This window comes from Solea senegalensis, linkage group LG18 (assembly GCF_019176455.1).
Source record: "Solea senegalensis isolate Sse05_10M linkage group LG18, IFAPA_SoseM_1, whole genome shotgun sequence".
Classification (NCBI taxonomy): Eukaryota; Metazoa; Chordata; class Actinopteri; order Pleuronectiformes; family Soleidae; genus Solea; species Solea senegalensis.
In genome coordinates, this window is record NC_058041.1 from 5,458,510 (window position 1) to 5,602,688 (window position 144,179).

A 144,179-nucleotide genomic window follows, 5' to 3' on the forward strand; every position below is an offset into this window, starting at 1 on the left:
TTCCGTGTGTGAGCTCAGCTCGCTGAAAATTATAACGTATCCGAGGACGAGTGCGTCCGGGGCGCTGTGTGTGCCGTTTGTGATCTTATTCTTCCATCAGCGGCTCCCCTGTTTAATCTGCATTTGGCTGCAACATGAATAATTTTTGCTGCGCTGCAAAAATCAAGTCAGGAAGATGAATCACGGGGTAAACACAAACATGTGTGCGTCTGTGTTTGTTTATGTGCACTTCATACATCACGTTATGTCACTTTCACAGTTTTTTCTTTCCCCCTGTAAGAACAAAAAATGTGTTCTGGGTGAAATTCTGGCCTGTGACTGATTCACAACTTGTTGCCTTTCGACTGCAGCGGGAACTTAAAATTGCACGCATTTGAAATTTGCATGACGATAAATTGTGTTTCTGAATCCGCGACCACAGCTTGCACACTGTAAACCTCGGTAAGTGAACCCATGTGGACTAATTAGAGCAGTTATTCTAATATGTGCCGTAGTGTAGGGTGAATGTTCGGCGAATTGAATTAAATCGAGAGAAACCTGTTCCTCATTTTGCCGGAGACCCTCTGCACCTGGCCCTCGGGGCACCTGGCGATCCCTGCGCCCCCAACTCGTGGACCCCACTCTCCCTCTGCACAGATAGACCCCTCCTGCCCTTTTTCCCCCTGCCTTTCTCTAATTTTATGTCGTTTTTATGTGGCTCATGGCAACAATTTGCGATTAAAAGTGTGTAATAATGCCCAGAAATTGCATTTGAGTTGTAATTTTTGGACATAATCTTGCGGTTACCAAACAAACCCCCCTGCTGTGAAGCTTTGAGATTTAGGGCCTGGTCATTTTTTATACATACATACAAGCCCACGGTTCGGTTGAAATGCTCTGTTCCACACATGCTTTCTCAATCTCCTATTTAATCCCGGTGGTGACAAGTTCTCACCAGGAAATGGCCGTCATCTGTCTTTCCTTGTATTCTTTGAGCGCTGATTTGCACATATGTGGGCACCAGTGGACTTCCTCACATAACGTCAATCAAGTTTCCTTGGTTTCCTTCATTGTCTCTTTTTGACCAAAACGACACCCAGTGGACTGGGAAGTGTTGTGTTACAGGGAGCATGTGCAGGTCTACATGGATTTGTGAGACTGTCCTTTAACGAAACTTAAAGGGGACATATTATACCCTATTATTATATTATACCCTATTTCCACAATTAAAATAGTTGGCGATCAGTCACATACAGTGGCAGTTTAGGCAGCTCGCTGCTGGGGATCAGCGGTGCTGTCCATAAGTCTTTTTAACTGATTTACACAGACAGTGCCGTCACAGGAAGAGACCTCTGACACATGGATACTTAGGGACAGCACTATGGGTAACTATGGGTCGATTTGGTTAACCCCCAAATAGGACCCATAGTTGTGTTTTTCAGTTGGAGGACTTGCTGGACTTGTCCATGTATGTCTGGCCCACAAAACTTGGACAAAAAAAATCAACCTTGGTCACATGTAACCCCTGGGGCTTAGCTGGTAAGGAGTTGCGCTTGACAACACAAGATGGCTGTCTCAATGAAACAAGGCCCCTGCCTTAAGTACAGATAAGATCTAAGATTTTTGTTACAGTTTTTATTTGTTCCATAAAATTCTCAATTTAGTTTAATAACATACATTAATTTAGTCAAACTATTTCAGTACATGTTCAGTATGTGCCTGTTTTTGTATATTTTTGTGCGAAAGGGGGCAATGGTGGCTCTTTTAGCACAGTTTAGTCACATTTCTCCTTTTATGTTGCGTTTATTATCCAAACACCGGCACAATTTCGGCCCTGGTGCCATATGTAAGTCATCAGCCAAGTTTGAAACCTGTGAACCGTGACATTCGCAAAATAAATTTCTGTACAGATGTGCAGATACAAACAATGGACTTAAAACAGATTTTAAGAATCAAACTAAAATATGGAAACTTAAGAAATGCCAACATAATATTATCATTTCTTTCCTTTTTATTTAAATTTTTCTGTCAATAATTATGACGTGATACGACAAACTTTTATTGTCCTCGTGAGAAAATTTGTCTTGGACTCGGTTACAATAAAAAAAACAAATAACGCATGACAAAAATATGACAATACAAATACACTTTACAAATATCACACACACACATAAATACAAATTAATGGCAATAAAAACACCATGAGTGGATTGCACAGCCTCAAGTAGTGTTATTTAAAAGTCTGACTGAATTTGGCACAAGTGTGTTTTTTTTCCACTTGAGCCCCCTTTCCTCCCTCTCGCCCCTGAAATGCCTATGCACGCCCCTGGGGCTTTGGGGGCCCTTTTTCGGTTGCGGACGCGGCCAGGCAGGGGTTAAAGTGGTGACGTGGTGCTCCTGAAGCGGTGACCCGCGGGGGCAGCCAGCAGGAGCGGGAGGGGGAGCGAGAGAGGAGAGAGGAGGAGGAGAAGGAAGAGAAAGGGAAAGAGGAGCTGAGGTTCTGTTTTTGGGGAAGGAAAGTCCACACAACAGCTTATTATTTCCCTCCGTGTTTCATATAGTCTAACTCCGCTTCTTCCGCGTTCACTGCCAACCTGCAGCAGATTTCATCACGTATTAGGGTTTTATATGTGGTTTTTTTGCCTCCTTTCTCTCGTTGTGCGCTTTTATGAGTTGCGACCTTTGTTTCGCAGGCATGCAGGCAGCAGCGGACGGCGCGTGCAGATAAATTCACTTTTTTACGCACCGACGTGTCTGGACCGTTTGGACTCGATCAAAGGCTGCGGGGCACAAACGCCGTGGACTCTTTTAACGCCCTGTGCTAAATGTTTATAGCGCTCGTACATTTGGAGCCGCGCGCGTAAATACAGGCAGTTTAGTGTTGGAGACGCTGGAGCAGACGCACGAGAAACCTCTGGATATCAGAGCTCACTGATGTACGCAGTGTTGGTGAATACTGTTATTATTTAATAACAAGTTTAAGTTTAAGTTTAAACCGCCTCTAATTACGGTTCTTTTAATTCTTCTTCTTCTTTTTTTTACAAACACTGAACAATATAAACACAAAAGTCAAAGTTTTCTTTACGCACGGATGAGTTTGTAACACGTGGTGCGTAAACGGAAGAAATGTTGGGCCTTAAAGCTCTTACAGTTGACTCTGATTAACACTTGTGTTGGTTTGGAGGAAGTGAGGGACAAATGTAACGGATATCAGACAGGATACATGTGTATCATCATCATCATCGTCCTCCTCCTCAACCTCTTCAGCCTTTACGCACAGATCCTGTTCGGCACAATCACAAATGTAAATGCAGCTGCCGGAAACCATGTGGATGCAAGTGTGTTTGTGTGTGTGACAGCAATCTTGTATTTGTCGCTTTGTGGGGACCCAAAAAACGTATAGACCAGACGCAGTGTGTGCGTGTGTGGTGACTAACTCGCCCACGTGCTTACAAGATTTTTGTCCGCTTTGCCTTGATTTACAGAATAAAACACAGAAAAGGGAAGACGGTGTTTCTCTCCGTCGATTTTCTGTTTGATGTCAACTACAACTGTGAGTGTGCGTGACAAGGAGAGAGAGAGTGTGTGTGTGTGTGTGTGTGTGTGTGAGAGAGAGAGAGAGAGAGTGAGTGAGAAAGAGAGAGAGAGAGACGACGCGTCATCCAGACATAAAAACTGCCATTAAACGGTGCAGCCTCGCGGAGACTCTCGCGTCCACAGACCGTGTGTGTACTCGGGGAAAACCCCTTCGCGTGGATATAAACGCAGCAGTGGAGTCCACGCGGCGCGCGCGTCACTTTGGAGACGAGTGCGTGTTTTGTTTTGTTTGTTTTGTTTTTATAAAATCAAATTGACATACACTGTATAGATAAATTGACGCGCTTTATGGACACACTTCTTTTATAGGTAGGTGTTTTATTTTAAAATAATGTGTGTGTGTGCATATATATTTGTATATATATATATATATATATGTGTCTGTATATATATATATATATATATGTGTCTATATATATATATATATATATATATATATATATATATATATATATATATATACATACATACATATATGTGTATGTATATATATTTATATATACATACACATATATGTCCTTACATTTTATGAATGCGTTTTGGGGATTTACTGAAACAGTTTTTATTGATTTACTTACTTATATTATATTTATTTGTATTTAGGGACATTAATTGATGCCATTCGCTAAAAAAGAAACGCATGGAAAGTTTGTGCGTAATTCCTCTCAGGCGCAGCCGAGTGTTTGTGTTTGTCTTGAGGATTTTAAATATATGACTGAGTGTGTAGTTAATGTATAAGAAGAGGGCGAGTGGCCAGCTGGGGGCCACATAGAGGGCACGCGCGCGCACATGCAAGATGAGCCAACCATGAGAAGTTTGTGTTTGTGAGATTATAGTGAGTTACACATTGTGTGTGAAGATTATTGGGTTGTTGTTTCTCTCTCTCTCTCTCTCTCTCTCTCTCTCTCTCTTACACACACACACACACACACACATACAATCGTGTGTGTTTTCTCACTTATTTAAAGAAGTGGCCATAAAGACAGAATAAATCGATACATTGATTCAGATGTGGAGTCTTTTCAAACATTAACAGCAGATAAACCTGCCCCATTAGTCATAACCCCGCACACACTCACCTATACACACTCACTGACCACTTTATTAGGTACACATGTGGCCTTTTTCTGGATTAACGCTGCCTCTCTATAATTTTTTGAACCAGTCTAGTCGTTCTCCTCTGACCTTTAGCACCAAGAAGATAATTTCTCACAGAGACAATAATAATTTTATAGAAAAGGTATCTTTTTTTTTTGGGCCATTCTGCATAAAACCTTGCCACTGCTGTGTGTAAATGTCCCAGTGGATGAGTATTTTCTGTCACTTTCTAAATCATCTTTCTGTTTCATTCCGATGCTCAGTTTAATCTTCAGTCTTTGTGCCTACATGCACCATCTTGCAGTCACGTGATTGGCTGATTAGATATTTGCGTTAAAAAGGGCAGTTGTACAGGTGTACCTAATAAAGTGGCCGGTGTAAGCGTGTGTATGTACTGTTTGTCGCAGACTCGCAGTCACATGAGTCTAATTGAGGGAGAATCGTGCTTCATGTCCTCGAGTCACGTCAGACATAGTTCCCTCACTCACACACTCACTAACAGAGGGAGATGAACACATTAGCTACAGCAAAAGAAAATAAACTTATAGGTGTAAAAGTTCAGCAGCTCAGTCATTGAACACCAGCTTTACAGTTTATTTACTATGCACTACCAACAATATATATTTTTAAAGGCTAGATTAATTCTGTAAAATTGAAATAATACAATTAGTTGTGAGATTAAATAAATTTATTAAAGCTGTGGTTTTCAATTTGGCAACTTTTTGAATAATTTTTCACTGGTAAAAAGTTCAACTTAATGGTTTAGACTTCTTTTTTAATCTATTTATATATTAAATAAAGAGATAATTAGTTGTAATTATACTATATTTTAATCCATGTTTAAAATATATATATATGCAGTATGTATACATATAGATAGATATGTGTATACATATATATTATTATTATTATTATAAATATTTGTACTATAGTTGTGGCGTCAAGAACATACAAGATGCATTCAGTGAAATCTGTAAATATAATAATTTATTGTTATATTTGTATATAGAAGGGATACTGCTGTTGTTTTCTTGACAATTACCCTCATTATTATTAACTTCAGTCCAGAATGTTGTACCTTCTTGTGATGTGTTCAGGTGCATCATTTAAACTCTTGGCCAAATATTAATATAAATGTTGTTTTTCTTGCAGTCGACTGCCGTCGGTGACTGTTTCAAAGACATTTGTTCTAAAAATAAATAAATAAAGAGATTGAGTTACTTGAATAGTTGAGTGATGAATTGCAGAGAGGTCACGTGACCTGTTGACCCCATGACCCTCGGCAGAGCAGTAGTTGCACTGTGGTTGCGGTTTGGTTTAAAACAGAGGCTTTCCAATGAAACGATACAACTTTGACGTTGTTCTTTATTAAAACACACACAAAATATGTCTTTTGTGTGTGTGTCAGACGCTGTTGCGTCACACACTTCAAACACATGCTTCGTTTAATGCCATTGTTTGCGTTGTGTGTGAGTAATATCAACATTTCTGTTGCTGTTATGATTTAATTCTCCTTTTTGTTTGGATAAAAAAACTACATGTGAGCTTATATGGCGCGCGCGCACACACACACATAGGCAGACATGGTTATGGCACAGCTTGGCACGCAATGGCTGTTTATGTTCAAATGCTAATTAAAGCCTCCACCTGCGTGTTTTTGATGGCCCATAAATAGACGCCGGTGCTTTCATGTCATCCATACACTTCTGGTTGGTGGCGGTGGTTACAGCCGGAAATATGGCGGCCCAGTGACAGGTACTAATTTGGTGCCCAAGTCATCATCATCATCATCACCTTCTTCTTCTTCGCCTTCCTCCATAATGCTCTTGATCTAAAGGTGTCCACAGAGTGACATCACAGTTTCCCTTCTTCAATTCTGTCATTTAGAAGAGAAAGATTTTTTTCCAAAACCATTTTCTAAACTCCTCTGCAGACCATCTTAATTTTGTCGGGACCATTAGTTGTAGCAGCAGTGACGTGCCTAGGGATTTCGGGGGCTAGCGGCCTAAGGAGAAAAGAGGGCACCCTTCATAAGTTCAGTGGCTAATTACCAATTTAATTCAGTATTTGTTTTATTTCAACAACCGTACATTCGTGCAGCTGTTTCATTGGCTCATGTTAAACAGGTTTCTTCCAAAACACTTGACAAATTTAACTTTAATTTGAAGTGTTTTATACACTCTGAAATAGTAACTGTGGCTATTTTACCAATACTTTTACACACCATAGAATAGAGGTAAATGTAAATCTTTTAGTGTTTTAAGTTCTGTTTCTGTGTGGATGAGACCATTGTGTAACTTTAATACAAAACGAAATGTAACACTTTCAATTAGATTTTAACACTAAAATAGTTTAATTAAACACTATTTCATAAGTGTATTTGGTCCCAATTGGAACTAATGTTATGTTGAAATTACATTATTATACTGACACTGTGCCATTAGAATGAAATAAACCTTGTGTTTTAGAGGAGGCCCGTTTACCTTTTTAGAAGGTAAAAGTGCAGGTTACTGGCGACTGTGTGCGTTCATGGATCATAGCAGTGAGAAGGTCAACTCCTGACTTCATCCTGTCTTTTTACGCAGCCACGAGAACAAAACAAACAAACAAGGTTTGTGAACGACTAACACGCCAACAGAGCGCGCGCACGCTGGACGCACCAGCCTTAGTTTTTCATAAAAAACAAAAAACAAAAACACACCACCCAAAAACATTGGCAGCGCCACACCTCGTACTTCAACGCGTCTCTATTGTCTGTGTGGAAACTCACATCAGAAAATATCTGCTGAGGAGAGGATGACTGCCCTGCGTGGAGTGGAGTAGAGGGTGGGGAGTGGGGGACTCCTCCCGTGGAGACAGCAGCCTCTCCATTTGGACTTCATTTAAAAACCAGCGTCGCCAATGTGTTTCCCGTTGACTGTGAATGGCTTCTCTTTTAATGTGGTCCCATTTAGACGCTCGCGAGTTTATTCACTTAATGTCACGGACGCATAACTCACTTCATCCTCCTGTTTCATCCTGTTGCACCGCGCGTAAACACCTTATTTACCTTCGCCTTCTTTTTCTGGAAAATGTCCCGCTGAACTCTACATTATGTATAAATGAGATTGCGCACTTTATTTAGTTAAAAAAGAGATGGATTTCACACACACACGCACACACTCGCGGGGAGAGAACCTGCCTCGCCTGCGTGTGCGCGCAAGAGGAGCTTCACGGGATGTGTGGCCTCCTCGCAGCGGAGGAAGCGGAGGAAGACTCGTGCACACACACACACGCACACGGGGGTCCAGAGTGAGGGAAGAAGAAGAAGAAGAGGGAGGGAGAGAGAGAAAGAGAGAAAAGGAAGGAGGGAGGGATGGTGGAAAGTGTCAGTCAGGAACGCTTCATTGCTCGAGGACAATCCGCGAGCAGGACCGGTCTGTTTCAAGAGCAATCAGTCAATCCGCATTAATTACCCCGCGCCCCCAACCCCCACCTAACACACACACACATACACAAACACACACGGAGCTATCCTGTTAAGGTCTCTCACTGATTTCCATTCATTTTTGGACACAGACTAAACAAAGCCCTGTATCCCTAACCTTAACCATAACTAACTAGTTAATAACCTATAACCATATGAGCCCTAAACTTCTTCTCCCTCATTAGGACCAGGTTTTGGTCTCCACGAGGACTATACTGGTCCTGACAAGGTCAGTGTTTATGGTGGGGGGGGGAGTCCTAAAGAGGAAACAAATACAAGAACACACACACACACACACACACACAGCACTGGCACACAGACAGGAGGCTGGTGTGTGTGTGTGTGTGAGAGAGAGAGAGAAAAGGATAACACGCGCGCACGCACACATACACACACGCCCAGCCCACCCCCCTCCTTTAAGTGAAAAAGAACCAATAAAAATCAAGCTATAAAGGGCTTTTCCTTGTCACTAAATAAATTAAATGCAGATTTCTGTTATAAGTGGTGGACACCCCCACCCCCTCCAACCCTCACCCCCCCCACTCCCAAACACACACACTTGTGAGCAGCAGAACAGGATTCTTTATTGTTCCTCTTCTGTCATTAGTGCTGAGGAGGACAACAGAGAACAGAGGAACCAAGACATTTTATAATGCGTAAATATACACTATATATATGTATACTACATGTTCGTATATGGTCATATAGGTTTTAGACGCATCCCTAGAATCAGATTATTGCATTATACAGCACATGAAGAGTTGAATCCCATTTCAAAAAGTTAGAAATCTGTCGTCTACACTAATGATGCATAAATCAATGTAAATCCTATAGATTTGTATATGAATGAATATGAAACAGTGGGTTGAGAGTTTTCACTTTGACCACAGAGAGAAACACAAACTGCTGGAAGTGTGCGTGTGCATGCCTGTGTGTGTGTGTGTGAGAGATGCAGCAGCCTGCTGTGTAAATAGGAGACGAGGCCATAACGATTATCTAATTACAGATGTGATAAATCTGCTCCTCAGCTTTGGCCTTATTTGATTTGAACTGTGTTCGTATCAATTAATTTCACCTCAATGTGTGTGTGTGTTTATGATGTACAGTATCTGCTGCAGTCACAGCATCATCATCATCTTTGTCTTTGTCCAGCAGTAACGTGAAGTAAAGTAAAGTGAAGCTAGTGGTGATTTAAATATGTATTTAATACGTGTGTTAAACTAGATAAAATTAAAAATTAAAAAAACAAAATTAAAAATAGATTATATTTTAAACAACAGAAATTCACAATAATTATATTCTTTATATAGAGCTGTATTGCATACGCCCTTGTATATTTATCATACATATAGATACATACACATGCCATATACATATATTATCTACAATTATATCTATATTTATTTCTTTTTAAATATTACAATTTCCATATTTTGTGATTTTGCACTGATTATTTTTTTATATATATATATATTCTAACATACATGGTTTTATACAAAGTAAAACCAAATCTTCCAAATCTTTTTAAAAAATGTTAACTATTGTCCTCACATGCAGCTCTTGCTTCTCACTCATTGTGTTAAATCTTCCTTATTATAATAATTGTTATTATTGTTATTGTTACAATTATAACTGACCTACCGTTTGAGCTGCTGCGCGAGAGCGGAAATGTCCACTTAATTATGGAGCAATAAAAAAACAGAAAAGTTTCAGGTCGACGTTTTTCAGGCGAAGCCGCGCGACAAAAGCCGAGTCCTACCGAAGCTCTCACTCTGTCACATGTGAGCTGAGAACATGAGAGAAATCTGTTACATATATATGTACACATACATATATATATATGTATATATAATTGTATAAATGTGTGTGACTCTCGCTCTCTTTTCTCTCCTGTCGTGGAAACTTTTCTCTCTCGGTGCCTGCGTGGAAAGAACACGGCAGCGGCAGCAGCGGCAGCAGCCGTCTGTCTTTCCTCTTCTTCTTCTCCTTCTTCTCCTCCATTTTCCAAACACAAACTTGTTATTGCACCATTCCGTGAATCTCTCGCCTCTGCATTTGATACAACATGTAATCCCCTCTCTCTCTCTCGCTCTATCTCTCTCTCTGTATCTCGCGCAGACCGTATTCCCTTTGATTTAGTCACTCTTGACTCTCCTTTTGCTCTGGGGCCATCGGGGTTCTCGGCAGGGGGGGCGCCTTGAAACCGCCCCTGCTTATCTCCTTTCATCGTTCGGCGCGGGGCCGCCTTGAAACCGCGGGGGCAGTAATTGCTTTTTTCAGGCAGCCCAGTGCGGACTGGCCAGCAGCCAATCAGAGCCTTGTTTACACTCGGTGATTGACAGCGTTCTGGCCGCCCGCCAGCCAATCAGTGGCATCGTAGAGAACCCAAGTTTTAACCCTTTACCGCCACGTATAAACAAACCCCTATCATATATATATATATGTAGATAGATATGTATATACTGTAATAATGTGGAAACCTAAACAAATGAAATTCATTCAACCTAAAGTTAACATAAATATTAAGAGAATTTGCTAAATTTAGGTTAAATGAACTTAATTCAGTGAAGTGTTACCAATGACAGTAGTAGCTATATTCACTGTAAAACTAGGAGCATATACTGTATGTGTATAATGTGTGTGTGTATACATGTATTTATATAATGTAAGTTTTTTTATTGTATTATTCATATGTTGTCAACTTTTATATAAAAAGGTTGACAAAATTAAAAAGCTTAAAACTTGAACTTAAGTTATAACGTTATATAAACGTTAAATAAAATGGTTGCTAAACTTACATTTTTTTGGACATGAATATTGCTAAAATAGGTTGAATAAATCTAATTCAGTTAAGTGTTACCAGTTAAAGTAGTGGGGTTATATATAACATTACATATGATTAAAAACTAGCAGCACATATTTATAAAAGAAATACGTTAAATGACTCAATTCAATTTCATTTTACATTAAAGTTATTTTAGCCAAGTTACTCTAACAACAAATACTGGAATTACTAAACAATTACCAAAAACAAAAACAAATGAATAAAAAATGAATTAAGTTCTTTCAAGTAAAGTTAAACCTGAATTTTAAGAGGATTTGCTAAATTTAGGTTGAATGAACCTTATTAACTGAGTTAATTACCAGTTAAAGTGGTAAGGTTTATATTCACTGTAAAAAAACAACTAGTAGCACACATTAATAAAAAATAACGTTTAAATTACTTAATTAAACTGCAGTGTACGTTAAACTTATTTTAACCAAGTTAACTTAACATCAAATACTATAGTAGATGTTTGAATTGAGCAAACTTATATACTGTATTTATGTATATGTACCATATATGTACTGTAAAAAGAAAATGGTTCAACAAACTTAAAAAAAACACATTTGGCAACACGCACATTGATTCAAACTAAATGTATATTTTATATTATGTGTGTATATATGTATGTGTATGTGTGTGTGTTTATATATATATATATACACACACATACATGCTAATCCTATCCTTCCACTTTTAATTGGCTAAATTAGTGAACCATGTACAAGGATAACACTGAAGACAGTAATGCTTTCAAATTACGCACTGATTCAATTTGTCTGTGTGTGTGTTTGTTTGTGTGTGTGTGTGAAGGGTAAACACAACAGTAGAAAACCCAAAAATAACCACCTTAACACAGTGTGGCTTTACCTCATTGTTCAAAAATGACAAACAAACAAACAACGCTAAACTAACCTTTTTCTCTTTCTGTTTCTAATGCCATTATTCCTTTAAATATGTGTCATCATCCTGGAATAAGTGATGAGATCACGGAGTAAACTTTAGCTGCGTCAACAAATCCAAGTTCATCATCTTTCTTTACAGAAAGTGACATTTAAATGTTAACACCTACATGGATTAAGTTCAAACTACTCAACCAAAGTGAGTAAATTATCATCCATATAATAGAATTTCTTCATTTAATTTAATGTGCATATAGGCCCTAAAACCTTCCCTTATGTTTATATAGTTATGCTTAATTTTTATATTCTATTGTTTTATTTAGCTTATTCTCATTCAGTAACTGCTTTTCTCATCTAATTTAATCAGTTTTAATCTCCAACACTCCAAATCACCAAAGTCAATTCCTTATACGTTGATGAACAGATTCAGAGTCTGGCTGTTTGTACATACATATATAAAAAAGAGAAAAGATAGAAGAAGAAGAAGAAGAAGAAGAAGAAGAAGAAGGAAAACGTGTACTTGTCCAATAATTCAGACTCAGATCCTGCTAATAAGGATTTATTTTGGCAAAACACGCGCAGCAGCGAGAGTGAAAAGGGTGGATTTCCCTGAAGGGGCATCAATAAAACTCTCACATCACTGCTGTCACATGGTAAAAAAAAAAAATAATAATAATAACGATACACTCAGTGAGAACACACTCAGCTCCAGCAGTGATGTGGAGGAGCAGGAGCCTCCTGCAGCTCCTCTTCTCTCCTGGCTCCTTCGCATTCGTGCGTAAAAAAAGGGGGGGAGCTGCAAATCAAACGCGCGCCGTTTCGCTCCGCGGCTCCGGCTGCTCCTCTCATTGGCCGCGAGCTGCAGCCAATAGCTGCGTGTGTTTACCGTTGAAGGGGAGGAGGAGGAGGGAGGGAAGGGAAGGGTGGAGGAGGAGGAGGAGGAAGAAGGGGAGGAGGAGGGGGAGCGCCTCACGGGCACGCTTTCACATTGTCGTTCTCAAACCAGTGGGCCTGCGCGTTCACCTCTTCCACGCACGCGCATACACACATACACTCACTGACACACACACACACACCTCCTCCTCTCGGCGTGTCTGAGTCTCCGGCTGCATGAACGAGCCCCGATTCACTACAAGCCTGAACTTCTACGCTGCGTCTCAGCCATACCTCCACTGAGAGACTGCACAGCTCAGTCCACAGCTGCAGCAGCAATAGCAGCAGCAGCAGCAGCAACAGCAGCAGCAGCAGCAGCAGCAACAGCAGCAGCAGCAGCAGCAGCAGCAGAGGATGTAATCAATCCCACATGTTTCTGCTCTGCGACTCGGGGATTTTTCACTTTGAATATTTTTGTCTTACTTTCTGTTTTTTTTTTTCTTGCTCTCTCTTCTTGTTTCATTCACACCCTGCTCCTCCTGCCATGCACAGGATATAACTTACCAGTAAGTAGCACAATCCTCTCCTACATATTATATTATATTATATATTATATATATAGATTAGTTTTCGTACTTCGTGGAGAAGACGATGTTGTAAATTCGTGTGTGTGTTCGTGTGTGTGTTTACAGAAAGGAAAGAACATGAGAGAATAAAAGAGCAAACATGAAAACGCGCAGCCCTTCCGTGTTGGTTTGTGATTATAATATTTGCGTAAAAGGACATTAAAGGGTAATTTGGTGGATTTTTTTGTTTGTGCTGCTGCTGCTTCTTCTCTGCTCTCTCGGTGTGTGTGTGTGTGTGTGTGTGCTCGCTGTGTTGACCTTTCTCCACAGCCAAATCGCTCGTGTGTGTTTCTTATTCATTCAGAGGAGAAAAGGAAAAACACTCGCCTTTCAGCGCCCGCATTTTCATAGATTATAAATTGTAGATTATTTCTTTGTTAGTCTCGTGTTGTATTGTGTGTGTGTGTGTGTGTGTTTGAGGGGGAGAAACGTGGTGGGTTTGGAAGCAAACTGCAGTGCGCGCTGTGCTGCTCTCGCTCTCCGCGTATCCCTCGGTGTTCAGGCTGAGCTGACGCCGCTGTGCCGTCACCTCGGCCCGGCTTGTGCCTCTGCTGCGTGTCGGGCATCTGAAAGTCACCGTTTAACGCCTCGCGTGTCATATCTGACTCTGAATTTCATGCGTATAATTGTCAAAATGCAATAATTTGGCCTCTAAATAAAAAAAACGACAACAATTTAATACAAAATTTCAACTTAATCTTTGACCCGCACCTTTGTGATTTAATAGAGTTCATTGTAAATTACACAAATGTGTATTCTTATTGGTATATTTTTTATTTTTTAATGTATAAATAATACAATTTAGTGGCATTTGTGTGGAGTGAGTGTCATTTTTAGCAGAATTGTCAGTTTTGCTTGGGGGATTTTCTTCTGGCAGTGGAATGACCCTTTGCATGGCAGTGATGTGTGTGTGTGTGTGCGCTCAGTGGGTGTGTATTTGTGTGTGCTCGGTAGGTGTGTATGTGTGTTTGTGTGTGTATAAGGGTTATGAGAGTGTCTGGCTGAAGTGGAAGGAAGTCTGAACCCCACTGCTACACACACAGCTCATCCAAATAATAATTTCCCCACAAAAAACAGTTATTTTTGGAGGTTTTTCTTGCTTTTACGCACAGCGTCATCATGGCCCTGTTTGTGTTGCGCGTGTGTGTCTGTCTGTGTGACTCTTTCTCTCTGTGATAACACGGGATTTAGATCCAGGTTGTTAAATGTAGTCTGAGTGGCTCTGTGTTGACGCGGGATGTAAACACGGAGGACGTGTGTTTACGGCCCTGAAAATTTTTAAAAACCTATAGACAAACGTCAGAGGCAGAGTGGTGTGTGATTGATGTCCCGTACAGAGCAGAGCCATTGTTTCTCACATGCAGTCTGAACATGGGGGACAGTGAGGTGGTGGTGGTGGAGGAGGAGGAGGAGGAGGAGGAAGAAGAGAGTCCATTTTGCTTTCCCAGTGCGCATTTACAGTATCCTCTGCTTCCATATGCTCTCAAATGTGTCATCTAAAAATGTTTACATTAAATTATTTCATATTTAGAAATGAAAGAAAGTGGAGATCACTGGGAACATGTTTGGATTTTTGGTGTGTTTTTACGCATGGCTGTGCTTTTACGCACAAGGCTTTACGGTCACTTTCCAAACTTTTTTGAACACAAATGGTGAAAGTCATTGAGCTGCTTTGTGTATGTGTGTGTGTGTGTGTTGTAGGAGACTAGACCCCCTCTTCCTCTCCAGCTCATACAGCAGCAGCTTATATATATTCTCCTGCACTCCAAATGCGCCTGGTCCACCAGAGCATTTGATATTTTCTTTGTTCCTTTATCGTTGATTCCTGGGAGGTGCTATCAGCATCCACACAGCGCTAGATGGACGTGAAAGGCCTACAGAGCAGAGATGGACTGCTGCTGCTGCTGAGGCGTGTGTATGAGTGTGTGTGTGTGTGTTTGGAGACTGCGTAGAGGCACCCAGCTCTTTCCATATCATATCTGTGTGCGTCACAGGGAGTCCTATTTAAGTAAATGACCTGGGCTGTAAGACATACATATAAAGTCGATGATTTCCGAGTCTATTTCACTGTTTATTGCCGCCTCTCTCTCAGACACACACACACACACTGGGGCATAAAGGTGATTTGATTTGTGTTTGTGATTACACTGAGTCTCTCTCTCTATGTTGTGTATGTAGCGGAGATGCATGGCGTTTTTCGCCATTGTCAGGAGGCGCAGGGCCTCTGCTGACGCTGCAGGAGTAAAACTGAAATATCATGTGTCATTAGTATTTTTTATTTTTAAATAATAAGCAACAACAAATAAGAAAAATCAAACAATAAGAGGTACAAGAGCAACACAGAGAGTCAGATGTGTGTCTCTGTGTGTGTGTGCGTGACACCTCCTAATCTTTCCGGTCTCAACGCATTTTTCTTTTAATCTCGGAGATCCTCGCACCGTCAGCACAACGGTGGCGCGCGCAGCAACACGTCCAAAGTAACCTATATAACATTTTATGACACGTGATTGAAGGAAATGATCAAACTTGAATATACATAAACAACCACACACACACATTCGCAGAGAATCTGTGCACTCTAAAGGTTTTATGGCGGATTTAAAACGTCTGAATTATTACGGATTAAAACAACTTTTGCGCATTTTTACGCACTTTCTGTCCTCAACTTTCTGCTTGTACGGGGTTCTCCGTGGTCCGGCGTGTTTGTGACATACTCCTTGTTCAGTTTCAACACGTCCTTCACCGAGAAACTCTGTGTGTGTGTGTGTGTGTGTGTGAACTCGTGTGCATCAGTTTCTCAGTACCTGAGCCAAATCTCCTCCACTTTGTATTTTCCATTCTTTGTCGCTGATTAAAAGAGAAAGATCCCGTGTGCGTTATTGGCACGGTGTTTGGTCACAGGATGAAGAAGACGAAGAGTAGGAGGAGGAGGAGGAGGAAGCGGAGTGAAGGAGGGTGAAGGACTCGTGCGTTGGTGCCAAATATGTAGAGCAAAGTAAAGTCACTTCAGCCACGTTTTATCTGCAGCGCAGACTTTACTCTCTTTTTCGGGCGTAAAGCGTCACGGGCAAGGACGTAACTGATGGTGTAAAAACTGTTTGTGAATATGGTTTTGTTTTTTCCATGAAATCTATTCAGTTTTATGTTGTAAATGCAGCTTGTTTGTCCAAAAAATATAAGCACCGAGTGTTTCTCTCTCTAGATTATATTCTCCTGCTCTACATCCTCTGCTTGGCTCGTGGTTATTGACGCGTCTCCCTCTCTCTCTCTCTCTCTCCCTCTCGCTCTCACTCCCTCCCTCTCTCTTTTGTAGGACATGACGGGGACTCAGTTTCTCTCCTGCAAAGCCAAAACTCCGCTCAATGCGAGGGGAGCCCGAAGTTCATAAAAAGGGATTATTTGCATCTGGGCGCGCGCGGATCGTCGCTGCCTCCGGATTTTACTTTGGATTTTGGGGATTTTATTGCGTCTCGCGGCGATGGAAAGCCGAGATTTCGCTCCTCCGCACCACCTCCTGACGGAGCGGAGCGCGCTGGTGCACAGCGCCGCGTCTCGGATGGCGCAAGGCGGCCACGGCTCCGTGCAGCACCCGGCTCACTTCCAACCCGGGAAATACTTCTCACCCCACCTCTCCATGGCACCGCACTCAGGTCAGTGAGAAAAGCTGCTTTCCTCTTTCATATGAATGACAAAGTAAACAATCGCTTTACTGTCTTTTTGTTCTGAAGCACATGTTCTCCATATTTCAAACTTGGGAAGCTGTTTGGGACGAAGTCGAATTTACAGTGTAAGAAAATCAGCCAGGCTTCAGAGATTAGCACTTTTATTAAAAAAACAAAACAAAACATTATTGAATGGAGTGTTTATGAACGCCGTGTGTATTCCATAAACATAAATATGTATACATGCACATATATTTAGTCAGTTTGGTGCTTCAGCCATGCGTAAAAGCGAAAATGGGCCATGAAAACATGAAAGGGGAATTTAGGAAATTAGATTAACGTGAAATTACGACGTCCTTTTTTTCGTTTTTGTTTTAGACTTTTAAATCTGTCAACCATTACAAAGAAATAAAATAATAATACACACATATATTCCAGGATTATTCTCCTGTATCACGCATGGTTTATATTAGGCGTAATCTTGTCACAGATTTATATGCTTTCATCAATTAGAAAATGTACTAATCGTTGTCATTTGGTTTAATTAATTATAGAGAATTGGGGTAATTCCACTGCTTATATTTCCAATTTGATAACAAATGAGAGGCTGTTGGAGCACGAGCTGCTCCCGGTTTGTGTGCAGCGAGGGGTTGGTGAGGTTGCTGAGGCTCCAGGCAGCACGAAGAGCGCAGGAGCTCTTTGGTTTGGTTCGTTTGCACCGGGGTCGCAGTGGCGGAGAGTGGTGGGGTTGAAGGGTGAAGGGTGGTGGAGGGGAGGAGGAGGAGGGGGAGGAAGAGGAGGGGGGGTGTTGGTGGTAGTGGTGGGGGCTCTGGCTAATAGAGGTGCGGGTAATACCAGAAAATCCGGTTTCTATATTGAGCGGGGACGTGACGGGGTGCGAATGGGTTGACAGTGCATGCATTAGATTTAACAAGTAGCTTTGGTATCCTGTCTCAATAGGGGAGGGGGTAGGGGGGGAAGGTGTGTGTGTGTGTGTGTGTAAAGAGAAAGAAAGGCTCTGCTCACACACTGTGTGTAACTATAATAACTATAACATATATAGTGGACAGACTACATTATCACGTGCCAGATGAAAAAGCTAATTAATGATCACTGGGTTCTTTGTTCAAACCTTTATTTTTCACTCTTGTTTTAAAGGTTTCCTTGTTATTGTTATTTGCGTGTCATTTTTTTCTTCCAGTTTTTCACGCACACATATGAACACTTTCCCTCTGGTGTTTTTGTGCGGAATCCACGTGTCCTCTGCTTCCTGCACTTATTTGAATATTGACGCAGTACATTTTTAAACCTGCTAACTCATTTAAACTAGAGTTTATCACAGCGTTTCCTTGTTTCCACACCCTTCTTGTTTTATGTTTGTTTGTTTGCAGAATCATATAAATAATTCACTTTGTTAAGAGTCCTGGTTCTGGTCTTGACTCAAGAAACTGGATTAAAATTGATCAGATTTGCGCTTAAACTGCTATAGTTTGGATTATATGTTAACGTATCCAAGTATGTAAACACCTTTATTTTCTATTACTGTACAATATACTGTATGCAGAACTGATAGTACAATATAATATAATTATTTATATACAATTTTATAATTTACAAAGTAATAGAATATATGTATTGATTGCTACTGTGTATATATACAGACAGACAGATAGACTCTTCTTTTCTATCACTCTACAGTTATCAATATTTATAATTCTATGTTTTATAGAATTGGTCAAAACGTATTGTAAAACATTTTCTAACATAGATAGATAGATATAGTCTGTCATAGAATTTTAAATTAGTAAAAAATTGTAAAAAATATTTTCATATTTTGAATTTCTAAATTATAAAGAAAATTGGTACAATTTACACGCTGCCATAAAGTTCCTGCACAGGCAAAAACAAACTGTAAATGTTTTTAAAATGATTTTATACGACTAAACAATTCACACTATTCCAGCTTTACGTTACACAGCGGCCAAATATGATATACAATTACTAAAACTGCGTGCTTTTATTCTACAATTACAAAACATTGTGTGTATTTCACACAACGTTCAGACCCACATCTAATTTTTGTTTTTAACAATCCTATAACAAACAACACCATTTAAACAGATTAGACTCCACTTTGATTTATATATATATTTATATATTTTTTTTTTTCATGTATAATGTTGGAAATAAAACGGCATAGTAATGCACTTCTGATAATACTATTGAAATATATTCAAGAGGGCGTCTCAGTGGGACTGGAGGTGCATGACACTGTGTTGAGATTCCAGATATCCAGACTCTCCATGCATGTCCCTGATGGGCTTTTTGACTGACATGATGGGCATGGAGGATTGTTGTTTTGGAATGGGGGGGCTGGGGTATACACTGGTGTGTGTGTGTGTGTGTGTGTGTGTGCTGCAAGGTTAGGATGGGGGTTACCTTTGTGCTCCCCCCCACACCACCCCCCCACGTTAGAGATCCAGAGCACTGTATTCCTGGCTCCAGGCCTCGGCACAGGGGGTAAATATCATGTGGGGTCGGCTATGTTGGGGCGCAGAGACACACATACACCTTTTTAAAGATATGGGTGTATCACAAAACTTCACAGTACAAAAAAAAAAAAAAATCACCCCCTGTTTCTTCATATCCCAGAAAACCTGCAATCCATCAATTTGCCGAAGCCTCTTATTTGGATCAGCATGGTGTCTGCTTGAATATGGTCGCGCTTGACAAGGTGATGGAATGACAGACGCATACCAACGCCATAGGACCCCGGCTAACCCCACCCCAACCAACCCCCCACTCCCATTTGATAAAACCCCCACAATGATATTACACAGACGTTTAGATTACTGATAGAAGCAGTGGGAAAGCCTTTGTCTCTCTTGTCGTCCCCTCCCTGTTTCTCTGCTTTGCTTTTATTCCACTTTTCTTTTCTTTCTCTATCATGTTAGCCTCTGGGCAGCAGTCGTGCAAGTGTGTGTGTGATTAAGGTTAGGTTTACCCTGCAGTCGCACAGGTGTGCAGTATTATAGAGGGCGTGGCAGCGCTTGTCACTGAACAGGTGTGTTACTTCCCAGACAGCAGACGGGTTTTGTTTACATGACTGTGTATGTGTGTGCGTACTGTGTTACTAGGTCACACACACACGCAGGCAGACGCACACACGCATGGTTTTTTTCACCTTAAGCTGCCTGTGTTTTTATAATAAGCCGCCGCCGTTATGTTTTGCTTGGACCATGATAACCTTTTCTGCTGCTTCTCCTCTTAATCTTTCCTCATCTGCCTCATCTCCACAACCCTTTTTCCCTCTCCTCTTCTCCTCTGTCTGCCCATCATTTCATCTCCCTTCCCCCCCTTGCGTAGTGGCTGAATGTGAGTAGGTGTGTGTGTGTTCATTCATTCATCACACAGCTGTCACTAATGTATTTCATCTTATGTAAGTGTGTGTCTTGTCTTTGGGATGAGACACGCCCCCTTTCTTCACACTACTCCTACCTGCACATGCACACAACACACATACGCACACATACTGTGAGTTTGGGAGAAAAAAAGAGGTCTAGCTACCGGCCAATTTATTAGGTACAGCTGCTTGTTGGCGCAAATATTGTGGTGGCGGCAACTGCAGTCATGTGCAGTCAATTAACTTAACCCGACTAGAGGCGACAGTAAGTCAAATTATTACAAGCCAGGTTTGTCCACGTGATCACGAAACCTCAAAGCAGCTAAAGCAGCAGAAGACAGGTGTCTTGTGTACCTAATAAAGTGCACATCTGAGTGTGTGTGTATTAGAAAATAAAGGGATTAACCAAATAGGGTTGAGAGGAGCTGGTGAAATTCAAAATGTGTAAGAAAACTATATTGTCTACGGAGAATAACGTGTCCGATGAGAAACCTCATTTATTTTCATTGGGTTCTTTGTTTAAACGTTTATTTTTCACTCTTATAAAGATTTCATTATATGCAGACGATCACGAAACCTTGAAGCAGAAGACAGTGACCAGTGAGTGTACACTTGTGTGTGTATGTATTAGAAAAGAAAGGGATGTTAAAAAATAGGTTAGTAATTCTAAATGTACATCAGAATGTGGAAGAAAAAAACGGGGGATTTACGTGACATTAAATGTGGCATGGTTATTTCGTTCTGGGTATTTTCCAGAAAGTGCTGATCTGCTGGGATTTTCACACACACTGAAACTGAACCGTCCCTATGGTTGAGAAAAGGCCTCGTTGATGCCAGAGGTCAGAGAAGAATGACCGCACTGGTCTGAAATGATAGAAATGGAACAACCTCCTCCTCCTCCGTGATAATCTGAGAATCTGCAGAGATTTCCATTCTCTGGCAGAGTCCTGTCAGTGTTAATTTGTCACGTTTTGAATACATGTGTCTTAAATTCAGATATTATACACTCAACACATGTATGAGTGTCCTGCTTTTCCTCATTGTAACTCTGCTATTGCAAGAGCGTGTGTGTGTGTGTGTGTGTCCTGCTCGGGGACTAATGATGGGAATGAGTTAGTAGCTGAATCTGGTACAAAGCGTCTTTCTCTCTCTCTCTCTCTCTCTCTCTTGCTGAGATTAATGTGTTTTGTTCACTGTCCCTGATGCAAATAAATTAAGTAAACTAAACTAAACTCAACCAAAGGCGACTGTAACTCAAAATGATTACAAACATGGTATGCAAGGCATGGAGGAGCAGGTGTCCTGTGTACCTAATAAAGTGACCATGTACAGTATATATTAGAAAAGAATAGGGTTGAATAAAAATGATTGCAAACGAGTGTGACAGATAAGAGGAGGAAGAGGAGGAGGAGGAGGAGTATATAGGCTATGGAGGGAGTAGAGAGGCTGAGTGTTTCCACCTGGTTGCTAATCCAGTCAGATTACCACCGCCTGACAGCACCCACTGGCCGTCATCCCTGACTCCTCAGCCTGGCGTCTCCACTGCCTCTCCAGAGAGCGACTGAGAGGAGAAAGTGTGTGAGTGTGTGTGAGAGAGAGAGAGGAGGAGACACTTGTGTGTGTGTGTGAGTGTGTGTGTGTGAGAGAGAGAGAGAGAGAGAGAGAGAGAGAACACTTGTGTGTGTGTGTGTGAGATGAGTCAGCAGTAGATGAGCCTCAGACAGTCCCAGCTCCTCTTCTCCTCCTTGCCTCACTGGTGCTACCCAAGCATGGGGGGCAAATCCTGCATGCGGCATGAGAAGAGTCTCCCCCTCTTCCTCCCACTCTCCCTCCTTTACTGGGTGGAGGAGGCAGGTGGTGGAGGTTGCAGCCAGCCGAGCTGTGAGTGAGTGAGTGAGAGGAGGCAGACAAAAAAGGGCAGAGTGTAAACTGTCAGTTGTGTTCAGTTGAGTATATGCACGGTCTCTCCCTGGTTTTTCAATAAACCAGCCACCGACCATTTCCAGTGAAGCTGTCAGCCAACGATGCTCCGCAGTGTTTTAGTGATGGATTATAGAACATTTAAATTGCTGTTGTCCACCTTATGATGCTGAGATTTAAATAGTCTTTTTTCCATTTTCAGGCCACGTTGCATCTCTCAGGGTTTACTATTAAAAGACAACGAAAATGTTTTCCATTTTTTACGGACATTTTAATCACTAACGTCTAAGTTTTTCCTTAATGACAATCCTGGATGTTCAGGAATTTGTAATTGATAAGAATATATTTTCCTATCTTGAAAAAGGTTCCTGAAAACACAGCATAGTTTCTAACTGCTGTAGTACATATGCCAGACCTCTATGTGGTGCTGTAATTCTGCCACCAAAAGTGGCGAAAAAGACATGGACCATACGCATCAATCTTGCTCGCCGTCTACGAACTCCAAACTCAAGAAGAAGACGATGACAAAAACAGGATATGGTGTCATCGTGTTCCCAAACTTGTGTACAAGGGTGGCGATTTGAGATTTTATGCCACTCTGGAAAAATTAGCATTTTTAAGACTCTTACAATGCTGGTTCTATGTTGACAAAAAGCCTTAAATATACAAAAGGTCCAGTGTGTAAGAATTAGTGACATCTAATGGCGAGACTGCAGATTGCAACAAATGCAGGACCGCTCCTCCTCCGCTCAGTCCTCCCTTCCCAACATGTCGGGGAACTACGGTGGCCTCCACATACCATAAAGGACGTTGTTGTCAACGAGCGCCTGGAGTTGTCTGTAGGTTTCCCATAAATATAGATGTTTTGAAGTGTTAATTATTCAATTTGTCGTGTAAATGTGGAGATATTTGTGTTGTAAACTCAACCTTCAATATGCTTCTCTAGAAAACATGGCTAGCGGACTTTAAAGTACATATAGAAGGTGTTATATATATATGCACTTATATAAACATGTATGAGTAGTTGCATTAGTGCCAAAAAACCCTCCTCCCGATTTTTAAAGTAAATAAACCAACTGTGATTTATGTATCTTACATACTCTTTGGCTTTCGACCCAGTATGAGACGTTTGTTTTACCTGTTTTTTCTTGTATGACTTGCGTATTTGCGTTATTCTTATACTTTCTACAGTATTTCATTTAAGGTCTGTTAGTTTCCATGTTGTATTTGTCTTATTCATCTCTGACGTACAGCACTTTGTGTCAGCTGCAGTTGCTGTTTTTAAAGATTGGATTTTAAAAAGACACAGAAACACTGCGATGAATCAAGCAGTCGCTTCTTGACAAATTCAACGCATGTGTTCCAACAAGTACGTATATAAGACTATGGTGGTGTCTGTCAGGGTTAATTTTAGCCTGATGCTGCACCACATCTATAACTTAAATAAAACATTCAGCACAGGCCAAAGAAATGTGTGGAAATGTGTTCACGCTTAAAGTAAAAGCAGCAAACTACTGAAAGACACTTCCATTACATCAGTCATGGACTGTCCTCATGCAACACGAGATCTTTCACCGTATCTGATCAAACTGACCCTCAGAGGAAACACGGCAGAGGTCACGGCGGTGCAGCGACGAGACCCGGGTGAAATCTCTCCTTGATGTCGCCGGAGCTCCGAGTGAAGCCCCACGTTTGTTCTGGAGCACATTTGCTGCTGCCGCCGCGGCGACTGAGACAGAAAAGACTTTTTGTCTCGTCTCCAAATCTCGTCCAACATGTGAACAGCTGCTTATTGTCCATGTAGCAGCGATTTGAAGGGAGTGGGGGGGGTGGGGGTGAGTGGTGGGTGAGGGGGGGTGCGTTTGGTTGCGACATCCCCGGGGTGCGAACACACACCACCATCTGATGACTTGGCATGTGAACGGCAAGCGCCAGACTTCCTGTGTCCATATTCTCTCCCTCTCCCTCTCTCTGTCTTTTTCTCTTTTCTCCTTCCTCTCTCCCTCTCTGGCCAAGCCTCCCCTGTTCCTCCTCCTCCTCCTTCTGCTTTCCCCTTTCACTTCCCCTTCACTCCTCTTGGCTTTTCGAGTGGTCCTCCAGCCCTCCTTCCTCCTCGTCCTCACAGCTCAGTTCCTCCGTGCTCTTCTCTCTCCTCCCCTCACTCTCTCTCCTCTCCTCTCCTTTCAATCGATCTCCTCCACCTCTTATCCACTCCCGTCCCCGCGCACACATCGCCTCCTCGCATTGTTAGCACACCAGTTTCTCTCTGCTCTCCTCCTATTTCTGTCTCAATTTCAGCCTGCTTCCTCTTCTTTTCCACATTGCCTCATTTGATTCTCCCTCTCCACCACCACCACCACAGCCCCTTCTCCCTTTTTTCTCGCCTCCCCCCTCTCCCCCACCACTTGGGCCGGTTGTTAACGGGCCGCGTCCCGGTGCTATACTCGGCCTATGGCCAACTCACTAAATCAGAAAAGATTGGAGGATTTGGCAAGAGGGAGTGAGAGCTCAGCGCGGCGCCTTTGAAGTCTGAGAAACGAAAGAAAAATGACATTTTAAACAGGCCGCAAAACACAAGGCTAAAACAGCTTCTTACTCTGGTGCAGGAGGAGGAGGGGGAGGAGGGGGAGGAGTGAGAGTCTGTGTCTGTGTTCATTTAAAATGCAATACAAGGTGTTTTATGTGAATGTGTCACTGCTGGAGCTGGAATATACAGCACATATGCATGAGGACGTCAAGAAAGAATGTGTGTTTGGAGGAGGATTCTATGTATTTAGATAGGTGGGCTGTTATGGTACGATACAACACGATACGCAGGTGAATGATATGATACAATATGATACGCTACTATATGATATGACACAAAACTGTACAATGTGATACAAAAACGATACGATACCACACGATATGATACAAAATTATAGGATATCACACAAAGTTATATGACGCAAAACGATCCGATACGATACAAAACGACACAATATGATACAAAACAATACGATATACAAAATGATACAATATGATACGAAATGATACGATAAAATATAATGCAAAACAATACCATATAATATAATACAAAACAATACAATATACAAAACGATAAGATATGTTACAAAACAGTACGATATACGAAACGATGCGATATGATATAAAAAGATACGATACGCCGCCATAGACTGTATGGACAAAATTGACAGTCGTTTAAATGAAAAGTCTGTGGGATAATGAGCCTAATAATCGACTGCCCGACGACTGAATGTTGGGGCACTGTATCCATAGACCGTATGTAAGAAATGGACGTTGTCTTCATGGAAAGTAAGAATGGCAGTAGCAGTAAGCTGCCAGGGGGATACTCAACTGGGTGCAAAAGAGTAGAAGTCTACGGGTGAATCGGCTTCTATTTCCCCCTCGATTTAAAACATCAGTAAACATTAATGATCTCGATCTCTAGTGTCAGCTCTTCTTCAGTAGAACATAATTATAATTTTATATCACATATGGCACATATGAGTGGAGACTAGTGTTATGTTTGAATAGGTTTTTCATTTATTTTCATTATTCAGTGACAAAAATAATACAACATTAATCATTTCAGTATAACAGCCTTAGGTGTGTGTGAGGAACAACAGTTAGAGGCCTAATGTGTGATGAACAAACAGTGATGACATTGTAAATATGAAGTTTGTCTATCGCGCCCACGCCCATAATGTCCAAGTCAAACAGAGACGTCCATTTTTCTCACCTTGTTGTGTTTTCATTGCTTCAGCCAAATCATTTCAGCTTGAGAAGGTAACGCAACAGCGAGGCCCCATTAGAGCTGCTATTAACATCTGTCCTCTGTGATCTGATCACATGTGGACGGTGCAAAGTACAAGTGTGCACACCTGGTGATAAAACGCTCCCGTGACCACATGAGACTGGATCTGTCCTCCCCGCCTTGTATTCAAATACACCACTGACGTCATGGCTGTTTGCAAGGAAAAATGATGTTCTTAATGAGTCAGACTGTAATGTGTGTGTCGATTGTCATTGTGTTTGTGCTTCTGGGTGTGCGAGACAGGAACTCGAGTGATTCAAAGCTATTCTCACGCTGCTGTAACATGAAATAGAGGTGTTTTTTTTTAACTCAGTAGGAAAAGAAATCTTGCAGTTGAATCGTGTAAGTGAATCCTGCTTCAAGTAAAAAATAATCCTGTCAATCTACAGTTGGTCAAATGACGTCAGTCGATTGTCTTCATGCAGCTCAGACCAGAGTCATGGTACGGTATGATGTGGTTTGAGCTAGACCCACAACAATCAGATGATTGGGCCAACGTCACGTCAGTGCCACCGCACACAGCACAAACATAACATTTAAAGACGTGAAGTTGATTGGTCCATAGTGAGTTCAGATCAATACTGACTGAAATGGTACTACATTTTCTCAAAGTTGGACAAACACAACCAGACCAAGTTTAGTTGGACTCTAGCCGGCCTGGGCGTCTAGTACCTGGAGATAATAGAAGAACTTGGTAGGCAGAAGAACAAAAACATGGTACAATTCAGGTCTGTACATAAATTGAGGTGAATTTTTAGCTCCGTCAGCTTCAAGAAGTGGTTATTTTGACGTTCATGAAAGGTTAGAAGACTTGGAATGCTAACAAGTGTCTAAAAAGTGAGCATAGGTGGACACACGTGCTTGTATCCTGGGACAAGGACAGTAGGACGATCAAACAGTTGTTAAAGCTGTATCGCAAAATGAACTGTATAATAAAACATAGTGTTTTCAGTCACACACACATCAATAAATTTGAATCTTTTAATTCATAACGGCTCACAGATTCGGATCCGTTAATATGTTCACACCGAATGTGTGTCTGTGGACACTCCACTGGTTTACGGCTCTCCACTTCCACAGAGGGGTCAGGGCGAACCCCATGTTTACGTGACAGAGAGCTGACATCACTTAGCACAAGTGGAGCAGAGAGAGCGAGAGAGGCAGAGGCAGACATGATGTCACAGTCTCGCCACATCCACAGCAGGTCTGCACCTTCTGAAAACGCACACCATGAAAAGTCAGGTGCTGCAACCACGGCAACCCCTTATCACGCCAGCGAGTGACACCTGAGACACGAGGGGGTGGGGTGGGGGCCCGCCTTTTATCCACCGCCGGGTCACATTTATGCCTGACTCATCGTCACTCGAGCTTACTCGCTTGACTCCGCCGGGGCCCTTTTCTCTGCTGTTTTGTTTTGGTTCTCCATTCGATTCATTTCAGCTCTGTTTGGCTCTTTCATATTGTAATGGCCTCCATTCAGCGCGGCCTATGTCCAGTTTGTTTTGCTGTCAGTGGCTCAGATGGATGGAGGGGGGCTGTAGGTTCATCTGGAGGTGAGGTTAAAGGAGGCAAGAGTGCGTGGACCATCCCTTGAATACGCGGCCCTTCGCGTTTCTTTTATCATTGTCACAGTGTTGCCGTTCCTGTACCTTTAACAGATGTGATGAGAAAAGCAGAAAAAGGTCCATATGTGCATGTGAGTGCATGTATTTTTGACCTCTTTAGGATCTAATCCGGCAGAAAATGCTAACATTGTCAGGACCAGTAGTCAGGCAGAACCGAACAGAGCATTTAGGCTGTTTCTTGTTTTTTACTATTACAATGTTAAAATGTATATACAGAGGCGATAAGAACTTTTCACCACAACCTTTAAGCAATCTGATGACATGAAGATTTTTTTTCCTATTTAACCAACTACATAAACACACCTGAGCAAAATTAAAAAAAAATAAAAATAAAATCAGAGTGAATTTGGCTAATTTTTATGAAACAAAATAAAATAAAAATGGTTTGTCCCTTAGTAGGCTGCTTCTTTTTTTTATTACCATTACTATATTAAAATGTATATACAGAGGCTACAAGAATGTGCAAAACAGTGTGTCTTGTATCCTCTTTTTCATCCCAACCTATAAGCAATCGGATAAAATTATTTTGTTTCCATTTTCCAAACTATATATAAATAAAAAAGACATTTCAAAATCCGCTTGGCTCCCTTTTATGAACAAAGATGAAAGAAAAACAGTCTATATCGCTACTCCATGATATAAAATGAGTCAAACCATTTTGTGTCCATTACCAACACCGAAAAACTCATACATACAGTACAGTCATCTTTGATCATTTATGAACGTGTGAAGCTGTTAACAACACATCTGTGCTGAGTCATTTCAGACACAATTCTTCAACTGTGCCACCAATATTGTTCCCCCAAAAAGACGAAACATGACTCAGCTAAAATGCTTTTGCTTTCTACACTTTTACAGTCCGTACATAGTGAAGCATGCGATATATAGGAATTTTTGGATTGTATCAGATTCTACATTGTTATCTGGTCGGATATCCGATCCAATGATTTTGACCAGTATCGGACCGATCCCGATTCCCATCCCAGGATGTCCATATAAGGACTTGTGCATTATTCCCAAAGCAATTTACCAAGAGTGTCCCTGTGGCACAGATCTGTGCCGCGTTAGCACTAATGGACATAAGTTTAGGGACAATGCTGAGACTTAAGCTGTCCAATGCAGGGTGCTAAGAAGACTAGCTGTCCAATCGTGTGTGTGTGTGTGTGTGTGAGAGAGAGAGGGAGGACGAGCGTAAGAAAAAGGGAGAAGCAGCTGTGTGGAACAGCATGGATCGTTACACAGTGACACATGAAAGCATTAAGTATATTCAGGAGCCTTCGTTGAATATACATGGAGCTGTGTGCAGCTCTGTGTGTGTGTGCTTGTATTTGTCGCCTCTTTAGGATATTTTCAGGCATAAACACTGATCCTGTAAGGACCAGAATAAGAAAAACCTGGTCCTAATGAGGCAGGAGCTCATTTCTGAGGACATTTTTATGGCTAAAATGTGAAATGTGGTTGTGGTTTATGTCAGGGAGGTTAAGGCTTTGACTCGGTTGTCCAAACGAATGCAAGTCAACGCAGCGTCCCGGGAAGTATAGCGGTGCAAACCTGTGTGTGTGTGTGTGTGTGTGTGTGTGTGTGTGCATGTGTATGTTTGTGTGTGTGTGAAAAAATAACCTTCCCCGTGCTGAGAGTGGTAAGAAAAACATGAAAACAAGGGAAAAAAAAGAGAGCACGGGCAGAAGAGGGAGAGATGGAGAAAGAGAGAGAGAAAGAGCAAGGGGGAAAAAAAGAAAAGAAAAAACAACAAAGATCTGTCATCAGTCATTCATGGCTAATCAGTCTCGTGGGACACACACACACACTCACACACACACACAATGCTGAGGTCCTAATCCTACAGGGACTGCTTGTGCCTCTGTGTGTGCCTGTCTAAATTTTGGATCCAGGCTGATTAGAAGCAATCTCTCTCTCTCTCTCTCCCTCTCTCTCTCTCTACCTCTCTGTCTTTGATTGCTGGGAAAGTGTCTCTCTCTCTCTCTCTCTCCCTCTGTGTCTCTGTCTTCGTCTCCTCTTTATGTCTTTAATAAATGCGTGCTGTGTCTTTTCCGCTCGTATTCATGTGTGTTTTTTATGTCATATTTAGAATCATGTGTGCATGAATAATACAGCACGTTTCTCTCTCTCATTTTTGCTTCCGTGTGCTCGTTCCCGCACGTCTGTGTGTGTGCGTGTGTGTGTGCGTCAGTGTTGGTACAGTGTGACTTTTATTTGCTCTCCAATTAGTTTTGGCTTCACGTTAAATATTAAAGAAAATGTAACATATTTTTAATGTGTTTCATTTAGAAAATGTAATTTAGCCCTAAATAATTCAATCACTGTATATATGAGAGTGAAACACGTGAATAATTGTACATATTTTTTTTACGTTAAAACAGAGAAACAAAGGCAGAGTTGGTCATATCTTTAAACTCACTCCTATAAAACAGCATTGAAGCTTTTATTTTGGTAGTTTTTTTAATTCATATCATATCACAACGATCATATAATCATATTCTACAAATATTTCCCACAAAATGTTTTTTTGATATACAGATATTAATAACAGATATTCAATTAAATGTTTAGATTTAATCTTACCTTCTCAATCAATCCATTGAGTGACGTATTTTCTATTAATTTTATGCATAACAGCTTCACTCAATAGAGTATTGATGCTATTTTGTCGTTAAAATAATCTGCAGATTTTCTGTCAGTAATTTGACATTTCTTTGACTTTGTGCTGAATTATGGACAGCTTTTTCAGCTTTTTCGTGTCGCTGTTGTGATATAAAGGTTTTTCGTCATATCTGAGATAAATTCAGCTAATTTGAAGATATAATTATGTTTTATTTCTTCTGTGGGTAGACGTGAAACAATTAGACAGAAAAAACATCATTAATCTTTCATTTTACTAATTTCGAGCCAAAAAAATTATATATTTTAATGTTCCCCCTCTCTGAGGTGAGGATTTATTTTGTTCTTTTGTTTTTCCGCTGTTTAATATCACTGTCATTTGAATATATTGATTTTTTTTCCTGGATTGCAGTTTGGAGAAATCCACATTTATTAGATGCTTGAGATTAAATCTCGTACATTAAAGAACTAATTTAATCATCTAATTTAATAATAGCCAATTTGAAAACGTCAAATAATTGCCACACCAGTCAATAATGAAAATAATTCATATTTGCTTCTCCAATTTGAGAGTTATTACAGGAGGGTTTTTCCCCCTCACACTCCATCAACATCTCTCTGTCTCTCCACCCTCTCTTTTGTTTGTTTTTCTTTTCTCCCCCCTCGTTCCTTCCTCTTTATTTCCTCTCAGCGGATCCCTCCAATAATCTTTTATTCCTGTGTAAATATTACAGCAATGAGGGAAGATAAAGAACAGGAGAGCCGAGCTGAAATAAGGTCACACTTTATTCTCACCTGTTCTTTCTTTCTCTCTCTCTCTCTTTATTCTTATTCTATCTCCTCCTTCTCCCTCTCTGCCTCCCACCCGTCCTCCATCACTCCATCACCCGCTCTCCTTCCTCTGCTCGCGTCCTCGTCACCGCCGCCTCTTTCTCGCTCGTGTTCGCTGTCGGCTGGTCTCGCTCTTCTCTCTGTTCAGTCTCTCCACCACACACACACACACACAGGACACACACACCGTCTGACACACACACACACACAGACACACACTGACACCTGCATGTCGAGCTGTTGAGGGTCTAATTTAAGTAAAGTGCTTCTCTAGGAACCACAACCCTCAACTTACGATGATGGAGGGTGATGTGGGCACACACACACACACACACACACACACACACACACACACACACACACACACACACACACACGAGGAAGCAGTGTAGATGGCTTGTAAGTAGCGTACTGTAATAATAATGTGATATTTGATCCCCGTAGGGAAATTCACCTTTTTTTTTCTCGGCCGCCTGCAGATCCAACTGCAGGGGCGGTTACAGCACGTGTGAGGCTGGCACATCAGGGACTAACCCAGTGATGTCTTGCTCAAGGGCACTACAGTATAGGGTGGATTTGTGGCTGGTTGGTATCTGGGTCTCTGAATGGTAGAGGATGTTGTCGTCGCCGTCTTCACTGCTGCTGCGTAGGTGTGTTTGTTTCCTCTGCAGCTAACTTTAGCTGGAGTCTGATTCTCGCTGCACCGCTGCTGCAAATCTGAGGCCGCAATCGCAAAACCTTCATGGAAATAAAAATAGCCTGACATGCTTTTTTTTTGGTTGGGGTTTGTTTTTTTGGGGGAAATTTTGTCCAACATGAGGGAAACAAAGTGACTCGGTTTAATCTCAGAGTCTGAATTTAAACCTGTTGGCTCTGAAGTGGAATATCTACATGGCTGTGTGATGTTTGTGGAGTTGAAGATTCCGCTTTTAGCTCTGTTTTTGGTCTCCACCCACACTGTATTTATATATCAGCCACTTACTAACTTTGTCTGTCTGCTGTTTTGTGGAGTTTCTCTTTAAGTTTTTCCATTAGTCTGAAAATCATCCCATGAGAAGAGAGGCTGAAGCTATTGTTTTTATAAATATACTGTAAATGATTGACTTTAGGGCTGCAACAATTAACAATTTAAGCAAGTCATCTGAGTTTTCACCCTCTTAACCATTTAACACCTAAGCCCCTTTTGCTTATTTTAACCATAAAAAGGTCAGAAAATTATTCTGTGAGTTTAGAAAGAAAGAAGTAGTTGTACACTGACACCAGATTCGCTGGCTTCCTGCAACAACGCGAGTGAAATTATCGCAATAACCATGGCTTTGACGTGCAATTTCTCAGCTTTCAGAAACCTTTGGAATTTTTCCCCGATAGCACAATTACAATTACTGTGACGCAAAACACGCTTGTGCAAACGTGATGTCTGGGATACGCTCGGTGTTTAAGGGTTGGTTTTATTTTCCGGTTTCTTTGCTCCATTTAAGAAAGAAATGATTAAAACACCGTTATTTTCTATGTTTGTGGGCAAAACAAGACATGGAGGCAGCTTAGTGTTTCAAAGGGGATTCTTGCTGCACAGTACCTACTTTCTGGCCGGTGAAGGCCACCGTAGTTCCCTGACATGCTTGGGAGGGGTTTGTTATATTTTACTCATTATTTCTTACTGACTGGACCTTTTATTCTTAAGAAATCACAGAAAACTGAACTGCAAATGAATTGTTTAGCTGTAAAAAGTTAAATATTTTGATGGGAAACAGCACTGTTTTTACTCCTGAGTTGCCTTGGCTGTTATTTATTTAAGCCAAGTCTTGACTCACTCCATCCCCCGCTGTTAATAACACCGTTAATGTCCGCTTCCCCTCCAATTTGACCCACAGTAATACACGTTAATAAGTAACAGTGGTTGGAGTTCCACGTGTTTGATGGTCGAGTGTGTAGACTGTAAGTAACTATGTAACCGATCACGGTTGATAAGTGGTGGACTTGTATCGTGTTTGACTTATGACATCATGTGATTCACGGCGGAACACGTGTAGCCGTGTTTCGTCTCGGCTCTCGGCTCACGCTGACGTGTCTCTCTGCCCGACTCGCCGGTGTTTGACCCCAGGTGTTTTTCATCCGGCGGCAGGAACATCACTGTGGCTCCAAATCACTGTAGTCAGTGTGTGGGTGTGTGTGTGTCTTCATCCATGTGAAGATGTGTGTGTGCTTGTTCATACATCCTTGTGGGGACCAAAGAACCTGAAGAACCACAGGAAGAGAGGACATTTTGGCTGGTCCTCATGTTCTCTCACACCTTAGAGGGCTGTTTATGGTAAAAGACTATGGAATGCATTATGTCTATGATGTGTCCTTACTAAGACATAAAAACAAGTTTGTGTATGTGTGTGTGAATGGACCACAGGGGCGTGGCTCAAGCATGTCCGGCGACCAGAATTCCCAGAAGAGGCTTCTTCACAGTTTAACCAGAGCTGCAAAGCTACTGTGGGGGTGATGGTGGTGGTGGAGTGTGCCCACACACACACATGCACACACGTGCACACACACACACACACAGGGGCAGGTTAGGTTTGACGGAATTGCATTATTGGCTCTCACCGCAGGCTTTCCTGAAATATCAGCAACCTTATGCTTTTAATTAGTGTGTGTGTGTGTGTGTATGTGTGTGTGTATACCCACATTTGTGTTTCATTCTGACCAAGGCAGCAGAACCGGTCTCGTATGACCCCCTTTCCCTAAATTCCCCTTGTTTTCTTTGGTAAAACATGGAAAAACTTACTGACGTCCCCCCCTCTTTCCCTCCGTCCCTCCTTCCTGCTTCCTTAGAAACTCTCTTATGTTCTAAGCTCCATCTCGCTGCCGCTGCATCCATATTTGGTCCTTCCTCCTGCCGTGGGTGGGTGGGTGAGTGGCGTCCAAAAAGTCTGTCTGTGGTCAAAAAAAAAAAGAGGGAACATTTTTCCTGCTTGCTCGCAGTTTACTGGCGCATGTTGTGGGGCCACGTTCACAGACGGAAAACTCTGAACATCACAGGAGGTTTTACTCTTTCTTTCTTGTTATTTTTTTTTCCTCTCAGATTTGGGGTTTTAACAGAAGGTGCAATGTAGCACATTTGCTCCGGTGTTCTCTTAATTCCTTGTGCTTTTCCCGCTGCTTTCATTTCCTGCCGTTTTTCATGGATTTGCAGCCAGGAGACGATGTGTCTTTTTTTTCTTTCTTTTTTTCCTCAGTAGCTTTTGATTGTGTAAATGCTCGCACACGCGCACACACACACACACACTCACACACAGGTGTGATGTGAGACAAGGATGTTACTACAGTTTTGTGCATGCAGGGAGATATGACAGAGAGTGTGTGTGTGTTCTGGTATTCCTTATGTTGTGGGGACCGAAGTCACACTGTCACATTATGGCGACTTGTCTTCTTTATAGGGACAAAAATCAACATTTTAAAAGGTGAAGACATGTTTTCAAGTTAGGTTTAGGGAGTCAGGGTTTGGGATTAGGCCAGTAGTAGTAATGGTTAAGGTTAGATTAAGTCTCCAGGAAATGAATGTGAGTGAAACCAGTGTGTGTGTGCATGTGTGTGTGTTCTGGTATTCCTTATGTTGTGGGGACCTACATCTGTTTACACGGTTACATTATGGATTGTCTTCCTTATGGGGGACAGCGATCAAGTCTCTGTAATGTAAATGACTTCATTTTAAAAGGTGAAGATATGCTTTAAAGTTAGGGTTAGGTTAAGATTTAGGGTCAGGGTTTAGGATTAGGCCAGTAGTGGTTATAGTTAAATTGAGATTAAATCTCCAGGAAATGAATGTAAGTCAATGCAATGTCCTCTGAAGTGTGTGTGTGTGTGTGTGCATGGTGAGTTCTGGTCCACAGCCTTGGAGTCAGGCTTTGAGCTGTGCTGTTCATAGTCTGCTGATTTATGTGCCTCACAGGGAAATCTCTCATTTGTAGCTCTTTTATCTCAGTTACCCCCCCACCACCACTCTCTCTGGCTCTCATTCCCTCTCTCTCTCTTCCTCTGTCCTCTCCCTCTCTCCTCTTCCCTTCCCGTAATGTGATTCAGTGCAGCTGCTCGTCCCAGGCGACGTGCCATGCTTTTTGCTTGCACACCCTGCTCTTTTCCTAACATGAATGAGTCGAGAGGAGTCGTTGATGAATAATAAGACAAAGCATGAGGGGGCGGGGTGACGAGATCGGGATCTAGTTGAGTAAAAAAAAGAAAAAGAACTGCTTTTCTGTGCTGAACGTTGTCTTTGTGAGCGACGCTCCGGCGTTTACTCACACATGGAACGTGTTTGTGTCCCTCAGTGCCATGATGCTTTTATGGACCTGTGTGTGTGAGTATAGTCCTGTCACTTGTGCAATTCCGTGGTGTCAAAACAGATCAGAAAGGTCTGGCTTGACTCCTGACCCACACGCACACACACACACACACACACGGACACACACACTTAGAGTGAAGGCTCAGTGCCAGGACTCTTGGTAGTTGGAGGCGTATGAAAGGGTCGGTGTGACGAGAAGATGCCAAGTGTACGGCAGTGAGAGGAGCAGCCAAGCTAAGGAGAGTCAGAACCTCTGACATGCACACACACACACACACAGAGACTCTCAGAGTCTGTGTGTGTGTGTGTGAGTTGAGTATATCAGTGTGTGGACACAGGCTTCTGTTAATTGGCAAATGTGACAATAGAACACGAGAGGTTATTGATCTTCAATCGGACAGACATCGATTTATCTTGTCATCCTTGTGTGTGTGCGTGTGTGTGTGTGTGCACATGTGTATTGATCAGCACTGGTCCATTCAGAGCCATGGCCACAAATATCCCGTTACTTTTATCTCTTTGCTTCTTTCTCTATGTGGCCGCGTCACTTCAGTTGGTATCTTCCTTGCTCGCTTCGGCACGGTGCCACATTGGTTAGTAGTGGTTAGCACTGTTGCCTCACAGTGTGAGAAGGTACTGGGTTAGATTCCCGTCCCGGTCTGGGAAGTTCTTTAAGTGTATGTTCTCTGCGTGTTCTCTCCATCAAAGCATTGGGTCAGGTCGGTCCCTGCGGCTCTGATGAACCCTCCGTCCGACCCCGAAGATTTCGGTTGTATGATGACAATAAAGATGATTTCCCTCCTCTTCCTCTTTCTTAGTGGGAAAACCTCTGGCCTTTTATCTGTAGTGTTTTGCTCTGCAGCTGCCGAGACAAGCGCACAAAAGGAGGTGCAGCTTTTTTTGTTTTTGTTTTTCAAACATCTCCATCTCCACACTGTGTATCAACACCAGCCTCTTCGGATTGCGAGCGTCATTACCCCACTCTATTTTGCAATTTTTGCACCGAAGCTTTTACTCTTTCTCACCGTGACTCGTCCTTAATTAAAACTGTCATAGGTGTGAAAACATGATTGCGTTCATAAAAGAATGATTTGAGCTTTTTTTTCCTCTTTTTTAGCCTTTCAACTTCTCCTTCTCTTTCATTTCCCATTCGAGTTAAATTTGAAAATTCCACAGTGAAATAAAACATATTCCCACACGAACAAAAGTCTAATTTCAACCTCTTGCAGCAGCAGCAGCAGCAGCAGCAGCAAGGAGGAGAAGAAAAAAAAAAAATCCACTCTCTGTGCAGAACATTTTTATGCCTTTTCGTGTATGACTGTCATCCGTGAAATGTAAAATGGCTTCTGTAAAGATGTGGCTGTTAAACTGCGAGGCACTAACACCGAAATCCTTATGTTTACACTGTTGAAACATCATCATGTCTGAATTCATGTTTGGCTTCAGTATCCACGAGAAAAAAAGTCCAAAAATAGCTACAAAAAAAAAAACAAAAAAAGAAAACAGAAAAGCAAAAAAATGTATGTAACAGGAAGTAGATTTGAGTGGATTTTTTTCCCCCGTTGCAAATCCCATTACAGTCAATCATAAATAAACCAAAGCGGATTTTGCTCACTGTGACTGAATTAGTATGAATAGAAAGTCATAAATCAGACTTTTTATTACCTTGGATTGTCAACATTGGGAGATCGGCTGTGTGTGTGTGTGTGTTGACACGCGTTTCCTGACACCAACTGGGAAAAATGGGTGGCACATATTATTATTGGACTTTAATTACCACAACAGAGAGTCAGCTGCTTGTTTTCCTAGTGAATCTTGTATGCAAATTCCCGTTAATCTGCTGCATGTGGAATCATGACGTGGCGGCGGCGGGTCAGAGGAGCTGAAGTTTGGATCAGCGGAAGAGTTTGTGTAACGTTGCTGCTACCCGTTGCGTCTCTCGTCGCTTGTTGGATAACCGTGGCGTTGCGGGAACGATGTGAGAGGATGTAGCGGTGACAGACAGAAAGGGAATGTGCGGATCGGGGGTAAAAAAAACAAAGGTGGAAATGCGGTACAGGAAAGAGAAAAAATGGGAGGCGGAGGAGGAGGAGGAGGAAAAACAGGCAGAGAAATAAGGTTTACGTTAGTGGCTGGCCTCTAAGATGATTTTCCATATCAGCCGGCCAGAGGGAGCGGGCAAATATGATTTTCTCCTCAACTCGCCAACAGAAAACAGACAGAGAAAGGGGAGAGAGAGGGAGGTGACAGGAAAGAGGGAGTGGGGTTTTTATTTATAAAAAAAAGAGAAGAGAAAGGAAAGAGATGAGTAAATGGAAAAAAGATGATGAGGAAACGGGGGGGGATGGGTGAGGAGATGAAAGAGCAGCTGTGGGAAGAGAGTGAACAAGGATTGTGGAATATTTTTGTATCGCTGGACTTATCTGATCAATATCACAGCTGTTTGAAATCAATGTAACTTCATTTTCGTTCGTGTCGGCGATGGAAGGAAACTTTTATGGCTCCTGGAGACGCTTCAAAATTCTTTTTACGTCACTGCTGAAATGTATAGCGGCGCGGCTCTCCAAAACTGAAACTATTGATATGCTGATATGCCTCAGTTAGGCCAACTGTGACCTACTGAACAGCCACCAGGGGGGTCACTTTATGTCTCTTTAAAACGTCAGTTAACATTTTTCTGAGGAGGTCAATGAGAAATCCACAGTTACAGACTTTCTAGGTCTGTTTTATGGTGTCACAATCACGTCAGTCGGATGATTTTTGAGAAAATTCCATGTTTTGATGTCCGATTGATGTGATTGTGACGCCAACACAAAATATTAGCTCCGGAATTATTATCTGAAAATATACCCATCGAATGTCTGTAAGTCCAGGTTTTTCCTTTACTGGTCTCAATCTCTATAGTTTCAGCTCTTCATCAATAGAACATTATGTCAAGTTTGTGAATGATGTTCCCATTTAGATGTAAATAGACAATGAAGTGGATTGACAGCTTTTATCATCCTATAGGAGCCTGCTTGTAGGTGACGTCTCTAAACATGTCAACAGCAACATAGTGTCGCCAATCTCTAGTCTTCAAAATGGGAGTTCAGATTCCCATGAGTTACGTCACCACTGGCTGTGACTTGGTCGTAGTTGTGGTATTTGAGGTGATTGTGTGTTTAAATCCACTTTTACTCTACTCTTACTACCAGGTATGCCGTCTCACAAAGTTAGGTTCAGTAAAAACATCCATGGCTAATGGCTAGGAGGAAATGAAAGTGTGTCTTATCGTCGCGCCGCACATGGTGGACGAGAAATGAACCCGTTCACCTGAGTGTGTTTGTTCCTGTTTATGCAGATCGAAGCAAGGATTTGTCACTGGTGATTAAACACATTCCCACTGGTCAAAAATTGGGGTTAAATTGGGTGTTTGACCATCGGGAACCTTATGTGTGTCTGTGTAAATGACTAATGGCCTCTTTAGGACCTTTTCTGGCGTACACACGGCAGCCAAAACCTCGTCCTAATGAGGCAGAACCTCCTTTCTAAGGAACTAGTTTAGGCCGAATTGTAGTTAGTTTCAGGTTAGGGTTAAGGCTTTGTCAATGCAGTGTGTGTGCGTGTGTGTTCTTGTATGTGTGCCTTTGTGAGGACCAAAAGACGTGTAAAGCATACGGAGTGAAGACATTTTGGCTGGTTCTTACGTCTATGAAGGGGTTTTTCAGGATCAAGACCTGGTTTTAGGGTTAGGGTAAGTGGCGAGGGAATACATTATGTCTATGAGGGTGTGCGTGTGCTGCCAGGAGGTGTCAGTGGAACCAGACTCAGAGGCAGCTGATCTACAGTCGTAGAAGAAATGCTGTAAAACAAAATATCCTGTGTGAAAGGAAGAGAGACGGAGAAATACGGAGACAAAATAAACGTCTGCAGGACGAGGTTTTGGAGAACATAGTTTTTTTCCCCCCTTTTGTTCGTATTTATTATGACGCAAGAAAAGAAAATATGGAGCGAGCGATGGAGGGATTCATGTGTTTTCATTGTCTCGGTACTGTGTGTGTGTGTGTGTGTTCATCAGTTTGTTTGTGAATGAGAGAGGGAAAGATGGATAGAGAGATTGGCAGTTGAAGGCACTTGTGGTTGTGGCTGTTGGGCCTCAGGTCGTGGTTGAGGTGAGGGTACTGTGTGTGTGTGTGTGTGTGAGTGAGAGTGAGAGAGAGCGAGATCGAGAGAGTGACAAAGAGAGAGGGGGAGAGAGAGAGAGAGAGACTCAGATGTGGACTGTTGTGGTTGTGGTAATTGTCTCTGATGCGAGGCAGAATTTATGGGGAAGACCAAACCCACCTCTTTGTCTCTCTCTCTCTGTCTCTCCCTCTCTCACCGTTGCAGTGACTAATTACCTGATTCCCTGTGGATGTGTTTCCTTCTTCCCCTACAACTGTTGGGGTTGTTCCACTAAATGAGAGCATGCTGACAAGTGGAGATACATTCTAACGACGCCAAAGTCGACTCTCTTTTCTCTGGTCACGGTCTGAAACTGAAAATCGTAGCTCGCTCGTTCACGTGCTGTGACGTGAAAGTCGTTTATTTTTATGACACATATTTATCAGATTGTCACCAGGATGTGACCAATGAAGAAAATACCAAACACCAGAGCCACGTTGGAACAGGAAGTCTGTCTAGTTTCTCATTCATTTAGGTTCGGAAATTCACCAGATGTCAATGAAAATGTGGATCTGCGTGACATTTGGATTTCCCTCTTTTACTGCTCAGTTTTCACTCTTTTCCGCTTTGCCATTTCTTGCCATTGCGACCACATACTTTTAACTTTTTTATCTTTGAAGTTTGGAGTTTCCTGTTGACGTTCAGCCATCGAATGGTTTAAATATGAGTCCGCTGCAGATTAAAGCACTTTTCAGACGTCAAATCTGGGAAAGGTCTGGACAATTGCGTCAGAATGTTTTTGCCGTTCACATATGAACAACAGGAGATTGTCTGGTTCACACCGGCAGGAATATTTCCACAACTTTTATGGGATGAATGGTAGCAGAGCCTGGGTGGAGGCATTGAAGCTCCCACGTCTTGAATTCTCTGGAGATTTTCCTGCTGTTTTCTCACACAGGCTTTTCCTTGAATGTGACAATAGGTGCTGACAGCAAACGTTTGTATTTTTGCATATGTATTGTCACACAGAGTCTCCGCATACAATTTCAGGAAAACACAGCATAAATGTCAACAGACTTGTGAGCAAATTCACAGTTCAAGGTTGACAAATTCTTATTTTAGCATTCAAAAAGAAGTGTTTAAATCAGATTTGAGAAGCAAAAAGTCTCATTTTGAGAGAAAAAGTAAAAGAAAATGGTGGACACATTGGTAAATAATTAAGTTAATTCAAGGTTAAGTTAGCAATTTTTAATCAATTGCTTCCATCTACAAACTTCATGAGATGGGGCGGGGCTACAATAAACGGGGAGTGGATACTTTACGTTGTCTACATCACATGGGACCACATGAAAAGTCAGAAGAAGCTAAATAAAAGATAGAAAGGGATTTGTACGTTTACGCAAACTGCAAGAGAGGAGGCGGGACTACAAGTGGGTGGGATTATAAGCAGGGGCTGGGCTTTTTAGTTTTCTATATCATACAGAACCACATAAAAAGTCAGAAGAAGCAACAATAAAGACAGAAATTGATCAGTGTCGTGTGATAAAGGTTAGGGCTAGGTCACAAATGCGCAAACTGCAAGAGAGGAGGCGGGACTACAGGTGGGAAATATAACTACTATCCACTTCAAGTTCCGCACCCCTCAGTTTAATTGAAAACAACTTTCATTCTGTAGGTCAAATGAACTTAATCCATATAGTTGTTACCGACTGAAGTTTTATTATTTTTTTTATTTTAGTCTGTCAACCATTTTCTCTTTTGAAGTGTTCTTCCCATGTGAAGAGAAAGAATGAGGACACTTTCACTGGCAGTGTGAATGTAGCATGGAAGGATTAATTTCTCTTGGGCAGGTCATGAAATTTCATTTTTCACACTTGTCACATTAATACCACCCAGCTCTGCCATGTTTCACTTCTTTCTCTCTATTTTTTTTTTTTTACTGCCTCAAACTCCTGCTGGGTTGAGAAAAATGTGATATTTAAGTGATATTAAAACGATATTTTGACTCTTGTCATAACGTAGAGAGGAAAAAAGTGCTGTGTCAGGGAGTCGCATGAAGCTGAACTTCACGATGTCCTAAAGACTGTTTACTTTAGAGCTTCTCGGTTCTTCTTCTGTGGTGTTAAATGCTTGTTTGCACCTCAGTACAGTCACGTCCACCTCTAACTCCCTCATATTTACTCAGCGAGCACACTCTCCTCTAACCTCCTGCGTTTCCTCTGTGTGTGTCCTTCAGGTGCTTCCTTCATGGGTTCCTTCCTGGCCAGCAGTCTGGGGTCCCCAGCGTCACACCCTCCTCACCCGTCAGGACCTGCTGCCTCCCCATCCTCCCCCTCGTACAGGACTGGACCCCATTCGAGTGCTTCACCGATATGGTTCCCCCATTCACATGAAGGTAACACACATACACACACACACACACACACACACACAGGAGCCTGCTTGGGTCTCTGGTTAATCCGGGGTCTCGGTTTGGGATTAAGATAGAGATGGAGCCATTAAGTGGTTTAACCAACATTGAGCGCAGACCAAACACACACCACAGCGATGCCTCAGATGATGCTACTGACAGAAACAGTCAGTTTGACAGTTGGCCCGTTATAACTGCTATGAAACCAAAACCTTCCGCTGTCTCTGCTCTGTCCCTCAAAAGTCTGGGACACACCCGTGGACCGCGTACGTTTTCGGGTTGTGAAATGAGCAACCCATTTTGAAACCTTGACATTCGCAATATGACAGGTTGCCACGTCAGTTTTTTCCACCAGAGGTTCAGAGGTGTCACTGTCAATCACACTGGTGTCCAATCAATCATATGTGCTGTGCTTTACCATCTATTTTCCTCTAAAACAGAACATACAAAATTGACATCATGTTCTGAAACTAACGATTTAGACCCTTAACTTGACCTTAAATGGTTGAAGTAGAAGCTTATTTTCCTGTAGAATTCTATTCCTTTTAATACCAGTAGAGTCGCCCCCTGATGGCTGACTGCTACTTCCATCCTACTGTCTAGGCTTCACTTTTCAAACATAAAGACTACGTCTATTTCTTATATATGGTCTAAGGATACATTGCCCCAGCATTCGGTCGGTGGGGTACACCCTGGACAGGTCACCAGTTCATTGCAGGGCTGCCGTGGCAACGGCTATCAAAACACGAGAAATGACAAAAATGACCAGGCTAGCAAATGATTCCTCCAGTTTCCTGTTTCTCAGTTGTGATTACAGACTACTGCCACCTGCTGGTAAAGAAAGTCATTCCTTCTCGTGTAGGCGCATAGGTTTGTGTGATGGTTGCTGGGCAACTCAAGTATATACGGAGTGTTTAAGTGCAATTTTTCTCCTCCGGTATGTCAACCGAGGTAGCATTGCATTGCTTCACTGTATCCCGCGCCACAAACACAACAAACAAGTAAACAAATTAACAAACGAACAAACACAAACAAACACCGTGATTCATCATAACAGACAGTAATTTGCCATACATGTCTGACTCATTACGTTGTTTCCCCTGCTTTCACTCAATCATGCTCTCCTGCCCTCCTCACTTTCACTTTTATGGTTTTAAGTTTCATAGCAGACACACACACACACACTGAAACTTACCCCAACTTTCCATCATCCTTTCCCTCCACAAACTCCCTCCCACCTCCCTCTCTGACCGCATCCCCACCCTCAGGGCCCCTTCTGGGCCAACCGACCTCCAACGGCCCCCTTCCTGATCAGACACAAACACACACACACAAATGTGCGCATCCACACGCATCATGTCCTCTTTCGACTGTTAACCGTTTGTGGTCAGAGAGTGAACATGACTCAGTTATCTGTCTATTTCAGGTATGCGTGTGTCTCTGTGTGTGTGGGTTTCCTTGTATTTGTTACCTCTTAAGGACCTTTTTCTGGTGTCAAACGCTGACCTTGTCAGGACCAGTAGACCAAAACCTGGTCCTATTCCTGAGGAACTGGTCAAGTTTAGGACGAATACTTGAATTGGCTTTGTTGAGGCTGTAAAAATGAATGGAATGGACCTCAGAAGAGTAGCTGTACAAACCTGTGTCTGTGTGTAAGAGTATTTCTGTCTTCAGACAGCGAGATGGGCCTCGACAGATAACCTTCACAAACACACAAACAGAAACACAGTTTAACACGTACCAACGACCACGGAAAGAATTTCACGTTTCGCCCGTTTTTTTTAACAATATGCGAGTTATTACCGAGCAATTAAGGATTCCACCTTAAGGAGGAAGTGTTTGAATGTCAGTGTGGATGATGGGAGACTCTTTGTGACCAGTGCACTGACTGGTTTCCCTCTCTGGTGTCCTCTCATGGACGTGTCCCGGCAGGAAAAGCACCGGTGTGATCAATATCAATAATAACCACTGCATTCCTCTCAGCTCAGACAGTTACAGTCTGTCCTGGTGTTGACTTACAGGAATGACTTATTGGGACATCAATGAATCCATCATCGTTATATTGATAATAATAATAGTAATAAGAATAATAAGAAGAAGAACGGCTGTGAACTAAACTAAGCTAAACTCATGTAAGCAATAAATACATTTCAAAACCATTGTCAAATATGTTCACACAATGCCGATTAACCCTGTCATCTCCACACGACCCTCTATGTTTCTCAGTATAGCTGCACACAGGAAGTGATATATAGGGAATGTCAACGGAAAAGGTTCCAAAGTGAACTCTACCGCTCAACAAACCTGGTCCCCCTTGTCCCCACCCGTCCTTGCACTGCTGCTGTATACACACTAACACTCCCTCAGTTAGGGACGCTAGTTTATGGACATGCTTTAAAGTCAAACTACGCATACAAATTTCTCGTGATGCAGCTTTAAAAAGGTGTGAAAGGAGACAAGAGTTTCACTCGTGCGACGGCCTCATTTGCAGCTCATGGAGCGATAAATAGCAACAGTTAATCCCCGAAAATGAGCACTAATGTCGCCCGGAGTGACTGTCTTAAATCAGACTCACAGGAGTCTGAGGCAGGACTCCGATGTGAGCAGCAGCAGCAGCAGCAGCGGTGGAGAGAGCAGAAATGTGTGTGTGGAGGGAGAATGTGTGTGTGTGCCTATCAGACAGATTTTGTGTCTGTGTGGCTCGGCTTTGATGTCTGAACACACATAACACGTGCGTGCGCACACTCGGAGACGCACAATCTTGCACACACACACACGGAGACTGCAAATGATTGTTTTTACGAATTAAAGCCAGGGAGCTCCTGTAGGCCGTCTGCCAGCTGGCCACGGTCCAGAGAGTGGAGCGTAGCCAGCGCGGAGAGACGAAACCTGGCTAATACACACACACACACACACACACACTTCTAGACTCAGTCAAAGGACACACACACACATACACAGAGTCGCAGACGAGACTTATTCAGGAGGAAATGCAGAGTTTCCTGAGAACCGGCACACAATCTTTTCTCGACACATGCATTGTCTCTCTCTCCCTCCCTCTCACATACACACCCACACATACACACACTAACACACTCACCCATCCCGTCACTCTCTGTCTTCCACACCTGTCCTTGTTTTTTTTCCCGTCTCCCCTCTCATGTGCTCTCACTCCTCTCCTTACCTCTGTTCTCTCATCTCCACCATCTCAAAGCTCTTCACTTCCTCCTTCATCTTCTTCACCCACAAAACACACACACACACACACACACACACACACTCCTCTCCCCTCTTCATACGTCTCACAGCAGCACCAGATTGGGGGCTTTTCATATTGACAGCCCCGTTCTTTCTGGTGTCTCCTCTCTCTCCCTCTCGCTCGCTCTCTGCCTCCGTATATTCAATCACTAACCTCCTCTGTCCTGTCTTCCCTCCCCTCTTTTATCCCCCTTCTCCTTTTTTTTTTGTCACCGTATCTCTCTGTGTTGTCTTTGTTCCCCTCCTCTTCTCTCATCCCCCCCCCCTTCCCTCCTTCCTCAGTTTTATCACTCATCATTACCCATGGGATTGGCTTTAGATGGCTGATAGAGCCTTTTGGCTAATTGTCGCCATTTAGATTCACTGGTTGTTAACCAGTCAGAGTAATCACACACACACACACACACACACAGAGCGTGAGGGAGAGAGAGAGAGAGAGAGGGGTGTGCGCACACGTTCATGCATTTACATTGCAGCATAAATGCTCAGACACAGAGTTCCACACTCACACACGCTGGGAGCAGTGAGGGGGTGTTGGTGGTTTTGCAGTGCGACTGTGGAATGCGTAGGATGAGTTTTTATGGAGTGCTGTTTACTTTGGCCACCACCGTTAAACTTTTAACGGCTGCCAATTAACGGGCCGGCAAGGACACTCTGTGGGGCATGAAACCAGCTGCTGGAGAACACACACACACACTCACACAATCCAAGCCTTTTGGCTCTGTGATGTGTTTGTGTACTGAGCTCATGTGAATGTGCACGGGCCTGTGGTGATTTTTTTCAAGTCCCCGCCCCTCAAACCAAGCTGCGTTCCCACTAGGCCCTGCAGTTCAGCCCGCCACGGTACAGTCTGGAGCAGTCTGAGACTCCAACCTGACTTGCGATCCATGTCACTTATGTAAATATGTGACATCCATAAACTGGGCATATAAAAGTATGCAAATCAAAGTCCTATTGTGAAGCCTCGTATTTTCCAATGTGATCGGCTTCATGATGGTTTTTGAAACTGCAAATTCACAAATGTCTCTTACTGGAAGATGCCAGCTGTCAATCACTCTGGTGTCCACTCCATGGGAACACTCTCTCACTCACTTACTCATCTTCTACCACTTTATCCTCCACATGAGGGTCACAGGGGTTGGGGGACCGGGGGGCTGGTGCCAATCCCAGCTGGACAGGTTGCCAGTCCATCATATGACCACATAGAGACAAACAACCATTCACTGTCACACTCACCTGGGTCTTCTTGCTGCAAAGGCAAGAGTGCTTATAATTGACAAAACTGTTAAAGAAGGGCTGATTCTAGCGATTGAGAACCTGAGAACTCCTCAGGAAAATGTTCACTGATGTTCTAAATCATGTGCAAAGACTTTAGACTCTCATTCAGAGTTATTTTTGCAGCCAGCACTATCTCCCCCTGGTGGCTAATTGGTTTGTACGTCACTTTTCACTTTTCAAACTGATATTTTTTGATGATCATCACCGGTGTGTTGACATCTCATATGCGTCCTTGCAACGAAGAAGAAGGCCTGGCGTGCTGATTTGCTGTTGACCGATCAATGGACTGCAGTGTGTCTAGCTCCACCCATTAGGTGCCAGACCGCTGCTCTGCATTGCTCAACAGAAGTCGAACAACAAGTGGGAGAGTACGGCCAGTTTACCTTTCCCAACTTTTGACAGTCAAATGCAAATAATTGTAACATGCACCAAACTCAAACTGGTATACATGTATGTACTGTATGTGGCCCTGTGATGGACTGGCGACCTGTCCAGGATGTACCCGGATAAAATGGTAGAAGATAGATGGATGGATGTCCCAAACTCCATCAAACTGTGGAAACAGGACTCAAGTTACTTCCTCTATACATATACCACCACCACCACCACGACCCATGATACGCACTCCACATTGTCTTCCATTCATTTGAACAGCCAAAACAATACCTTAACCATAACCAGTTCCTCAGAAATTAGCTTCTGCCTCATTAGGAATAGGTTTGGGTCTCCATGAGGTCCTGACAATGTCAGTGTTTGACAGAAGAGGTCCCAAAGAGGTAATAAATACAAGAACACACACACACACACACACACACACACACACACACACACACACATCAATGACCCTGACCCATGCCTGCACCTTTCCAGTCACTATCAACACAACCACTAAGACCTCCTCTATCCCACGATGCAGTTCAACGTCCTTGAAGACGAGGAACAGAGTGGAACGTCCGCTTACCTCCCAGTGACCTTCTGTGTGTGTGTGTTGGTTGGGGTGAGTCTTCGTACTATTTGTCTTGGGTTTGGGAAAAGTGTGTTTTGTAGAAGAGCAAATTCCATCCAGTTAAACGCTGCAAACACTTGGCAGTAGCTGTCAGCTGTGGTTTTTGTCACCACTTTGTCCACTGTAAATAATGTCAACTCCTGTGGCGTGTTTGTGCAAAAGTGCATTTATGGTGAAAGTAGCACTAACCGGCCATATTTTCTTCCCCCCTTTTTTTTTTCTCCCTGTGTTTTCTAAAATGGGCCTATTCTATGATAGATTGTAGAGATAAACTGTTTGTTTAGAGGGCTGCTGAATGTCAGCACTGCAGAGAAACATCAATTCTTTTTCTCTCTCCCTCCCTCTGACAGGGTACCCCAGCTATTCAGGAAGTCTTGCTTCTCCTTTTCTCCCCATGAGTCCCCTGGATCACCATAGCAACGGTCTCTATGGACAGCACCGCTTTTATGACACTCAAAAAGGTAGGTCCTAATGTGCCGGTGGATGAAACTGTTGAAAAAAAAATTGCTTTATAGGCTATATACTTCTTTTAAAATGCTTCATCAGCTCTCACCACAGGAGTTACAACTAGTAACTTTTCCAGCTGGTGTTTTCTCATTTCCTTTTCTCTAGATATTACTACAGCAACACATTGCACCACCGCAATATAGTCATTTCATTATACTTTTTTTTTTAAAGTGTGTCCTAAGCAGCCACTTTGCAGCTAATGTTCAAATCTCTTCAGAGCAGCCATTCCCAAACTTGTGGCTCGGTTTAGTGGTGCACCAAACTTATAGCACAACTCTTCTTCACTCACAAGATTGTAGGATCGAGTATCTCCAAACAACTTACTACAAGTACAAAACAGAGCCCTCTGTAAACTTTGCAAGGCAGATTTTGTACCTTATTTGAAACTTAATTACAAAACTGAATACAAAAAGATCACTCTTCTAGAACTCAATGTACCTTCTGCTAAGGCTACACCCACCTTCATAAATCCTGCTCCAGATGCATCTACTGTCCACACTAACCCATCATTTTCTTGAGGTCAACACTGTTGACCTTTTTTGATTTAAAACTCTGGGGTTGTGTTTTAGTCCGGAAGAGCATCGACCGTTGAAAGCCACAGTCGTCCAAATTTGCTTCCCGACCAGGACCTTTTTGGCTACAACACTAACTAAAACGTCCATCAACACTGACTTTCCGTTTCACTTAAATCTTGTCGTCAGTCTCATAACAGACGCCCTTTTTTACTACTGTTGTGTCACTATTCATTAGTATTAATGGTTGAATCTAAGCAAACAGCTGCAGAGGAAAGAATCAGCTTCCTGTTTACACTTTCCAGTACAAGTCAGTGGTCATGTGATATACAGCAGTGACTGCTGTATATCTCAAACTGGGTTGAAACCCACAAATTGGCCGCAGAAGAAATTCATTTGGTCACCAAATAAATTAGCAGAATGCTGCACAGAAATGACACATGCATAAGATGAAGTTATGATTTCAATTTCCAAATGGATATGGAAATGGCTGGGTTACCTTTTCAAGTACATTTTTAGGATGATAACACTGATGCAACAGATTGCTTTAGTTTGCTTTTTTCAAGAGAAAATGTCGTTGCATGAATGCAACTTTATTTTTCTGCCTTCTGTTCTTCTTCCAGATCACTTCTACCTAAGAGGCCTTCCTCCGCAGCCCCCTTTGCTCTCCACCAATCACAGCCTCCCTCCTTTGTCCAGGACTGCACCCGGCCATCCTCTTGGCTCTTGCAGCCGTGAGACAGACAGCGGGGGAGGAGGCGGGAAGAGCACCAAGGACGCGAGTGAGAAAGGAGTTTCCTCTGTGTCAAAGGACAAGGAGCGATTGAGCAGCAAGGACCGGCACCAGGAGAGTAAAGACAAACAACACCAGCTTCATCATCACCACTCCCATCAGACAAACCCTGCCACCACTCCGTCTGGCTACCATCACCAGGCGTACCCCCACCCGCACCATGCCCTCCTCCCTCATCTCACATCCCAGAGCAGAGAGGAGGACCACAGACACTCTCTGGAGAGACACAAAGAGTACAGAGACAGTGATTCAGGCAGTCAGGGGACAAAAAGTATGACTGCCTGTAAACTATCCAGCGGTTCAGGGTCAGAAAGTGGCTCCAAAGGTGGAGCAATGAGCAGCTGCAGTGGTGGTGCGATGGGGAGACCTGTATCTGGAGGAGGCAGGCGGTGCTCCAAAGATGGACTCATAAATGGGGAAATGAGGATTAGTGAACCCTCAACATCCTCCTCTGAATGTATGAGACGAGGGACCGCTGCAGCGACAACCATCTTGGCACCTCCTACCCCTCACTCCTACTCAATGCCTCCTCCTCCTCCTCCTCCACCACCTCCTCATGCCTTACACATGGGCTCCCCAGTCACAGGAGGGTGGATACATCACACACATCACCATCCTCATCCTGACTTTTACTGTTCCCCTCTTACACTAACGCCCTCAAAAGACACCACATCCACCCCTGGAGGGTCTGGCAGGGAGGCGAAAGTAATTGGCCCAACCTATGTGCCCTCAGTTGGACCTCTAGGAGACCTGGCAGCCCCAGATTGTCGTGGAGCAGGAGGTGGTGGCAGAAAGGGAGATGATAAGAGTGGTGAAGGATCTTATGAAAGTCATTCACATCACCTTAGCCGACTTAACAGTTGCCAGAAGAAGGACAAATCACAGCCATACCATCAGCACCTGGGATATGGCAAAGCTGACAAGCCTCCAGACTGGAGCCACCAGACGCAGAACTTCCACAAACCCAGCTCCAACACCAGCTCTCAGCCTGAGCTGCGATCTTGCAGCCTGGACAGAGCGTCATCCTCTCGAGATGTAGAGATTGTGGATGATGTTTACCGGCCCTCACTCCCACTTGATGCCCAAAGGACACACCCTACTGTTGGACAGAGTACATCAAAGGGTGGCTCTGATAGTAGCACTCCTCCCTTCAGGGACTGTTCCTACTCGGGCCCTCATTCTGATGGGAAGATGGGATCAGGGACTCAGAGGGAGGGACAAAAAGTTGCAAGGATAAGGCACCAGCAGCACAGCAGCCATGGTGCAAGTACAGAAGATCGGGGGAGAGATGGAAGTCATACAGCATCTTCTTGGGGAGCTCGAGAGAGTCATCAGGAGGACCAGAGGAAAAGCTCCCATCATGCATTGGTTGGTAGTGGTGAAGTAAGAGGCCTCAGCAAGAGAGCTCCAAATAATGACCACAACCAGCCCCATTCTCAGCCACCTCCACCACTATCCCGCTCCTCACCGCACACTACTGAGGATGTAGGCAGTGCCATGAAGAACCTAATGAACTACAGCTCCCAGCAGCCTTTGCTGCTGCCACAGCGAAGCCCTTTTGGAGGTCTGGGCTGCCTTAAACAAGGTGGCGAGAGATCAGAGAAGGGGGAGAAAGGAGTGGCCAAGAGCAGCACCTCCCCACAGGACCCTCCTAAACAGTCGCTCCCTCCTCGCCGAGGATCCATTAATGAGGGAGAGAGGGGTGACCGAGGTGGGAAAGAGTCTGGGGATGCAGGAGAGGGGGAGGTGCGACAGCCTCCGGTTGGTATTGCCGTAGCGGTAGCCCGGCCACCCCACCGTTCCCCAGAAAACACAACTGGACACAGCAGACAAGGCAGGGTTCTGCCCAGCATGAAAGGTCAGACATTATTATTCTTCTCACACTGGAAGTCAATGCTATTTCTGTGCTCCAGGCTGAAATACTGGGAAAGAAAATCTACTTTAGCTCACATTTGTTGGTCCCATTTAGATCTTTCCAACAAGCCTTATAGTTTGGTGCCTCACACCCTTATTTTTGTTTAAATTTTCAAACGTCGTGAAGGGTACCATATAACCCTTCTTTTGGGGCAGCACGGTGGTCATAGCCTAAAGGGTGGAGCTCGATGGAGTGCAGTCTGCTAACTGATAGATAGAATTGTCGCTTTTCTGCAACAATGGGAATGAAATAGTATAAATGCAAATGTTGCACTTGTATGGTAATAGTTCATGCAACTATTGCTATCCAGGCTCCACTTCCCGTGGTGGAAATGCAAACCAGATGGTTTACCCTTCTAAACCATAACATGGTGAGCTAAACTGCACAGTGCCATTTGGTAGATATGGGGCTTCAAATGCATTCTTGGAACTTGCAAAATTCTGCATAATTCATATTTATCGAAAGTTTCCTTGTTACAGTTTAATTCAGAGATGCAGTATGACAATTTTTGCCATACAAATACATGTAGCACATTGAAGGATGGTAGTTATGCAGGCATCCTGTCATGCTATAAATGTAAGCATCTGACTAGTAATGGTTTCATAAAATTATATTTTTGACTTTGATCACGGTTGGCCCTTGTGATTTAGGTGTGTCACGTCCTGTGTATCCTCTTGGCCGGGAGGCAGAGGAGAGGAAGAGGATGACAGAGGAGCAGATTGGCCTTCATCATCTGGACAGAGACAGGGAAATAATCATCAGGTAGGTTCACATACACCAAAATGCACGAGCGGCCACTCATGGATGCACTCGTGCATATGGCAGCGTCTATTCATTTCGGCTCTTATCTGATAAGCTGGAGTTCTTTTATTCTCTCAGTCCGAGGCTTCTCTTTTCTCTCCCTCCATTTACTTTTCTCGCCCTTTGATGTGGTATTTCTGCACCCTCTCTCTCTCTCTTCCTTTCTCCCTCCCCTTCTCTCCCTCTCTTTCTCTGTGTCTGAGATGAGATGTGGTGCATTAATGTTATGGAGACTAATGCGAATGTCTCTGAAGTATCACACTCTTGTTATGTAGTCATATTAAGGGAAGAAAACATATAATGAGAACTCACGGACTGGGCACAAGATGATGGCTGCCCCTGTTGCTGCTGTCACATTTCATTTTCTTGATGAATATAATGGTGGTAGTGGTAATGAAGATGACAGTGATGAAGATAATGATCATAATGATGGTGGTGGCGATGATGATGATGATGACAATAAGAGGGATAATCAGGATAATGACAAAGTTCACCCTGCCTACCGCTACCACAGGGAAAACAAGGATAGAGTGGAGTTTGCCAGGATCCACCCCTCCAGTAGTTGCCATGGTGACCTGACCTCCCACCTCTTGGTTCCTGGAGGAGCCAACCAGTTAGGGGCGGACCCGGCTGCACACGCTCACCCAGCTCACCACCATTGGATGCAGAGGACAGGAAGTCCCTCCCTTTGGATGGGGCATTCGTACGGTGAGTAGTCAGCAGGAAGCGCAAGTTTTTTACTTGTTGACAGATTTGGGTGAAATCGTCTGGGGATGTAGGTTATGGCTTAAGGGAAAAAAATTATAAGATATTGGTGGTGATCCAGATAGGAATCCAGAGTCAGGAGTTGCACAATGAGTGACCTTGTCTTGCTGTGTTTTATTTAGCTTTGCTTAATGAGTCCCAAGATTTACCAACTCAGCACACACACACGCTATCTTTTAAAGATAGTAGTAAAATCAGTATTTAAATGTTGCTGCCATTTGACTGTGTCGTGAATGTCTTTGCTCCAGGTCTAAGTCATGTGGGAATGAGCCCCGGCTTTCCTACAGGTCTGCCCAGCCCTCTGCAGCCCGTCTTGGGGTCACTGACCCAAGACCCTAACTCCCCGCTGGTGGTTCTTCCTACAGAACCTGGGCCACATCATCATCTCGGTATGCTTAGTACTCTTTCACCTTAAGAACACACACTCACAGACAACCGGCAGTGTCTATATTCATTGCTCTACCCGTACTTAACCACCCCCACCCCACCTCCCCTCCTCTCATTTGTACCATTGGAGCTGCTGCCATTTCTCTCCCAGAGTTTTAGTATCATTGGCTAATCATAATATAATGCTCAACTAAGTCCCTCTGTCAGTGGGGCCGTGTTTTATAGCTTCGTTAATGGGAGCAGCTATTCCATTGCCCCCTCTGCATGTGCCCGGCGTTAAGCAAACCATTTTAACTGACATTCATCTCTCTTGTGGTGGCGCACTGGTGTGTCTGGACTGGACTTTGCACAAGTGTGTGTGTCTGTGTGGGCATGTGCGGCGCAAGCGTGTATGGACATGTAAAAGTTAGTTGTGTTCATGTCTGGAACATTGGAGACATTGCTCGGTGTTAGGGGTTGTGTTGTACATCTTAGCTATTGCTATAGGAAAAAGAGTGTGTGTGTGTGTGTGTGTGTGTGTCAACACTGCTTTGCAAACAGGCTGTGAAATTTAATTATCTCCCGCCTCCCTTGCCTCGCTTCGTGGGAGTTCCTGCAGAGAGGGGAAGTGCATCCACTGAACCCTTCCCCAGGGAAACATTAGCCCACTCAGGCTAATCTCACAGAACAAAGGTTCCCAGCGACAAGGCAGCCAAGAAAGGCTGAGTGTGCAAGAGTGTGTTCGTACATGCATGTGTATCTGAATTCACGTGTGCCCATTGGGTGTGGCTTTGAAGAGACAGAAAAACGGTGTTATCAGAAATAGAAAGAGTTAAAAAAAAGGAGGATGTGAAGTCACAAATAGTCTGATGTTAACGTGACTAAACTCTCTGCCAGTAACAATGTGGTTGCACCCATTTTTTTAAATCTTTGTCAGAAAAAAAATCAAAGCAACCTTTCCTGACTATTTTCTCCTCTAGATGTTTTGGAGCAGTCAGGACTTTGGCCTCCTGTATACGGAGCCCGCGGTCCTCCTCACCTGCAGCATCACCCAGTCTACTCTCGCTCCTCATTCCTACGGCAACAGGAGCTCTATGCCCTGCAGCAGCAGCAGCACCAGCATCGAGCCATGGAGCACATGCAGCATCACTCCATAGCACAGGTACAGCCAATACAAAAATAGGTCAGATCTAAAACTGATGCCTAAATAATCCCCATTGATCAAACACCATGTGAATTCTCCCCTTCCTTTTTCACAGAGAAAACACGAGGAGCACGCCATCACCATAGAAGATTCTCCTCACGAGTCCTTATCATCCCGGACTCCACCTTCTTCTTCCTCGTCCCATGCAGCCAAACCCTTCTCCCACACTCCTCCCCCAACAAAGACGCCCACTCCGTCTCCAGGAATGTGTCCCGCCAGCCGGCAGTCCCCCTGCTACCACTCCCCGTCCAGACGTTCTCGACCGCAGAACCCTCTGACTCCTGCGCCAAGCCCGGCTGCGGCGGCTCCCCGCTCCCCGGCGCTGAGTCCAGCTCCTTCACATCTGTCTAAAGGCCTGGAGAGGAGCAGTGACAGAGGAGAGGGGCAGCCACCTCAGGATTACCCACAGTCCCTCGAGCCAGGTAAGAGTGGGGGTGGGGAGTCTATTTATCAATTTGAAGGAATCTACCAGCGGGTTAGACAGTCACAGAAAAAGATAAGACATCAAACAAGACAAAGACATAAGCTGCTTTCAGACATGCAGTGAGAGTCTCCCAGGATTATGTGCAGGGGCTGTATGTGAGAAAGTCCACGGAAGTCTCTCTCTGGAGAGGTTTTTTTTGGGAGATTCTCCTACCGAGCTCTGTAGTATATAGGTTGTGAGAACACAGCAGGAAAAAACTTTTTTTTGTTAAGAGTCATGTCGTGAATGTGTCTCAACACTTTCAGGCACATATCTGGTAAATCAGTGACACAGGGCTGTCTCATCGTGAGTTTGTCTGAAGTGTCTGAAGGTAGTGGTCACTTTCCTTCAAGTCTTTCTGCAGACTTTGCCTCAGGGAATTACCCCCAGTTCATGTTGTATGATACCAACAAACCAATCAGCAATCAAAACAACGACAGCAGTGTGAAAAAGAAACAGGCGTAGGAGAGGCATTATCCTTATCTTGGATAACGATGACATTTTGCCAGAAAGGCCATCCATCCATCCATCTTCTACCACTTTATCCTCCACATAAGGGTCGCTGGGGGTGCTGTGCCAATCTCAGCTGACAAAGGGCTATAGGGGTACACCCTGGACAGCTCGCCAGTTCAGCCAGGAAGGCCAATTATCATCACTCTTACAATCAGTAGAGAGTAAAGAATGTGATATAAAAAGTTCCAAACTTGACAGATTGAGCCACATTTTTACCCTTCGCTGAGGTAAAGAAAAATGGCACACGCCTGATCCAGTGTGTAAGAATTAATGACATCTCACATGGTGAGGTTGTAGAATGTAAAACAAAATAACAATAAACTTGTCCTTCAAAGCACTAAATGAACACTTTAGCTGGTTTGTTTGTTCAGACTGCTGTAAACATGGTGGCACAAGAGGACAGCCTTTGGAAAGCAAGGCCCTTACTTTATGTACACAGAAAAAGGCTAATTCTAAGCTTATGGAAAACAAACCATATGAATTTGAAAGGGATTATATTCTTATGCAAAGTTAAAGGGATTGGGAATGCGAAAGGCAAACTCCAGAGAATGTCCAGACCCAAATCCCGAGACATCACCTGGAGTCCATCTCTGAAAAACAGCCACAGAGAGAAAGACACTGTTTGAAAGAGAGAGAAAAGAGGGAAGGGTGCTGCTTTGCTTTTATCTGATCCTTTCCTCTGTGTGCCCTTCAGAATGTGTGTGCAGTTGTGTTTGTGTTCAAGCGAAAGAGGGACAGCGGGCAGGTCGGCCAGTAAGGTCAGAGTAAGCATGTGGGCTCTCAGTGTGTCATGTTGTGTGTGTGTGTGTGTGTGTCTGAGCCTTCACATAGTACGTGTCACAGGAGGAAGGTCAATGAAATCCTCGGATAGACCCTTCTTATCCTTCAGGGGTCCTTGAGAGGTACGGGCGGAAGGATACGCATTCATCTGTGCGTGCTGTCAGGGGGCGGAGGGATACCATCAATAATAAGAATGCAGGGGTGACAGGGCCCGGTGCTGCAATCACAGGAAAACAGCAGCGAATCATCAATATCCCACATAAATCTATACACACACACACAAAACACAGACTGTGTATAAGTACTTTACACGTACATTTTCTGTTTTCTGTTCCAGAGACAATTGAGATTCCGCTTTTCCTTTTTAATGCTTGAGAATTTGTTTTTTTACGTGTCAGCACACATATTAAACCGTTCCCTTTTCCCCACCAGACTTGCCACCTGTTTACTCCTACCCTCCAATCACCATGGGCTACAAGGCTGGACCTTCACCTGCTGAAGCTCGATTGGCTGAACAAGCTACGGTGGAGGCAGAGCCAGCAGAACCAGACTCCAAGTCCCTCCCACGTCCACACCACATGACCCAAGAAGAGAAAAGAAGCAGGGAAGAAGAAGAAGAGGATGTGAGAGACTGTGAAGTGTTGGAATCTCAGAGTGGAGTTGCAGAAGAAGAGAAGGGGGAAAGGAGGGCGGAAGCAAAAGGATGCTCCGTCTCAGAGCCAGGGAGCAAGCTTTCTGGATCCTCGCCATGCCCTTCCCCAGCTCCAGTCCCAGATCCAGCCTGCCCAGCCACAGCCACCGGCATAACCCTAAAAGTAGAGCTCTCTCTGGGTTGTCAGGGCCAGGAGGCCAGCCTGGAGGAGCCGCAGCTATCCAAAGAGCAGGAGGATGATCTGGAACGTGGAAAAGAGGACATGGTAGAGGATGAGACGGAGAGAATGAAGCCTGACCCAATAGAATGTACCGTCTCTGTGCCTGTAGAGCCTGAAGAGCAGAACAATGAGGAGGAAGAGGAGGAGTGTGACAAAGATGGAAAGATTGTAGATGTAGCTGAGGATGACAAGAAGGAGGAGGAGGAGAGTGGCACAAGTCCTGATGAAGACTTGGTGGAGGTTACCTGTAGCTCTCCTGCTCCTTCTCCAGCCTGTGAAGCCGCCCTCCTCACTCCCTCAGCAAGCACAGCCGCGCAGCTCCAAGGAGCCTACATGTGGAGCCTGGAGCTCCTGATCGCAGCGGCTCTGTGCGCCACCAGAGATGCCTTGTACCCACCTGCACCTGTCGCCCGGGCCCCGAGTCCTCCACCTCACCACGGTATGGAGATACTGGGAGAGTTGGCCGAGCTGGAGATCCAGCAGAGGAACAGAGAGAGCAAAGAGAACGTCACCGAAGGTGAGGAGAATTTCTTTTAAGACCCTTTTTGCCTTCCAGCCTATACCATCTAACATTTTCAACCACCGTATAATAGCCTGTGAGAGAACCCCCACATTTATTTGGGTTACAATAGAGACAACAAAGGAGACGGTAACCATGCTTGATTTGGTTGTGTGAGGAGGTTCCACACATGTACAACCAAACGTGTAAAAAGTATAATCTAGGCCTTATAAAATACATTAGGGGGCCACTTTATTAGGTACACAGGAGTGGTCTTCTGTTGCAGTAGCCCATTGTGATGTGCTTTCAGGGATGTTCTGCTTTATACCTTGGTGGTAACAAGTGGTTATTTGAGTTGTTGTTGCCCTAATATCATTTCAAAAGGGTCTGTCCATTCTCCTGTGACCTTGAGCATCAACAAGGCATTTATCTCAGTGGATATTTTCCTCCTTTTTCTGGACCACTCTCTGTAAACCCCGGTAATGGTTGTGCTTGAAAGTCCCAGTAGATGAGCAAGCTCACCGTTTTCAAAGTCACTTTAAGTCACCTTTCTTCCTCATTGTGATGCTCTATTTTGAACTCCGGCAGCCTCATTATTCTAAGGATTCAAAGGATTCAAAGGCTTTATTGTCGCGATCAAAACAAAAACATCCCATATCTCTGCAATGACATTCTTCTTATGACCACGTTGTGACCATGTGATTGGCTGATGAGACACTACAGAGCAGTTGAACAGTTGCACCTAAAGTGGCCAGAGGTGAGTGTGACGTCTCGAATGAGAAACAACAATGTACGCAGTGATTGCATGAGTCACTTTACATTACACCCAGTGCACACTACAGTTGTTGTTGTGTTTTCGGGGGCCGGGACTACAACGTCCGTGAAAATCAGATCAAGGAAACTTTTTTTTTTTGTTTTTTTACCCTACTTCTTGTCAACACGCACACACACACACACACACACACACACACATACACTGACGGTGAACCAAAAACAAGGATATGGGAGACGTGTGCAACCCAGATGTGGAGACTATGAACTCATGAACACATGCAAACATTTTCCCACTCACTGTCCTGCTTCCTCCCTCAGCTCGGACTCTCTATTCTAGACTACGCTGCTCCCTCTGGGATGGGTGTATATTTGTGTGTTTGTTTGGGGGGGGGGCGCCGGCATGGAGATGGACAAACAAGTGGAGCTTCAGACACAAGCCGGGACACACACACACACAGTGTGTCCCCCAGGCTCTGCCGTCTTGCTTTGCTTATTAGACCCTTTCTTTTAAAACACTTCTCCTGTAAGCGCTCCTATTTTCCTCGTTGTCCCTCTGAGAGAAAGTGTTTTTATTTATGCCAGGATCAGAGTGTGTGTGTGTGTGCACATCGGTGTGTGTGTAAGCTGTTAAGTAATCCCAGATGAATCCCCCCCGCTCTCCTCCGTCAGAGTCTGTGTGTCTCTCCACCAGGCTGCCTGCACCTCCTCCTCCCACTGTTATTATTTCCCCTCACACACTTCCTCGTCGTCTTCTCCTCCTTTTTTTTAAATTATTATTAAACCAATGTAATCTTGTGTGTAAATCCTGCCTCTGCAAGCCTTGTTGATGGAATTAATAAGTGTAAAAATCATAAGTCGCTCCGCAGCTGTGTGTGCGTGTGTGTCACATATGGAGCGTGCCGGCTGTGCATTTTGTTTACGTGTGCACGTGGTTAACATGTGTAATAGGTGTGAAATCAATAAGTCCTGTTTGCGGCGTGGAAGGCGCTCGGCAAAAATTGCAGCACGTTTATTTTAAAACCGCACTCCGGCCCCCGCCGTGTGAAATGTTATTAATGTCGCTGATGGCGTGTTTTTGGCGTCGCGAGCGTGTTCGAGATGAAACCGATCCCGTACAGATGCATTTATGCCACTTCTTGACATGGACGGATATCTCAGCCGCTCACTGGAGATTGCAATTACAGATTAAGGAATCAAGAGATTCTTTCCCCTGCAGTGTAAATTAACAGCGTTACTTCTTACATGAGCATCACACTTTTCCGTATCCCTTCACGTTTACTTTATATTGCAATTTCAGCTCAATAAATTCCTTAATGGACTGTAATGATCACATATCAACTGAAAGTGTTTTTAATTTTGTGCCACTGTTCCTCTTTCCCCCCCTAAAATTCCTTTGTGCCTCCTCTTATTACATCCTTTGCCCACTGTGGGGACACAGTGTGGTGTTATTGCTGCGTATGTGCGTGTGTGTGTGTGTGTGAGGGTATATACATCGATTGTGGCTCTCCTCCAGGAGACTAAACGAGGTGTGGTGATGTCAGTGGTGATGTCATGCTGTCACGGTAACCGGAGCGTGCCATTGGTCTAACAGATGAGACGGCACTGACCTCTGCGAGCCGGGACAGGACGAATCCGTGCGCGCGTCTCGGGTTCTTCCCGCTCTCTGAGGAGTTGCCCCGTCTTGTTTTCACATCCGTTTCGCCCTTCTTCTCGAACCTTCCTTCACAGTAGAGGACTCCATCCTTCTTTTCTCCTCCTCCTCCTCTCTTTCCTCTCCTTTTTGCTGCATTTCTGTCTCGGTCTGTCTCCCGCTCAAACACGCGCGGCTTTAATAATGTCAGATGTCAGTGAATAGGCCTTGCAGCTCCAGTGCACAGTGAGAGTGATCCGATGAAACCTCTCCTCTTCTCTTCCTCTCCTCCTCTCCTCCTCTCCTCTCCTCGAAGGGGAAATTGGATTCTGTCCATGTCCATAATGAGGAGTTGTAGGAGAATAAATAGATAGCTCAATAAACGCTCTGCCTCTTATTGCTTCTCCTCCCCTTTACTCCCCATCCCCTCCCCCCTTCCATCACAGCAGCACCTCCTCCTCCTCTTGCTGCCTCTTCTCCTCCTTCTCTCCAGTACTCCCTCATGCCCATGTCTGCGCAGCTCAGGTGAATGTGTATATTCAGAACGAGTGTTTTGTTTGCTTAGATTTGTGTGTGTGTGTGAACGTGTTAGTGTGTGTAGAGTCTCATGAATATTCTCATTCATCTGCTGTTGCTGTGACAATGACAGAGTTAATGACAGTGACGGATGTAGAGATGCTTCTCTCATACTCCCCCTTGTGTGTGTCAGTATACGTGTTGTGTGTGTGTTTGTGTACGATTAGACGTGAACACACGCATACATCAAATAAACTACCTAATATCATAAGTATCGCCACTTTTCCAAGGCGCAGTCTCACCGCGGCCGTAAGAAAATAAATCCCTGCATGTCAGCCTTCGTATGTGATGCAACAATCTGACACCGCCGCGCTTCTCCCTCTGTCTCCGTTGCAGGTGAGGACATGCTGACCTTCGACCTCCACAGTCTGGCGACGCTGGCGGCCGCCCGTGCTCTGGAGATGAACGAAGGAGGAGGAGGAGCCGTAGATGTTGGCGTGGAGCGGCAGTGTCCCATCAGGAAGAGGCTCAACCTGCGCAGGAAGTGCAGCTGGACGCCTCGTCACGAGCCGGTGAGGATCGACTCAAGAGTATTTTATGTTTATGCAGAGACATAATGTGTGAATGGAATGGAAACACCTCACACATTTGTTGTTGTTTCTGACGTAGAAAACAAATGTTCTCACATTACATTTGCACTTAATTTTGCTGTCAAGTTGAGATAGGATAATATTATGTTGAATAGTTAAAGCACACAGAGGCTGCTGATGTGAACAAATTATGCCAAATCAGGAAGAGATCACCTGTGGCAACCCTAAAAAATTGGGAGCAGATGCCAACTACCACAAAACACCAACAAAGAAGGAAAGAAATACATTTTAAAAATGTAGAACAAGAATCCAGAAAAGGCACTAATGCAACTTCTCAAATGCCAACGTCTGTATAGTGCATAATTGTGTATTATTCAGCTTCACATTCAATGGTTTAGATTTGAAGGGGTGATTTGTACCAAATACAATCCTCAGTCTTACAACTAGTTAACTGAGGATAATCTGTTCTAGTATCATTTGCAGCTCATTGTTTACGGTTGTAGAAATCTCATTAACTCTGGATGCACTCATATATGTATATATATATATATATATATATATATATATATATATATATATATATATATATATATATATATATATATATATATATATATATATATATATGTATATATATATATATACATATATATATATATATGTATATACATATATGATTGCGTGTCATAATGTTTGATGTGCAGTTTGATCTTTAAAGAAATCTTTGCTTTTATATCTAAATGAACTGCTTTTGGGGACAAAACTTGTGATCGCTGTGGTTAGAAAAGCCTCTGCCAGGCTGCACAAACACTGGCTGCCTACTTCAAATATTCATTGGAACTCCATTTGTTTTCAGCCTTTTTAAATTTCCTCTGTTATTGTGTGTGTGTGTGTGTGTGTGTGTCAGGTGTGCCCAGTGAAGGGCTCCATGGAGACAATGGGAGGGGAGGAGTTGGCCATGCGCGTCCAGCTGGCTGAGCTACAGCGCCGCTACAAAGAGAAACAGAGAGAACTGGCCAAGCTACAGAGGAAACACGACCACCAGTGAGCAGAGAACACACACACACACACAGGAATGAATCATGCATTCCTACATCGGCAATTCTGCTGTCATGCCGCATCCTCCTGATTTATCAGGACTTGCAGTCTGCTCATACCTAATGCAGTTTGACCTGTAGCCGATGCAAGTTTCCTCCACATTTCTCACAATCTTTTGATCCGTCTCTCTCTCTGTCTCCCCGTCTCCGTCCACCTACCCGCTCGCCTCCCTCTCCGCAGGAAAGAGGAGACGTCTCGCAGCCCCGCGCGCCGGGGGCCCGGCCGCCCCCGCAAGCGCAAGTCCACCCCCGGCCCAGCTGCCGCGGAGAGTTCCAAGAGACTCAGGTCAGTGCTGCGATGTGGCGTCGGTATAATCAGGGTGATTGGCAAAAGCCCCGCTCATTCATCCACCCATTCATTCACCCATCCCTGATTTCTGTTTGTGTTCCCGGTGAAAGGCGCGGTTGATTTCTCAAGAAGTTTCTTCTTCTTCAGCTGAATTGATTCAAATGCTCTGCGGCTGATGGTTTAGCCTGATTGGGCAGTGGAACGAGCCGCTCACACACACACACACACACACACACACACACACACACACACACACATGATGGAACCCGTGTAACTCGCTGTGATTTCAAAATGAGAGGAGGCAACAGAGACGAGGCCTTCATTAATCATCATTAATCACTTTTAATCATATTTATCACTCGCATTGATTATGTCCCGATTCCCTGTGAACCTCCCGCATATATTAATACAGCCGGACAAAGTCCTGATGTACAGTTATTACAGTGATAAACGACTCCACATCACCCTCCACACAGTATTTAACACTTTCCATGCTCTCACACACACACACACACACACACATTCCTGCGCACGCACGCACGCACACACTCGCAGTGATAAATGTGTTTTCTCATGCTGCCCCACCTCTGTTAGCATGTGCACCCGTCGCCTTGATAAAATGATTAGAGAAACTCAAGGTTTGTCACGGGTAGCCGTGATTAGAAAGCGCTAATGAAAATGACAATAAAAGGCTTTAGTCTTACATGCCGCCGCCGCCGCGCCGCCACAACTCGTTTTAATTAGCAGAGCCCGGGGTTTTGCTACGTGCGTGAGCGGCATTTCTGTCATTATTAAGCAGCCTTGCGTCGTCTGTTTATGCTTTTTCATGTCTTTGTGAGAGTCGTGTGAGGGTGAAAGGGAAACGGTGGGAGATGGAGAGGGAAGCGGCGACCTCTCTCAATCCCACTGGACGAAAAACCCTGTTTAATCCGGGGGTTTAAAGAGGTCTTTGACCAGTTTAAGCTGCATTCACACCAGGGTCAGGATCAGTATTAGTGGGGATGCAGAATTTCTCCTTTGTCTTCTTCCTTTTTTTGCCAGTGATGCAAAATGACTTGATACTTTCATACATGAATGCTTGTAGTAGCAATTGCAGTGTTTTGTATAACTCGAGATAGAGGTCAATATTTTCTATTCCATCATTCAGATCAGTTGAAAGAGGGTTTGAAAGAGGGACCACTTGTGTTGTAATTTGGTGATTTGATTGGCCACCGCTTGGCTTTTTGTTTTTAAAATTAGTTTGTTTTTAATTAGTTTTTAGAGCATTTAATTTCGTAGTTTTTATTCATTTTTGGTTTTTGTAATATGGAGTGTTTGCCAGGTGTAGGATTCAAAAAGGTGATAATAATTAAAAGTGGTGTGTCTCAAATACAACCTTTCAAAGTTGGCAGCAGAGAAAAAAATAAATACATAATAGACGAAAACCAAGCACATTTTCAACCACAATTTGAGTTTGTTTTTAGTTACTTTTATAAACACACAATTCAGTTTCAGTTAGTTAGTTATCTTTATTTTTATTTCAGTTACTGAAAATGTTTTTTCAATTTTATCTCAGAAAACAACATGCCTGATAGCAAACCGAGTAATGCTAGAACTGTATCATGGAAAAGGAGGATTCTCTCTTGAACACTCAACAGACTTCACTGTGTGTAGCTCCACCCCTTTTTGGAGCCGGTCCATCAGAATCGCTGCTACCCCAGCAGAAGGGGCACCAAAAACTAGGATGGTACAGCATGGATTCGCAAATAACTGTGTGACATTCCCGAACTGCAGCACTTGACGGAAAATGCGCCTAAACACTGAAAATCAGTCCCAGACCCGAGTAGTGGGCGCATAATATATGGAAATGCACAAGACGTACATGTACGCACTCAGTGTAGTGCAGGTGAGGACGTGACGAGGCATAAATGTGGGGGATTAGAGGCTCGGAGGGGTCAGACAGATGTGCAGACTCCTCTTCCTCTCTCACTCTCTCTCTCTCTCTGTCTCTCTCCTGGGAGCGGAGATGCTGAGAGCCAAACCTTCCCTCTGTGGGAATATAGGATTCACCTGCCTCAGACACAGCTGCTAACAGAGTGCGTGTGTGTGTGCGCTGACTGCCTGAGGTCTGAGAGAGTATGCATACAATGAAGGAAGGACAGGGAGAGAAGGAGAGAGAGAGGAAGGGAGGAGTGTTCAATAGAGGTTAGTGTTTATCGATTGAGCCCTGAAGCTCCGGTCAACGGACAGACTCCCCCGAGACTGCTTCATCTCTCTCTCTGTCTCCCTCCCTTCCCCCTCAGCTGTTCTCCTCCTCCTCCCCTTGTTCCTCTCTCTCTCTCTCTCCCTCCCTCGATGTCTGTGTGTGTGTGTGTCTTCTCCTCTCTCTTATCACTTGGATCCTTTCACGTGGTGATTCAGCACAGTTTCATATTCGCACAGTTGCTGAATATTTGCCGTCAAACTGTCTCTTACCTCATCAAAGTTACGAGAAGAGTGGGAAGAGAGAGAGAGAGAGAGAGAGAGAGGAAGAGAGAGAGACCAGAAGAGTGGGGAGGGAGAGAGGGAGAGAGAGAGAGAGAGAGAGAGAGACGAGAAGAGTGGGGAGAGAGAGAGAGAGAGAGAGAGAGAGAGAGAGACGAGAAGAGTGGGGAGAGAGAGAGAGAGAGGGGTAAATACCAGCAGAGCTCGTTCAGGTGCTTTAAAAAAAACCTTGAAAAGGTGCTTGAATTGAAATTTTGTGTGATCAAGGTTTTGCAGAGTGCTTGTCAATGTTTTGGGGGAGTGAAGTGCTTGAAAGTGCTTGAAACTGTGGCTGTGTATTTCGTTCACAACAAAAAATAAATCTATCCTCGTGACTCGGTAGTTTTCACTCATTAGATGGAGAAATGGAAGTGAGCTGTAAAGAATGAACTGCTTCTTCTTCTTCTTCTGCCTGACGGGTGACATATTCTGGTCTTTTTTTTTTTTTCCTGGGTGAACTCACTCACACTCACACACAAAGGCTCTGCGGACAACTACAGACTCTGTAAGGGTCTGGAAAAGCTTTAAAAATGGGCATTGGAAGTGCTTGAATATGAGCTTTAACGTGTGATTGGATTCATCCTGTAGCATGGACATCGTTTATTCAAGTGCACCTTTGCTTTGCTTTCATTTTGTCCAGGGCTGAGCTGAATTTGTTGGAGGAGAAAGCCAGGAAGAAAATGACCAGTCATGGACTGAAGAGCCTCAGTGGTGCACAGGTTGGTCTCTCACACACACACACACACACACACACACACACACACACACACTCTGACAACTACTTCCTGCTGCTTTCTCTCTCTCTCTCTCTGCTGGATGTTTCAATTAAAGAAAAAAAAAAAAAGAAAAGGAAGAGGAGTCGATAATTAGCCGCTCCGCTCTCCGTCCACAGATGAAAGCTTGCTGTAAGCACAGAGGAAGACCCAGCACTCTGAGCTCCAGGTTGGCCAGGCGGGTCACCCAGCTGAAGCAGAAGGCCGCAGCGCAGCGCGGTGCACCGTCGGCAGCCGCGCTGCACTGCAGAGGGGACCCCCGGGCAGAGGAGGCGCCCAAGAGTCACTGCAGGCAGACGGGGAAAGGTGAGGAACACGATGCACGCGTATGTTTGTTGCTGCCGTCCCAGAAAGACACTCTTTAACTTGACGGTTGATCCCTCAGATCTTCAGCAGGACTGGGCAGCCGGTCAGAAGAGGAAGAGAGGACGGAAGCCCAAAGTGTTGTTGGGCGTCAACTCGAACAGAAGTCATCATAAAGAGGACCAGACGTCTGACAAACATGGAGTTAGGGGAGAGAAGAGTGACAGCGAGAGCTCAGAACATGGTGAGTCACACACACACACACACACACACACACGAGATCCTCCAGATGAGAACTCACAACTGTTTTGTGGGAGTACCATAAGATATCTGTTGATTTGATTCAAACAGCATCAACCAGACATTGTGAAATGACACAATCACAGTATGCTGAGTTGATAAAATGTACAAATTCACCAAAAAAAATCAGATACAATCCAGAAAACACCAGAATAAAAGTGAGAAATGTGCATGTCTTCCATGCTGCAGTGGACATACTGTACATAAGAGGATATAAAAGAAGAAAAATAGAAAAAAATATAATTATGTATCAGAAAGATATCAGTGGACGCTTCAGGCTGTGGTATTTTACATACTTAAAAAAAAAGTGGTATTGAGTCATCCCTATTAAAAACCCATAAATGCAGCCATGGATGGATACGCCTGTCGTCCACATTACCACGGTGTTTTAGAGCCTCAAAAACAGAAGAAGACGAACTTTTACAACGCGGCCGACTCCACTTTAGTCTGAAAACTGCATTGTCTGGACACGCAGAGATGGAGAAACATTTGAAGCAGTTACCGACATTCACTCCCTGACTTCCTGCCATGACTTAACTGTCAACTCTCACCTCATAGTTGGCCAAATTACAGATGCAGATCACGCTCTACGGTGGCCTGGAAGTGCAAACCATTATTACAACATGTGAAACACTTTTATAAATCCCAAAAACAAATGTGAACCTTACAAGGTGATGCAAAAACAAATTTCACAGATGTGAATCAGTGACTGTACGTTTTTTTTTTTCTTTGTCTTATGCAGCACTGCTTCCTTTCAACCTGGCTTTCAAAATAAGAGCCAAAAAACTGCTCACTTTTTCACTTCCGGGTTCATGTCTTTGTAATAACGGCGTGCACTTCCAGGCCACCATACTTAAATGGTGGCCTTTTAAATCTAAAAATGCTGGTTTCCAAATGAAAACGTAGCCGCATGGATGGATGTAGCTCACACGTCCATGAGTGTGTTTCTTCTGCTTGTGCGAGATTGAGACGTCAGCCATCTTCGGGGACCTCCTTTCCCTTTCCCCGGCTCGTCTGTCACACCATTAAACCCGTTAACGACTTGCCACAGGCATCCGACGCAGCCACCCCTGCCCTCAACACTGTACGGTAACGTGAGCCCACTCTGGCCGCAGACAGAATGTCGCACCCTCTCCCTTTCCCTTCTTCACCTCCCTGAGTCCATGAAACTGCTCCCCCCTCAAAGGCCTCGAGACTCTGAGACACAAATGACGTCCCACAGGAGAGGAGCACGGGGGAATATGAAACAGACAAAAAGTTCAGGAAAATGCCAAAATGTCTGAATGACCTTGTGACCTTGGTGGCATGGAGAGGTAGTGATTTAATATGTATGTGTGTGTGTGGGAAAGAGACGGGGGGCAAAGTGTTGACGAGAACGCCATGTAAGTGACAAGTGTGTCAGAGATGTGTCAACACCTGACACGACCCCCACAGTCGGCGACACACAGATGCCAGAGTGTGAGCCTTAAGAGTGTGTGTGTCTGTGAGAGAGAGAGAGTGTGTACAGTCTCACTAGTGGGTGTGTGTGTGTGTGCCAACATTTGTCGCACATCGCTGCATTTAAGGAACAAGCGTCGCCTTATTGTGTAGCCACCAAAGGTTTCAATATGCAACACTTGAGCGCCACTAGTCACCGCAGTTGAGCACACATGTCAGAGCCAAACAAAAGCGATCGTGACAGTCTAAGCTCTCGTGCCTCGTCGAGCCGGTCACCAACGAAAACAGACGTGCAACATGATGAATGCATCAAGTTACTTAGGAGTCAGGGAGGAGGAGGAGAGCTTTGAGTCATTTCGGAACCATTTTGTGGCTCCGAGAGCTCGACATCATGGAAATGCCAGATTAATATTACCTCTGATTGTATCTGAAGACATTCTAGCCAAAGCATGAGCTTTGTTTGTAAGTTAATCTGGTGAGTCACCTTCATTTGGATGTTTTTGAACTCCTCCTCTAATCTCCTAATGACGGCATAAACACCCCCATTTTAAAGAATTAACAGGTTGTGAATGTTTCTGGAACTTTCTATATGGAGACAAAGATGGCAAACTATCGTGACCCAGATCACAATACCGAGTTAGCGTGCATATCTGTAACACCTAAAAAACGAATAATTTAAAGAAATGTTATTTTAATCCTTAGAACACAGAGGATTTACGCTGCTTTTTTCCATTACTATGTTAAAACTTATATACAGAGGCTATAAAAATATGCAATATAGAGGGTTTAATATCCCTATAGGTAATCTGATGAAAAAGATTTTGTTTTTGCATTTTCACCAACTAACAACTAAAGTTCTAATTTATTTTTAAACCGGATTGAATTTTTGAAATTTGGAAATATGTAAAAAGTTAGCTTGACTTGTTATTATGAGCAAAAATAAAAGGAAAACTGTCTTCTTGTGTGTGTAAAAAAAAAAAAGATTTAAATTAATCATAACTTTGACTCAGCAACACATAAGAAGACAAAGAAAATGCATATTGTAAAGGCTGAAGATGTGCTCTATAAACACACACCCCAGGATGTCCATATAAGGAGAATTTAGCAAGGGTATACTGTGAGCACTAACAGTTTAATTAATTAAAACTTAATTTTATTGACACATAAATCTTACCAAAACCATTGGGAAAATTCTACAAAATTAGTTTGGGGACCCAAAAATAATCACCCGTGACCCCTCTGTGGGTCCCGACCCAGTGTTTGGGAATCTCTGCGTTCAAAACAACCCCATGTGAAACGCAGTAAATATTCATAGACGGACTCCTGCGGCGCTCAAATGCAAACGTCATAACCGGCGACCAGAACAGAGGCCTCGCTAACAACACAGAGAAGAGGGAGAGAAGGGGGAGCGCGTGTGCGCTTTCCAACTGGAAGGGTCAGGGGTTTGATCCCCTGCTCCACTCGTCTACATGCCGACGCGTCCTAGGGCAACACACTTAACCCCGTGTCGCTGTGCCTGCAGCATATTAATGGCTGTGATAGATGCGTGACAGATACAGTGCCGCATATAGATGAGCTGTATGAATGTGTAAGTGAATGGGTGAATGGTTGTGGCTTTGTGTGGTCATCAACGACCCGAACGTTTACATTTACTCTTCTATACTGTATACACACAATATAAAGACACTTTATATTGTACATACAGTACATTCTTATAGCCTCTGCATATACAAACATTATTGGAAAAAAAAATGAACATAGTAATAGAAAAAAATCTGCCTAAATACCTATTAAATATAATATTAAAATAATAAACTAATATTAAAATAAGTTAAAATATTAAGAAGGAAAAGATGAATATTTAAAAAAAAGAAACAAAGTAAGAATTAAAAACAATAAGATAGATTAAGGGTCATCCTACAAGCTCCTGATCTTTGGTCCTCAGTGACCTTGTAATATCATTCATTCATTCATCTTCTAACACTTTATCCTCCACATGATGGTCACAGGGGTCGCTGGTGACAATCCCAGCAAAAGCCCGGTACATCCCGGACAGATCGCCAGTCCATCGCAGGGCTACATATAGAGACTAACAGCCATTCACTGTGTAGATTCAGTGATTTAAAAAGTGTATTTTAGTCTTTAATCCAGGACCTCTGCTGTTTCATGTGGGTATTTGGGAAGTCTAAGGTCAGTAGTGCAGCAGCAGCAGCAGCTAAAGACCCCCTGGGTTCTGAACAGAGCAAAACATCAATAACAACAACATGACATTGATTTAGTCAGTTATAGCATGACAAGGAGTGTCTGCACAGGAAGCAGGAAGTGTTTACCAAGAGAATTTATAGAAAAGGAACCAACGGAGAACTTCAGCTGATGCACTGGACCTCATGGTCGGCCTGAAGCAGTGCCACACTCGAGTTTAGCCACGGGCGTCTGAACTGAAATGAACTGAACATGCTGGAGGAATACTGAGAGCCTACTTGTCAATATGTGCCTGTCAATCGAGTCCCAGACTTTCCTGACTGATCCTCCTGATGCTGTGTCTCCACAGACGACGATGACGACGACGGCAGCTACGACAGTGAAGACGGAGCTGGTGACATCAAGGCTAAAGAAAGTGCTGCAAACCCTGGACCATTTTCTTCACAATCTTCCAAGCTCCAAACCAACCAGAAACCCAGGAGTAAGAGACCAGAGCCTACAGGTATGCTGCTGTTCTACAAAAAAACTCTTTATCATGGAGAATAATAACTCCTTTTACTTATCAAAAGAATCAAGGAATTCTGAAAACTCTCATGCGACATTCGTTGTCTGACTTGTCTGATTTCTCTTTGAACCTCAGGCATCGAGCACATGTCCAGTACAGCGCACAGAAAACCAAGCTTTGCCAACTCAGAGCGGAGATGTTCGGACCACCAGGGGACTAAGAGAGCTTCTCTGCCCAGCTGGGGCGTGTCGTCGGTGGGCCGCAGCTTTGGGGACGGACGGGTGAACCACGGAGCGGTGACGGAAGCAAATAGGAGCAGCAAGGATTCCGTGAGGAAGACCTCAGTGGGACAAAGCATTCTGGGGAAGGTAAGACATTGGAGTGGACAGACGTGGCGATGTGTAAGATTGCAGTAACAGGTGTCTTGAGTAGTCCTGTCTCTCAGCAGTAAATGTCCTTGGTTCAAATACTGTTGCAACAGAGTTTTCCCTACGTGTGGGTTTTCTCCAGGTACTTCCTCCCATGGTCCAAAAACATGCAGATTAATTTGAGACTCTAACCTACTTGTCAAAAAGCCCATTATAATCTAGCTTTAAACAGGTTTCTCACCAATGGGAATGTGTTTAATTAGCATTCCCACCTGGGTTAAATTACTCAACTTTGGCTCCGATTGGCATCAGTGGGAACATACAACCCCGGCGGAACATGCTAAATTCTTCTTTCTCTGCTCTCATTTTGCCAGAAATGTGCAATTTCTGGTGCAACGCGACGTCCTTCACATTAATGCTTGTAGCAATTTTTTCTTTTTTACTTTTTTAAACCCTTAAGGAAATTCTTTCTCTGCATTTAACCCATCCTCTACTAGGAACCTCCCGAGAGTTAGGAGTAGTGGTCAGCAATGGGGGTTGGGTACCTTGCTCAGGTTTACCCCCAGTCCTTAGACCTTGCTGGGGACTTGAACCGGCAATCTTCCGGTTACAAGCCAAGTTCCCTTTCCACTTGGCCATGGCTGGCCCCAATTCTTGCTTTTTTAAATTTGGGACTGCGTTTCATGTTTATTTCATCAATCTAATCGTCTTGGGCAGCACATGGCCAATGCTAGGATGTACCAAGTGCTGGGGTGCCTCTGAGCAACCATTGGCTTGGGAATCATGTTAATCGGCTTTATTTGGGTTTAAAAAATGTTGAGTTATACCCACAAATTTTTGCAGTAAAAGAAGCTAAATTGGTCTTAGGCTCTGGACTCACATACCCAACGATTGGCTGACGGCAAAGAATGGTGTAAAAAGTTGCACATGCACTCCAGTCAACCAGCATGTATGTGTTGTAGTGGTTTTCTGTAAGTATTTGTCATTGAACACCGGAAGAACAGTTTGGCAGCAGCACGTATGTGATCATGTTGCTGCAGTTATATTCACATCCGGGTGTCGGTGTGAATATGGGTGTGAATGAGACTGGCTGTAGCGCCAAATGATAAGTGGCTCACATAATGGATGTTGAGGGTGTTAATCGGTCGTCTCTGTGCTCTGGCCTTATAAAAGTATCCAAAAACAATAACTGGAGTGGATATCAAAGCCAGAGAGACGCACATCCATTCATCAATGTGCTACAAAGGTGCCTTTTCTGGCGGATTCTTCACACAAACGTGCAAGAGAAAGTGATATCCTGCGTGAGAGTCCCAATTAATGTCTTTTATCATGAAATTATAAGTCGGAGTAATTACGTTAATGTTTTATGACAAAGCCAGAGTGGACAGGAGAAGTATGAGGTTCAGACGGTGGCTGACTGGAAATGTGAGTAAAAGAGGAAAGGTGACTCAGAGAAAATCACTCCCTTTGGCTTTTCACAAAGACACGGGATTTTGACGAAGCCCTAACCTCACACTCACTCCTTCTTCTTCTTCTTCGCTGACGTGACCCACACCCAAATAATTCCTGTTCCCTTCAAGACTCGGCTAAGCTCGAGCGGTAAATCAATATATAAGTCGCTTGTTTTTACAAAATGTGCTCTTGTCATTACAGTAGGTGTGCGCTTGCATGCGTCCTGCAGCGCGCAGACACTCACTGGGCCTGTTGTACTCTTGTATTTGTGCAGGCAACTGTTGGCGAGAAACCCGCGTTCGTTTTTTTTAATGAGAAAATGCCCCCAAGGTTTTCTTTGACTTGCTGAGTCATCTTGAGGGTATGTCCAAAAAAACACATAACTCCAAACCAAACAGAGGAGTATAAAGATAATCAGTGGCCGTAACCTTGTGCACACCCACACATTCCAGCACACACACACACACACACAGCACAAGCGCTAAAGGGAAATAATCACCTGTGCCCTCTGGTGACGAAACTTCTGTCACTTAAATATATGGTCTCCTCATGTGGAAAACACCAAGAGACAACACACACACTCACACACACACACGCACTGGTTTCCATGACTTCAGAGGACATTACATTGACTTATTCATTTCCTGGAGACTTAAGCGTGCATTCACACCAGACTTTCTTAATTGAACCATAGTTTGTTTGCACGGAAAGTTCCATTTGGGGAGGTGTAAATGCGCAACCAAACCAAAAATTAGGTCTCGGCAAGCTTCAAGTGAACCAAATGCAGGGCATTGTGGGTAAACACAACCAAAATGCATGTGCGTGTAGAACACTAGCCGGGAGAAATGTTTGGTGGTCAGACAGGGAGTGAGAATGTGGCTCCAAGTGACAGAAGTTGCCCCAAGAGATGAGCGAGTTTTCTTGTTCGCCGTCGGTCTCGTCTTCTTCATGATGCAGGCGAGGCGAGGAGGAGGAGTTTCGTTTCACTAAAAGTGCGAAAGTGTGAAAGCAAACTCGGACCGGCTGAAAGTTGCAACCCCCGATTGAACCGAGTCTAAGGTGAACCCGACCTGACCCTAACCTTCATCTGACCCTAACCTCAGCCTAACTTTAAAACATGTCTCCACCTCTGAATATAGTCATTCACTTGATTTTTTCTTGTCCCCCTAAGGAAGACAAGTCCCCATAATGTGTCTGTGTTAACAGATTTAGGTCCCCACAACATAAGGAATACCTGGTTGCACACACACGCACCCTCTCACTTACATTGACTGTTACGGTCTTTTCTTTAATACAAGCACAAACCTGTTGGGCGAGCTGACTTTTCATCATCCTGTCATCAGTCATCTTTGGATAGACTAGTTCCAACCGGTCTGTGTGTGTCTCTGTGTGCGTGTGTGTGTGCGTGTGTGAAGGGAGAATGTAGATTAGGATTCTACATTAGTGGGCGTCCACCTCGCTGAAGTGTCCTTGAGCAATGCGCTGAAGTCCTACCAGGTGAAGAGGTGCAGTTATTAGTGCAACCTCTGTTCTAAATGCGAACGATGGCAGTTGGGAGATGAAGAAGAAAAAAAAGACAAATCCTCCTGGCTTAATTGAAGTATCAAATGACACGAGGCGCTGTGCCTGCGGTGCTTCTTTTTAAAAAAAGGATTAACCACATCAATCACGTCAGACTGAAAAACGAATTAATTTGCGCACTCGCAGATCCTGTTTATTGTTGGCTGATTCCGATGCATAATTGAGTGATGCCATATCCTGCTCCACCCCACACCCACACCCACACCCGCTGACGTCTTCTCCCGTTTCCTGTGTCCAGGCCAAGGGCCACGCGGTGAGCCGGCTCCTGCAGAGCTTTGCAGCCGACGACGGCTTCCGCTTGGACGAGGAGAGCAGCTTCTCCGAGGGCGAGGAGGAAGACGAAGACGAGGAGGAGGAGGAAGAAGAGGAGGATGAAGAGGAGGAGGAGGCGAAGGAGAAGAAGTCAATCCACCTTCCCCCCAACATGCCTTGCAGAATACCCGGTGGGCATAACCGTGACACATCATTTATAATTACACACACACACACATGCAGATTTGAAAAGCATGCTGGATCCTTTCCTCACACACACACACACACACACACACACACACTCTTCCTTGCCTCTTTGTTCCTCTTCCCAGCAATTATTCAACACACTTACAAATTATGGATGTCTTACCCTGTATTCTCTCCATCCTTCCCTCCTTCCACCCGCAGCTCTGCCCAACTGTGTGCTGAGTAAGGAGATGCTGGTGGACGGGCTGAAGATCCTCATCTCTAAGGAGGACGAGCTGCTTTACGCCGCCTGTGTTCAAACTCTGGACCTGCCTGACATGTAAGACGCGACATGTATAAATGGAACCTTTATTTAACCGGGGACAAAGATTTATGAACCCCTTTTAAAGAATAAAATAGGGTTTCACCACTTTTTTTCATTTAAAAAGATGGAAAAATGTAAAACAAGGATTCAGATTATTATATTTAATAGATTTTCCTGATTAATCTCATTATTTAGCCACGTATAAAGGATACGTCCAGCTTTAAATTGGCTTGCAAGACACCATTATTAAATATATAGTTTATAAAACACAAATCACAGCCAACGCTAAACAAATAAACCTTCCTGACGTTTTTCTCCATGTTTGTATACATCAATCTTAAAAATCCATCATCATTGCTGTATAATATTTCAGGTTTTTTGAGAATACATATCATTATTTAGTGAAGGTGTTCTTAGACCGTCGTCGTAGTAAAATTGGGCCCCATCACTCAGCAGGTGTCACGTATGACCAATGTTTAAGCTTTCATCATCTGTAAGACACATTTAAAGCCCTCGGGGGACAGCAAAGGTATTTAAAAGAAAAAGACCAAAAAAAGGGCTCTTGTCTAATTTACAAAAGAGTCGAAAAACAGCAGCTGTGAGAATCTTGACAAACAAGAAGTCTAGACGACGACGAAGCCAAGACACAGTTGTTGGAGCCAACACAGCTGCCTGTAAAATAACTAAGCACCAAAAACATAAAATAAGCCCTGTTTTTGCAAAAGTAACCTTGGAAACTAATATAATTTCAAGGGTGTTAAATCGAGTGTAAAGGTGTAACTTACAATTGAAAGTAGCAGCTTTGTTTTTGGCAGAACTTTGTTTTTTTTTGTCTTTTTTTTTTTTTTATTAAATGAATTTCCTCCCTCTTGTGTTTTTATTTAGATTCAGTGTTGTAATTGAAGGAGAGCGAGGGAATCGCCCCAGGATCTACTCGTTGGAGCAACTTCTCCAGGAAGCAGTGAGTTTCTGACTCCACAGCGTCTGTTACACAAACTGAAAATACACTATACAGATTATATGGATTGGGACGGCTGACCATTACACCAACAGGGATTGTATTCAAATACATATACAGTACTTTAATATGAAGTTGCCGCCATTTTTGAAGACTTTCCTCAAGATTTGCTTAGAGCCCAAAGCCCGAAAAACAGACCCAATTCAATAATTTGCAGTACAATATCTTTCTTTTTTAATTTTCCTAACCTTTCCCCTGCTAGGTTTTAGACGTGCGGCCTCAGAATGAAGCCATCTTGACTGCAGGGACGCGAGTCTGTGCCTACTGGACCGAGCGCTCTCGCTGTCTTTACCCTGGATATGTCCACCGAGGTGGGACACACACGCAGCAACGTACTTCACACTATACACACACACGTGTGCTTATACACACTCACTACAGCTTTACTCATTCTGTGTGGTGTGCTTCAGGTGGTCCAGCTGAGGCAGAGAAGGAGGGCAGCGTGATGGTGGAGTTTGACGACGGAGACAGAGGAAGGATCTCGCTGGCAAGCATCAGACTTCTGCCTCCCGGTTACCAAATCTGCTGTGAGTGTGGAGAGTGAAATGTGGAGACGGAGAAGTGTGTGTGTGTGTGTTGAATAAATCAAAATTGAAACAATGAACTTGTCTCTGCCAGGTGCGGAACCTTCTCCAGCTCTTCTGATCTCCCCTGGTCGCCGCGGTCGACGAGGCTCCACCCAGGAGAAGAAAGACTCACTGATGGAGAAACCAGCCAATGAGGAACTGGCAGGGAAGCCTCAGGAGAAAAGACCAGGTGAGTTTAGCTGTGATCATGACCTGATCTTCAAGGTGATATTCAGGGTCACTGGAAACAGGAAGTACAATCTGCAGTTGCTTGATTAGTTCCAGAAGTTCTTCTAATGAGAATAAAGAGAAGTCAGAGCAGCGATTTCTGCTATTTGAGTCGCAGATGTGGTACAACTCTATGTGCTAATGCCGCTTTTCATTCACATTGAAGTAACAAGTGTTGAGAACCATTTAGGAAGTGACTGTAGATAACTGCAGCATTGTTTCTGACCATCAACACTTTCAATCGACTCAGTTTTCACATTCAGATTCAGTTTATTTGTCATTTATTCTAAAGTGAAAACGTAGTAGCACGGTCAACATTGAGTTTAAATCCACTGTGCTCAAGAAAACAACGTCGGTCCTGTGACAAAGCAGAGTGACATCATCAGAAAGACTTGCAGAATTTTTGGAATTGCTCTTTGGCCGCCTCATATTTGTCTTCCCATTTCCTCGTTAATCATTATTTTATAAGGTGTCAATGAAGTGCTCTTTGTAGTCGAGCCAGCTACATTTAACTCCTCACAGACTCGGGGTGACAACAAAAGGTGTGCGGCAGAGACAGGTTGACCAGGTTTGTTAAGGGTTGAGTAATGTATATGTCGTAACATACCTGGCCAGGTGAAGATCAAAGAGATAAGGATATTAAGTTTCCCCCCGAGCTCTTATATCCACAATTAATCTCCGTTTGTTCTTAAGGCCTGTCAGGTTGTATTGATTTTAACCCTTCTCTGTTGCTGGCTCCTTTTTCAGTTGGCAGACCGAAGAAAATTCACTCAGTGCCTAAGACTGCCAGCGCGCCGACGTCAGTAACGGACACCGTAACCAAAAACACCACCTCTTTGTTGAACTGGTCCGTGCCCAGGAAGAGGCCGCCCGTCGACTTCTTCCTCTTCAATGGCACGTCCCGTAAGACCCAGAGGAGAATACGAGAGCGAGATTTGGGTTTGTTCCACCGGCCGGCTTCTCACCCTCTAGTACCCTCGGCGCCTATCAAAGGAATCTTTGGCTCTCCCTTTGTAGTGGACTCATTCAGTAGCATCGCCAACGGCTACGCTGCCTTCGGAAGTGGCGGCAGCTCTGGAGCCGGGCGACCGGTCTCCACGGTAGCGCCGATTGGGCCGAGGGACTCCTCGGCTTGTTCCTCGGCGGTTACCATGGCAATGGTGGCAGGGAGCAGGAAGCCAGTGAGTGAACGTGACAGGAAACAGTACCTGGTGAAGCTGGACCACGAGGGAGTGACCTCTCCTAAAACAAAGAACAGCAAGGCGCTGCTGCGATTCGGGAGCGGAGGGAGAGGAGGGAAGAGCCTCACCTCTGTGGGAGCACCACTGCGATACATCCACCCGTCCTCGTTAGTGAAGGAAGGCAAGAAAACTCGAGCCGAAAGAAATAACACTGGAGCTCAGTCTGACACCCATCTTAAAGGCGCTCCACCTCCAAGAAAGGATCTTCTATCGAAAGGTGGTGGAGTCAAAGGTGGAGATTACAGTTTGGACTACGCGAGCGACTGCCCCAGCTCCTACTCCGAGCTGGACGAGGATGATGAAGATGCTGGTCAAGACGTCGAGGCACGTCGAAGAAGCGCCACGGTCCCATCGCACCGCGGCAGCCGTTTTCTGTCCCGCCTCTCCGTCTGCTTCTCCTCATCTTCTTCCTCCTCTTCCTCGTCGGGCTCCATCTCCTCCTCATCCCTCTGCTCCTCTGACAACGACTCCTCCTACTCCTCTGATGAAGAGACCTCCTCTGTGCTGCTGCGCCGCGCGCTGCTGCAGCAGGACAAACACAAGCACAGGCAGAACATGACCTCCAAACTCCTCAACCCTGACCCCACGACCTCCAACTCCTCTCCCTCGGCCTCGGCGCCGGCTCACGGCTATGTGGCCAAAGCCAGCATGGCCGTGTCGGGGTCCAAGGCGAGGGTTGACAGAGCAGAAGACAGGAAGACAGAGTTTGTGTCAAAGGGAGGTATGGGTTCTAACAGCAGCACCGCCAAGGCTCAGCTAAAGAGGAAAGAAGGAGTTCCTAACAGCCACCATCAGAGGCAGAGCAGTCCAGTGAACCAGCAGCAGAAACCTGTCACCAAGGACCAGCCGACAGTGAAGAGGCAGAGGATGTCATCACCCGAGCCGCTTTCCAACATGGCTCCCCTGCTGCAAGGACGCCAGCTGTGGACATGGTCTGGCAACCCCACGCAGGTAACACACAATCTCTGAATCTTGTTGATTAACCCTTTTTTTTTTTCCTTTGGCAACTACCCCTTTTTTTGTAGTGGAATTGTGGATGTTAATCTCTTAAATCCCATAACATTGAAAGCTTAAACACTAAAAGGTCCAGTGTGTAACATTTAGGACGGTTTATTGGCAGACAAAATGTGAAATGCATGGACGAGCTCGGCTGTCTGTTCAGGCTGCTGATGGAAGCCTCCAAAACAAATGAAATATATGCCAATGAACCCTTTTAAATGGTACAAATTTGAATCTCATGATTCAAGTAGGTCACTGATTGTTTCCTCAGCGTCGCGCCCTGGGACTCCATTCTGCCTCGGACTCTGTCCACACCGCACCGACACTATCGCGCTCAGTCGGTGTTGTTTGTTTATGAATTAGTTCTCCTGATTATTTTGCCGACGATTTGGAGATAAAGGAGCACAAAAACACACAGTTTCCCGTGTTTGTTTTCTTTGGAAACATCTAGAGATGTGCAGCTTAGAGGGAAAACGCTGACCTTCCAGCGTAAAGCACAAGACGGAGCAGAAATGTAGGTGTTTCAGTCAGAATGTGATTAATGTGAATATGACCCGACGATGAGCGTCTGTGCCGTTGCCTGAAGAGGATCAGTGTAAGTCACTGTACCCGGAAAAAGAAAAAGCATTAGCTTTACTTGATATGTTTATTTGCTAGAAGCAATTTTTTTGGAGTGGAAAAACACATTAAATCCTACATTATTTTTGTAGACTGGTTTTAGCAAAACAAGCAAAAAAAAACCCAAATTAATTTTACTGAAATGAGGCCGGTGGTGAAATAAGCCTTTCACGCTGAATAAATTGACCGCGAGTCATGTTTTCGTTTTCTCTTTTTTTATTCTCTTCCCCCAACAGAGGCGAGGTCTGAAGGGCAAAGCCCGCAAGCTTTTCTACAAGGCCATCGTGAGGGGCAAGGAGACGGTGCGTGTCGGTGACTGTGCCGTGTTCCTGTCACCTGGACGGCCGCAGCTGCCCTACGTGGGCCGCGTGGAGAGCCTGTGGGAGTCGTGGAGCTCTACCATGGTGGTCAGGGTCAAGTGGTTCTACCACCCGGAGGAGACTCGCTTGGGGAAGCGACACCGCGATGGCAAGGTACAGGCTCGAGCAAAGCGAATTTCTAAAACGAGAATGGTCAAAGTAACAGTGTGTGACGTTTTTATATATATATATATATATATATATATATATATACATATGTATATATATATATGTCTATATATATATAGACATATATACGTATATATGTCTATATATATATAAAAATATATGACCACTGTGCTTCTTACCCTATTCCCATCCGATACGAGCTGCACTTCAGCTCAGTTCTTGAAAGTTGTAATATTTGCAGTTCTAAATACTCCAGCGTGGGGCGGGTAATTCCCAGGAAAGCTGCACAGGAAGTCATGCATTTTACATTTCTGGCAATGTCAATACTGGTTTGTTTGGAGTAAGTGTAAGAAGAAAAAAAAAAGAGCGGGGCAGCTACAGTAGTAACATCCAACCATCGCTGAGCAAACATGAAGGATCACCACACGCAGAAACTAAAGGTTTATCCGGAGAGTGGCGGCGATGTGCCACACAGAAATGAAACACTCTCAGCGTCTTATAAGACCTATGAGAGTCCAGAGTGTAAATCTTTGTGATATGTTATGATGAGGCTGCCAACTGCAACAAACGGAGAACATCAGGAGACTACGGTGGCCTTCACATACCACAAAAGGATGTCATTTCCTTTTCATTTGCCTGGTTAACTTCAGTCTGGTGAAGGGAAATCACATGACAAGAAGTACAACCATGCAATTCTCCATATTTAAGGACAGTATTTTCATTAACCCTCCTAAATATCACACAGTGGACGTTTAATTTAACCTTTTTCTTACTTCCTGCCTCCATCATAGAACGCCTTGTACCAATCCAGCCATGAGGACGAGAATGACGTGCAGACCATTTCCCACCGGTGCCAGGTGGTCAGCAAAGTCGAGTACGATCACCTGACGCGCGACCGCAAGCCGGGCACGCCGGCGAACGACCTGTTCTACCTGGCCGGGACCTACGAACCGACCACGGGCCAGCTGATCAGCGCGGACGGCATGGCCATCGTGTCTTAGAAACCACTGGCTCGAAGGAAATCTATAATACTGACCCAACAACCTCTGGAGTTGACTGCCTCACGGACGGTCCCTCAGAGCAGGACAGGGGACGGCAGGCGACCAAGACACAAAAGTTCTGGTTCTACTTACGGTCTGTCCCTTGTAAGCAAAAGGAGCGAGTCCACTGGAGACAGTTCAGCAGTACTGGCACTTAAGAAGAGTCCGGCTTGTTCTGGGGAAACGTCTGACCCGTGTCGGTCAGAGAGAAAGCGTTTCATCAGACGGGGGCTGAGGCTCGTCGTCGCAGTGAGAGTAAACTGCTTTGGGAGTTTCTCGGCGACAGAAGAACAGGAACCAAGGACATGAGCACTTTGGAGTACAGGAGCTTGGATACGCGACGGAGGGAGGACGGCCCATTTTGATTATTTCTCTTTTTTTTGAAGACAAAGACAGAGACAGACTCGGAGAGCAGGAGAGACTGTATGGTAAGGAGAGACTTACCGTAAACCACACTGGTTTGGATGGTTTTTAATGGTCTTATACTGGTAGTTTGATGACGACAACACGATTGGGGAAAAGCCCAACAGGACCAAAAAGCACTGTTGATCGGGAATGTGTGTGTGTGTGTGTGTGTGTGCAGAGTGGCTGTGTCGCCCCCTGTTATGAGCTCTAAGTAAATAATAGCGCTTCAGCGTGCGTGTGTGCGTGCGTGCGTTGTACGTACGTACGGAGTTTGGTCGCGCGCCTCGTGCTCGCCCAGCAAAGACGACATTGCGCTGCGCCGCCGTCGCATGCATGTACGTCTCTGATACTCAGATTATTAATCTATAATTTCAGTTCTTAACGTGTAGTTCTCGCTCTTTTTTTTCCTCCTGTCAAGCCATACACGTCAATACCTCTCTCTCGTATCCTACACAGGTGCGGAGACACATGTACAGGTAGTTGGATTGTTTAATTTGAAGCTGCGTGTGTGAGCGAGCGTGTGTGTGCGTGTGTGTCTGTGTGTGTGTGTGTGTGTGCTTTGTACAGCATAACGTGTAAAATAACATGTTGTAAATACGTATACATATATATTTGTTCCCAGTTTTTTTTTCTTTCGCAGAGAAAAATTATTTTATTTAGATTTTTTTAGGGTGTCTGCAGGTGGGCGGGGTTGTGGGTGGGGTTACATCGTCTTCTCTCTTGATGCACTGAACAGAATTGAATGCTTGGACTTGTACAACTCACGTGAAGACTTTGTGGTTGTAAAGCCCTAAATAAGTAGAAAGGGTGTTTTGGGGGGTGATGTTTTTATAAAGAAAAATCAGAAAAAGGCTCTTTTAAAACATGTGTCCAAAACCTTATTCTTTTGTGTGTGTGTGTGTGTGTGTGTGTGTTTTATTGTTTTTGCTATGTTAAGAATGTGCATTTCCTGTTGTTTTTTTTCACAAATACTGGAAAAAGAAACTGAGTTTCTACTGTCCTCAGATCCTGAAAGAATCTAGTTGGTCTTTATCTGCAGTATTTTAGCCTGTATTTCCTATAGTAAATGTAAATATTTATCCGGTATCAAAACAAAACATACCAAAGCACCTGTGAGTTTACGCTTCAGCGCTATTAGAACTTTAATGGAGGGGGAAGAAAAAAAAAAAGAAGATAATAATAAAAAAAGACATTCAATCAAATCTGAATCCGGGACCCCTGCAATCACCGAGGTATTTGAAGTAGAGTTCCTCTCAGTGTCTTGCTCGTGTTCACCCAGCGTTGCTATGACAGCCTCGGAGAAACGCTCGCAGCAACATTGTCTGATGCGCTGCCCAGCTGATGCACTTGAGGTCTCTATGGCAACCAGAATGGCATCACATGACTGTGAAGGACAATCAGAGCCAATCAATGGGACAATGATGAGAGACGAAGAAAAAGAAACACAGATATGAAATGAGGATCAAATCACAAATTATGCTTCTTGTCACTTTTATTCCTGCTTTGCCAAAAATGTCTCTTGTGTGTGTGTGTGTGTTTTATGTTTTATGTTTGCTTGTTTTCCTTGTTTACCTTGGTCTTTGTGTTTATGCAAGCCTGTGATGACGGTGTGTCGTCAGTGTATAGGATGTACAGCGGGGGGAGAACACGAATGCCTTTTTCTTTTTCTTTTTGTAGGACATTGACTGACTTTTAACAACAATGTTGCTGTTACACTGCGAAGCAAAAGCTTTAAATCCGTTTAAACCTAATGTGAAACTCAGTTTTTTTCTTTTTTAATATTACTTTCCTGGGTCTTTAATTGAATTCTTTTTTAAAAGCTGTATTTTCTTTAAGAAACACTGGATTCAGATGGAAACCATAACCTTTTTGACCGAAACATCTTTTCTTTTTGTTTTTAAGACCCACTGGAACCTGCTTTGTACGGTCGCGATAGCCTACTAAAAAAATATATTATGTAATTTCAGTCATTCTTTGGAAATATGACTTAAATATTTCCTAATGTACAAAAAGAAAAAAATATTTATCTTAATTTTATTGCCTTTTGTGTTTCATTAAAAAAAAGATTCTTACGAAAATAAAACTGTGATTGATTTTTTTTTCCCCCCTGCTGGGTGTGAGTCTTCTAAAAGCTGCCTTGTGTTCATCAGCGCTGATCATTTGTCTGCGGTAAAGAAAATGGGCCGCAGAAGAAAGCGTGGAAAGAATGAGAAGGGAGGAGAGGGGGAAAAAGGGAAAAAACGCAAGAGGAGGAAGCAATTTGAAACTGTAGCTGTAGCCAATAGAAAAAGAAGAATGAGGGGAGAAAGGGGAAACAGTATCTCGCTGTGTTTCATAAGCATCGACGGGCAGGATAGAGTCTCCTCGGCCTGTACAGGTGGGTCAGGTATTCACAATAATGGAAACGGAACAGGACCATTAAGAGAACAAAGCGGGGTTCTCGTCTTTCAGCCCTGCAAATATAACAAATCCTCAGTGTGTGTGAGGAGAGCTACGTGAATGCATGAATTCATCCACCAGCGTTTATGCACTGATATTAATCCACGCCTGGATGTGTGCGAATGGGGGCGATTTTTTTGGCTTTCGACCAGCATTGTGAGGACATGTGGACGCTCCGAGGACATTCTCACTTTCAAACGCACGGGATGTAATTTCTGCCAACAGGGACCTTTCAATCAAAGTGATAACAAAAGACCGAGGACTTGTCCTGAAATTCACCCTCACAAACTCACTGACTTAAAGATGCGTTCTGAGTGAGTTTACCTGTGTGAATTATCCAGAGCATTAGTTTAGTTCAGCTGATTTATGAAATTCATTCACTGACAAAATAACCCAAAATGTACATAGAAAGAGAAAACAGAAAGAAGAACTATCTTGTTAAATCTGCCCCTTTGTTGCAACAAATACTTTACAAAGCGCATCATATATCCATCAAAACAGAAAAGAACAACAAAAAGAGAAAACTACAATAACTACAGGCTGATACAACCGAGACTTAGTTGCCGACTTGTGACTATCATTCCTAGGTTTTATAGGTACAAATACGAATCTATAGCATGTTTTTAACCTGTCATCTCAGTTGGTATCAAACTTAACCTAACACAGTTCATGATATTTCCACTGTATACTTAGATTCTTTGATTACTTTGTTTAGATTGTCCCATAAATTGAATAAATCCTTTCATAGAAATGCACTGTTCCATCAGTTTAGTGCCAAGATCTCTGTTCCTTTTAAATTCTAATGGATTTCTCTTTTTTCAAGTCTTTTCTGGATGTTGATTGATAAAGTTTCTATTGAGCTTTAAACATAATTTGTAAAATACTGTAATCTACTAACTAACTATGAAATTTCAAGAGTATTAAGAGATAAATAAAGGATTTGTTGGTGTAGGTCCCAAACTTGTCAAATTTTTGACATTTTTGGTGTTATCAAGGTAAAATAGTGTTGTCCATTAAATGTTATCCCATTCATGTTCTTATCATTTTAATCTCTAAAACATATACACATAAATCTTAGGTTAATGGCTGAAAATAAATCATTTGGTAAATTTATTTGGCAGCGTTTTTACGCAAAACTTTTTATATAACTCCTGTTATTAGATCCCCTATAAATTGTACAGATAGATGTTAAAGAGCTGGTTTTAGGGTTAGAGTTTGGGTATTTATTTGAGATGGTTAACATAAGGGAAAAGGCAGTGGGGAAAGGGAATACACTGATTCATGTGCGTGTGTGTGTGTAATGCGAGAGCGGAGAGGAACAGTGGAGATTATCCCCTGCAGGGTGTGGAGTTTCTGGGACAAAGTGCGCAAATTTACTGCATTTTATTTGAGACTTCCTGTGACATATTCACACCTTTTTATCGCACAGTAACCAGAGCCTTTGTGATGCGGCTTGTTGCAACAGTGGAGTCTAGATGGAAGATTTACCTTTGACCTCAAATTACACTCCGGCTGCCACAAAGGAACAAACTGGAGCGCAGCATTGTCGCCTTGAACTTCTGCCGTTAACTTTATTTTACTCGGAGCTGCTTCTTTAACATCGACCCCTCCCTCTGTGTTCGTCCCTTTCTCTTTTTTGCCGGCTCCCTGCTTTACTTGTCAATACAGGAAAAGTTGACTCACCTTTTTCTTTTTGCTAATGGTTCTTAGCCATAGTTTGAAATCTCACACACATACACTTAAGTGCGGGTCCTTTGTCCAGTGCTATGAGTTGTGTGAGTTTGTGTTTGCTTTCCTTTTGTCTTCTGTTTTTAGCTGCTTCGATAGTTTGACTTGTTATTACAAAGATATGAAATGGTACGCCTGCCAGTCTAGTCTGACCACACACACACACACACGTGTGCCCATTCAGCCCACTGTTGGGCTTGTACATCCTCCTCATCGGCCCCTCAATCAACCAACGCCTTCAAAACACACAGACATTAAGTGCAGTCTTTGACTCCTTATCAGCAGGTTTGCATTGGGCTTATCTGGTTGACATTGTTAAACTACTTTACCCAGAATGCAGAGGGAGATAGGGGTACAATGGTTAGTGGTGATGGGTGGGGGGGGGGGTTGCCCTCTGGGTTAATGAGAGAGGGCTTTCACGTTGTGTGAGCAAACATGGCACAAGATGATTTGTGTGTGTATGTAAAGGGTCAAAGTGTCAGGAAGAGGTGCGGTACTTTTTTTCCCTTCTTTTTTAATTTTATTTTTTCTTGTGGTAGGCTGCTGAAGTGGCGTGGAAACGCCGCATCTCAATTAATAAATGAGTCATTAATTTCATATGTTTATATAATAAAACTATAGTAATTAAAACTCAAAGTGCCTCACATGATGTACACATGTCTCAGAAGAAACAAAAATGAGAAAGAGAAGAGACTAAAAGTACTTATGAATGGCCAAAAACAGCAATAAAAGATAGACACAGGTAAAATGGACTAAAATATGAGAATAAATAAATTAAGAAAGTAAAAGTTTGATAAAGATTTGAATAAAATGTGATAATATTCTCTGCTGGAAATAATTAATAGGACACTATTAATAGGTACATCTGAGAAGTTAATGGTCTCAATCACTAGTTTCAGCTCCTCTCCTACAGAAAATGAATTGTGAATGATGTTCAATGGTTTATGATAGATTATTTTGTGTGGATCAGTGTGACTGACAGCTGGTATTGTCCAGTATGAGCCAGGTTGCAGGGGACGCCTCTGAATTTCCAGCCAAATCATGATTCTGTCAGTTTCAAAATTCTGGCGGTTCACATTCTTATGGGTGACGTTACAACCAGTCGCCACTTAAGTTTATTGTCAAATGTACAATAAGAAAACACGTTTCTCTGTGCAATGAAATTCTTTCTTTACTGTCCACACAAATGCCCAGTTGAAAGTCAAAATAAAGAGATAAATAGTTAAAATAGATAAATAGTTTAAGTAATAAAATAACACAGTATAACTGGAAATACAATAGAAATAGACATCAATGAATTATAAGTATAGCTGTGCATGTTGTGTAGATGTGTGAAAGAAAGTTAATGTGCAAAATTATAGTGTGGGTCACAAGGTAGGTGATACATGTAGGGTTAATGTGTGTGTGTGTGTGTGTGTGTGTGTGTGTGTGTGTGTGTTTATTTATGCGCGTGTGTCAAGAGCATTGCACTTTATTAGATGGATAGTGAAGAGCAATGGAGAAAAAGAGAAAGGGTCGAGGAGCGAAACTGAAAGAATTGGTAGATTGAAAAGAGAAAGTGTGTGTGTGTTCATGTGTGTGTATGTGTGTGTTGGAGGGGCTCCAATCCAGAGAAAGCCCTCCATTTAGATATAGACTGAGCATGTCACTGAAGTGAATGAATGGCTGTCAGCTGCAGAGTGATGCTGCATGTGTGTGTGTGTGTGTGTGCAACGAGTTAGAATGTGTGTGTGTACAGGTTTGTGTGTGTGTGTGTGTGTGTTTGCACACTGGGGTATATTCAGGTCACTCAGAGTGGGAGTAAGAAGATCAGCGGACTTCACTGCATCACCTCATCCATCGTTCATATGAGCCTGTGTGAGCTCGTCACAGGTATCTGTGTGTGTGTGTGTGTGTGTGTGTGTGTGTGTGTGTGTGTGTGTGTGTGTGTGTGTGTGTGTGTGTGTGCGTGTGTGAGACCATATAGCCAGACTGACGCACTGGTAGTTGTGCAACGTCTTCTGTGGCAACAGATGGTAGGCTTACATAAATCATGGATTCTTGGCAGCGTGGAACTCGTGTCCATGTTCTTCTACATTACAACACCAACAAACCTCAACTGTTCTCAACCCCCCCCACCCCCCCAATTTTTATAACTTGTTTCGCTTTCTGGCCCATTTCACTGACACACAAAATTATGATGTCTCCTATTTTCCCACAAATAAAAGTCCAAGATGTTAAGGAGGGATTTTTTTCCTTCCCTTTTTTTTAGCTCAGAAACGGAGCATACATCATATATTAACTAAGGTACAATCCTTCTGCTTTTTTTTTTAATCTCAAACAACATGACAATTTAATTCAAATTTAGGGTATTTATGGCCCTTAATTTATATATTTTATATATAATGAAGAAGGTTGAAATGGATTTTTAAAAACAACATGCTGAATGGATACAGTATATTCTATGATGATTGTCTCTTACTTAATCTTTTTCTCTTTTATTTGTTTCTTGGTTTGTTTGAATTATATACGTGTGTAAGTGTTTATGTATGAACACATAGTATCGTTAAAAGCTTGAAAATAATTGTTTAAGACAATGTAACGAAAACAGAACAATGAAGTTATTCTTTTCTAACTATTTTAGTTTAGTTCATTTCTGTTATTTTACTTTAATGATGGAAATGCTTCCTTATGTTATTATATTATTGTTACCATGTATTTATATTCTTTCCTGCTGCCGCTTTTTCTTCTTCATCAAAATACAAATTCATTCCTTCATTTGATTATTCACTAACTAATGTATTTTCCACACCTCAGGATTATTATGCAGTTTTGCCAACAGTATTTGCTTTGTAAATAATTCAAAAGGAATTTTATTCCATTGAATGTCCAGATTTAAGACTTTTATTGTCACGTCATTGAAAAGTTTGTAGCTTGCGTTGGTCAGTGTTAGTGTATAAATAGCAGCAAACAATAAAACACACAAGAAACAGAGACAGAATAAAATATAACTAGACTTTATTAACAATATAAATTAAGTGAATATACTGTATGTTTGTGTGTAACTCATTTCATCCACTAATTAAATATATAAATTATAAGCAAATACATTGTAAATTGTATATGTAAAGATACAGTGTGTAGGATTTAGCAACATCCATAGCTGAGGAAACTATGTAGCCATCAGAGAACATGTGGTCCAACAGAGTGGTCTCTGAGGAGAAGACCCACCGCTAATGTAAATACAAAGAGCTCATTCACTGGTAATGAAAACAATAATTCACACTTTGAGGTGGTTGTACGCTCCATAAAAAAACATCAGCGGAATTATTTTATATTACATTTCTGGCAATTAGGAGGATATGTACTTAAATCTTACACACTGGACTGTGAAATATAGGTAGTTCCTTATAGTTATGAATGTCTTTTAAGATGTTGTGTATTTGTACAATTATGCACGTAAAACAGGAGACGTGAGAAAAGTTAGATGGTAAAGATGAAGCGGAGATAAGGAGAAACAGGGGAGAAGGCAATCTACAAGATATTAACATGAAAACTGTAGGAAAAACCCTTTGTCGGGATTTCCTGTAACTACACACACACACACACATATACAGAGCAGATCAGGTGGTTCTCGCCGAAGCTGGTATTTGATATTTGGAATTGTGGAAGAATCTTGGACGACGCGACGTCTGCCTGCCCCGACGGTCAGAATAGGTCAGACATCTTGTAAAGTCTTAGTGGACACAGAGGCCTCAGCCACAGACACACGATACTATACTACTGCTGCTGCTGCTGCTGCTGCTGCTCCCGTGTGGGAATTAATATGTGTAAGAGCGTGTGTGTGTGGTTTCTTGTGTGGGTATCTCTGTGAGGACCAAACAAAACTTAAATAAATGATAGGGAATGAGAACATTTTGACTGGTTCCCACTGTCTGTTGCCCCTTAAAGTTAAGACTTGGTTGTAGGGTTAGAATTGGGTTTAGGTTAAGGGTTAGGTATTTAGTTGTGATGGTTATGGTAAGGGTTAGGGTTAGGCCAGGTTACAGTTCGTAATGTACTCTGAAGTTATGGAAACCAGACTGTGTGCGTGCCAAGCTAAGCTCCACTCCACGACATCAAGATGTTCAGTGTATTTATACAAAACAACTGGTGCAAGCCTACCGCACAAACAGTATACACACGTATATATATGTATATATATATGTATATATATATATATATATATATATATATATATATATGTATATATATATATATATATGTATATATGTATATATATATATGTATATATGTATATATGGATATATATACCTCAAACAGCTGTGTATGTTCTTTCCTCATGATGTGTTGTCAGCCACACTGTGGGGGTCATCATAATACCTGCAACTGTACACCCGTCTGGATGCAGCAACGTACAGTGAATTAATGTGAAACCTGAAGAGTGTGACAGTGTCGGAGGATTTATATGCCCACATGCCTCTGTCACCACTTTAAGTGTAATTTGATGCGACACTCGTGATGCCGCCGTCAGGTTGCATTTCCTCACATTTCATCAGATTCCGCGCGCGCCATGTTGGATGAAGCATACGTTTTTATATAGTGATAATAAGGCCACTGGACCGGCTGTTATATATCCTCATAAAAACGTGCAATTTTTTTTCAGCAGATGAGATATTGTCTGCGTTGTGTGTGCGCTTGGATAATTTTTTTTTTTAAATAATTGCAAATGTTAGAGGATCAGTTACAGTTCCACAATCTCATTTTAGGAAATGTTGTCATCCAAGAAAACCCCCCAAAATGACTGTTAACGCTGTAGTACATATGCCAGGCCTGTACGTGGTGCTGTAACCTGTGAAATACACTGGAAAAAAAAGAAGGAAAAGAAGACATGACACATGCACAAGTAAATCTTTATTCAAATGAGTATATATATATATATATATATATATATATATATATATACATATATATATATATATATATATATAAAAATATAGTACCATGTATACAATCACAGAAACAGAGACATAGTGAAGATGACGATGATGATAAAGATAAGTGGCAGGGAAAGCAAGAGCAAGACAGAGGTGAGACATGATGACATTATCATTTCCCCAAACTTGTATGCTATGGTTGTTTACACAAAAATGTGTGTTTTTCCCTTTCACTGAACTTGTGTTTGTTTCCTGTTTTATTTTGGAATTCTCCCTAGCATCTAGTGCCTAGTGTCTAGTTTAGTTTTTACTTCCTGTGTCCTGTCCCTTTGCCCCTACTCTGTGATTGTTGGCCCCGCCCTGATGTGATTCACCTGTGTCTGATGTGATTCTCCTGTGGTGAGTTATCATGACCATGTGTTCTGCTCCCTGCTCCTGGTCCTTGTGTTTCAACACCTTGTGTTTTCAGGTACGTTTGTGTTTTACTGTTACCCTCACCTGCTGCTTTGCATTGTTTTGTTTTCTACCTCTTTTAGTTTTAGCTTTATAAAAGACTGCTTTTGTTTTACTAATCAGTCCTGTAATTAATAAAATAAGTAATATCTACTAACTTAATTCAATTCAACTGTACAACAAACCTTATTTAGAAGTTGTCTTAATAATAAATAGATGATTTAATAAACAATTTTCTTAACCTTTAAAATGTAAGACTTATTAAACTTAAATGATTCAAGAGAATTTTTGAAGCATATTGTACCACAAGATTCATAGTGATAGAGTTATGGCTACACTGCCTCTATACTGCCCCTACTGCTCATGTGGGTATTGTATTTTACGGACATTGTATTATTTTTGCTACAGTCACTCAAGTTGAAATATTTGCAGTTGCATGAAAATTTCACGTGAAGCAGTTCTGTGATGGTTAATCAGCGAGATTCAATCTGTTGGTCGCACTGTTTGTGTTTGGTTAGCGGCTGTTGGCTAGCTTTAGCGTTAGCCCCAGTCGCTTGTGGTAAACAACGAACAATCTAGTGACTACCAAGTAATGCAACATAAAAAAAATTGCTTCACATCAAATGTGAACAAACCATTAGAGGTTATTATTATTCTACATTTTAGCGTTTTTAACCACAGGCAGGAGTTGTTGTTGTTTTTAGCTGAGTCATGAAAAGGCTAACCTGGCTCTGTTCTCTGGTAAAACCAGAATACTGCTTACCTCGCGTGTGATTGTTAAGTCACTCCCTTGTCTTTGATAATGGCTGTCAATACTAGTAAAATAATCAGTTATCATTGATGAAATGTCAGAGAGTTTATCTGCGAGCACATTATTTAAACAAGCACATGACTCGTTTTGACACCGTGTTTAAAATAAATGTTGCAGTGAATACATTCAGCGGGAGATTACTTTATTGAAAGAGATGTTTGTTATCTGCTTAATATTGTGCCGAGTCGAGCTCTCGCATTCCTCCCGACGCACATTATCAACGCTGTGCTTTTTTGCAATATTCAACTTGCATTAGTTTAAATAAAACCCATAAAGAAAGCAGACAAAGTGATTTACAAGCTTCATAATCTTCCTCACAGTTTATTTGTCTCTGTTGTAACCAAATCTTGCAAGGTGACCTGACACTTTCTAGAAATGCTGCCTCTTTGCAGTTTGCTTTTATAAAAAAAAGTGTATTAAAAGCAAATTGTAAAGATTGTGAAGTATTTTTTTCTGTTACTGTTAATTCTGAGATACTTGTTATAGTTCCCCTAACCACAGTTAAATATGAAATAGTACGACTGATTTACTGTGAAACAAATACGATTTGCTATGATTTAGCTATTAGTATCAGTCGCAGTGTTTGTATAATGGCAGCCATCGTGGAATTCTGAAAATCTGACCTTCTTAGAAATTCTGACTTCTGACTACAAATTGAACACCGCACGAGCCATGTCTTTTCTTTGTTCATTTTGTTTGTTTTCTTGCATACTCCTGTAGCTTCTTGACCTCTCCTGGTGCGTTTTAATATATTATTGTCTTCTGAATTTTACGTGTCCTTGCAAAAAATATACTAAACTAAAGATACTGTGTGTTCAGCATAGTTTGCTAAAACACATCACAAATTTTACCATTAATTTGCTACATACTGTATTTTGTTCCTTTTTTCTGTCTCTACACATATGTATGTGTGTACAAATATATATATATATATATATATATATACACACACATACCTATACATATATGCATACACACTGTATACATATATGTACAGTATATATGTATACATATATAGATAGATAAAGTGGGAAAAACAACTAGAAATCCTGTTTTTAATAGTAAAAGTAAAAATAAGAAAATACCTAATATGACCTTTTGACCTTTGCGTTTGGTGGTAAAATAAGGTGTTTCTTCTTATTTTAATTTCACAGTCACAGATTCACACGAAATTAAGAACATGACCTCTGCAATTATCACAAATTAAAAGAGAAGCACAGGTAGCACTGGACCCATTTGTACTATGGAGACATGGTAACCATGGTGATAAATGACAGAGAATTCATAAATTCATTTTTGAGAATACTTAGTAAACATGGCATATTTTTTGTTGTTGATGAAATTACCGTCAGACCAGTGGTGTGCACAGACATTTCATGAGACAAGTGACAAGTGGAAAACAGCCCCATAGTTATTAGAATAAAATCATCCTTTATTAGTTCCATAATGAGGGAAATGCCAATTGACAGTACCATAAAATACAGTTAAAAAAAATTGAAAAACGACATTAGCATAATAGAAAATAGAATAATATATAAAATCTATGCACTTGTTAAATGTATTAATTGAACAAATAATGCCACAAATGGGAAATCACTCTTGCAGGTGTTTCATAGTGCTAATTAACAAGTTTATACAAAATGACACTGCGGTTGCACTTAAAATACAAATGTTGGGCATAATTACGCACTTTTAATTGCACTAATGAGAGAAAATAATCAGAATTCATGTCAGGTTTATTGAGAATAATATGAGAATTATGTTGTTGTTTTTCTTTGAATTCTCACTTGAATCCCTTTTTTTCCACATGTGGGGGAAAAGGAGAAGGTGTTTGACCACCATGGGCTCAATCTGTGCACGTCCATGTTTTAGACCCGTTCTCTGACATATAAACACACGCAGAGAACCAGGTGGGAACAGTGATGTAGAACAAAGACGACGTCTGCTCCGTGTGTGTGCGTTCGTTCCTCTGTCTAAACTTCTCCGCTAAAAGCCGCTCCGCTCCGTGTGACTGAAAATTCATCAACTGATGGCGTTCCTGAGAGATTAAGACGCACTCCGCTCCCTGAGCAGAGCTGCAGCAACACATCAGGAATGTACCAGTGTAAAAAAAATAAATAAATAAACTTCCTATAATATATATCAGAGACCAGGAATCAACACAGAGGTGCAGGGAAATACAATTGTGTATTTTTGCCTGCATTGACTCTGACGCTGATTGTGTGTGAGTCAGAGGAGGAGTGGGATTATATGTGGATTATGTTCAGTTTGTGTGGCTGTGAGTGTAGAAGTGAAAACACAGGTGTTTAGTGTGATTCCCGTGTTTGTACGAACGACCGAGAGAGCGAGACAGATTCAGAGACACTGATTCAGTGTCTGAGTTGATGAATGGTACGTTTGGGCATTTGTGTGCATATCTGCACTAAAGTAAAGGTCTGCACAAGTGTGTGCCTGTCCGTGTGTGTTTGTCTTCCGCAGGAGTGTGAGGGTATCAATTAATCAACTCGCCTGTATGGACGTTATTTAAAAATTTCAAGCAAAACTCATTTTATCAGTATTTTTTATCGTATTGAACTCACAAAAACCAGACGGGGCAGCACAAATGTGTGCCCAAGGCGCAATCTTGGTTGGGTGCCCCAGCCCTTAACCTTGACCTGGGATTTGAACCTGTGACACTTTGGTAGCAAGGCCAGTTCATTCCACTTTTGTGCAACCTTGCCTGTATGTGATTTTTAGTTCCACTGCACCTATATTCTTGTGTTTGTCACCTCTTTAGGACATTTTTCTGGCTTAAACACTAACCCTTGTCAGGACTTGTAGACCTCATGGAGACCAAAACCTGGTCCTGGTTAAGTTTAGGAGGATTTGAATTGTGTGTGGGTAATTCTTTGTTTTAGGTTGTCTAAATGAATTAAAGTCAGTGTAGGGTGTAGAATGTGTAGAAAATCTTCCACATTTGTTTGGGGACCCGAAAGATGTATCCATCGACCCATCTGTGGGTCTCCGACCCAGTGTTTGAGACTCACTGAATGAACAGAAGTCAATAAGAACAGCTGCACAGACGTGTGTGTGTGTGTCTTGGTGAGCATGTATGTAGAAGTCCAGCCTCCTCTGCATGGATTCATGTCACGTTTGTGTTCACTCAAAGAAAACGTTTCATCTATAATCACCCCTTCATCTTCCATGGAGGTGTGTGTGTACGTGTGCATGCGTGTGTGTGTGTGTGTGCGCGTTACTGCATAATGCATCTTTGGTTCTATAAGTTTTTGTCTCTATTCAAGTATGTATGCATGTGAGTTGCATAAACACACACACACACATCAGGGGCCTTATTCATGGGCTCCCCGTGCGTGTGTGTGTGTGTGTGTGTGTGTGTGTGTGTGTGTTGGCGAGTGCATGCTGATGCTGATGGCTCTTCACTCTTTCATCTCATCAAGTGTTCATCACTCCGTCCTTCATCAATCACACCATCCAACCGATCACTCATTAACCGAGAGTCCTGCTTTTAAATGATAAGATCTGTTGGCGCGTGCGCACACACGCACACGCACACACACAGACTGACACACACGCATGATGACGTGGAATGTGATCATAGTGACTTTCGAGGTATTTGCTCACACAGTGGGGGGCCTCCTGCGTGGCACCTTCACATTATTCCTCCTCTTCATACCACATACCCTCCAGCTCACTGTTGGTCACCACTACACACACACGCAGAAATGTACACACATGCACACACCGTTTCCATGGTGATGGATAGGCAGCCATGCGGAATGAGTGCATATTCCCTTGGGACATCTCCTTTGTCCATCTCTCCATCGCTCCCTTTAGTGATGACAAGATGTCTCCTCTCCGCCTCTCCTTCCCCTCGGCCTCTGTTCATTATGCATAATGCATGTGTTTCAATTCATAAGCTAAATTTCATCTGCTGTGTTGCAGCACAGGCGGCTTTTGTTCCCAAAACTCTTTCCTCCACATTTGTCCACCCGTGTGTGTGTGTGTGTTTTTTTTTTCTTGCCTCTGAACTCGTGGTTTCGCAGCAGAGACTTTGATCCCGGTGGAGCCGCGGCTCCGTCCTGTAACCGCCGTCCGTCACTGTTGCAATACACGCGGCCGTGACTGGCAGCTCCTCATTATGACAGACTAAGTGTGGTATGGAGGGTGGGGAGGGAGAGAGCGGGGAGGGGAGGGGAGGGAGGGAGTAGATTAGTTGTGAAAAGAGGCCATGATGCGAGAAATGAACCCTTCATTTCCCGTGAATCATCACCAGTAGGCATGTTGGGGCTTCACCGGGCTGGAAAGAGTCCACACAACATTGACCTATAGACGACGACGCGATGGATATGGTGTCATCGTGACCTCAGTCAACTATCCTCTAAACCTTTATCTGTCCTTTTAGTCCTTGTTGTTCCTTGTCTTGTATCCTGTTTGGCTTCATATTTTCCCTAAACTGGTAAAGAACAGCTGAACGGTCGGTGTAGTGGTTAGCACTTTTGCCTTAGCAGCAGGGTTCGAGTCCCAGTTGGAACAATAGCCATTCTGCATGGAGTTTGCATGTTCTCCTATGTGTGTGCGTGGGTTTTCTCCGTGTTCTCCCGCTTCCTCCCACAGTCCAAAAACATGCATGGGGATTAGGTAAATTGGTCACTCTATATTGACTGTAGGTGTGAGAGTGAATGGTTGATTGGTTGTTTGTCTCTATATGTGGCCCTGCGATGGACTGGCGAATTGTCCACGATGTACCTGTCGCCCTATGTCAGTTGAGATTGGCACAGCAACCTCCACGGCCCTCATGTGGAGGATAAAGTGATAGGAAATGAATGGATGGATAACAGCTGTACAGACGTGTGCATGTGATGGGGAGAAAAACAGAAAAAAGGTTTCTACGTTTTTATAATCTCAAATTCACGAGTTAAAAGTGAGTCCGCAGCACGTTGTGTTTTCTAATGAAATGTGTGGAAAAATAGCCATGAAACCCCCCAGGGCAAATATCAGCTTATCACAGCCTAATGGCTGCTGTGAAAGGGAATAAAACGAGGATGTGACGACGTCATACAAAACACAACAAGGTCTGTGTTTGAGGTTTGAGGTGGACCATGACGGAGACGGCCCTTTAATCTTAAAGAAACACTTTCAATTTAGCTTAAAATAACCAAACTGTGATTGTTCCATAACCATGACCATTATCATAACCATAATGACAAATGTCTGGTGCGCCGCAGCGAGTGAAATGGTTATTACTGTAACCATAACGATGCAGGTCCGGTTTACGCCCGTCGCCATAGAGGCACTATTTCAGGAGAGGAAACGGGGGGGGGGGGACATTTGACCTGTGGTCATTTAGATTGGAGGACGTATCGAGTCCAAAGCAAAGACAAGACGAACGGCGTCGCTACAGAACTACAGTACACGCTATAAAAGCTGGTGATCTGTCATGTGGATTTATTTTCAACCATGTCAGAATCCCTGTAGGGCAACATAAAGAGGGCGAAGGAACACGTTAAAATAGTGACCACTGCCGCAGACGAGGCAAAGTTTTCCCTCCCTTGAGCCCGAGCAGTAACGAACAGTGCCGGCCGTCCAAACTGTTCAGAATCAACAGCGATGTAAATGTCAGAGCTCGATGGTTTTCGTCCAACCGAGCCTGACATTCATCTGTGCAAGAGTCTGCTTCCTCAAGGTCTTTTTAAGCTTCTTTTGTTGCCGCTGCTCAGATCTAAAGATCTAAAAAAGTGATTAGATATCAGAGCTGATGGAAAACATCGTCCAAGGTTGATTATTACGTTTGATTCATTGATGTTTATGCAACTTATTTTCAGCAGAGAGAAGTAATTAAATGAGTGAAACGTCCGTTTCTGTGATTTCCTGTCAGTAGTTCGAAGTAGTTTTTCCACTATACAGTTCTAGCACGGCTCGACTGCTTTTCCATCAGTGATAGTACCTGGCATTTCTTTGTTAGTACCTGCTCTGACGAGGTTCCACGCAAGCTCAGCCGATACTAGAACTGACTGAGAGATCAGAGAGTGTCGTCACCGTAAGAGTCATGTGCGCGACGTCCGACACAGGAATAAAAAGAGAACAATGCCGAACTGTAGATCAGTTTAAAAAAGACTTAAAAAATCCTGAAAACAAGCATTAATCATTCTGGTATATGCATACTTCACATTACCATAACTCATGGACAATTTTTGATATCTCGAAAATTCAAAATTCAAAATTGTCATTATGGTAGCCCTCAGGACTTGCTCTGAACGACAAGATTGTCAAGATTGAACGACAAGGCTGAATAACTGCCAGATTCAGGTTCCTGCGCCAAATTCCATTGAGAAAAATCAATGATTTTTACCTATATTTGGTGATTTTTTTTTTATTTATTTTTTTTTTTTTTGTCATTTAGTTAAATCACAATAAAGGTTTCCAAACACACAGAATTGACAAAAATAACAAATTTTTACATACAGGATTAACAAATCGCTGTGATCTCTCATTTCCTCTATGGACTTTGGTGTGGGGGAGTGAAAATATTGTTTAAAGAGGTTTAAAAGAAATTTTATAAAATCTAAAAATCAAACATAAAGATTTTGGGTCAAATAAATAAAATAATAATAATAATGATGATAATGATGATAATAATAAGAATTAAAAAAACTTGAATGCCTGTCTATTAAAAATGTGTTTTACGAGTTTTTGTAGGACACTGCATTGACCTCAACCATAACCAGTTAATGTCTAATTCTCACCTTAACCTAAACTTAACTCTGCCTCATTAGGACCTGGTTTTGGTCTCTATGACTGCTGGTCCAAACTCCAAAGTCATGCATTTGAGAATTTAAAAAAAAAAAAGAAGATATTTTTTTGTTTGATTAGAACTTGGTGGTGTAATTTATTTAAACGTCATCTAACTTTGATGCATCGTGCTGTCAAAAAGACAAATAACCACAAATAAACGAAAGAGAGATGTTTTGTGCAAATAAAACTCACCCACTCATCAGTGGGGGAAAATGCAGGGATTTTTTTTCCTGTTGAGGCCAAAGTTAGAAACATCATTATTATTATTATCATTATTATTACATGTGCAAATAAACACATGTTGTGTTGGAGACACACGAGGCTCCACATGCTCCTTAAACGTTTGAATTTACTGAGACAAACTCGCACCACAGTGATTCTGTAACACGGGGACATTTCATATCTGTGGGATAAATCTCACTTTAGATTTATATTTCCACCACATCTCAACTCAGTTAGAGAAAATGGCACCATTATGTGTGATATCAGCCGGATAATAAATTATATGTAACTGGCAGATGCAATAAAAACCGGAATTGTATTAATGACAAAGTCGTAATCATAAAAACGAGTCATTAAATCGCTACATTTTCTAAATTCTGTAAGATTCTGATAAAAAACTCATTTATTTCTGATACTTAAACTCACCGGCCACTTTATTAGGTACGCCTTGTTCGAGTGCTTGTGGACGCAAATGTCTAATCAGCCAATCGCGAGGCAGCAACATTTGCAGTGCATTTAGTCATGAAGACACGGTCGAGGCGATCTGAGAAACTGAGCGTCACAATGAAGCAGAAATGGGATTGACACAAAACAGAAGTGGTCAAAATGAAAAAGAGAAAAATATCCAGTGAGCAGGAGTTCTTCTGTGAGAAAATGACCTGTTGATGTCAGAGGTTTAACAACCATCCTGCTCATTCAAAGCTTCATCACTTATTCCTGCAGGATTAGTAAACTATCTAATCTAATCTAATCTATAATTTATATTTTTGCAACATTACAACTTTTTAAACGTTTTTTTTTTATTTGGTTATGTAAGTAATGTTTTTGTTATGTCAGTAGTATTTTTTTCTACTATTTGGTAACAACTCACTCATTTCATGTCACTAACAGTTTTTTGCAAAGATTTTGTAAACATACTTAACTAACTTAATAACTTAATTTGGTGACATACGTAATGATTTTTCGGAACATAACTTCACCCATTTTCTCTCTGTAAGGTTATTTAAGAATCAAATTAAGACGGAGCACAGCAACAGTAATTAAAGAAACACTCATTATGACCGTTTCTAATTATAAAACGTGTGCAACCATGAAGCAGATGGACTCCAGGAGTAGAAAACCACTTTGTTAGGCGTCCTCTGTACCTCATAAAGTGGCAGATGCGTAAATAACAAGTCATTTATTCATCAATATTTCATCATCGTCATAACATCATAAATTCACCTAAAACCTCACGTTAATGTTATAGTGGTGCCGCAAAGTCTTGAGGTTCCAACCCCCAACCCTGGACCATGAATATCTGGATTATGCAATACTACCATTATAATCCATATAAGGTGAATTCCTTTTTTAAATGTTTCCACTGTAAATATGAAGCTTGTATTCTGATAACTCACCGTCTGTACTGCATATACCGTTCGCTAATTCATAAAATGAGAATTTAGTGTTTATTACCTTCTACTTTTTAACTGTTTAACCTTTTTTGGGGACTAATAAAGAACTATCTGACCATGTCTTAGACTGAGATGTCGATATATTTCATTGTAAACATGACAAATTTGACTTTTTGATGACATAAGTTGAAAAATCATCACAAAGTTCATCGTCTGCACGCTAATGTAAGAAAAAGATCCACAATGACAACTGACAAATCATTCACTGCACGTTTCTGCCTTCGAGTGCCGCGTTACGAAAAAGACAGCTGTTGCGAAAAACTTATCTATAAAATCATCAATCTGTCAACAACGCGACCGACCAGGCTGCTTCCATCATCAGCTCCCTCTCTCTCACTCTTTGTTTTTGTTGCTCAAGCACCCGACGGCCCCCGAAAATGTTGTAACAGTCGCTGTGAGATTGTCACGCTGAGACTGGAACAGAACAGGAGTGAGGAAGGCGAGGGAGGGAGGGAGGAAGGCAGCGGAACAGAAAGCTTTGTGCAACGTTTGGCTGGAAACCAGCGCTTGGGCCAAACGTGGTTCACTGGACTGAGCCGGAGAATGAGGAGACCATAGAAACGGAGGGAAAGTTTGTCGAAAAAAGTATAAAAAAACAAGATGAGGAGAAGATGACCTTTAAAAAAACCACACATGTCAAGTTGCACATGACATTCACTTTACTTGCTTTTACAAAAATAATGATAAACTTCCTCTTCTGGAGGATTTTAATCATCAACCAAACCAGGCCATCTGTCTCCCTCTTTCACCCCCACTTCTTTTTTTTTGCCGAGTCATCACTTGTGAACATATTACAGTATAGAGCCCGGATTGTTGCACTTTGTCTCATTAGCTGTACACACACACACACACAAACACACGCACACACACACACACACACACACACACACACACACACACAAAACAGTTGGGACCATGTGGTCACCAGCGTTGAGGGTTTTTATTTTAAGGGAAATGTTGAAAATGTGATTACAGGATGGAGATGATTGCAAAAAGAAAAGTGAACCTAACACACAGTGACTGTCCACCCACATCATGCAACTCCTAATAAATAAGGCTTTTTATTTTTATTTTATGTATGTCTGTATCTATATATATAGATATATATAGATATATATATTTACACACGTGTTTGTGTGTGTGACCTGCCCCTCCCTCCCCCATGCGTGTTCTTTGGCATGTGGAACATTTTGCTCGGCTGCTTTTACAAGCCACGCGTTAAACTGTCAATCAAACGCCAGGGAAATACCCAGAATGTTTTTTTCCCGTCCGTCACATATGTGCACACAGCTATTATAATATTTCATATTTAATATTAATAATTACTTTATTTGTATAGCACTTTTTTAAGGGTTTGAGGGATCCGGAAATAAGGAGAATATGAAGTAAAAGAAGACACAAGACAAACAACAAGGAATAAAAGGTAATGATATCATTTTATAGGTATAAAATATTTAAATCAATCAAACATTAGATTTAACCTTAACCTAAACTTAAACTTAACTAGTTCCTCAGAAATAAGGCTCTGCCTCATTAGGTTTCCATGAGGACTACTGGGCCTGACAAGCTGTGTGACTGACGAGGTCTTAAAGAGGCCACAAATACTTTGCACCCACACATGTGTTCTGTTTTAATGTGTTATTTGTCTCTGAAGTTTTATACATAAATATGCAAATAAACCAAACCAAACACATACACATACACTCGATTTGTTGCAGGAAATTCTTGTCAGGACTCCTCCCTGAGATGGTCACTCGCACAATATGTCCAATTTTCCTGTAATCTGTGTGCACTTTTCTTTATATAAATCTGAGCAGCTTAATATCTGTGCAATTTTACATCCGTGCAATTTCTCGCACAACAACGTGCAATTTCCATACAGTGTATTTTGTACATGTGCAATTTTAGATTTTTTTTTTTACTCCCTTATTAGTCTTTGCAATTTTTTTATGTTTCTGTTTTTTTCTTGTTCATTATTTGTACATAGGTTCTTGTAGTCATATTGAGAGGAATCTTCACTAAATGTCATTGTACCTCTGTATAGTGACAATACAACTGATTCTATTCTTGACTTCCATTCATGTGGACAGCACATTGTCACTAACCTTAACTAAAACCACTTATTGCTTCATTCTAACTTTAAAATTAGGATGGAGATCATTTTCTGGAGCATTTTTTTTTTTACTGTATTGCTTAAAATCCTCTTCACACCTTGATTGTAACCAATGAAATAATGTATCATCACACCCCCGGTGCACAAATCGCGCATGCTCAGAAGACGACGCCAGCGCTAATGCTAGCTTGCTAAATAGTTGCAGCAACGTTGTGGCAGAAAAGGTGCCAACAACAGGTGTTGGTCGCAAACGAAAGCTCATTTGAACAAGTATCCAAAAAAGTTAGCGTCGCCGGAAAAGTAACGAATGCTGCGCAGTACTCGTGAATCTGTGTTTGCTGCGCGTTCCTGTGCTTTGGAGGCGTGGCTTCGGAGGGAAGCCTGAAGAACGGCGCTTGGACATTTGAATTCAAAATGTTGCCTGCTTGCTCAAATCTGTTTTTCCAGGATCGCCAACCCTACCTTTAACCTAACCACAACTCAAGCTTAACTAGTTCCTCAGAAATATGAGGTCCTACCTCATCAGGACCAGGTTTTGGTCTCCATGAAGACTCCTCCTCCTCCCGACAGGGTAGCAAATACAAGAATACACACACACACACACATCAATTCCCTTAGAAAGCACAGTGACTGTGGTGGAAGCTGCTGCTCCTCTGCCAAGCTCTTAAACACACTGAAACCAGCCGTCTCTTTTTACATCCCTTCCTTCGTTTCATCCGTCCACCCATCATTCATTCATCCATCGCTGTCCGCCGCTCCTTAAATATCCTCTCTGCTCAGATACAGGCCGTGTTATGAGGCCAGGCGACTGCTGACGAGATGGGCCGGGATACATCCAGCCTCGTGTGGCCTCGCCACCTCAGATTGGCTCGTCGGGAGACGCGCTTGTAAATGTAAAATACAGCTTGACATATAGCATGGATCTCTATTAGCGCTGCTTTTTTACAGGCAAAATGAGCTTGTGTGTGTGTGTGCATTTCTCTTACATTACAAGCCGTGCCAATAAATCACACTGAAATTATCTTTAAATTTATCTTCATAAAATATTCATTAAATATTGCAGGAAGCATGTAAGTTATGCTGCCACCAGATATAATGTTTGGTTGGACATTAATCCTCACCTAAAGGCTCTGTGTCCGGTGGTGACCTACGGTAAATTTAAAAAGAAACACGTTGAAAATGAAGCTTCTTATTTTCTCCAGCACTTTTATTTGAGGTTACATTTATTTAAAGGTGCAGTGTGTAGCATTTTACTGGCAGAATATAGAATACACCACCCGTGCGTGTTTCTGTAAAGCTGCAGTGTATAACCTCTGGTGATGTTTGTTGTTGTTGTTAATATTATACATATGTGTAAGTATATATATATGTGTATATATGTATATATATGTGTATATATGTGTATATATGTACATATGTATGTATATATGTGTGTGTATATATATACATATGTATACATATATATGTATATCCTCCCGCATTTAAAAAAAGCAGAAGGATACATTAATCTCCAACATTTAGCAAAGGAAATGAATAAAATCTCGATATTTAACGGAGGAGTCTGGTGTATTTAGCATGTGACGCAAATTGCGTCATCAACATGTTGGGCGCTTGTGGACAAACTGAGCTCCTGCCAGAAGAAGTAGTCGCCAAGGATAGTCATCCAAGCCTCAACCTGGCAACCTAAGAACTGTCCGAAACCCCGATAGGCCTCAGCTGTGAGCCACTCGAACCAGACGTGTCCGAGGGAGCTGTAGCATCGCTGTCTTCTTCTTTGGTAGGAATGCGTCCTATTCCCTGCGCCCAGACTTGTACCGCCACCCGATGATGAAGTGGGATACTACAGAACCCGCACAATGCCATGTATACCATGGGCTTAAGGAACTAGATAGCTATATACACTGGTTTTCACCTGGGGAAAAAAAGAGGTTTTAAGATTGAGTTGCTCTATAAACAAATACTGTGCATTGAAATAAAGCTGAATATCTGGCAACAAAAAGAAAATCGTTATGGGTCTTAGCCTTGAAAACCCTGTAAAACAGCCAGTGTGTCTATACATCTGAGCACAGGAGAGAGGGAGTGTACCTGGGGAGAAAACACTACAGAGAACCTTTGACAAATAAAAGGTGGGGGGACAAAGGGGAGAACTAAAAGGAGGAAAGCATCACAGGCACCGTGATGGAGAGAAAAAACATCAATACTGTGTGCATTTAGAGGAAGTGAGTGAGAGAGGGAGAGAAAGACAGAGCCATGGGAGAGAGGCTCCGCTGAGAGACAGAGAGACAGAGAGAGAGAGAGAGAGAGAGAGAGAGAGAGGCTCGAGAATCAAGAGGGGAAGTCTAAATGAGATTATCTGAAAGAAGTCCAAGACAATGAGAGAAGCATTCAGGGAAAATGGACAAAAGGAGGAGAGTGGAAGGTTTTCTTCAAACTGAGCAGGAGGAGAGACTCCAGCCTTGTCAGTGCCGTGAATTCCGCTCGCACAGATTCTTCAGTTCTGCTTTTCAGCGTCCACATAAAGACTTCTCGTCTCCATTAATGCACGAACACACGAGAATTGACGTCGTCTTTTTTTTTTTGTTTCTTATTTACCTGCATGAGCAGTTGAAGTCCAAGGTGATCGCGCTGAAAGATGCACTCTCGCACAGTGAGATCGGAAACAAAGGAAGGTGAAAACACAGCAACTGTGACAATGAGGAATAAAGTCAAGACTCTCCTGACAAAATAAGCAAATGTTAAAGGACAAGGCCGATGCTTTTCTCTGTGTTTCTCCCTTATTCTTTCAAACTTTCAATGCTTTTTGTGAATCTTTTGTGGGGGGGCGGGGATTGTAGTTTGGGTTGACATATGGAAATACTTCTCAAAGATTATAAAGGACCTTTGTTGTCATGGTTAGACTCACAGTATATACTGGAAATGTGGTGGAACAATAATGCAAGAGAATGTCAAACTATTGTTTTGTACACAGGAATCCAGTCACTGTCACCTGACATCGTCATATTAGCAATGACCACTAGAGGCAGCATTAAAGTAAACAAATGTGTATTATATGGCCAAAGTCACTCTTGCCTTCATACCAAGAAGACCCAGGTTCCCGACCCGTCTTTCTGCATGGAGTTTGTATGTTCTCCCCATGTGTGCAAGGATTGTACTCCGGGTTCTCTGGGTTTCCTCCCACAGTCCAAAAACAAGATTCTGGTATTAGGTAAATCGGACACTCAACATTGACTAAATTAAATGTTGGAGATTAACGCATGTTTTCAGGTCTTTTTATCTGCAGTTCGGCATTGTTCGCTTTGATTCTTGTGTCGTGAGGTCGCGCTTGTGACTCTTCCAGTGACGACACTCTCTGACCAATCAGTGGCCCGTCTGTTGACGTCACATTTTATTATCGGCTCAGCTCTCTTGGAACCTCGACAGAGCAGGCACTGAAAAAAAACCCACCCGGTACCAGGTACTGTCACTGATGTAAAAGAAAATGAACGGAGGAGGGTCAAGTCGAGCTGAGTCGTGGTAGAACTGTACAGTGAAGAAGGGCCATTATGAATCCGTATTTTGCTGTTCCAGAAAAAAAGCGGCTCTTTTGCCACCTCAGTGAACTATTTACTTTTATATATTTTATTTTATTTTACTTTCCAGCAGATACATTTTCTTTTACCAAATCTTGGAGAATTTGGTTAAATGTTGTGCTACATTTTAACAGAAACCAAGCGCTCTCCTCACTGTTACACTCTGGACCTTTTTAAAGGTGAAGTGGTATAAAAAAATTAATTGGATGGATTATGTAACCTCCTATAACAAAAAAAAGAAACGCGTAAGAAATAATCCAGCAGAAATCACATTTGTCACAAGCTAGCTGTCAGTTCAGCCAACATCCATATTCAACACCGTAAAATTATGACTGTGAAGGACGTACTGTGAGTGTGTGTGTGAGTGTGTGTCTGTGTGTAGAGTTTTGGTTGGGTCACGTCAACAGACAGCCAGCGATATAATTGCACCTCATTAGCCGTACAGATTGGCGCCTTCCACTCCCTCTCCATTCCCCCCCGCTCCGGACGACCCCATAGGACGACTGCCACTGCGAGGAAAGTCATTAACCAATCACAGTGTGGCGTTTGTCACTGGGGGGAGAAAATAATGATAATCATAATCCTTATAGGATCTTCCCAGATAACTCGTTTATTTCATTTAAAAGCCAAATTACGGTGCTCGAATGCGGCGCGGGCCAAAGAGGCACTCGAAGCCGCCGCCTCGCGTCAGAGAGGAATGAGCGACACGTGGCGTCTTTATTAACTGTGCGAGAGGGAACTAAAGACTCGGCGCGCAATTAATGCAACATCACAGCGCTGGCGTTTATCTCGCGCCCCCACACACACACACATACACACAGAGACTGCTCATTACTCCAGTGCAGGTCTGGTCTCCATGGTCTGGGTGATGTGATGGGGGCTTTGTGAGCAGCCTCTGACACACACACACACACACACACACACCTAGCTTTACCTGTTATAAGGGATCCGGGATGGGAAACCTCTGATTCACCACCTTTATCTCAGACACACACACACTGTCTCTCTCTCTAATACACACACACACACACACACACACACACACACGCAGTGGAGTCATATCTTGATTAGGCGGCTTAGGTGGTCTCGGGGAAACACACTCGTCTCTGTCTGTCTCCCTTCCTCCACCTCCTCTGGCATGTTGTTATCTACCAGGGTCCAAATGTTTGGAGATATCTTCACACACACACACACACCTGATGGCAAACAACCTCAGTCGTCTCCCCGGCTGTCCTCCTCTTCCTCCTCCTCCTCCTCCTCCTCCTCCTTCTTCCTTCTAACGGGCTCCTGCAGCCTTGACCGGACCCCGGTTACAAAGGGTCGGCAAACATGCTATTTTGCCTTGTTTGTCAAAACTGGGAGAAAAGTAAAGGTGAAGGCAGAAGCAAAGGCGCTGAGCTTGAAACAACCACAATCCTCTGGAAAATTGGATTTCGGACCGGCTGAGGGACTTCATTTACATTTTTAAGGTGTGTAAGGAAAAGAGTGAAACCACTGCTGTGCTATAAAATTAAACTAGTTAAACCCAATTGTGTTACTGCAAAAATAAAATACCTGTCCTCGTTTTTCCAATACGTTTGGAGGGGAATGTTAATGTTTAAAGAGCAGCTATAGTATCTAAGATGCGTAATGTTGTACTGGGTGTGTCCCTACTTTTAATATTGGATTTTTAAACACTAGAGGACAATTACTCAGATTTCAGTCTCGATCTGGCCCTCCTGACAATCATGGGGGTCTTCCCAATTTTAGGCTGGTTTATAGAGATTATCTGGCCAAATTATCCTGTAGTGTGAGGGACTAACCGACACGTCATGGGACACTTCCCGATTTCAAATCATAAAGTATTAAACATGTTTGATATTTACGACTGAACAGTGATTTGCAGAATCCCACAATCAAACAAACTTTTATTTAGGACCAAAACTTGTACAAACCAAGTTGATTCCATCTTCTCAGCCATGACGTCACAGTTGTTGTTTATTTGTGCATTACATTACATTACATGTCATTTAGCAGACGCTTTCCAAAGTGAATGTTGACTCAGTGGTAGTTGTCTTTCAACTGGAAGGTTGTACGCTCAATACCTGCTACTGAACTATTTGTACTTTGTTGCAATTGCTGTATTCACACTGTTTTAAGAATTATGACAAAACTGTCAGTCCGCACACAGAAAAGTTGGACTTGTCCAAAAGACTTAATTTGATCGGCAACACCATCATTAATCACTCGCAGCAATCCGGTTTGACAAACATCAGAACACAGATCGCCGTTGCTCCTGTTGAACGTGTGAATGATGATCCACAGATGTGTAGGAACAGATAATACAGAAATAAATGAGCAGTATATGCAAAACTCTCAGAACGGGTTCGGGGGTGGGACAGCCGGCTGATTCACAGTCAGGTGTGTTTGTGCAGGGTTTCTGTGTGATCAAAGGAAAGTTTAGTCGCGCCCCCCTCCCACCACCACCACCATGTGAACTTTTAAAAGATCATCAGACAACAGAAGAGTCAGTGTGGAAACACTGGTGACATGTGTTCACATGAAATGAGATGATTGTCTTTTATTTATTTAAGTTTTTTTATGTACTCGGTGCAGTAACTGTCACGTTTCACTGCACCTTGTGTTTATTCTTCTCATATTTGCGTTTGTTTTTGGTGGTATACAGTTTTTAAGCTATAAGTAGGAACGTGTACAGAGACATGGCCAAAATGTTTGCTCATTATATTACTTACCCATGACAACAGGAGCACTCTTTGTCACCTGTGTATTTACAAACCTGCACCTGAAATGTTTACATTCACCTGCTTATAGCTATTACTATCATCTTACTATCATCCTGACTTGTTAAAATGTCACTGAGATACAGTAGATAGATGTGACTTGGTGTAACCATGTTAGATTAAAATTGCCACCAAATCCATAATCTGGATCAGAGCCGCATGAAACTTGGTATGTTGGTAGAGTGACTGATCCCACATGCAAGCACCAAATTTCGTTCAAATCCAAAAAGTGTTAACAGATATGAAAAGATACGTCAAAAACTGTAGACAGGAAGTGGCTACCAGAAGGACAAATATACAAGATTAGGGTTAGAGTTAGGATTATGGAGATGGTATGTGATGGTGGTGTGAAACTTGTTGGTAGAGTGTCTGGTCCAATATAAAAATACCAAATTTTGTTCAAGTCCGACGATTTTTTAACACAGATATAGGTTGTTTTTTTTCCCCCAGTTTTGCCCATTATAAAAAATGGGCATTTCTTGAAAATGTTACCATTTTGTAACATCATCAGTGGGTAGATTCTAACCGAAATTGAATGGAAACATATTTGGGTGAACACCTATCCATTGCAAAAAATTCAGATTGATCCATCAAAAACTGTTGCTAACAGAAGGACAGATTTACCAGATTAGGATTAGGGTTATGAAGATAGTAGGGCATGGCGGCGTGAAACTTGGTATGTTGATAGAGTGTGTGATTCTACATACATATTCCACATTTCTTTCAAATCTAACAAGTTTTAACAGAGTAAGGAGTTGTTGTTTTTTTTTTACTGCGATCACCTACTCATTGCGATCCGTCAAATTGTGGACAGGAAGTAACTAATCTAACAGAAGGACAGATTTGCGGGAGTAGGATTATGGTTATTTAGGTGTACGGAGATGGTTAGGCAAGGTGGAGTGAAACTTGGTTTCTTTGTAGAGTGATTGATTCTACAAATACCCACCAAATTTCATTCAAATTTGATGAGTTCTGACAGAGCTACACTACATATTTGTGCTAAGTTTTGACTATTTTAAGAAATGGGGATTTCTTGAAGATTTTGTCAATTTGTGATGTCATTAGTGGAGTAGATTCTTACCACATTTTAATGGGAACACACTTGGATGATTACCTACTCATCACAAAAAAATCAGAATCATAAGGCCAAAATTACATAATGATTTCCTACATTGTTGTATTTGCATCAATATGCCACGTTCATATGGAACGTACATGAATTCTAAATACACACACCGTTTCATATTTCAAAACAGAATATAGTGTCGAAATCTTTTTTTTTTTAAAAGCCAACATTCATGTATACATCAAATATTAATGATAAATTAGGCAGGAATAATTACCGGTGTTTTTTAAACACATAATTAAGCAACTACAGGACGCAATAACACAAACATGTTTCCATGTGAAGGTTTTCAGATCACAGCGTCAGCGTTCAAGGCTGCGCGAGACTTGATAGATATACAGCTCGTAATTTTCACAGGACACAGGAATTAACCTTGACTACCCAACCATAATCCTCACTGTAGGGTACACACACACACAGCTGTGCGAGACTGTAAGTAAACGAGGGTGAGGAAATTCATGCAGCAATTAGACGGAAAGATGAGTGACATGAGTATATACACACACACACACTTCTTTTCATATCTTAGTGAGGACGCAGCATTGACATAAAGTATTCGCTAGGGTTAGGCCCTTTAAAGTTGTGGGAGCAGACAAAACGTTCCCACAAAGATAGTTCTGTAAGTTTTTTGGGAAGTATACGCACACATTCACACACACTTGTTTTTATATCTTAGTGAGGACACATGCCTAACCCTTAATCTGACCCTAAAACCAGTTCTTAATCCTAAATAAACCCTTTAAAGTTTTAGGGCACAGACAAAATGTCCCCACAAGGTCAGAATGTCCTCACAGAGGACACATAGGTTTGTGCAGGTATCCTTTTAAGGACTCTGTGTTGACTTTCATTCATTCATTTGGCCAACCAAACCTTAACCATAACCAGTTACAATGACAAAACTTAACCTTAACCAACAATTCAAATCTGAGTCCTAAACTTAGACCTAAACCAGTTCCTCTGAAAAGGGGTTCTGCCCCATTAGGACCGAGTTTTGGTCCTTACAAGGTCAGTGTTTATGCCAGAAAAGGTCTTCAAGAGATAACAAATACGAACACACAGACACAAGTATGTACTAGTTAGCACGTCAACTTTGCAGGGTTAGAAAAATAAAAGTGTGTGTGTGTGTGTGTGTCCAAAAAAACGACTGCAGACACGTTTGAAAATGAGTTTGAGGAGGAGATGTTCAATTTGTCATCTGACTGGCTGTTGAAAGCCTGAGCTGCTTGTGTAAATACACGCAAACACACTAACATGTTCATCACACACACGCACACAATTATGAAGCTTTTTTTAATAAGTACTATTCACGTACACACCCACATTTATAAACATAGGGCCCAGGTCGCAAGATACCGGAATTCCACCTTTAACCAGTGCCTCAGAAAGGAAGTTCTGCCTCTTTAGGACCAGCTTTTTGGTCTCCATGAGGACTACTGGTCCTGACAAGGTCTTAAAGAGGTTACAGATACAAAAACACACACATACACAAACTCAGACTTGAAGAATTTGCGCTACTTCATCCTCAAATTTCACACACAAACAATGACACAAAGGCACACGCACACACACAGGAGGAGGTATATCATACATTGTGGGTCTACAGTGCCGAGGCGTTCAGTAATTGAAAACAGGGCTGAATAATCTGAGAGAATGACAGCCCTGAAAGATTATGTGAACTCAAACATTAACACAATTAAGTGTGTGAGCAGTGGAGTGTGTCGCAGCCTCAGACACTGTCTTAATAGTCCCCGCAGCACAAAGACAGAGGAATGTGGGCATATATATAAATGTGTGTGTGTGTGTGAGAGAGAGAGACAGTGCATGCATGACAACTGATTTCACCACGGCACCGTGAAATAAAGACCAGAAGCAAAGCAGTGACTTTGGTTAAAGAGCTCAAATGTTTGCAAAAAAAAACAAATGCTGCTTTAATTTGTTTACAAAGACAGAAACACAGCGATAACAAATAGTCCCCCCTTGTTTTTTGTTTTTTTTATACAACAGTGATCTGGTTGTTAAAGACAGATGCTTTATCCGACAGTGAGCAAATGATTCAATTGTCTCCCCGGTGATTCCACGCCTTAGCAACAGCCGCCGGGTCGTTTCGTGGCGACGGCCCAGTTCTGATTTATCTCGCGAGCCGGCGCTCAGGTGCTGTTTTGTTAACAGGATTGCAGCCATTTATAACTGTGTTTCATTACTGTACTAAGAGCCAATAAGATGATCACTCACGCAGTCGCACACGCAGTCGCACACACACAGGCGCTAATTCAATCCGCTGACAGCCAAACATGGCAAACAACATCCATTATGGCCCCGGAGCTAATTGGTAATGGTGGAGGGAGGATGGGCGGAGGTGAGAGTGGAGTGCTGGGTGTCGGGGGCCCGGGGTTTTGTGGAGGGGGGGGGAGTTCAATGAGATACACCTTTGGAGAATATTTCCCTCTCATTTCCAACACCTATTTACTGTAATTATTCACCACAGATAAGTCTCACTCTCCTGCTTATACCTTATAGGGATTGGTCTAATCTTTTTTAAAGGGTGGTTGTATAAGTTTCTAACACAAGCAGGTGCAGATTTGATTAGTTTACCCTTGTTCCCTAAGTCTAAGATGTCTTTTTTTGACATGAAACTTGACGGATCAGTCATCTGCACCAAAGTCCATAGAGAAAATCATCGTTCACAGCTCACAGGAACTCAGGAGGTGCTAGTCTACTGCTGCCACTAGAGTAAGTCCAACTGAAAGATTCAGTTTCCAGCCAGAATATGCTTTTATGCTTTAGGAGATAAAGTGGTGAGTTAGACAGGTGTAGATTTGTATCAGGTGAGCCTTTTGTAATGTGACTGAAATCAGTTTTTTCCTTGGTTTTATGAGGTACTGACACAAGCAGGTGTACATTTTATTAGTTCTCCCTTATTCCCTAAGTCTGAGATATATTAAGAATGTGCTTGCTGACTCATCACAGCATTTCTTTGGCGTGAAACGTAACACATCGCTCATCTGCACCAAAGTCCATAGAGAAAATCAACGTTTTTAGCTCACAGGGACTCAGGAGGTGCTAGTCTACTGTTCTGCTGCCTTATTTGGTACGTTTGTGTCACTCAAGTAAGTCCGACTGAAAGATTCCAAACACAGAAATCATAAACTGACACATTTTTATTTTACTAGTGGAGGCAGCAGTGGATCAGTAACTCCTGTGTGCCATGATGCTAAAACTGCTGTATTTCTCTATGGACTTTGGTGCAGGGAATGGGCGATTTACAAAAGTTCACTTCCCTTTTGAACGGTGGAGATAAAGTGGTTAACTTACTCTTAAGATGTTGTAGAGTTAGCAGGTGTAGAATTCATCAGGTGAGCCTTTTGTTAAGTGACTAAAATCTGTTTTTCCTTGTGTGCCACTATCTCTCTCCCAGACTTTGCTGAAAGCGTGTCAATACCTCATCAAAACCTGAACTTTAAAACTGTGTAGGGCCTTTTCTTAGTACATCTTTCCTCCCTTCCTTCTTCCTCTCCTCTTACCTTGCTGCTGTGAGGTAAGGTAAAAATGAAAATGCCTGCCAATATACGGCAATCGCACGCATCCACGTGACCGGCAGCAAAACAGACATAAGATGGCATCTTTGCCCCGGGTGGCATCACACGACTGGTGACATTTAATAATTCCCTCTCTCCCACTAACCCTCCCCCCTCCCTTCTCCTCCCTCCCCCTCCCACCTGACTCTCTACCACAATTAGAGATAAATCTTCTACTGTGGGCAGAGGGAGCAGGTACAGAGAGACAAGGTAGTGATGAATTACCGTCATTCATGCAAAGACAAGATCTTTTAGGATTCCTGGTTTTGGCTCTGTTTATTTACCTCCGTCACTGCACCACATCAGCAACAGATCGATGGTGGATGAATGGCTGGTGGGAGGGGGGGGGCACAGGCGGAGTATCAGACAGATGGGAGTCGCGGGGGGAGAAATAAATAACGCCACTCGTTGTGTTTTGAGAAAGGGAGAAGGGGAAAATGTTTTTTTTGGGGGTTTTTTTTTAGAAAATGACAGAGAAGAAAAGAGGGAAGAAGAGCATTTGAATGCCCGGGGAAGAGAGAGGCGTGTGGAGACAGAAGAGGCAGAGAGCGATGGATGAGCAGATTTAGAGGGCAGGAGATGAGAAGAGAGATAAAAGCATGGAGGAAGAGGAGGAGGAGGAGGAGGAGGCTGCAGCGGCGTGCAATGTTTACATGCACCACTACGTTGTTAAACATGTTTGCTTACTTATGTCATTAACCTGAGCTACTGAACACACACACACACATACACAGAGGACGACGAGGAGGAGGAGGAGAAGAAGTGAGAGTGATGTACAAAAGTACTTGTTTTAGCAGGTTAGTTACACCCCGTCCACGTCACCGCGTCCTAACGTCCTAATCCTGTAACTGTCAGTTTCTCACTGTCCTAATGAACAAAGTCGACACTCTCATAAATCCTGACATAAAAAATAATAAATAACAATACATTTTATTTGTAGGCGCCTTTCAAACACTCCAGGTTTACTTTACATCTTATATAAGAAAGATGAAATAAAACATAAAAACATACACAGATATAAAGAAATACAAAAATAAGTGTATTATTTTATCTTCAATTACTGCCAAATTGCCCTTTAATCAGCATTGTGTGGACTCATATGGTTGTTGCACACTATTGCTTTAATACCACATTATAACCACTAATGTTACACAATTTCTGTTCCCAAAAACTAAACAGAGGCAACAAAAATGACGCACTGCATTCTCATGCTCAGTTTGAATGTGAGCAGCTCGTCTTGACTCAGGTTCCTGCCTTGTGATTTTTATTTCATGACATATTGGCCTTAAACAGTTGAACTCCGCTGTACCTAATAATGTGGCCACACTAAAACCTTCCTCATATCCTCTATAATCTGTGAAATAAACACTGCATGTTCTTGTGAACAACTGGAAGATCAATCAATGTATGGTTGAGGACAATCGCATGCACTAAGACCATGGTTCTCAAAGTGTGGTGTGTGTACCACCAGTGCTACGCAGGCTTCTTCTAGTGGTACTTGGAAGAAAATCAGGAATACTGCTCTAATGCGTATACCTGAGTGTGTGTTTGGAGTGGAGCTGAGGAACTTGGTGCATAGAAAATGAAACGAATAACAAAATTATCATAAATTAGACTCACCATATCTCTCGCTCCATCTTAATCTAATTTCACGATACCAGGGTGAGAAGTATATGTGAGGAAGATGAGGATGACGAGAGAACAAATTATCTTATTGGTAATAAATAAATCTGCCTCCTGTGAAAAGTGTGTCACTGACTTTGCTCGACCACTGTATTTTAACATTGGTGATAATGTTGTTACTTCAAGAGCTCAGTAGACCACTGGTCTAGAACATCTAGATTATATTGTATTATGTGTAAAGACATCATTTTCACCAGGTTTTTTTGAACATTTTCTGGACCGAAACAACAATTACAATAATAATAGTGTTACATTTTGGCTGGATTAAGGATTTCCACCGCAGTCATGAGAAAAGCGAGTGAGATGGACGGAGCTGAACAAGCTGAAAGTCAGCGTCTGAAAAACATTCACTTGTCCCGGAGACCATAGCTTTCATGTCAGTTTAAAAGGACACTGATGTTACAGAATGAAATAAAACCGCACTTCAGAGCCTGGACAGGGACGATTTATCACCACGTGTCAGAGCTGGGACAAACAAAAATGTGACCTGGCTCTGGCTCGTACGGCCGCCACATTTTCAGGACGGGGGGGGGACGGACGGGCGAGGGGGGTTACAGACTTTTTGGCCGATTTGGAACAACAAAATCACTTTGGTCCAGATTCATCAAGCGTACCTGAGCCAATGCTGTCGCGACATTCATCACCTGCTGACACAAATCTGGCAACCCACCTGTCCAGATTTACACCACAGCTGGGGAAAAAGAAACACCTCGCTTCATGTTATAAATAGCAGATAAGAGAAAAGTTTTCGTGACACTTTTGTGCAAAGCCATTATCACTTGATGCAACGACTTACTTAGCTGTGAAAAGAAAAATGGTGGTAATAATAATAATGATGATAACACACACATGTGGTTTGAAGGGTGCCTTCATGCCCACAACATTCTGCACATTTTTTTTACCCCAGACTTTTCAACTAAAACGCAGTCAACTCGCAATTTGTGATGTAATTCCCACTTCCAGCCTCTGAGTTACGATTTAAATGGAACGCACCATTCTTAAGTCTCACCATTAGATGTCACTAATTCTTTCACAGTGGACTTTAGAGGTTAGAAATGATGGAAGGATTAAAAAATTCACTATGTTGAACTGTGGCTGTGTGGGCATAGAAAACTTTAAATCGTCACCAAGACACTTAAATCTTATATTTCTGATAATATTACTTATTCATACATTAATAAAACTTACTTTCCATCTCTCCCAGTTGGTACTTTCTCTATGACACCACAGTATTTGACACTGAAATTAACTCATCTGACATTATTTCCTTACATTTTAAATTAATTTGTGAGAAGTTATCTGTAAAATGCAGTGAGGAGTGAAAGAAAAAAAATGTGTTCGACCAAAGGAAAGAAATGTGACTCAATTTAGATAGATAACAAGATAAACCAAGAAATTAATTACACTTTTAACACCAAATGTAGAGTTGCTGATTGAAAGATGTAATAAGAAATTTTCGCTTTTAATTGTTTGATTCATTCTGAGTTTAAATTCCGCCACAGGATTTGCATGACAGAACTATTCTCTCACACTGCTTCCTCTGCTCTTACACAGTACCTGAAAAATATTTGTGTTTTAAAGTGGAAATATGCAGGTCTTTTACCCTAATTTAACAGATTCAGAGTCAGTGTGATGGTTAAATGTCTGAGATTGGGGGCGGTCTCTACTGCCCCCTATTGTCTGTTAGCAGAAAACCAGCCTTGCAAAGGTCAGGGCCTCCGACCTGGACTCGTCAGAATCAGCAGGTCTCGCAAATTGCTTCACAACACTACACTCTGGCTATGTACCAGCTATAAGATCAAGGTAGCATGCACAGTTTAATCAAGCTCAGGCTGTAGTCCGACTATAGGCAATCGGACAACCTGCAGAGTCTGGGTATATTTGCAGAGGAGAAACAATCTTTTTATTGGCTGCGTACCTCTGACTCCATCTCTGTAGGTGGCGCTGTATCTCCCTAGTTATACACTAGTGCGTTTGATTCAGTTTCCTGTTGACCTTTACGTTACAGAAAAACAAACAGAGAACAGCTAGATGGACGGTGAGATGGATCGTGCTGTGGTTCTGTATGTTCTTAGCGGACTAAGACTAGCTTGACTTGAGTCGGACTAACGTGTCCGGCTAAACAGAATTATTGTCTTAGTCCCACTTAAATCGGGCTTTTGAGTGAGGATAAAGTGGTCGACAATGGATGGATGTTTACGGTGGTGTCGTAAAAATATGTACTCCGAAACTGTAGGGGGAGCTCCATAGAGAGAAAAGACAAAAAAAGACACCAGCTTTGCAAAGTTGTGCTCTATATTTGGACTTCCTGTTCCCTGAGACATGACAAAGACTGATGTCCACACTGAGACTACAAACAGATGGATGGTACTCATGAATCCATTCTTCATTTTCTTCAGGAGAAATGATGCACTTAAACGCCCTTGTATTCTTCAAGGCAGCGCTGGACTCTGCTGCTGACTCCCATTCCACCTATAAGAGAAACACGAGGACAGTCGATTAGATCATCTTACTCCTGTCCATCTTGAGGCTACGGGGTTTTTGTGGCCCGTGCACCGGCTGCGTCTTTGTGTGTTGGCCTCGGTAATGGGCGTCTTGTGAATGCCAGAGCTGAATACCAGCTTTGTGATGCTCGCGGTGCACACTGTCGGTTGACACCGTGACACAGAAGGGTTGAGAGGTTGATTAAAATCTGCGGTCAGTTTTGACACTGTATTTCCTCTGTTTAGCAGCTTTCCTGTTGCAATAAATGTTTGCGGCTCAGCTTTGACCCAAAACCACTTTAACTCTTGGCCCTTTCTTCCAGTAAATAACTGCGTGTAGGAATTTCACTGCTGCTGTGAGTGCTGTGCGGGCAGTTATGAAAACCTCAGCAATCATCAACTCTCAACATGGTTTTAATTTATGAATGACTTATTATTGGGTTTTGGAAAAACTAAGGTTTTCATGCTCAACTAATAGGGAATAGATTTAACTCTTTAAGTAAAGCACGTTTTAGTTTAATTTATCAGATAATTATTTTTATGTTACTAAAGTTTGAGTCAGGGATTAATCACATCCATTGGCAGCAACTGGGTGCATTTAGGCATGTAGACGTGGTCAAGATGACCTGCTGAAGTATTCCAGAGACTGCTGATCTACTGATATCAGACTGAAACTGTTGTTTCGTGATCGTATTCCTGTAGAGGGAGCACCTCCAGAACTTGGATTTTAAAAAGTCTTGGCCCAACATCATGTACCCCAAGTTACAAAATCCAAGACTAACAACTGCTAATTTTACCGTTAATGGCACTTCTGTCTTATTTGTTTTTACAGTAAATAAGTTGTATTTTTAACCACAGACATGTTGCTATGCTGTTTGTGGGCACAAAATACCACGTAGGGTGCAGAGCCGTAGCAAGGGGGTGGCCAAACCAGGCAATTGTCTGAGGCCCTAGATACCACCAAAATGTTGTCCAATCACTAGTTTGCTGTCGGAGTCAAGAGTCTGTGCTAGTATATCTATGAGGACAATCTATTTTCGTCTTTGAACTGTGTTGGTAAAAAGAGTGCCCCCAATGTCTCTCTTTGCCCCCAGAGACCCTAGGAACAGCTCTGGTAGAGCATTGTTATGGACTGGTATTGCTAACAATGGCTAGCTAGAAATACTTGAATGTTTCTGACTTCTCAACTGGAACACGGTGAATATTACTCCCAATTCCAGTTGTAAAAGGAATGCAGCATTTGTACCTCTAATAAATGGACACATCTGTCTTTTACCCCTCTTTGTGTCCTGAATGGTTGGATCCAGGTGTGTCCTCACGGCACTTTGGGCTTATTCACATTTACAGAGCTTTAGCAACAGTGATCCAATCACTCATTTCAATTCAGCCAGTGTATAGTGTGATGATGTAGCGTTGGCACGCACAGCAGCTGATGATGCACACACAGCGTCCTGCCTTTTACACGGTCTAACCCCGGAGTGGTTTCAATTAATTACTGTGTCAGTGTCCCACATTAACCCACTGGCCAGAAAACAAAGGTTCCTGCGCAAACAAATAAAAACCAAGAATAAACCATTGAATTAATTTATTCTTGGGGCGATGGCAAAGTCAAAGCCATGAAAACAGAACCAAACGCTAACCATTATTCGGAGCAGGAGCTTAAGCCATCTGGTTCGAGTTTATATTCCGATGTGCATGTAATTTGTGCTGTAGTTGTTTCCGAGTTCTGTGTAAACACATTTTAATACACTTCGGGGGGGAAAAAGAGAGGGACAAACATCAGGAAAGAGTCGAGAAATGTCTTTCTCCCTCTGTCTTTCCCTCCCTCTCTTCAATACTTCTGCAATGTTGATGGATAAAGCACACTCAGCAATATTTCAAGGCATGATAGAGGTACAAAAGAGAGAAAGAAAAAAAGGCCTTTCACGACAAAGCAAACAGGCTTGGAGCTGCTTATGGGCTTGTGTTGACAAATGGAGAGGCAGCATTAAGTACAGTCAGAAAATGGCAACGTGAATCCCCCGAAGAATAGAGAGGGGGAAAAAAAACTGACTACTTGGTTAGACCATAACCATAACCATAAGGCTGGGTGCGACGCAGAATGTCATATACACACATCGTACAAATGCATGCGGGCCTTAAAAGAGCCAGAGGCCTCGAGGGAATAATGGTTAGCAACCTGAAAAATGCCCTGATCACAAAAGGCCTCCGACGGTAATAAATGAAATAGTTGAACCACGCACATTAATCCACGCCAGTTCTTCTGTGTGTGTGTGTGTGTGTGTGTGTGTGTGTGTGAATGAGAGAACGTCAGAGAGCGAGGGACGGGAAAAAGCTGCCGTGTCCCTTGTAACTTAAGAAAGTGAGACGCTGTCAGAGCAAATTCTCCGTCTGTCTTTTCGCTGAGATAACGTGGGAAACTGTGATCACGTGTTGCGTTCCCTGACAAGCCAACATATAAAACCAGATTAATGACGCCACCTGCATCAACGCTGAAAACTCGTCTTTCATCGTTAGACATAGTTTGACATTACAAAACCACAAAACCTCTTATTATAAAAACTGACAAACCAAGTGTGTGACTTTGGCACAGTTTGTCGTTTGAGCTGGTAATTTATTTCTTTTCTTTTTTTTTTTGTTCCTATTTGCCTTTAACAAGCAACAGTTTCTTTTGTCCCTGACCACAATCTTTCCAAACATAACAAATGTGTTTGACGTGTTTGGAAGGGAAAAAAAAACAAACAAAAAACCACTCATTTGCATCTGTCAGTTAGATGATAAGATGGATTTGTACAGTAAATATAAAGCTCTTTTCACATATTATTTCAGAATAATGTCCACAGAATTGGGTGTAGACATCGTCTGGACTTTGACATTACATTCATGAGGCGGCAGATTTGATTTGTTTGTAAAATTTGTGTTTTTAAAAGTGCTGTATAATTACAGTTATTGCTTTTATTACTTTTTCACTCGCTGTGATTTTGCAGATTTTCCCCACTGCGTTTTCACTTGGACATTATTCAGAGATTTGACTGGTTAGCTAGCAGGACACGTTTCAGCGCATGTCTACAGCAATTTTTTTACAGTTATTTATGTTCTCTTATAGCATGTTTGGACATTTAGCACATGTGTGAAAGCAACCAGCCAGTGAGCAACCAACTGGTTTAGCTGTTAGCTTCTTTTAAACATGCCCTAAAAGCAGCTAACAGCCACTTAGCTTGTCTTAGCATACATATCAGACAACTTGCTTGGGTCGGTACTTTTCGGTCCCTTTATTTGAACTATTATCAGTTTAGGTTATCTCAGAGAGTTTACTGTTTGTTTTTAGTGTCTTTAGAGTTTTTATTTTTAATGTTAAACAAGAAAAATATCTATCAGATATTATTGTAGGAAATGTTAAGGAAAATGTGTACAAAATGTGTAACATAGGTCCAGTTTTTAGTTATACTAATATAGACTCAATATTTAAATAAATCATAAACATCACCGACCTCTTCTGGTATCTTTTATTGACTGAAAATGTTCATAATTTAGTGTTTAATGATTTAGTAATACAGACAGACAGACATGCTTCATATGGATTTTTTTCCCACTTCACACACTGGTTTTGTCTAAAATAGAGAGTTCTAGAGTGTGTTTGCTTGTACCTACCTCTCTATCTGTCTAACTAAAGCAGATCCAAATCAGCACAAGTTAAAACCCAACACAGAGCGAAGTGATGGTTTCAAAAATCACAACAATTTTAAAACTAAATAATGCTTATAAATTGCATTAAATAAACAAGACTTTGGCAAAAACCAAAACAACACACAAAAAACAATAAATCCTGAAGGACTGTCACCTTGGTCAACATGGATTTTTATGAGGCCATTTTTTTTTTTTTTTTGTCATATAATTTTCCTTTTACTTCACTTCTGGGAGTGTAGATGATTTCCAGTACTATATATATATTTTTTTTTTATTCTAGCGGCTGTAATTACCCCAACCATAACAACAGAAAATTCAGCTTTTGAAAAATGATGTGCACCTGTGACCTGTCTCCTAATTACCACACTCTTGGACTCAGTGGCAGCGTCTTACTGAGTCACTGATGAGTCCAAGAATTTTACTCCAAAGGAAAAAAAAAGTCCCAAACACAGTGTCTTTTTATCCGTGAGTAAACCCATCCTACATTGTGTGGACGGTGTCCGGTTGCAGCATGTGTATTATCTTGGATTTCCTGCCACATCTATTATATTATAATACACTACGCACAGTCGTCTTCCTCGTCCCGTTTTTTTCCCCCCTCAACTCTAATCTTTTAGCTTTCCAAACTGTTTACATTTCACACACAACTGTGTATTTTTAGTCTCCATTTGGCTCACCTTGTTCCTGCATTCATTCCCTCTACCTTTGCTCTTTGTCTCTCCCTCTCCAAACTGTGTGTATTTGGGTCTGTCTGTGGGGAGTCAGAGGTCATTATTAATCTTGCTGCCTCTCCTAGCTTCAGGCGTAACAGTGTGTGTTGAGGGAAAAGAGTGGCTTCAAATGAGTCAGTTACGCTCTTTGAGTATAGGTGTGGAAGAACACGTTTTTGTGAGTGCACTGTCTGTAAGTCGTTTAAGTGTGTGCGTGCGTGAGAGAGAGAGAGAGAGAGTGCGTGCGTGCACGCGCGTGTGTGTGTGTGTGTGAGAAGGAGAGGGAAAGTGCATTTTGCCATGATGGATCATGAGAGACCCACATTCTTAATGCACACTCGCACAAGACAGACACCCATGAGAAATGAAGGGGAGAGTGAGAGTGAGAGAGAGAGAAAGAGAGAGGGGGGGTGAGCGAGCATGGAGGGGTGGGAGGGAGTGAGAGTGAGAGAGGTGAGGAGGAAACAGAGTGAGAGAGAGTGACAGAGAACGGAGAGGGAGAGTCCCTGTTCCTCCTGAACTCATTAACCGTTGTCCTCTCCGCCCTCCCTCCCGCACTCTCACAATGCCAAGCAGCGGCGTGCATCAATAACGCTGGTGACAGCACGAGGGGGGGACGGGTCAGACAAGCAACCGCCATCTCCCTGGCAACCACCACTATGGCCACCATCGCCACGACAACAATTGCAGAGCACACGCAGGGGGTTTCCCCCCTCCTTTCCCGCTGGCTGCAGCTCCCCTCCCGCAGTCGTCACACAGCGAGGGCCGCCGCGCCTGCTGCTGCTGGATCAGAAGAAAACTAAATCCACAGCACGGCTCCGGCAAAGGATGAGGCACGGGGGGGGAAAAAAGAGAAAGCTGAGTGATCTTGATTCTGAGGTTAACTGAATGGACAGGAGATTCAGTCTCGGAGGAGGAGGGGTGTCGTCGTGGGGTGTGTGAGGCCCACAGAGCCACTACCTGCACAGAAGACACACATTTTCAGATTGTTGGGCTGTGTAATTTAGGCCTCATTCACATTAGTTTCCTTTAAAGGTCCAGTGTGTAACATTTGGAAGGGTTTACAAGAACTGGATTTTGTACCTGGTCATTGAAACAGGGGAAGCTCAGACTTCCCTCGCAAGGACTGAGGCAGAAAAGACTCCGCTGCCGTGTATGTTTTTCAACACTGTCAATCAGAAACTGGCTCCACCTTTCAGATACTTCCTCCAATCATCACACAGAAGCCCAGCACCCGCACCCGCCCCCTGCTCCATTGACTCCCAGAGAAGCTGAGCTTCCGTGGAAGTGACGTTTTTGCCACATTTGTCCAATCACCGTCTGGCCGTCGGCAAGTATGTGACCTCATCCGGAGAATCCAAACACCATTGCCGTGTGGTGCCGTTAGCAGTTTGACACTTCTGCTGCTTGCTTCTACTCACATCTGTGTATTGACTTGATCCTTTTTTGGTATGTGAAGGCGACAGTAGAGTCCTAAGTTTTTTGCCATCTCACCATTAGATCAGTCACTAATTCCTAAACCAAAAAAAAACAGAATTTCTTCTCCAGAAACGCCCGTCATTCACATTCCCTCGGTATTTTAGAGCTTTGAAAACAGAGACATTTTAAAATGCTGCTGTTTGTGTTTTATTTTGAAAACACAAACAAACTAAGTTCAGAAACTGATCATTTCGGAAATAATGACGCCTCTACCCGTATCCACTTCCTGACTCGTTTCTATTCAACTCAACTAGGAGCTGTGAATAAAAAAGCTCCATCAACACTTACAACTTCAGTTTCAACATGCCTCGTAATAAAACATCCTGTTCAGGTTCTTTTGTACTTCCTCATTCTTTCTTTTCACCGTCATTGTCTCTTTTCTGCAACAATGAAACGACTGCAGATGATTCACTCAGCTTCCGGTTTACTTTGGCAGGTACACATGCTGAGTGTACCTGAGTGTTTACATGACGTGCATTTTCAGGTGTGTTTGTACCGACTATGTTGACGTCTCGTTCTGAGCTGAAACACTCGTCCAGACAAATCTGAAAAATGTCGTTTTTCAAATGAAAACATGGCTCTAGTGTGAGGTCCAGGATACAGTTGGAAACAAATGTGTTTCCTATTGAAATACAAGTCATATTTGTTGTTTTGTTGACGTCGCATGTTTTTGTTAATGGTTAAAACACCATTAGTTCGAGCTGTTTGAAGTGAACAATGTCTGGAATTGCTGTGTAATGTGAAACAGGTTACTCGTGGTGCTAAAGTCATGGAAAAGCAATTCCCATCTCTGCAGATCTCCGAGGTTTTGACCTCTCTTAGCTCTTTGGTTTCACTAACCACATCTTACCTCTGTGGGCTGCTCTGAAGAAAACAGAAGCTCTGATAGACTCTACACTGAGCAAACGGCAAAAACTGAAAGAAAACCATTTGACAAGCTTAAGGTGCATGCGAGCATGTTCATCAGGTGACCAAAAACAGGCTTTTCTTAAGCTGGGGACACACTACAAGATTTTACCCACGATCCATGGTTGTGTGTGAGGGGAACAGACCCAAACTGACCTCAGTCGCAGTCAATAAAACATGTTTGGATTTTTGAATGACGACTCTGGACACATTCAGGTCGTCTGTACTGATTACCGACACAACTGCAAACACATGTTTCCAACAGCCAATGAAAAACAGGAGGTGGGACACAGGAAATAAGGAAGTGATGAAGTAAGGAAGTTTGTTGTCCATGTTTGTTTACACTTTAAGCCAGGTGGCATGTCCAAAGTCTGGCCCACAGGCCAATTTTGTACGGCCGCAGCTTCGGTTTTATAGTGGTTCGCAACCCAGCCGCGATGGACAGCTTCATGTGTTCATCTCCTTTTATTTTATTATCTGACTCCAGATGTGAAAAAGGCCGATTTTTTCACTTTTTATTTGTTCACTTCTGTGTGGCTCTGATTTGGTTACGTTGCCATTTCAAAATGATAATTGTGATAATGAAAATAAAATGATTATAAAACAGTGCATTTGTATGTAGCTAAAAAACCTTTAGAGTTCCTATGTAAATCAAACACAGCGTCAACCACACTATGACATGTTGGTTTGTTTTGTTATTTCTGCCCCCTGGTGGCAAAACAATGTCTCACTTGATCATTTAAAAATTGAGGACAAATTACCTCGCCTCCGCCTTTTGTCCATTTTTAGAATCGCACCTCCTTATAAATTATTAACAAATTGTAATTTGATCAATGCTATATGAAAAAGTAAGTGTTAAGAGGAAAATACAGAATAAGAGGAGGAGAAAAGATGTTACAAATATAAAGAGGAGCCAAGCAGAAATGGAAAAGGTTTTTTAAAAAAATGGACAAAGAGAAATGTTGTTCTCTAACGTTGTTTATTACAATGTTTTATTGCAACTTTTTCCTTAAAAGTTGAACGTTGGGTACCTTAATTTGGACTTTTAGATGGACATTTAGTGCTAGATAGATAGATGGATAGATAGATAGATAGATAGATAGATAGATAGATAGATAGCTGGGGCCACAGGCTATATTCAAACACTAAATTTGATTTAGTTTCCTTGCCTGTTCATCTTTAGTAATATAATTGATTCATTAAAGGTTAACGGTCCTGTCATTGCAATATGTGACTGTAGACTGTGTGTGCGTGTTTGTGTGTGTGCGCTCATTTTTGTTACCTCTATGACAATTTCTGGTATAAACACTCAGTAAGTTTACACAAGGTTAGAAAAAAAAATCCAATTAATGTGTGTCAGACTTTTAAAATACGCGTAAATATGTTAGTCTGACTGGAACTGTCCTAAATCAAAGTCATTTAAATAGTAACTAAGACCAAAAGAAAAGAAAAAAAAAAGAGGACATTACGCCACCCAGCATAGTAGAGGGACACAAAATTAATTGAATAAATTGTTGCTGTGCTATGTTTACTGGGACAAGGACAGTCGTCCAACTGGACCAATAATCCTAATGAGGCAGAACCTCATTTCCGAGGCTCTGGTTAAAGTTAGAAGGGATTAAGTTAAGGGGTTAGACAGTCCAAATTAATGGGTGTCGATGCAGTGTCCTTAGAAGAATAGCTGCGCAAACCTGTGTGTGTGTATTTGTGACATATTTAGGACCTTTTCTGTCATAAACACTGACCTTTGTTTGGACCTGTAGTCCTGATGGAGTCCTGATGGAGACCAAAACCTGGTCCTACTGAGGCAGACCCTTATTCCCAAGGAACTGGTTAAACTCAGATTTGAATTGTGTTTAGGTTAAGGTTAGGTGTTAACTGGTTATGGTTAGGATAGTGCTTTTAGTCTGTCCAACATGAATTGAAGTCAATGCAGAGTCCTAGGAAGAATAGTTGTGCAAACCTGTGTGCACTTGTATCGGTGACATTTTCAGGGCCTCTGACAGGACCTGTAGGAGACCAAAACCTGGTCCTAAGATTTGAATTGTGGTTAGGTTAACTGGTTAAGATTAAGTTTAGGGATTGTGCTTTGTTCAGACGATCCATATAAATGCAAGTAAACGCAGAGTCCTAAGGAGAATAGCAGTGCAAACCTGTGTGTGTCTGTGTGTGGCGTGTGCTCCCTTTATGAAGAGAAAATGAAGACCAACACAGAGACAGACAGACTGAACATCTCGGGGAAAATTGGCAGTAAAATGAGTGGAGGATCTACTGTCGACATTTCCACTAATGTGCGCTTTTCTTTCACGTGTTTTCGTGCCGTTAAAAGGATCGGAACGTCAGATGTGTGTCCGCGCGACTCTTGATAGACGTGAAGCGGCGGCGGCGGCGTCGCGGCAGTCTTGCTGCGCCAGCCTACGGAGCTCGCGTGAGGGATATTTCCTGTCCTCGCGGACGGAAAATCAAGGCGAGGAGAGGCGGAGATGAAGGGGGAGGAGCTTGCAAAGGCGGTTCGACCAATGCAGTAGTGATAGCCTCTGTGGGCGGGTTCGCAGCGTGAAGTCTCAGCCAATGAGAGCGCTGATGAGCCCCTGTGGTTCCACGTGGGTGCTGAGCTTTGAGCGACAACCACCGCGCTCTGGACCAATCACAACCGGGCGAGGTGTTAATCTCACTGCTGATTGGCTGCGTGCTGCTCACTGAGCCCCTCCCTCCTCCTCACTCATCACGTTCAGCTCGTTTTTGTTAACCCTTTCCCACCACACACACACACAGGAAGCAGCAGCCGCTGAGCCCATAAAACACAAGCTCGCGCTGTAATGTAACAGCAAAACGTGAATTAATGAATGATTCAGAGGCGGTTTGTTTTTAGAAACGCGATACATCAGTTAATCCCGACTGTTTCTAAGCGTCGCTTCTGACAAAGTTAAAAGAAAAGCGAAGGTAATAATAATATACTGCCGAACTGTAGAGGAGCACATGGGGCGACCACAGAGAGCAGCTTTTTTTTAACTACGTGTGTGTGTGTGTGTGTGATAAAAACACAAACCTACACACTTTTATACCCACATTTTAAAGGTATACTATGTAAGAAATGCAATACGTCATAAAACAGCCATTATGTGTCATCAGAGATTAAGGAAACATGTTAAATTTGAATGCCTGACTTCTCTGATAACAATGGTTCAGCCATAGAAATGTTCTTTAATGTCCAAAAACTCATGTCATACAGCCCTATAACAAAGCTCGTAGCACTTCAAACACAGTGACACCGCAGTTTTAATGTGACCAAAACTGAAATTTAAAGGCCTCATTACAGAAACATCTGAACCAGAGGAGAAGATGCCTGAAAGTGCCAATGTGGATGATTTTCACCTGTAAAGGTAAGCAGTTTAGCTTTAGACAAGATCTCTGTCCATGTTATTGGTCAATATACTGCACATGGTGCGTTCCATTTACCCCAGAACTCAGAAGTCAGAACTGGGTTTACTGTGTTCTAGTTGAGAAGTTGGAGTAAAAAAAACATAAACATAAACACAACCCAATCTCAGGGTAGCCATTCTTGGGTGGGTGATATAATCTTAAAATTGTAACACAACCATTTTTGTTCTAATTTATTCTTGTTTTTGTTGTTGTATTTCCATTTGATTTTGCTGTGTTTCTAGTTTTGTATAAAATCCTGCCACATGTGAATTCACTCATGTATGGGATCAGTTAAATTCAAGTCTAATCTAATCTTATCTCACAATATACGTGATGATATTTCACAAAGTTTCAAAATAAAAGTGTTTGTTGTGATTATGGAATGATAGATGGTTCACGAAACATAAAGCAATAAGTCATAACTTTATGTTAAGTGGTGGGGCGCATGATATCGATTAGTAGGACCGTGTTTTGTGAAAACAAACAGCTTAGCTACAACATGCGTACGGCAGAGAGCTCAGTATTTTCTCAGGTGGTACCTGGTATGAAAAAGTTTGAGAACCACTGACACAACAGGACTAGCCTACTTTACTTTCTTAAAAACTCGGTAACCAACTGTCGGACCTTCTCCGCCTCTCCTACTTTTCATGCGGTGCTTTTTCCTTAAAACTGTGAAGATTACATGATATCACATATATAAATGACATTATTTGCTCAAGCACATAAACATACAAGGGGTTCACTCACTGTCTGTCATGCCAGACTGAACCATTCAGCAAGCACAGAGGGGGTGAAAAGGCTATTTTTATCGGATATGTAATGGATAAAAAAAATCCATGCAATTATAATAAAATGATTGTATTATGTCTTCCTTATGATCTCTTTCTTTCAGTGCGAGGCCCTTGAATCGTCATAACCCTTCCCCCAATTCCCCTCGCCCTTCCTTTACAGTGCCCCGGTGCGTGTGTGTGTGTGTGTGTGTCCCTGACCATAATCAAATCAACATGCAAGAAAACCAATGAGATTAAAAGCACATGATGAATGCACACAGTTAACAGTGAGGTATAACCCACATTCACACATGCAGCAGCCTCTAAAAGTGTGGCTCGGGCTCTTGCTTCTGTTTCATGGCGGCCGCCGCCACTGTCACTGCCTATGGATGATTGAAGCGGCCCCCTCTCCTTTTAATTGTGCTGATGTTTCAGAGTTGATAAGGCTTCACGTGTTGTTGACGCCTTTCAGTTTCTGCAAAAGTCCCCCCCCACACACACACACACACACACACCACCACCACCACCCTAAAAAAAAGAGAAGACATTAAAAGCAGCCATTTTAAATAGCACCAAAGTCCTTCCCTCCTACGCTATGCAGTCACACAGGCACCAACAACGTTACACCAAGCATCAATCTTCTCGCTTTTTTTAACCTCCAAAAAAAAAATATATATATATATATAGGCAAACGTCCCATAAGGGAGCCGGAGAAGAAGGCTGATGTCGCCCCTTAGTGACGGATGTGGGTAATACAGCTCTCCAGCATGAGCTCGTCCAGGCCTGACACCAGGAGGAAGCGACTGAGGGTGGTTTTAAAAGTAAACGTGAATTGTAAGATAAAATGAAGTGATTCGACTATAAAACATTTTTGAAATTATATGAATATATGTAGGCTTCAAACATAAGTGATAGTGACACCAGAATTCTGACTGTTCTTTCTGTATTCTGTAGCTTTTGAAAGTAACTACACAAGAAAATTGTTGTTTTCTTACATTATTTACCACATTATTATTTATCCTTAAAAGTTCCTCAATGTCCTAACAACAGGAGAGGCAGGGTTCATTTATGAATTCATTTATTTCTAAATAATGTACTTATTAAGAAAGGGTTTGCACAAACAACAATATCAACTGTTAATTAGTGGCTTAATAGTTACCCTTTTTTTTATTTCTCATTAAAATATAAAGTAATACATCGCTTTGTAATGTAGTGTTTTTATTGTTTTCAGTAAATGTATTTTTTTTATTGTACAGTCATTTTAAAATAACAAAAGCTTCTATTACGGTCTCTGTGGCGCTTGTAATCCTTCTTTTACATGAACTATAATGTGTTCTTATACTTCAAAGTCAAAACAAAAAGGATCCCCTGAGGTTTGTTTTTGCCCCGTGGTCCCCAAATTCCCTTGGAAAGCCCCTGGTTTCTAATGATATTCTAATGATGGCTATGATTTCATGTTTTCTCTTGTGAAAAAAGGTGGTTTAAAGATGCTGCTTTGTGCGCCAGGTTGTTCACATATATACATATAAAAAACACTACAGGATGCTGATGTGAGAGGAGATATTTGGGTCCTCATAGAAGTTGATTTTCACTGAAATACATTTACAATTTGGCCCGGGAACGAGGGACAAAAGCAGGCAATGAAGTGTAAGATGGCACTAAAAGTATATTATACAGCTTGTTTTTTCTGCATGATTTTTATAAGAGCAACTATCAGTGAAAACACTGATCTCTTCTTCATTTAGTTCCCATCTTGTTGGAATTGAAGACGGGGGAGACAGAGAGAATGAGAAGAGGAGGAGAAACACAAATACAGGGGTGGGGGGGTGACAGGAGGAAGAAAGTGAAGAGGAGTGAAAGTGGTGTGTGTGTGTGTGTGAAGGCGTCACTGTGGGGTGCGAGGCAGCACCCTGCAGTCCCAAGTAATGGCAGAATAGAACTTAATAGGGTAGAAAAAGGCTGGAGGCTGTTAACTCAGAAATGGTCATTTTGAATTCCCCATTCTCTCCCTCTGTCGCTCCCCACTTCCCCTCCTCTCCCCCTCTCCTCCATCCTTTCTTCCGTGCATGTTCTATGTATATCTTTAACTTGGTTTTCCCCCCCTCCATCACCCTCTGTGTCATTTACTGATTTCCCCTCCATTTCCCTCCACCCTTAACCTGCGTCTGCCGCCATTCACCTTTCAGCACCCTCTTCACCTGCTCCTTTCCCTCATCTCCTGTCTCGCAGCCTTGTCTCCTCCGTCCGTCCATACATCCTTCCCTCGTCGTCCTCCTCCTCCCTTCCTGGCCCCCTTTTTTTTCCCTCCTCCTCCTCCCTCCTCTGTGTCTTGGAGGAGGTGTAATGATAGCTATTTGAGTGTCATCAGAGGACCGCTGTAATGGCTTCTAAAGTACCATCCCACGGTTGCCACGGTGAACCTGGCACAGCCGCGGTCCCAAAAGAAGGGGTGGGAAAAAGGGTAGATAGATGGAGGGAGAGAGAGAGAGGGAGGGAGAGAAACATCTGGTTGGCCGCGGACAGGCGTCACCGTGCCGATGGCAGCAGGAGTGCTGGCACATCAGCAGACGATGACGCAGCCCCCGGGGGCCACAGAGAGCGAGCTAATGATGCGTGGGATAGGATACATATGAGGAGGAAGTACAGTAATAGTGATAATAGTGATGCTAATGAAAATAATAGCACTGATAACAATAACACTATATGACTTTTTTGATTTGTGAACAGTGTGTGTGTGTTTGAGTGAAAATGTGTGGTTGAATTGAAGAAAAACAGACAAATGTAGGGAGAGATAATGTGAGCGCACACACACACACACGCTCTCTCTCTGTTCTGTTTTAACGATAAGGAGTGGCGGCCACTTTATTAGGTACGCCCATACATCCAACTGCCTGTTCACATCAATATCTAATCAGATTGTCACATGACAGCAACGTAATGCGTTCAGACGTGTAGACATGTTCAAGTCGAGCTGCTGAAGTTTAAACTGAGAATCAGGATGAAGAAGAAATGTGGCTTTTTAAGAATGTTTATTTTGTCGTATCGTAAATATTTTCATAATCAATTATTCTGTCATGTTTTGTTTGGTCCATGAAATGTGGAAAAATGTTAATTGGTGTTTATCACACCTGGAAATGATGATGTTCTCCAATGTCCTTGTTTCATCCCACAAACCAAAATGATTCAATTTTTAATCAAAATCAGAGAAAAATCAGGGAAACTTGTTTTTATTATTGAAAAAACTAGATTACAAAATAGTTAATTTAGTAATGAATTAGTAATCTTACCTTGTATGTATTATGTGATTTGGAGAAAAAAGATTTGCTTGTTGTTAACATTTAGAACACCTTTTACAATTACTATGTTAAAACATATATACAGAGGCTATAAGAATGTGCAATGTAGAGTGTCATTTATATATATGTGTATATATATATATATATATATATATATATATATATTTGTGACTTTTTGCACAATAATCGCTACACTCGTTTCTTTGCGATTTAAAAACAAGTCATAACTTTGACTCAACAACACATAAAAAGACAAAAAAAGTGCATTTTTTTAAAGTCTGAAAATGTGACCCACACACTCCAGTAAGGGTTAATATGAGTATACAGGAAGTGTCTTGGGGGACAATTACAACACATGTCATGTCCTTCAGTATCAGTGTGTGTGTGAATTTGTGTGTTTGAGGTCACCAATTTTCCTTCTGCACTTCACTTTCAATTCAATTCAATTTTATTTACATAGCGCCAAATCACAGCATACATTATCTCAAGGCACTTAAGACAACGTTACAGAAAGCAGAGGGACCCAATAATTCACATGATGAACAAACACTAGGCATCAGTGGAGAGAAAAAAAATCCTAACCCTAACCCAGGAATAAATCTCTGACAGAACCAGACTCAAAGATATGCATCCATCTGCCTAGATAGGTTGAGGTGAAAGGAAAAGATTGGGGTACAGAGGAGAGGCAGGGTGTTTATCACATTTTGCATTAAAAACACTGCAGTTCAAGTCTGGGTCAGGAGGAGTAAATCTTTGGGCGGGAGATGTTTACTATGAACCCCCGAGACCCTCAAATGACCTTTCCCTCTGTGTGTGTGTGTGTGTGTGTGTGTGTGTGTGTGTGTGCAATGACATGTATATTGCTGTGGGTCAGCAAGTCTTTGTGTGTGTTTATGGCCATTGACAAGAATAAGAGGGTGGGTGTGCGTGTGTGTGTGTGAGATGGTAGATTAGCCAGGTTGGGATGATTGGTTTGAGGATTAGATGGATTCAGGAACAGACATGTCTGTTTACTCTGCAAAGAAGACTTATAATAGGCTGATTGGCGAGGTTTATTACTACACACACACACACACACACACACACGCCAATCTACTCACTGACCACACACGCACACTCATCCATTCACAACCATCCATATGTTGATTAGCTCATTACCGCCGCCCTTTACAACACCTGCCATCGTCGTCCCTTTGCTTTCTTCCTTCCACATTCAGACATTGAAGTGAAGTCCGAGGTCCTTCAACCTCGCAGACACGTTTCCCATTCGGCTCTGACCCAGAGAGTGTGCAATCAGAGAAGGTGTGTAACCAAATCCCCCAGCATAGGTACGTAAGAGGAGCTGCACTCAGGCAACTACCCCAAACGCAGTGCTCTGGTTACCCCCGGGCCACTGTTTGCGTCTACTTACCTGTCTTTATGTGTCACATAAGAGGTGAAGTGCAGCACTGAGGAGAGGCAGAGAAAGGTGGGATTATATACATGGCAGGTTAAAGGCGCAGACAGGGAGGAAGGAGGACAGGATGGGAGGAAAAAGCGACAGGGAGAGGCTTAAGATTACAGAGGAGAGCTTCCCCTTTCTCGCCCAGTTCGGTTGTGATGTCTGATAGTTAATGTTCATGTTCAGAGTCTCTTGTAAAACCTCCAGGATGTTCTTCCACCACTGATCAAACTCTCGCCTGAGAATCGAGGAACCCCAGACTTGAAGGAAGGTGACGCAGAAGTGACATCCAAGGACTGGTGGACAAACAAGAATCCCAGAGATATCTAATCTGGACATGGGACCAAGAGATTGAGTCCCAGCAAGGCAAACAAGATCAGGCGTGAGGCCGGACAAGTGTTCAACAGGAGAGAAAGAGAGAAAGAGAGAAAGAGAGGGGAAGTGGCAGATGGTGGACAAACAAAATTAGCAGCCAGTGCGAGAGCCTGTACCGAACAACTGAAGAGAGATCAAGGTCGCTCCTTCTAACCTCATTAAAAGAGAGGTGCATAGTCGTTGGAGGTTGATCTAGGAGACCCGATCAACAGAAGAGACGAGAGACGGGAGAGAAGGGAGAGAAGGGAGGGGAGAGGAAGAATTACAAGAGGGCGCATGTTGAAAGAAGCCTCTTAAGTCTGGGAGCTGGAATTAGAGCCACAGAAACGACAGAGGGAAACCCACAAAACCACAGTAAGTAAATTAGGAGGCTGTGGTTGGAAAACTGTATAATAAAGCTTCAGGCCGAGGGAAGGAATTTGTGGTTTTATACACTGTACCTTAATGAATTGATTTCCCGTCTTTAAAGCGCTTACATCACGTCGTTCTCCATGACATCAATCTTTCCCCACACCTTTTTTTTTTTAACGCTTTGTTTCACTCTGCTATATGAAAACCCCTCATTTCTTCTGCATATGTCTCCTCTGAATCCACAGGTGAAGATGCCGGCCAACGGGAATCGTCCTCTGAAGCTGCAGTTTGGTCTCATCAACCACGAGGGTCGTTACCTCACAGCCGAGGCCTTTGGCTTCAAGGTACAACCAAATAATCTAATATAAGGAAAAGTGATATTTGTTTTGGGGAGTCATCTCATCTTTTTCACTTACTTAACACTTAACAACATTTTTGAGTTTACATACAAATAATACTGTTGGTATTATACAATACCCTAAAATACAGTTTTAGGGTATTTTGGTTCTCAAAAGTTAAAGTTACAGTTTGAGTGTGGTGGTGTTGGTGGCAATGGTGAAAATTGGCATCCCCACCCTTTCAAAAAACAAAAAAAATTAAGCCAGTGATATTTCTATAAAACTGTCATAATAACATTGTAAATGTCATAAATGTAAGCTTGTTTATTTTAATATTGTAGAATAAATTGTATGTGGAATAAATGTGAGGTAGAGGCAACTGGGAAACTTGCAATTAAAAGTACAGATGGTGAAAACTTCTGATAGAATCGGAATCTATAAAACAGTGTACAAGTAGACGTGAAAATTTGCAGAGAAATGTATATTTTTCTCGTTAAAGTAATCTGGAATTGTGTGTTTGCTTGGCAAATTATAGCAGTTTTAAACCAACTAAACTGTCTTTTTGTGAATCATCAAGTTTAGTTTAGTCACATTTTAAGCAGCAGGTGAACCTTTAGTGGATTATAGGGCTGCAACTAAATAAAACAATTTATTTTTTATGTTTTTTTTTGTCCTTAAAATGTCAGGAAATGTTGATCTGTGTTTCCCAAACCTTTGAAATAACTGTTCTCAAATGTCTTGTTATTCCATTTAAATGATTTCTTTGTCGTATGGAGCAAAGAACCCAGGAAAATATTAACATTTAAGAAGCTGAAAAATCAGAGAGATTATTTTAATTAATAACAAAAGCACTCAGACTGATGAATTGTCCATGAGAAATGTTGAAGACTGATCCATCATCGCACCTCTCTTGTTTTCTCAGGTGAATGCGTCTGCTGTCAGCCTAAAGAAGAAGCAGATTTGGACTCTGGAGCACGACTCCCAGGACTCCCAGGTCATCTACCTGCGCAGCCACCTGGGCCGCTACCTGGCCTCCGACAAGGACGGCAAGGTCACGTGTGAGGCTGACGGCCACAACTCCGACTGCCGCTTCCTCATCGTGGCTCAGTCGGACGGCCGCTGGGCACTGCAGTCTGAGCAGCACCTCCGTTTCTTCGGCGGCTCGCGGGACTACCTGTCCTGCTTCGCCCAGTTCATCACAGACGGCGAGCTGTGGGCCGTGCACCTGGCTCTGCACCCACAGGCCAACCTGCTGTCCGTGGCCCGCAAGCGGTACGCCCACTTGTCCTCAGAGGACGGGGAGATTGCCGTGGACATGAACATTCCCTGGGGGGTGGCGGCGCTCCTCACTCTCGTCTACCTGGATGGGAAGTACTGCCTGAAAACCTGCGACGGCCGCTTCCTCGGCAACGACGGGAAGCTGTTGACGCAGAGCGGCAGGTCCACGGCATACACGCTGGAGCTGAAGTGCGGAAAGTTGGCCTTTAAAGACTGTGAGGGGAAGTATTTGTCTCCCATGGGGCCCACGGGAACACTGAGGTCAGGACGCTGCTCCAAGCCGGGCAAAGATGAACTGTTTGACCTGGAGGAGAGTCACCCGCAGGTGGTTCTGATGGCGGCTAATGGGCGATACGTCTCCATACGACAAGGTAGGACAAACACAAACACAGGTTGCCAGGTTTTTCCGTTCATATGTATCTTACATTTTTACAGAATTTAAACAAAGAAAATGCACATTCACATGTGTTTCTATCTACCGCTCATAAGCGAATGTTAGGAGTCTATTGGAGGATAGGAAATAAAGAGTAAACAAAGAGCAGCAGTAGCTTCAATCTATCATTCTACTTGTCTTTTCTTCTTGTATTAAATTGAGGGATGTTCTCTCGGCTCTACTCTACTCAGTTCACATCGTTTTCTATTATGTCATAATTCCTCCTCAATGTTGGTGAGGTTGTCTAGTGTCTTGTAAAGCAGTTTTCAATCTAACTGAATCATTAGAATCAGTTGATTGAAAAGATTTGTTCATAGAATGGTTCAGTACTTCCTGCATGACCGGAAGAACATGTCACTGAAATGAAATACCACTCAACCGGTCGTGATTCGGCTCACGATCGCCGACTTTCAGCAGTGCTGTTGCTAAATACACCAGACTCCAGCTCGCTTGGCACTTTGCCTGAGTAGAGTTGAAAAGTCGTGTTTTCATCACATTTCCTTTTAGCAAAACGCCGACTTGTCCACCTCCATCTCTTTTACTTTAATTTCTGTGTCCCATATATAGTACAGGGTTTTTTTCTAACACGGTGCACTCTGCCCTCTGACTTTTCTCATGCAGACCTATTTAGTGTTAGATGCTATTCATTACTCTACTTTAAACAATTTTCCTATTTACTAGAAAATGACTCCAAAAACACCCAAATCCTGCTAAATAGACAGTCGGACGTCTTAAACAGCTTTGAATTCTTTTGAATTTTTAGCTGTAATTGTATGTGTTTTTAAATACACAAATTAAAAAAGTGTACAAAAACAGACCCCATATTAAAACAACACAACATTTTCACAGATTTATTTTAACCTGAAGCTGAGTTTTATATGAAAACTTTAAAAATAGACAAAGTTTGTTCTCAGGTGCCACACAGTGTGCGGTCACACGAGCCTTTATCTGACATATATTCTGACCTGCACACATGCATAATGAAGCTCAGACCCAGAGAATACTACTACAGTGATTACAGCTACTACTACTGTCTCACATACATGTACATGTACATGTCCCGAGAAAACTGAGCTCACGATTCACAGAAAGTAACATTAACATGTGGATCTGCTGAATATGCAGATGCACACCTTAAAGAGAATGGGCCACTCTACGGTGATTGACAGCTGATAAGAGGGCTGCATGGTAATTATGGGTAATGTATTCCTCGCATTGGCGTGCGCTGACATCTGATTGGACAGTTGGATGTCATGAGGGAAGCAGGACAGACGAGGCTGACATGGGAGACTATCAGCCTCATCGGGGGGAGAGACCTGAGACGAATGTGTTTCGAAGGCTGCAACTGATTTGTGTTGGACCACTGTCCCTGTAAAGCTTTGTCCTCACAATTTAGTCAAATGACAAATGCTTTTGTGCGTCCATTATGAGAAAAAGCAATAATAAATGCCATGAATGAGGAAAATTAAGGTATGTTCATGTAGGGTTGTGCATCTTTAATAGCCACATGAGTGCAATTAACAAATTAAGGCGCTCTTAAGTAAACAGTCACTGCCAGTTTCACTCGCAGACGTCACTGCTTAATGTCTCCTCAGGGTGGCGCTGCTCGCATGAATGAAGGGGAAACTTGGGTGGAAATTATCTGGCTGAAGAAGAGGGAGGTTACAGTGCAACTAATGATTATTTCCATAATCGATTAATCTGGTAATAATTGATTCATTAAGTAATTGTTTCAGCTCTAGTTAAAAGATGCTCCATCCATGTTCAATACATTGTGAATAAACAGTCAATACAATCATTGTATTGTGATATTATTGGTGTCATGGACCATGTATCACGTATCGTATCATGAGGTACCCTTTGATTCCCACCCCTAATTTACACAAACGGATCTATTTTTGAGATGAAAAAAAAAAAGTTGCATAATTTCTGTTCACTCGCACCAAACGGAGGCAGAATAATAACATCAGTAATAACAACAAAAAACATAAAAAGACGCACTGCACCTTTAAACACACATCTACTTTTTCAACCATTTTAAGCAGTCAGATTAATACTCCCCTATTACTAAAGAAATTATTTTCAACTGGAAAATCAAGCACCTTTATGTACAAGCTGGTGTTTCTCTTGAAATAGTAAAAACCTTGTTATAAAATGCAGCAAATTTATCAGAAAATATGTTGTTTTTCTTTCACTTTTTTCATGAAATTGCGTGTCATATATAGTGATAAATGAGAAAAAAAGCCTTCTTCATTGCTTCTCAGATGTTCTCCCTGGCTTTGCTGGGCAATGTTCACACTTTATGTCTTTGCCCCATGGGCCTCACTCAAACAGCTGCTTGTAACATATACACGCTGTACAGTAATGCACTGTTGATACTGTCTTATGTATTTACTCGTCTGTCTTGTGATCGCGGGTCTGTGGGGTTGGGTTATTTGATCGGCGTGACATCACAGCACTGACGGGCGACACCTGCTCCACATTACAGCTTCAAAGTTTACTCTTAAATATGACGTTGGGTTTCTTTGATCGGTTTAATATGAAGTAGAATAAATGTCATCGTATCGCGTTACCATGAAGTACCCTGCAAGTACTTGCCAAGATATTCAATTGGTGATGGAGGAAAAGGCTTTGCTGGTCTGATTTGAAAATGGATTTAGGGTGGATTAGTCTACAACAGCAGTGCTTGTCAATGTACTTGGACGTGGCACCCGAGCACAGGCTGCAGATTCTTGTCTGCGGGGTCGAGTTTCTGCGGCACGCATGCAATTATGTTCTGACTTTAGCACTTTACCCTCTTGTCAAATATTATTTTGTGTCTTTGCTTATAATTGTTTGGTTTATGCAACATTTATAATCCCCTTAACACAAGCTAGCATGCTAATATGCTACTGTAAATGAGTAGTTCAACAATGTTAGCTGTTGCTGCGATTGGTCATAACAAATAACAAATTAGCAAATTTGCTAATGTTACCATGCTAACATGCTAATGGACAATTTGTTGTTCAAATATGTTTGCTGTTGCTGTGATTGGTCGTAGTTGTTGACCAAATGTCTCATAACATCAAATCTAATTTGCTAATGTTAGCATGCTAATATGCTAATGAACATTTAGTTTAACTTTTGATGTCTTTGGTTATAATTGAGGGCCAAATATAATTTGCTGATGTTAGCAGGCTAATATACAATTCGAATTTGCTATTGTTAGAATGCTAAAATGCTACTTTACAATTTGTTGTCCAATATGCCATCATATCAAATCCAAGCTAATATGCTAGTGTGCAGTTACTTGTTCAACAATGTTAGCTGTTGCTTTCTTGGATTATAATAGATGGCTGAAGATCTCGTCATATTTAATCTAATTTGCTGATTTTAGCATTCTAATATTCTAACATACAATTAGTTGTTCAAAAATGTTAGCTGTTGCCGTCTTTGGTTACTGATGACCAAATATATTATAATATCAAATCCAACTGGCAAATGTTAGCATGATAATATGCTAACATCCAATTAGTTACTCAATGTTAGCTGTTGCTGTGATTGTTGATTATGGTCAATCAAATATTTCCTATCGAATCCTATCGAACATAATTTGTTTATGTTAGCATGCTAATATGCTCAAATACATCCTCTTTTTAAAAGTGTTAGCTGTCATTGTGATTGTTGATTGTAGTGAACTAAATATCTAATCATATCTGATTTCATTTGCTAACTTTATCATGCTTATATTTTAACGTTAAATGGATTAGTGGACAGCAGCAGTGTTTGTCAGCGTTCCTGGTCGTGTCACTCGTGCGCAGGCTGCAGATTCTTGTCTGCGGGGTCGGGTTTCTGCAGCGCGGGCCCCGGGGTGCTGTAACTGAATCTCTATCGCCTCATTGTTCCTGGTTAGCATTGGGAGCTTCAGGAAACCAAAACGACTGACAGGAGAAGGATAGACATGGCGGTGCACGCGCAAACCACACATATACGCCATGAAAAGGGTCATAAGGTATACATGTATACAGCGTCATTTCTCTCTCTCTTTCTCCCTCTCTTCCCACACTCGTTCCTGCACAAACAAAAAGCTTTATCTTCTCCCCGACACACACGCCCACACACACAACCATGCCGTCCGTCCTGCTGCGGCGAGTGCTGAAGTGAAGTGTGTTGAATTATTGATGAAGTTGGCCCCTGTTCCTGGAAGGCAAGGGGGGAGTCTGCTTTCAGAAACCCAAGCTGCTTCTCACCTGGGGCATAGATTCTAACCCACTAATCTAACCCGCTAACCCCAGCCTCGCTCTGTGCCTGCACATACATGTGCTGCTGGAAAATCAACAGAACAAACCGTCAAACTGAGTCAATATCCTGTATTTAGATACATATCATACTGCAAAATACATCATTACATTCGCATTTAGTATTGTCATAGAAGGATATCAGAGATTAACTCACATAATCTGCAACCTCCAGACAAACAGAATATTTTATATTTAGAATAAAACATCAACATGCCAGATTATATGTATGTATGTATGTAATGATAATCATTCACAACACAGAAAAAGAAAATCTATATTTGTTAATTGTTGTTTGACTTAAATTCAAAGGTTAAAGATTTAGATGCCGGTGTTTCAGAATTGTTCGGTACTTGTGAAAATCTTCTGCCTCTGGGTGTGACGTGATGATTAAAGGTGAAGGAGGAGACAGCGGAGAATTTGGGACACAGTCAGTACATGTAAATTATCACCACCACTGTTCATGATTGCAACATTTAGTGCAGTCATTTTTTCCAGCGAGTGTTGTTTATTTTGGGTCGCTAAGTAAATTTGCAGAGTTTTCTCCAGCCATTTATCAAACTCATTTCTCATGGAAATGTCTGGTTTACCCATTCAACTTTTATATTTTTTTATATATATATATTAGAAAATGTGCTATTTAAAGATTTAAACAGTAATTTAGTCAAGAGGAATTACCCTGTTGATATTCTAGACAAATGTGCAAACCCATCTAAGTTGTGAGGATCAGACAAAATGTCCTCACAACTTTGAAGGGCTTTTTAAGACTTGAGTTAAGACTAGGGTTAGAATTAGGTTAAGGGATAAGGTTAGGCATATAGATGTGATGGTTAAGGCTAGGGTAAGGGGCTAGGGAATACATTATGTCTACGATGTGTCCTCACTAAGGGATAAAAGCTAGTGTTTGTTTGCATGTACTTGTATTTGTATCTCTGTGAGGTCCAAAAAAACATAAAAACCCATCTTTGTGGGGACGTTTTTTTCTGGGCCCCACAAATTTAAAGGGATTTTTCAAAGTTAAGATTTGGTTTAGGGTTAGGGTAAGGGGTTAAGGGATGCCTTATGTCTATGATGTGTACTTACTAAGGTATAAATAGTGCCATTGTATTGATATCTTTGTGAGGTCCAAAGAAAACATACAGACTGATATTTGTGAGGACATTTTGACCTTGTCGGGCCATTTTATCTGGGCTCCACAACTCTAAAGAGCTTATTCAGGGTTAAGACCCGGTTTTAGGTTTAGAATTTGGTTTATGGTAGGGTTAGGCATTTAGTCATAATGGTTAAGGTGAAGATAAGGGGTTGGATGCATTATGTCTGTGATGTGTCCTCACTAAAATAAAAACAAGTCTGTGTGTGTATGCGTCAGCGGTCTTTGTCGTATGAATGTAGAGCTGTCATGACATCGCTCATCACCTCCTAGTGTTCCTCTGGTCTAAGTGGTCCACTCTGCCCTGAAAGTGGAGACAAGATAATTGTACTAAGATGTATACTTTCCAATAACACACATCTCGAGAAGAGATAAGGAAAAATAAAATTAAAGGAATTAATAATAAAATACAAAAAAATAGGGGAAAGGGCAGTTGTGGAGGGGGAGGTTTGGGAAAAGCATCTGAATGAGGAAGATGGGGGGACAGTGGCATCTGCTTACACTTAATAATAGATGTCAGAGCCATCAATCGCTGATGGATTAGTTAGGCCTGCCCCATTTGTAGCTGCAGGTGGGACAACACCGGAAAGCAGAGCTGGATCTGGGGTCCGATCCAAAATGTGGCACCACCGGAGGTTCAGTGTCCACTGCTGAATAGTTCATTAGCGATCATGGCTGTGGCAACAACAACAACGACGACGCTGCCTTATTTCGTATGCGTGTCAAAGATGGTCATCAACAACACGGCCGTTAATATCCGCACATTGGCTGGCATGGATTTCACTGTATCTAATCTCCGTCTACGCCCCCCCGTTCTCCCCTTCTTCCTTTCTCTCCCTTCATCCTTCTCCTCTTCCTCTGTCTCAGTCCCCTCTCATCTATCAGATAACGGTGGCGAGGTCCCAGCTGAGCCCCATCTGAAGATCATTTCTAGGTTGAATTAGTGTGAAATGGACACATAGACTAGGTAGACAAAGCATGACATTGAGATGGGATGAGAGAGAACGAGAGCGATGGGCCCCCAGGCGTCGGTGCCGAGTCGAGCGCCTGAAATTTATGCTTCAGATGCACTTAAGATCAATGATGATTTAACCAGTTGTAAGACCTTGTGATACCTATTTTATTGGGTGTGAATAAGATGTGATTAAAGCAGCAGTAACCATGACATCTTTGTCACACGTCATCCCCTTTTTCCTCCCATCCCTGGTCTCTAGATATCAAATTAAAGAAGAGGAAAAAAAATCTAACAGATGGGATTGTCTGTTTTAAATCATCACTGAAGCCTGAACAGCCATCAGATAAAAAGAGATATGCAGGACACGAAATATCAAATGTTGTGTTGTAACAAGGCCCTTTTTGAATCTGTGTTAGTGTTGGATTATGCAGATGTCATTTATATGCATGCATCCATCAGTGGCCTTAAAGCACTAGAGTGTAGCACAGGTTTAGGATTAGTGATTTACCAGGATCACATCACCATGAAAACATATCACATACAACAATGTCTTTGTCAGACATTGTATTTCTGCTCGTATCAAAAATTCTGGACGTTTCAGACATTAGCAAACCATCCTTATGTCAGATATTTATTATGTTTTTTTCTTGAACTAGTTTGGTTTCTGACCAAATATCTAATCACACATGAATCTAACAAGCAAATGTTAGCATGCTAATATGCTACAGTATGAGTAGTTGTTCAATAAAGTTAGCTGTTGCTGTGATTGGGTTGTTATGTTATTAACCTGCATATCTTATCTAATTAGCAAATGTTAGCAAGGTAGCATGCTAATATGCAAAAATACACTTGGTTAACAATGTTAGCTGTTACTGTAGCCATGTTAGCTGTAGCTGTGATTGGTCATAATCATAAAAGTTTACTAAACTAATTTGCATTTGTTAGCTAGCTAACACACAATGAGTTGTTTAATTATAATAGATGTTGATGTGATTGGTCATAATAGTTTTATTTATGACCTTACTAACTGCATAGCTAATCTAATTATCAAATGTTGTGGCTCGGTAATATGCTAAAGTATGGGCTGTTGTTCAGCTTTGTTAGTTTTTGCTGTGATTGGTCACAATAGTTTGGTTTATGACCAAATATCTAATTAAACTTGATCTAACTAGCAAATGCCAGCATGCTAATATGCTTCTGTTGCCGTGGTATGATTTTCTCTTACAACCAAATACCTGCATATCCATTATTAGCTTTAGCCATGCTAGCTGTAGCTGTGACTGGTCATAATACTTGACCAAATATCAAATCATCTGATCTAATTTGCAAATGTTAGCCAGCTAATATGCTAGGGAATATTAGTTGTTTAACAATGGTAGATGCTAAAGTACGATTATTTGTCCAGCGTTTGTCAAAATACTTTTGTGTATGACCAAAAATCTAATCATCTAATATGCTTTAGTATCTGAAGAGTTGAGAACAACGTTAGCTGATGCTGTGAGCATTTTTGTTTTTTTCTTTTTCTTAGCTAAGCAATTACATCTCCGATGAGTTTAATTAAGTTGTAATAACAAAAAGTGAATGGCCCATTGATTCTTTGGTATTGCTGTGGTTTAAGTGACCCTTTAATTAAAATCCAACAACTTTATTGTCATGGTTCAAGCAAACACGACCACATTACACAAAGTGCTTCTCGTCACATTGAATCAACAAAGGAAAATGCATTAATAATGAAAACTAAATGTTATTGTTCATTAAAGTAAATATCATGCCCATTCTGTATATATTCTGGTTACTTCTGTAAAGTTTATTCGAATAATTTTAATA

The 144,179-nt window shown here is 42.4% G+C and overlaps 2 protein-coding genes across 6 annotated transcripts in view; both read left to right on the forward strand.

The window, feature by feature from the left end:
- The first annotated feature begins 3,604 nt into the window (after positions 1-3,604).
- On the forward strand, positions 3,605-82,153 carry bahcc1b (BAH domain and coiled-coil containing 1b). Of its 2 annotated transcripts, none has more exons than XM_044014641.1 (28): positions 3,605-3,885; positions 16,679-17,015; positions 41,949-42,107; positions 48,015-48,125; positions 49,307-51,334; positions 52,042-52,153; positions 52,707-52,900; positions 53,206-53,346; positions 54,304-54,485; positions 54,583-54,949; positions 56,716-57,672; positions 60,971-61,146; positions 62,072-62,208; positions 62,443-62,547; positions 65,693-65,771; positions 65,945-66,131; positions 66,211-66,372; positions 70,417-70,569; positions 70,708-70,940; positions 74,212-74,416; positions 74,634-74,751; positions 75,622-75,697; positions 75,957-76,065; positions 76,165-76,281; positions 76,373-76,510; positions 77,296-78,740; positions 79,643-79,879; positions 80,686-82,153. In XM_044014641.1, the coding sequence occupies exons 2-28, from the start codon at positions 16,844-16,846 to the stop codon at positions 80,893-80,895; spliced, it is 8,310 nt and encodes a 2,769-aa protein (XP_043870576.1). In that variant the 5' UTR covers positions 3,605-3,885; positions 16,679-16,843; the 3' UTR covers positions 80,896-82,153. The 2 variants fall into 2 exon arrangements, with proteins under 2 accessions (XP_043870576.1, XP_043870575.1); XM_044014640.1 differs by lacking the exon at positions 3,605-3,885 and adding an exon at positions 13,108-13,305.
- A 44,897-nt stretch (positions 82,154-127,050) lies between these two features.
- fscn2b (fascin actin-bundling protein 2b, retinal) overlaps positions 127,051-144,179 on the forward strand; it is a 22,964-nt gene continuing 5,835 nt past the window's right edge. Inside the window, exons 1-4 of one of the 4 annotated variants that reach the window (XM_044014251.1) lie at positions 127,051-127,208; positions 127,585-127,648; positions 134,167-134,265; positions 135,182-135,908. In XM_044014251.1, the coding sequence (XP_043870186.1) occupies positions 134,173-134,265; positions 135,182-135,908 (820 nt within the window). In that variant the 5' untranslated portion in view covers positions 127,051-127,208; positions 127,585-127,648; positions 134,167-134,172. Of the gene's footprint in view, positions 127,209-127,428; positions 127,649-133,143; positions 133,925-133,962; positions 134,266-135,181; positions 135,909-144,179 lie in introns of those variants that run through there. The other 3 variants (XM_044014252.1, XM_044014250.1, XM_044014249.1) reach the window with 3 other exon arrangements.

Bases quoted from the DNA above. Each gene is read 5' to 3' on its own strand.
- bahcc1b (XM_044014641.1), top strand. From the start codon at position 16,844: ATGGAAAGCCGAGATTTCGCTCCTCCGCACCACCTCCTGACGGAGCGG. The intron at 48,126-49,306 runs GTAGGTCCTAAT...TTCTTCTTCCAG, and splicing joins CTTTTATGACACTCAAAAAG to ATCACTTCTACCTAAGAGGC. The intron at 54,486-54,582 runs GTACAGCCAATA...CCTTTTTCACAG, and splicing joins AGCATCACTCCATAGCACAG to AGAAAACACGAGGAGCACGC.